This window comes from Narcine bancroftii, chromosome 7 (assembly GCF_036971445.1).
Source record: "Narcine bancroftii isolate sNarBan1 chromosome 7, sNarBan1.hap1, whole genome shotgun sequence".
Lineage (NCBI taxonomy): Eukaryota > Metazoa > Chordata > Chondrichthyes > Torpediniformes > Narcinidae > Narcine > Narcine bancroftii.
In genome coordinates, this window is record NC_091475.1 from 72003488 (window position 1) to 72147666 (window position 144179).

At 43.0% G+C, this 144179-nt stretch overlaps 1 long non-coding RNA gene across 3 annotated transcripts; it reads left to right on the forward strand.

Annotated features, from left to right (window-relative positions):
• Window positions 1-13361: 13361 nt before the first annotated feature.
• LOC138739875 (uncharacterized) lies at window positions 13362-100029 on the forward strand. Of its 3 annotated transcripts, none has more exons than XR_011342511.1 (3): window positions 13362-13732; window positions 26090-26232; window positions 99758-100029. It is a non-coding gene; the product is annotated as an uncharacterized lncRNA (long non-coding RNA). The 3 variants fall into 3 exon arrangements; XR_011342509.1 differs by lacking the exon at window positions 99758-100029 and adding an exon at window positions 76434-78164; XR_011342510.1 differs by lacking the exon at window positions 99758-100029 and adding an exon at window positions 58667-59287.
• Window positions 100030-144179: the final 44150 nt, after the last annotated feature.

The following is a 144179-nucleotide window of genomic DNA, read 5'->3' on the forward strand; positions in this document are numbered from 1 at the left end:
TGTTACACAGAGTCTTGACTTCTGAAACTGATTAAAAATGTTTGAATTTGATAATGTATTTCTCCAAATCTCTCATGTCACATGGTATATGACATAATTTCAGTCTTTGAAGTTCAAAATGTCTTTTCACACTGATGTGCTAAAACATCTTTGTTTGATGGTTCTCTTCTGGTTCCAGACTGTCTAGAATTTACCAGCAAAATGGCTTCATATATACTCAAGCAAACAATCCATTTATCTCAAAAATCATCGTAAATCCTTCATCTCTTCTCTTCAACTGCAAGCAGCAGCCATTCCATCTCAAACTGACTTCTGTCAACCAGCTCAAAGAACCATGTGTGTTTAAAATGCTAATGTGTATTCTTTGTGCTGAAGCCAGACAAAAGCTGCAAAGAACCATAGAATGTAGTGAGCCCTGACCACCTAAAATATTCACCCTATTAAACCATATTTAGATAAAATATAGTTTTAACATTAAACTAAGGATGAATATTAACACAGATCTGTTACATCTCCTTCCACAGAGGAAAACTTTGAACTTCTGAAAGTTCAAAATTTTAAAAACTAACTTTAATCTGCAATCTTTCTTTTAAATATTGCACTCTAAAATGAAACATTGAAATACAGGTAAAATATAACACATATTTTCAATAACATTGCAAATCTAACAGCATGAAAGGCAATCCGTGACAATTGTAATTATAATGTCTTATAACCAAGTCATATTCTTTCAAATTGAAACTTCACTTCAATAATCTCCTAATCTTATTTTTAATTTTATTGAAAAATTATGGTCAGTGTAAACAATGATTGCTCGCACAGCAGTGCAAGCATATACTTCAAAATGTTGCAGAGCTAATACATGGGATAATAATTCATTTTCATTAGTAGAATAATTCTTTTAACATTGATATTTACTGAATTGCTTAGACAAATACACTGTTCAATACCATCAGAGTAAGCCTTTAATTTACAAAATCAAATAATTTTCCACCCACACACCACCTTAAACAATCCCTTACTAATCACAGAGCACCAATAGCATAGGGAATACTTAAAGTGGTATGTGAGTGGAAAGATAAAGGTTGAGAACCACTGAACTACAGGGATATTTTAATAAAAATAAATTTCTGCTGAAACATTGCATGGGAATTTTATAGACAATCTTTTTGGTGTCACTCCCTCTGATGGTGTCACCCCCAACACCCCCCCTAGTAATGCCAGTGGCATTTATTTTGGAAGGACAAGGTGGGTCGGGGTGCCAATATTAAGCCCGGTCAAAAGAAACAGATGACTGGAAATCAGGATAGGGGATTGTGAGAGAAATGGAGTGGGAGTTCTCTAATGTTATCCCCCTGAAACTTCATCATGTCTCTTTGTCAAGAAAACATGACATGGAACAGAGAGAGAGCAGCTGGATGGACAAAATATAAGAGTTCACCTCTGTAGAAAGCCCATCCGTATTGTGAAGGATTGAATATCTGATTTTCACAGAGCAAGTGATAGCAATTAAATAGATCTGAAAATTTATAGTTAATCTGTGAAACCACTACTAATTTTAAAGCAGGATACACGTAATAGCTTTGGTTGTTTTCTCCTCATCTTTAAAAATTGTGTCAGAATATTGCTATTTAACTATGCAGCTTGGTATTTCATTAAATGGTAAACCAGGTTAATGATTAAATAAAATCTTTATTTGCAATGAGTTCAGATTCTGGCTTGTGTGTGTTACTGGTAATAGTGGAATTTTATTGCGATTCCGTGCAGTTTGGAGAATTTGGTGTGTGCAGAGCACTTATTCCCCCGTCTGCTTTGCTTTATCAGTTTGTACCAATGCCAGTCTGCTTAAAACTGCTTCCTGTCTTCAAATGGTTTGACAAGGTTAAGCTGCACTGATGATGTACAGCTGAACAAAGCTCAGTTCCTATCCTGTTTGTGTTCTCATACAGATCCCTGGCAATAGCACGGACGTGAACATTGGCTGCTTATTCTTGGCAGAATGCCGTGTGATCTGGTGAAATGTATTGAAACTGCCTGAGTTGTTGCAGCCCAGAAACCCAGTCATGAAGTGCTTTCTTTTAACACTTGATTTTAAGATATGAAGATTTTTTTTTCCCCTGAATGGAACAGGATTACTTCTGAATGGAATAATGTCACTCCGATAATTCCAGCGTGTCGTTCAATCTTGAGTATCAATTCAATTTTCACTAGATAATATTATTTTTATGCAGTCTTCCTTGTTGAAATATTGCCAGGGAAATTAGTTTGTGTTATTCTGAGCAGTACACAGCCTCTCCGATGGGGCAGCATGGTTGGCGTAGCAGTTGGTAAAGCCCTTATGGCGCTAGCGATCGGGACTGAGGTGTGAATCCTGCGCTGTCTGTAAGGAGTTTGTATGTTCTCCCTGTATCTGCCTGGGTTTTCTCTGGGGGCTCCAGTTTCCTTCCACAGTTCAAAAACTTTAATGGGCAGTACAGTCTCATAGGGCCGCATTGGCCTCTTACAGTACTGTATGTATACATTTTTAGAAAATTAAAAATTTCAAAAAAATTACCTCCTCTCCTGTTGGTTCATTTCCAATGCATTCTCATTCCCAACACTTAATTGGTCCAAACTTTCATTGTGTAACCACTCCACCACTCCTGTTCTCCCAGTCGCTGATCCCTGTGTCTCTGTGCACAGATAGTCCAATTCTATAATCCTCTGACTTCAGTTTTGCAGATCCTCCAAATCTTCAATCTCTCGATACTCCAATTCTCAATGCCCTAACCTCCATCTCACAATTGCCAACATTTATCATGCCCAATCCCCCAAGGCTCTGACTTCCAAATCCTGCTGATCTCCTTCACAATTTCGTGATAGAGTCCCAGTACCTTTCCCCAACTTGAACCACCAATCTTTTTGCACTGCACTGGCCCAGTCTGGTCTTGGGAGCTGTATTTCCATTGGACATGCCACAATAGTTGGCTGCATTCTGTGCCACAACCATACAGCATGTCTATTAGAGTGCATCTCAGATATCTGACTGGGATTTCACAAGGACTTTCTCAAGGATTTGTTTTGCAATGGCTGTAATTATGGTCCATATACGACAGTGGTATATTGTTGGAACAGTGAGACTTTGATAATTACTCAGCGGGTATGTGGGTGGAAAGAAAAAGTTTGAAAACCAATGTTTTAATCGTACCCAATTGATTCGTTATGTGCACGGTTTCATAACTCCAAAGGAAATGGGCCAATGACAATTTTTCTCAAGCAAAATATTTCAGTAACAATTGGGTTTTGAGCAGTGGTTCTCAACCTTCCCTTCCCACCCACATCCCATCTTAAGCAATCCCTTACTAATCACAGAGCACCGATGGCATAGGCGTTACTTAAAGTGGGATGTGAGTGGAAAGAAAAAGGTTGAGAACCAGACACCAAGCCAATAGAATCACCAATGGGAATTATTGTTCATTGTACCTGTTAGCCAAACTTTTGAGATATTCTTTACCTTAATTTTCATTTTAGACAGAAAACACCAATATACCTGTTTTAAAGGCCATTAAAAATATTTCATTTATTGATCAATGATTACAGCACGGTTGGCGTAGTGGTTAACGCAACGCTGTTACAGCGGCAGTGATCAGGACTGGGGTTCGAATCTCTCACTGTTGGTAAGGAGTTTGTATGTTCTCCCCGTGTTGGAGTGCATTTTCCTCGTGGGCTCCGGTTTTCTCCCACCCTTCAAAAATGTACCGGGGTGGAGGGGAGGCTGTAGGTTCATTGCTTGTAATTAAGCGGCACGGGTTCATAGGCCAAAATGGCCTGTTACCGTGCTGTGTCTAAATTTAAAATTAAAAAAAAACTATTACCCATTTTAGTTATTTAATCAGGTTATTTACTATTTTTTATTGATTAAAAAGTATTATGCCATTGAGTATTTTGGCTGTATTAATAAAACTGTATTAATAGTCACATGAATGACTATTTTAAAACAAATTTTATAACATAATGTCATTGAAAATATCTTTTCCCAATCATTTCTGGTTCAATTAAGTTTAATCCTGAACAGTGTATAAATGAGTTTGAGCCATATATGTGAGGAAAGAAACTCATGGAACTAATGCAATTTCATGTCTCATTTCATGCTCTGGTCCCCAATTATACCCAAAGTGAAAGCCTTCATTCCATAAATTTATATACCTATCACATTTTGCACTAGGTTATTGTGAACTAAAATTCCCTACAGTATTTTATCATTAAGGAAGGACATTGCTTACAAAGATGTTAATAAAATAGCCTTATTTTGGAAAGAGCAGCAACAAACATTCTTCAGCATGTTGTGAGTGGAAATAAATCAATCCAGCTGTTGGAGTATGTTTGCTATGGTAACCTCACAGCAATATTTTTCTGAAGTATGCGAGAAGGACATTTGATACTAGAATCGTTGTACAGACTTTGCAACAAACCCTAATGCTAGCCTCAGGCAATAAGAAACTTCAGGATAAGCACACACGAAAGTAGAATCAACAGTCATTCCAGTCAGAAAGGCAAGCCATGACAGCACTTGGCTCTTCATGTGGTGATCACTGGCATAAATACAACTCAGTGATTGACACTTCTATCTGCCAATCATTTATGTGCATGCTTAGCCGACTGAAGGCAAGTTCATCGTACATTCTGAATGGGGGGCCCTATGCCCGGGGGGAGGGGGAGCATAGGGTCCCCACCACCTGGGGGCCACAGCACATATAGGTATGTTGGTTGTGTAGCTCGGTACGACAATTACACCATCTACAAATTTGTGACGATGCCGCAGTAGTGGGTTGGATAAAGATAATTGATGAGTCAGCGTGCAGGAGGGAGATTGAAAACTTGGATGAGTGGTGAACCAACAACGACCTTGCACTCAATGTCACCAAAATGAAGGATGTCAGCCCCTCTACTTCCCATGGAGTTTGCGGAGGTTTGGTATGACACCAGAAACCCTGGCAAATTTTTACAGATATGTTGTGGAAGGTGTGCTGACCGGCTGCATCACAGTTTGATATGGAGGCAGCAATACCCTTGAACAGAAAGCCCTCTGAAAGGCAGAGGACACAGCCCAGGACATCACGGGAAAAACCCTCCCCACTATTGAGAACATCTACAGGGAGTGCTGCCACCAGAGAGCAGCAGCAATCATAAAGGACGCAGCCACCTCGCTGCTGCCATCAGGAAAGAGGTATTGGTCCCATAACACTTGCACTACCAGGTTCTGAAACAGCTGCTACCCCACTACCATCAGACAACAAAGTCAATCGGGGATTCATTTATGGACTCTTGTGCACTTCATTGATTTCCTATGTTCTCTCTATTGCACAGTCAGTTAGTTTACATTTGTTATCTGTTTAGAGTTCTTTTGTTTACATGTTTACACAATGAACAATTTTTAATTTTTGCACTACCAATAAGTGGTGATTCTCCTGTGTCCTCAGGAAAAAAGAATCTCAGGGCTGTACGTGATGCTCTGACAATAAATCTGAAATCTGAGTCTCATCTCATGTTGCATAAATATTTTTAATATTTTTTTTCTAGTCAGTAGGAGAGAAGTATGGATGAAACCAAAACTTCATAAACTTGACTGCTTCACAGGGAAGTGGGCCCATAAATTTTGAGTAGAGTCCTTAGTAGGCCATAGCCAGAAAAAAGTTGAGAATGGCTGTCTTAGACCATATATTATGTGGTTAAGATATAATTCATAAACTCTATATATAGTATAGATATGATTGTTGATGACCTAACAAGGAATTCTTACTGATGATGTGCTATTGTTTAAAATTGAGGAGAATTGTTCAAATATGGCATTATAATTCTTGCAACATCATGAAATTAAATCATGCTCGAGGGAAATATTGTAAAAGAGCAGGTAATAAAACTACATAGCATTGGACAGATTTGGAGAATATGGGTGGTCTCATCAAAACTGGGACCAACACAAATGTGAACAGAGATAAGAGTGGGAGAGTGAATGAAAGATTAACTCCCAACACAATCACAAATTACCATGAAGTGGGCTGAAAAATGTCCTTAGCAAAGAAGAAAAAGCATATATTTCTTCCCTTTCCCTGTCCTGTTAGAGAGAAGGTGATGATGTGAATCTAGGGAATTATATAAAAAAAGGTACCTCATGGGCCTTTGTGTGAAATACGTAATCTGAAATTATATCATCGATTAATATCCACTTACAGGCTTCTATTATATTGTATCCTTTTTATTTAGATCAGAAAGTCAACCATCTTCATGGCCTCTGCACATTTGGTGAAAGAATGATCACTAAAATGTTACATCCTCAGATCTGGACTACGGTAACCTGGTGTTTTGGACAATTCTTTACGTGGGCCATTCCCTCAACCCTGAAACATAAACATGCTGTAAGGTTCATGAATAGGTCTGTGCACAGATGGCCTGCTTTTTTTTTGTGAATAATGATTGAATTCACCATTTTACAGATTTTACATGGAAATGGGCAAGGAAATGCTATGTTAGAACATAGAACACTACAGCACAGTACAGACCTCAATGTACTGAAACATGCATTCCTTAAATAGGTACTAAACCTTGACTGTGTCGACCTCTGCCATCTCGAGTACTTCGACGTTAGGGATGTAAGCGCTCCAATGGATGTTGAGGATGGAGCGGAGACAACGCTGGTGGAAGCGTTCTAGGAGCCGTAGGTGGTGCCGGTAGAGGACCCATGATTCGGAGCCGAACAGGAGTGTGGGTATGACAACGGCTCTGTATATGCTTATCTTTGTGAGGTTTTTCAGTTGGTTGTTTTTCCAGACTCTTTTGTGTAGACTTCCAAAGGCGCTATTTGCCTTGGCGAGTCTGTTGTCTATCTCATTGTCGATCCTTGCATCTGATGAAATGGTGCAGCCGAGATAGGTAAACTGGTTGACCGTTTTGAGTTTTGTGTGCCCGATGGAGATGTGGGGGGGCTGGTAATCATGGTGGGGAGCTGGCTGATGGAGGACCTCAGTTTTCTTCAGGCTGACTTCCAGGCCAAACATTTTGGCAGTTTCCGCAAAGCAGGACGTCAAGCGCTGAAGAGCTGGCTCTGAATGGGCAACTAAAGCGGCATCGTCTGCAAAGAGTAGTTCACGGACAAGTTTCTCTTGTGTCTTGGTGTGAGCTTGCAGGCGCCTCAGATTGAAGAGACTGCCATCCGTGCGGTACCGGATGTAAACAGCGTCTTCATTGTTGGGGTCTTTCATGGCTTGGTTCAGCATCATGCTGAAGAAGATTGAAAAGAGGGTTGGTGCGAGAACACAGCCTTGCTTCACGCCATTGTTAATGGAGAAGGGTTCAGAGAGCTCATTGCTGTATCTGACCCGACCGCATATTATGGCAGAGGTCGACAGCATCGAGTCCACGCTGCTGAAGATCCAGCTGCGCTGGATGGGTCACGTCTCCAGAATGGAGGACCATCGCCTTCCCAAGATTGTGTTATATGGCGAGCTCTCCACTGGCCACCGTGACAGAGGTGCACCAAATAAAAGGTACAAGGACTGCCTAAAGAAATCTCTTGGTGCCTGCCACATTGACCACCGCCAGTGGGCTGATAACGCCTCAAACCATGCATCTTGGCGCCTCACAGTTTGGCGGGCAGCAACCTCCTTTGAAGAAGACCGCAGAGCCCACCTCACTGACAAAAGGCAAAGGAGGAAAAACCCAACACCCAACCCCAACCAACCAATTTTCCCCTGCAACCGCTGCAATCGTGTCTGCCTGTCCCGCATCGGACTTGTCAGCCACAAACGAGCCTGCAGCTGACGTGGACTTTTTACCCCCTCCATAAATCTTCGTCCGCGAAGCCAAGCCAAAGAAAGAACTAAACCTTGAAATCCTCTACCATCCATGTGCCTGTCTAAGAATCTGTTAAATGCCCTTAATGTTTCAGCCTCCACCACCATTCCTGGCAAGGCATTCCAGACACCCACAGCTCTCTGAGTAAAAAAAATTACCCTTGGTGACTCCCCTAAACTTTTCCTCCCTTCACTCTGCCCTGAGAGACAGGTGCTGGCTGTCCACTCTATCCATGCCCCTAGTAATCACGTAAACCTCTATTGAGTCTCACCCATCCTTCTACACTCCAAAATGAAAAGTCTCAGCTCTGCTAACCTTGCCTCATAAGAGTTATTTTCTAATCCAGGTAACATCCTTGTAAATCTCCTCTGCACCCTCTCCATAGCTTCCACATCCTTCCTATAATAAGATAAGCAGAACTGAACTCAATAGTCCAAGTGTGGTCTCACCAGAGATGTGTAGTGTTGCAAAATGACTTCTCTACTCCTGATTCAATCCCCCATTAATGAAACCCAACATCCCATAGGCCTTCTTAACTCTCCTCTCAACCTGTGCGGCGACCTTGAGGAACATATGGATTTGAACCCCCAGGTTCATCCACACTCATAATTAATTGACCATTGCTTCTATACTCAGCCTTCTGCCTTCTGCTTTGTTCTTCCAATATGCATAACCTCACACTTAGCCAGATTGAACTCCATCTCCACCCAACTGTACATCCTATCAATATCCTTTTGTAGCTTAAGACAACCTTCAGCACCATCCACAACTCGTCTAACCTTTGTATCATCCGCAAACTTACTGACCCATCCTTCTGCCTCCTCATCCAGCTCATTAATAAATATTTCAAAGAGCAGGGGTCCCAGAACAGATCCCTGTGGCACTCCACTAGTCACCGACCTCCAGACAGAATACGTTCTTTCCACCACTACTCTCTGCTTTCTACATGTTGGCACTAGATTGATCAAATGGCCCTTTATGGTGTTGTGGTAAGTAAAGCAGCATTGGTAGCTGACTAAGCAAGGGATGGTAACTTTGGTAGGGATCAGCTTGCTTTCTGCTGTCTTCCATGGGGGGCTTGTTCTTCTTTCCATATCCAATCATCTGATTATGTTATCTCCAATGGATGGAGCTGATTTTTCATCACAGTGAAATGAATAGAATATATCCAAGCATTTATTGGTTCTGCTATTGATCAAAAATTCTGTCCCATGAATTTCTAGCAGATTTCCATCAGTTTCCGTCATGATCTACTGTACGCTTGACAGAATTAATGGGTTAGCTTCTAATATTGTGTGATGGTGTAACCACTCAAATCCAATTGGAAATAAAAATGGGAGAAATGCACATGATCCCATTATTAGACAATAAAAGGTCACTGTTATTGATCTATGCACACTGTGCATTCTCACAACCAAGCCACTTCATTTAAGTATTGCAGGATAACAAATTCTTCCCACTTGGATGACTCTGTCATTATATGTTTCTTGGGGTTGCCAAGGAGAACATTTTGGTTGACTTGCTATAATAAAAGGACGTTAACAACAATCTGTTTCACTGATCAAAGGAATTGGATATTCTCTAATCATACAACATAAAATATTCAACAATAATTAGTATAAATGGTCTAAACATGTAACAACAAGGAACATTAGCAATCAGTATTGAGCAATTTATCTGTCGCTATTCTTGTCCCTTGTCAAGTCCCACCCAGCTATTTCAGCTGATGGTTTAGGTTTGCACCTGACTTGGATGGGCACCTATTAATTGATGCTGTAAGGTTCCATATACAAGACCCTGTCAGCATTTTAGCAGTGTGCCAAGTGACTGAGTTGTCTACTGTGGGTTTCTTACTAAAACATTAGGAAATCTTGCTTGACCTTAAACAGTAAGATCCAAACCTTTAACAGAAGTCCAGTCTCTAGTTTTTGTCACTTGTGAGAGATCCTGCTGAACTCATCTTGAGACACAACTAACGTGCCAGCAGGCAAGCCTGTTGTTGCGCCTTTTCCCCTCGGGCTGCTGGCTAGATAGCAAATGAAAAGCACAGCTATGTTTCCACTCATTTCTGTACCTGATCTCTTCGAACCAGAACACAACTTTCTCCAGCCAGTGCTGATTTCATCAGTTATTTCCCTTTCATTTTTTCCCATTGCTGTCTGACTGAGAACCATTTTCAAATGGTGCATCAAATACTGTAGTTAAGCAAAAGAAAAACTTTGACTGCACCATCCGAAGGTGGAATTCTGTGAACAGAATTAAGGGAAGGTGACCTTCGTCAGCTCTCACTGAATAACGGAATTAAATATGATGGCAAGGAGAAGCTCCATCACACAGGGGGGATCGGGTCACAAACTCAACTTCCACTTCCTAGGTGGAAATTCCAGATTTGAATATCAGTGTCATTGAATCATAGTCATACAGCACAGATCATTCAGCCCAACTTTTTCATGCCGACCAATTTTGGTGTTAGGGGCTAATCCCGCTTTCCTCTATTTGGGCCATGTCGTCCTAAGCCCCTCCTATCCAAATGTCTCTTCCACATCAAAATTGTGCCAACTTCCACTGTTTCTTCTGGCAGCTTGTACCCAGCACAACGTGCCCTCTGAGTGAAACATTTGTCCCTCTGAACAAGTTCTACAATCATCTTCCCCAGTGGTTCTCGACCTTTTTCTTTCCGCTCACATACCACTTTTAGGTTGAGAATCACTGCTCCAGACCCAATTGTTACCAAAATATTTTTGCTTGAAAAAAAATTGTCATTGGCCCATTTCCTTTGGGGTTATGAAACCGTGCACATAATGAGTCAATTAGGGACAATTGAAACAGTGGTTTTCAACCTTTTTCTTTCCTCCCACCACCTTAAACAATCCCTTACTAATCAAAGAGAACATATGGCATAGGGATTACTTAAAGTGGTATGTGAGTGGAAAGAAAAAGGTTGAGAACCACTGATCTACCCTGTGAGAAAATATCATAGAGCATTGATTTTATCCATGTCCTTCCTCATTTTATAAACTTCTGTAAGCTCACCCTTTAATCTTCTGCACACTGGAGAATATGAATTCTGTCTATCTAACCTCTCCCTCAGTGATTTTCAAATTTTTTTCTTTCCACTGAGATCCCACCTTAAGTAATCCCTTACTAATCACAGAGCACTGATGGCATAATGATTACTTAAGGTGGGATGTGAGTGGAAAGAAAAAGGTCGAGAACCACTGGGGTAGATGATTGTAGAACTTGCGGGTATTGGTTTAAGGTGAGAGACAGAAGAGTTCAGAGGGACAAATGTTTCACTCAGAGGGCACTTTGTGCTGGGTACAAGCTGCCAGAAGAAACAGTGGAAGTTGGCACAATTTTGATGTGGAAGAGACATTTGGATAGGAGGGGCTTAGGACGACATGGCCCAAATGGAGGAAAGTGGGATTATCCCCCAGGTCACCTGCCCTTAAAAGTTTGAAAATCACTGCTATAACTCAAGGCCTCTAATCTTGGCAACATTCTGATGAACATCCCTTGCTCCTCTACCAAACTTTTGATGTCCTTCTTATAATTGAGTGAGCAGAACTGCATTTTTTGTGTGGTCTGGGCAATGATGAGATGCCATGATTTAGCTCGCAAGATATTAACGGTTAATATCAGAGAGATGTGTTATCTGAGCTGAGATATCATGACTACTGAATGATACAAGCAGTGTATGGTAGCTGGAAAAGCATGGTGGGGGGCAAGGAATGCTTTTCTAAAGTCCCATAACTGCAACATTCTTTGGGACCCATGGAAAATGGTCTCTTCTGCTTTGCATGAAGGTTTTGTATCTGGTTTGCATGTGGAAGGGGGAAATGGGGATGGTTGTGAAGGATGAATGGCCTGGGAAGGAAAATAGGTTGGGGAGCAAATGGGGGAAGGGAGGGATGAGATCCTTGGTATAGTAGAAGTCCGAAAATCCATACTACCCGGGGATTAGGTCGGTCTGGATTATCAGATTTTACGGATTCTAGGGCAGTACTTTTAACATTCAAAATTAAGGACAGTTAAAGTGGAAATGAACAGGAAAATGTTGCTAGTTTATTCATTGGTAAATACAGCAGTTACTACAAATTTGTCAGTTCAGCATCGGCTATTGGAAGGGTATCAAAACGAGCAGATTTAAAGAAAAATAAAGTCATCGCTTGACAAAGATGTAAACATAACATTTTATCACTCAAAAAAAGAGTGTTTAATGTTTGAAACTATTAAAAATTATTACTAAAAATCAGTATTGGTGAAAAAGAGTATACAAATTAAAGCAGAAGTTGTTTTATACAAACCGTATAGCGGCTTGTTGACGCTGTGCATCTGTGGCGCTTTCACAAGTACGAATGCACAAAAAAGCCTGCTAAATTTTTTAAAGTTTGAGAGTTTTCGAAAAGTCTGGATTCTTGGGTGGTCCAGATTTCTGTGATCTGCATTTTTTGACCTCTACAGTAATCATGTTAGGGATGAGAAGATGGATTCATGTTTTTAAATTGAAAGAATGCCAGTGTCATGTTCGTTATGGGGATGAAAGTTGGGCTCATGAATGGTCTGGATGGGTATCTAAAATAAGTGAAAGAAAAATGGGGTTGATTGGAGCATGGGGAATTGTCACAAGACGAAATATTATTAAAAAATGCAGATGATCTGCAGAGGTTTACCAGTTTCAGACACGATGGTTTGAACCAGCTCAGAAAAGATCCCTTTAAATAACTGTGCCTCAACGTGAATAGCTGTAGGTTCTTGTATCACCAAAATGGTAGCTGGGGGATTCTTATCCAACATTGTACACCACTGTGTACATCTTAGTGGCTTCAGGCATGGAAACATTGGGAGGAAGATCAAGAACATAGTAACATGCAAGGTTCATAGTTTTATTTACTGATAACATTTCGGAGATGTTTGATCATCCAATGGTAGTAAAGTTTGTGCTGTGTATTAGTAAAATGGGATTATCACTCTAAGGTAGTGGTTCCCAACCTTTTTCTTCCAACTCACATACCACTTTAAGTATTCCCTATGCCATAGGTGCTTTGTGATTAGTAAGGAATTGCTTAAGGTAGAATGTGGGTGGAAAGAAATAAATTTGAAAACCTCTGTTTTAATCATGCCTAATTGTCTTGCATGGTTTTATAACACCAAAGGAAAGGGGCCAATGACAATTTTTCTCAAGCAAAATATTTTGGTAACAATTGGGTCTAGAGCAGTGGTTCTCAACCTTCCCTTCCCACTCACATGCCACCTTCAGCAATCCCTTACTAATCATAGAGCACCAATGATATAGAGAATACTTAAAGTGACATGTGAGTTGGAAGAAAAAGGTTGGGAACCACTGCTCTAAGGGATAGTATAGACAGAAGGAACTGAATGATCACAGTTAACATTTAACATTTCACACAAGCATCATGATGACACAAGTCACAGCCCAGTGATGATTCAATACATTGGAAGAACTGAGGGAAGTCTTGTCACGGTGTGTTCCGGATTCGAATCATTTGCAAAGACTTTGTGACTTTGCAAAAGGAGAACCATTCTCACTGCTGGAGAGGAAACAACTCTTTGAAGCAGTTCTTGTGGCCAGCTATTCCTGTGGAATTCAAAGCATGCTCTGTGAATGACTGGGCCTTTTCAGTGGATTGACCTGTGCCAGGAGGGTCTTTTGGGAAACAAAGTGATTAATTTTGATTGTGACTAACAGTGGCGGTCACTTGGAGAGCCTGCTTCATTTTAAGTGTGACTCCAGTGAAGTTACTTGGAGAGACCAGTGCCAGAGTCTTGGAAGCTTCGTGGAGGCCGCCCAGTTCGAGTTTTGCCCACAAAAGGGCAAGGAGTGTTGTGACCACAGCTCGTGTAAATGGATATTTCTTCAAAGGCAACACGAGGAGAATTTGTGAGTCTCTGGCAGCCACAATTCCTGTCTTCCCATTAGTTCAATATAAATTCTGGGCATCATATTTGAAAGGCCTACACTTCAACACTGAATTTGAAAGACTGACTTTGAAGTAACTTTCTAGATTTTGGCCTGTACTGTAATGGTTTGGGTACTTCACACACGCACACACACACACACACACACACACACACACACACACACACACACACAGACACACACACAGACACACACACAGACACACACACGACACCTGCGCATAGCCGGGGATAGATTTAGTGTTAAGGATAGTTTAAAAAGTCAGATATTAAATTAGTGTTTTAAAATTAAACACTGCTTGTTACACATGGTTCATAACATGTCTAAAGTTTAAACCAGGGATGGGCAACCTTTTAATTTTTAATTTAGACATACAGCATAGTAACAGGCCAATTTGGCCCACGAGTCTTTGCCGCCCAATTAACATACAACCCCCAGTACATACTTATGGACTGAAATGGCCTGTAACTGTGCTGTATGTCTAAATTAAAAGTTAAAAAGTTGGCCACCCCTAATCTAAACCACGATCCTCTTCCCAAAATACACTCAAGTATGAGTTCATATTCACATACCTTACACTGCGCATTTTAGCATAATGCTTTGTTCTGATTTAGAGAACATAAGGAAAGACAAGCAGGTGATGTGTTTTCAATCAGTACTCCAGCTGTACAGCTGTGCATTAGAGGAATCACCCAGAAGTTATATTTTTCAATTAAATTAAATATCTTTTTTTGTGCCTTGAGAGAACAAAATGTTGGAATTTTATGCATTTGGCTCTTTGCAAACCATTCTCATAATTGAAACCTTGAAGACCTGGTATCAATCTGGTGAATCTGTGTTGTATTTGCTCCAACATTAATATATCTTTCCTGGGGTTTAATGCCCAAAACTAAATGCAGGATTCCAGATGGGAATTAACTGAGTTTTTGTACAACTGAAGCATATTTTCCTCCTCTTTGTGTTCCAGTCTTCTTGAGGTAAAAGCCAAGATTCTATTAACTATTTTCATTACTTACAATACCAGTGCATTAAGCTTTTAGCGGATAGCCCTGTAGATTTCCAAGTGCCTTTGTTCCCATTTCCTAACCATCCAACTTTAAAAAGATAGATTATCTTTCCCAACTTTCTGCATTTGAAGTTGACTGGGCCTGTCACTCTGGCCTTGTAAACCAGGGGTGGTGAGTTCGTTCCTCGCCGGGGCCTCATTTCTGTGAGCGGCCCTGGACAAAGTGGCGACTCTCTGTCTTCCTTACAGTGGATAAAGTTAAAGAATTTCATGTATGTTCCATTCTAAATGCAGTATTAGAAGACGATAATGGAACCTTTACCTTTAAAGCAGTGGTTCTCAACCTTTCCACTCACTTACCAGTTTAAGTATTCCCTATGCCATAGAAAATGTTTGAAAACCACTGTTTTGATCGCACCTCATTGACTCATTCTGTGCACAGTTTCAGAACTCCAAAGGAAATGGGCCAATGACAATTTTTCTCAAGCAAAATATTTCAGTAACAATTGGGTCTGGAGCAATGATTCTCGACCTTCCCTTCCCACCCACATGCAACCTTAAGCAATCCCTTACTAATCACAGAGCACCAATGGCATAGGGATTACTTAAAGTGGTACGTGAGTGGAAAGAAAAAGGTTGAGAACCACTGCTTTAAACCATCTCTGATCACTCCTGCACCAATTTACAGAACTTATTTTGCCTCTTCATGTTTCATTTGAGACATGGATTGATTTACCAATGCTATGAAATCCAGATACTCTGTTCGCTCTGGACTACTTTTCATATTCCTCAAATTTTAAAAAAACACTCCTTCCTTTCTTTGTTCCTTCCTTCCTGCCTCCTCTCCCTATCTTCATTAGAGGAACTATATCACCTTGGGCTTCCAGTTTTCCTAAATATCTTTCAAGTAGAATGTTATCAAATGTTTTTGGTGAGTTCATATAGTCAACAACTACTTTTTTAGTACCATTCGAAAGGCTCCTCAAAAATTTCCAGCCACAGCCAATACAAGTTCACATTGATAATTTTTGATCAACTCATAAGTATTCATTTAGTTTGATTGTAAATTCCAATACCCTTCCCGTAGCTGATGCTGAACTGACAAAATTGTAGTAATCTGTTTTCTATTACTCCAATCTTGAAGTAATGTGGGGAAACTAAAAACCACCTCATTCCTGGAATCTGAGTACCATTAAAAAGGCAGAATTTATTGCACGCAGCGAGTTGTACTTGGGAATCTGGTGATGAGTTGCATTCTTAAACCACCGCAGTCCATATGGTGAGAGTGTCCCCACAATATTGTTCACCAAGGCGTTTCACACATCACAGGAAAGGCCATATTTGTCCAAGGCGCATGGTGCATTTGGAGTGGAATTTAGTGCTCTGATAAAGGTAGACATTGTGGGTAAGGGAGCTGCTTCTGATAAAGGCTTCAGCCCATTGCTTCAGTGCTACCAGCATGCAATAACTGTGGTAAGCCTCTGGTGGTGGGAATAGATGGTTCAGCAGATGAATTGGCTACTGAATGAGTGGGTTGTTTTGTCTTGGATGGTGGTGATTTTCCTAAGTGTGGTTACGGATTCCAATGATCAAGCAAGTCCATCACATACCAGACCAGACTTTGGTAAGTTATGGAGAAGCATAGGGGAGACAAGAAGCAAATCATATGCTGGAGAATATAGAGTCCCTGGGTGAAACACGAAAGATGCTGTGATTGCAGTTAAAAACATTCTGAAATGCTAGAGGAACTCAGCAGTCTTTCATAAAAAGCAAAGCTATATGTTTTTGGCCTGAACCCTTCTTCAAGGAATAAGCAGAATGAGATAGAAAGTCTCCGAAGTCAGACAGTGGCGGCTGGGGGAGGAATCCAGACCAACGTAAGGTGCTAACTGGACATGATTTATCATATCTGTGTGAAATGAGGCAGGCAAGGGAAAGACAGAGCTGAGGGAAGGTGAGGGGGGAAGAAGTGAGGAGGGGGGTTTAACAAAAGCCAGAAAAGTTGATATTAATGCCACCCAGTTGGAGGACACCCAGTCAGAAGATGAGACCTCCAATTTGTGGGTGGGCTCAGTCTGGCACAGTACATTGCAACCATGGACAGACAGGGCAGCAAGGGAGTGGGATGGGAAATTGAAATGGGTGGCCACTGGGAGATCCACGCTGTTGCGGTGGATAGAGCCGAAGGTGCTCAACGAGACGATCTCCTGGTCTGCATCCAGTCTCTCCGATGTAGAGGAGATACGCCCAGTTTCTCCAAAGTAGAGGTCTCCTAAGAGATTGTCTTGTTGAGCACCTTCAGCTTTGTCCGCCGCAACAGTCGGAAATGCAAGATTCAAATAACAAAAGAGACTTTACTTACTGATGCCTTCCACCATCTCAGGAAACTGTTCACACCCTCATATACATACACCCCACAGTTATGCATTTTGTGTCATTGTTATCCCAGGCCTTAGTGTTGTCCAGATCTTACTTCCTGCAGAGAACTTGTAAGTGGACCTGAAAATTGTATACAGTATCCACTTCTGATATGATGCAGGAGGGGCATTGATGATGGATAATAGCGTGGGAAAACATTTGCCTGATTGGCAGTGAGCAGAGAGTCAGAATACAGCATCATACTCTGGTTGGCTGCTGGTTGGCATTCTGCGGCAGTTGGTGTTAGGGCCACTTACTTTTAAGTTGTATGTTAATGATTTGGATTGTGGCCAAGTTTATGGAGGATACAAAGGTGGATGGAGGAGCAGGTCGTGTTGAGGAAACAGGGAACCTGCAGAAGGATTAGGAGAAAGGGCAAATGAATATAATTTCAGAAAATGTATGGTCATGCACTTTCATAGAGAAAAAATAAAAGGACAAACTATTTTTAAACAGGAAATTAAAAATACCTAGATGCAATTGGACCTGGGAGTCCTTGTGCAGGGTAGCCTAAGGGTAAACTTGCATGTTGGTGGTGAAGAAGGCAAATGTAATGCTGGCATGCATTACAAGAGGAATAGGATATCAGAGCAGGGATGTGATGTTGAGGGTTTAAAAGACACTTGGAGTATGTGAGCAGTTTTGTGCTTCTTATTTAAGTAAAGTCAAATCAAGTCAAGTTTATTGTCATCTGATTGTCTTTGGCTTGGCTTCGCGGACGAAGATTTATGGAGGGGGTAAAAAGTCCACGTCAGCTGCAGGCTCGTTTGTGGCTGACCAGTCCGATGCGGGACAGGCAGACATGGTTGCAGCGGCTGCAGGGGAAAATTGGTTGGTTGGGGTTGGGTGTTGGGTTTTTCCTCCTTTGCCTTTTGTCAGTGAGGTGGGCTCTGCGGTCTTCTTCAAAGGAGGTTGCTGCCCGCCAAATTGTGAGGCGCCAAGATGCATGGTTTGAGGCGATATCAGCCCACTGGCGGTGGTCAATGTGGCAGGCACCAAGAGATTTCTTTAGGCTGTCCTTGTACCTTTTCTTTGGTGCACCTCTGTCACGGTGGCCAGTGGAGAGCTCGCCATATAACACGATCTTGGGAAGGCGATGGTCCTCCATTCTGGAGACGTGACCCACCCAGCGCAGCTGGATCTTCAGCAGCGTGGACTCGATGCTGTCGACCTCTGCCATCTCGAGTACTTCGACGTTAGGGATGAAAGTGCTCCAATGGATGTTGAGGATGGAGCGGAGACAACGCTGGTGGAAGCGTTCTAGGAGCCGTAGGTGATGCCGGTAGAGGACCCATGATTCGGAGCCGAACAGGAGTGTGGGTATGACAACGGCTCTGTATATGCTTATCTTTGTGAGGTTTTTCAGTTGGTTGTTTTTCCAGACTCTTTTGTGTAGACTTCCAAAGGCGCTATTTGCCTTGGCGAGTCTGTTGTCTATCTCATTGTCGATCCTTGCATCTGATGAAATGGTGCAGCCGAAATAGGTAAACTGGTTGACCGTTTTGAGTTTTGTTTGCACGATGGAGATGTGGGGGGGCTGGTAGTCATGGTGGGGAGCTGGCTGATGGAGGACCTCAGTTTTCTTCAGGCTGACTTCCAGGCCAAACATTTTGGCAGTTTCCGCAAAGCAGGACGTCAAGCGCTGAAGAGCTGGCTCTGAATGGGCAACTAAAGCGGCATCGTCTGCAAAGAGTAGTTCACGGACAAGTTTCTCTTGTGTCTTGGTGTGAGCTTGCAGGCGCCTCAGATTGAAGAGACTGCCATCCGTGCGGTACCGGATGTAAACAGCGTCTTCATTGTTGGGGTCTTTCATGGCTTGGTTCAGCATCATGCTGAAGAAGATTGAAAAGAGGGTTGGTGCGAGAACACAGCCTTGCTTCACGCCATTGTTAATGGAGAAGGGTTCAGAGAGCTCATTGCTGTATCTGACCCGACCTTGTTGGTTTTCGTGCAGTTGGATAATCATGTTGAGGAACTTTGGGGGACATCCGATGCGCTCTAGTATTTGCCAAAGCCCTTTCCTGCTCCCGGTGTCGAAGGCTTTGGTGAGGTCAACAAAGGTGATGTAGAGTCCTTTGTTTTGTTCTCTGCAAAGACCATCTCAGTAGTTCCTCTGTTTGCGCGAAAGCCGCACTGTGATTCTGGGAGAATATTCTCGGCGACACTAGGTATCATTCTATTTATTCTATTTATTCTATTATTCTGATTGTACAAACTGACAAAACAGCATTCTCTGGTCCTCAGTGCAAAACATGCAGACATACAACCAGACATAACACACACATATAGACAAACAATACATATGCAGGACAAGAATTTCATCTATACAAATAAATAAGTAAATGTTTCATGAATATTAGAATTCTCGGATGGTTAGTGTTCCTTTGGTTGTTCAGGATTCTCACTGCCCATGGTAAGAAGCTGTTCTTCCTTCTGGTGGTGCTGGCTCTGATACTCCCTGGCGGGAACAGCTTGCAGATGCTGTTTGCAGGGTGGTAGGAGTCCTCAATGTCTTTGATCACCCTCTTCAAACAAGTGAAGGGAGACTCCATTGATCCTCACTGCTGCTCTTATGGTCCTGTGGATTGACCTCCGAACCATTTCTCTGCAGCAACTGTACCACACTGTGATGCTGCCAGCTAGAATGCTCTCAATAGAGCTCCTGTAGAAGGTAAACATAAAGTGTTGCCCTCTTTAGATTTTTCAGGAAGTCCAGTCATTGTTGTGCCTTCTTGACCAGTGAGGAAATGTTTAATGTCCTTGATTGGTCACTAGTTAACTGAACTCTAAGGAGCTTGTTCCTTTAACACTTCACTGCAGCAGTCCATCTGGTAGGGTTTAAGACAGCTACCATCATCCTGGTACCCAATAACAGGCGACAAAGCAGGCCACAATGACTACCGCCTCTTGACCAACACCTCCCAGTATATTTTGAACAGGGGGAGGAAATCCGAGCCCCGGGGAAAACCCATGCAGACTCAAGGAGCATGTACAAACTCCTTACAGACAGTGCAAGATTCGAACCCTGGTTCCGATCGCTGGCGCTGTAACAGCTTTGTGCTAAACATTAAGTTAACTGCCTTCTTCACCACTGACCCAACCTAGAGATGAACTTTTAGGGTGTCCAGCATGAGGATACCTGAGTTCCTTTGCACCTCTGAATTTTGAAATTTCTTCCCATCCAAATAATAACTTGTTCTTATATTTCTCCTACCAAATGGCATGACCCAACACTTTCCAACATGGTCTTTCATTTGCCTCTTTCTTGCCCATTCTCCTTATCTAACTGAGTCTCTCTCCAGCATCTCCATTTCCTCACCACGACCTGCCCCTCCACCTATCTATGTATCATCTGCAAACTTGGCCACAAAACCAGTCATTCCATAATCCAAATCATTAACATATAATGTAAAAGTAAGTGGCCTCAACGCCGACCTCAACACGACTGTTAACCAGTAGCCAACAAGAATAGGATCCCTTTATTCCCACTCTCTTTTTCCTGCCAATCAGCCAATGCTCTACCCATGCTAGTATTTTTCCTGTGATTCAATGGTTCTCAACATTTTTCTTTCCACTCACATTAGTATTCCCTATGCCATCGGTGCTCTGTGCTCTAAAGGATTGCTTAAGGTTGTATGTGGGTGGGAAGGGAAGGTCGAGAATCACTGCTCCAGACCCAATTGTTACTGAAATAATTTGCTTGAGAAAAATGGTCATTGGCCCATTTCCTTTGGAGTTCTGAAACTGTGCACAGAATGAGTCATTTAGGGACAATTAAAACAGTGGTTTTCAAACCTTTTCTTTCCATCAACATCCCACCTGAAGCAATTCCTTACTAATCATAGGGATTACTTCAAGTGGGATGTGAGTGGAAAGAAAAAGGTTGAGAACCGCTGCTGTAATTCCATGGGCTCTCATCTTGTGAAGTAGCCTCTTGTGCAACACCTTGACAATGTCCTTTTGAAAATCCAAATACACAACATCCACTGGTCCTTTGTCTGGCCTGCTTGTGATTTCCTCAAAACATTGCAGTAGGTTTGTCAGGTAAGATTTTCGCATGCCGACTTTGGCCTACCTTGTCATGTACCTTCAGGTACTCCATAACCTCATTCTTGACAATCAAATCCAACAACTTCCCAACCACCAATGTTAGGCTAATGGGTCTATAATTTCCTTTCTGCTGCCACCCTCCCTTTTTAAATAAGGAGTGACGTTTGCAATTATCTTGTCCTCCGGAACCATGATCCATTGATTCTTGGAATATAATTATTAATGCCTCCACAATTTCTATATTGTTGGAAGTCAGGTACACTGCTAATATCTTCCATAGTGATGACTGATGCAAAATGCTCATTCAGTTTCTCTGCCATCTCCTTGTCTCCCATTACAATTTCTCTAGCATCATTTTCTATTGGTCCTATATCTACTCTTGCCTCTTTTCTTACTTTTAATACACTTAAAAAAGCTTTTTGTATCCTTTTTTTATATTAATTCTCAGCTTCCATTCAAATGACCTTCTTAGTTACCTTCCTAATGACCTTGTTAGTTGCCTTCTGTAAGTTTTTAAAAGTTTCCCAGTTCTCTATTGATTTTGTGGCTTCCTTGTATGCCCAGTTCATTTGCTTTTACTTCCCTGGTCAGCCACACTTGTGTCATTTATCCATTCAAATATTTCTTCATTTTTGGAATGTCTCTGTCCTGCACCTTCCTTATTTGTCACAGAAGCACTAGCCATTTCTGATCTGCCGTCCTCTCTGCTAGTGTGCCCTTCCAATCAATCTTGGCCAATTCACCTTTCATACCTCTGAGGTCAGCTTCCTTCATTCCACTGGTATACTGACACATCAGCCTTTTGCAAGCTGCACAGCGAATTCTATCATATGATGATCACTGGTTCCGAAGGGTTCACATCTTCGGCGCCCTTTTCAACACTGATTCATTACAGAATATCTAATCCAGAATTTCCACTTTCCTGGTCTGGTCAGACACAAGCTGTTCTAAGAAGCCACCCTGAAGGGGTTTGATGAACTCCTTCTCTTGGGGTCGGCACCAATGTGCTTTTCCCAATCAACCGGCATATTGAAATCCCGCACGACTATTGTAATATTGCCCTTTTCACACGTCTTCTCTATCTCCCTCTGCAGTTTGCACAGCACCTCCTAGCTACTGTCCTGAAGCCTGTATTCAACACTCATCAAGATCTTTTTACCCTTACAATTTCTTAATTCCATCCATAGGGATTCTATATCTCTGTATTTCCAAAGATTTAATTAATTTTGTAACCAACAGAACCACCCAGACTCTCTGCCTACCTTTCTGTTCCAGTATGTTGTGTATCCACAGATATTAGGTTCCCAGCTGTGGTCATCTTTCAGGCATGATGGCCACAATGTCATATCTGCCAAATTCCAGCAGTGCTACTGGATCATCAACCTTATTTCTTACATTGCGGACATTTAAATGCAAGACCCTCAATGCTGTGTTCATCACCCTTTTCAATTTTGTTTTCAAAGCACCATGTTGAATCATTAATCTTAGGCTTGGAATAGTGTCCGATTGACTGCTTATCCTTCCTCACCATCTCGTTTCTCATGTTACATGTGCATCTTCTGCCCTATTCACTGCCCTCTTGCTCTGGTTCTGATCCTCCTGCCATACTAGCTTTAACTCTTCCCAAGAGCTCCAGCAAACCTGCCCGCCCATTCAGGTGCAGCCCGTCCTTTTTGTACAGGTCAGATCTTCCCCAGAAGAGATCCCAATGATCCATGAATCTGAACCTCTGTCCCCTGCACCAACTCTTCAACCACACATTCAGCTGCCACAGTTTCCTGTTCCTGTCCTCCCTGACGCGTGGCCCAGGGACCAATCCTGAGATTACCACCCTTGATGTCCTGCTCTTTAGATTCTTTCCTAATTCCCTACATTCTCTCTTCAGGACCTCATCCCTTTTCTATGTCATATTGGTACAAAGTGGACATCTGGCTGTTCATGCTCCCTCTTGAGAATGCTGTGGACTCGAACTGAAACATCTCTGATCCTGGCACCTGGAAAAGGCAACGAACCATCCAGGAGCCTCGATCTAGTTCACTGAACCTCTGTTCCCCTAACTATCGAATCCCCCCCATCATAACAGCTCTCCTCTTTTTTTCCACAGTTAGTGTAGCAGCCAGCGATCAGGATGGGGTTCAAATCCAGCGCTGTCTGTAAGGAGTTTGTACGCTCTCCCCATGTCTGCATGCGTTTTCCCCAGGCACTCCGGTTTCCTCCCACCATTCAAACGTACTGGGGATGGTAGGTCAATTGGGTGTAATTGGGCAGCACAGACTCATGGGCTGAAAGGGCCTGTTACTGTGCAGTATGTCTAAATTTAAATATTTAAAAAATCCCCCTTCCCTTCTGAGCCGAAGGGCCAGCAACCTGACCACTGGTAGATTGTTTCCTCCCCCAGCCCCAACAGTATCCAAAGTGGTTTACTTATTGTTGAGGGTGTGATAGTACAGATTCTATCACCAATGTGTATATGTACAGATTGTAATGTAGGATGACTGTGACTGGCTGAGAGCGTAGCCACACCTACTGGCAGGTCTTAAAGAGTTGCTCCTAGCCAGACCAGGTCATTCTGGACTGGTCGACCTACATGTGATACGCTCCAGTCTTATAGTTAATAAAAGCCTTGGTTTGGATCAACAAGCCTTTGATTCTTTCGACGCGCTCTACAGAGGGGAGCGGCATCTGGGGTGCTCTGTGTTGACTGCCTATTCCCCTTTCCTAACAACCGCTCACCACCTGGCCTGTTGCCTCTAGGCTGTGACCGTCTCCTTACAGCTTCTGTCTATCACCCCTGGTGCATCCTGAATGATTTGAACTTCATCCAATTCCCTTGATTTCTTAAATATTATCCATCTCTTAAATGGACTCTGTCTGCTAATCCATAGACCTTGGAAAGTGATTGTAAAGCCTCAGCAATCTCTGAGTGAATGAACTTCTCAAATGGCTCTGGGCTCCCGAATCAGTGTTATTATGCACTGGAATAATAACAGTGTATTATCCCACTGTTCACAGCTTCACACCATAAACATTAACAATTAATTCTGACCTTTTTTTCTATCCGTTAATCATGTGCTAAAATATTGTTTACTAACTTTTTGTGCGACACCTTATTAAAGACCTCTGAATTTTAATTACAGTCTCAGCTGGTTTGCCCTTTTATATTCTGTTGTCGCAGCCTTAAAGAATTAGCAAACTATTGAAACATAGAACTTTACAGCACAGAAAACAGGCCATTTGGCCCATCTGGTCAATGCTGAGCTATTATTCTGCCTCATCCCACAGAACTGCATCCAGTCCATATCTCTCTATACCCATCCCACCCAAATACCTGTTCAAATTTGTCTGGTGGCAGCATTGATGAACCTGTGGGTCCCAGTACTGCTAAAGATTGTAAACATTGACTATGCTTCCACAAACCCATGTTGACTGGCCAATCCTATTATTTTGTATTTCTTTAATAAGAGATTTTAACATTCAACATTCCAACACCTCTACTATTGATACCAAGTTTGCTGGTATCTAGTTGCTGTGTGTGTGTCTCTCTCTCCTGTCCAAAGTATTCAACTCACATTTCTGATCCTTCAGTCTGTGAGAAATGTTCCAGAATCTCTGGAATTTGGTAAGACGTCAACCAGTGTATCCGTTATCTTCATTATCACCTCTTTCAAAGCCTGTTGCGGGACATCAAGCCTTGGGAATTGTTCCTCATTCCCATTAATTTCTCCAGTTCTAGTTTCTTTTTCACCAATGCCAAATCCCTTGAGCTCATGAGCTCATCAGTGACTCCAGACCTGTCATCTGGCAATAATTCTGCAAGGTTTTCTGAGTCTTCTACCTTGAAGATAGATTCAAAATGCATGTTTAATTTCTCTTTCATTATTTGCCAATCAATTCAGGCTGTTTGAGTGTGTAAGACGTCTTCCTTATTGTCCTTTGCTCAATTCTGATCTCTTCCCCCCCCCATCCTTCTTTTAGCGATGTCATATCACTTGTTAACCATGCCAGAACCATTTCTTTCTTTTGTGAACTTTTGTTTTAAATTAAACATAGAAACATAGAAAATAGGTGTAGGAGTTGGCCATTTGGCCCTTCAAGCCTACACTGCCATTCATTTTGATCATGGCTGATCATCCACTCAGTACCTTGTTCCAGCTCTCACTCCATACCTCCTGATCCCTGTCATTTCTTCCAGCGTTAGATGCTGCTAGTTTACTGTCTTACCTTTCAGTGTGGTTTCTTAATACATGCTGCATGCCTTCATTGCTTGCTTCATTCATACTTAAGACCCTATCTTCAGATTGAATGGAATCACTGTGAGAACGGAATCTGATTTTGACTCTGGAATTCCACCCTAATGCCCATGCTTGGACCAAAGTTGGAACAAGATGTATCGTGGTTGCATCACTGCCCGCTGTGGAGGTGCCAACTCCTAGGACAAGAATAAACGCCAGAGCGTTGTTAACTCGGCCTGCGACATCACAGGCACCACTGAGGACATCTACAGGAGGCAGTGTCTTAAAAAAGCAAACCCTATCCTCAAAGGACCACCCCCCCCCCCACCACCCAGGCTGTGCCCTCTTCATTTTGCTACTGTCGGGGCAAAAAGTAACAGGAGCCTAAAGGGGAGCACTCAGCAGCACAAGGACAGCTTCTTCCCCGCTGCCATCAGATTCCTGAATAATCAATGAACTAAAGTCACTGCCTCACTTCTCATGCACTAATATTGTTTATTTTTTATAGTAATCTGGTAAGATGGTTATAATATGAATGCTTACACTGTGATGTTGCTGCAAAATCCAGAATTTCATGACTTGTTTATGACAGTAAATTCTGATTCTGACAAGGTCTGGTGCTGAGTGATGTGAAAGAAACCAGAACTGAGCTTCATAAACACACCCAACTGATGAGATGCTGATGGATACATACAGAGATGATCCCTCTAATCATCCTGATGGAGATTGACAGTATGTTGAAGAGAGTGTAACAGGTGAGATCGTTTTTGTTCTGGGTTTTTTTTTGTGCACAGTACAAACCTGAGCAGTTTTGCTTATTGTTGAAATGATATTGGTGTAGCTCAGGATTACAGCTGGGATATTGTTCTCTTCTCCTAGGTCAGAGAATGGGATTATTCTTGACCTCATTCCAGATGAAATCAGGCTTTATTTGATCTGGAGTAAATTACTGAATTCTCTCACAAATTTGTGCAGTTGCACCTATAGAATGTAAACTGACAGATTGCATCACAGCCTGGTTTGGGAATTTGACTGCCTGGAAACATAGAAGGCTGCAGGTGGTAACAGACGTAGCTAGATCCATGACACACTCTGACGTCCCATCCACTGAGGCACTCCCTCATCAAGGCGGCCAACATGGTAAGGACCCCACCCCCTCACCATCACCCTGGCCACAACCTCCTCTCACTACTACCTATGGGCAGAAGTTACAGAAGCCTGAAGACCACTAAGTTCAATAATCGTTTCTTTCCAACAGCCGTCAGGCTCTTGAACCTCCTCCTGTCCCACTAATCAGGGGCTACTCTGACACCACAAAAGGAATATTATGCCACTTTGCTAAGTCAGGCTATTTTATTGCACTAAGATAACTGTGAATATTTTTTATTTAGTTATTTTTGAGAGTGCATAGCCTTTTTCATTTAATGAAGTATTTGTTTTGTAGTTGTTTTTGTTTACAAAGTAGTACCTGTTCAGCTGAGTTTTGGTGTGTCTTAACATGGTACAATGAATATGGCAATAAACTCATTATCAATGTGAAAATATATGTTTCCAGTATCTGATTCCAATGAATTATTTATATATCTTGGAGATTGTTCAAAACATATTCCAATGCATTTACATTTCCTCTCCTAGACATACTTTTTTTTGGGACAAAGGCTCTCTTTTTCCTTTATTTGCTCCTGTGCTCCACAGTTTTAAATCTGTAATCAAGCAATTCACGTGTGATTAAAGTGCACATTCTAGATTTTATTCAAGGTTATTTGTGTTCATTTTGGTTTGACCATGTAGACATTGAAGGACTTTTAATACATTGTCCCCTCATTTCAGGGCATCAAAATGTTGGGACATTTGGCTTCACAGGTGTTTGTGATGGCTCAGGTATGTTTAATTGCTTCATTGGTGCAGGTACAAGACAGCTGGGCTTGCTTCTAAGCTTTTGATGACATTCGGAGTCTGCAGTTGCCATTTTTCAACATGAAGACCAGAGCTGAGCCAATGAAAGTCAAAGAAGTCATTATGAAGCTGAGAAACAAGAATCAAACAGTAAGAGACATTGCCCCAAATCTTAGGATTACCAAAATTAACCGTTGGAACATTATCAAGAAGAAAGAGCGTACTCAGACATTGAAAAGGGACTAGTATTCCAAGGAAAACCTTCACAGCTAATAACAGATGAATTCTCAACCCATTGATGAAACATCCTCAAATGCCTGTGCGACAGATCAGAAACATTCTTCAGGAGGCAGGTGTGGATATCCACCGTCTGCAGGAGATTTTGTGAAAAGAAATAAAGAGGCTACACTGCAAGATATAAGCCATTAGCAAGCCACAGAAACAGGATAGCCAGATTACAGCTTGACAAAAAGCATTTCAAGAATTGAGGAATTCTGGTTAAAGATCTTGTGGACAGATGAGACCAAGATTAACCTGTAGAATGATGGATAAGAGCAAAGTGTGAAGTGGTAAAGGAACTGTCAATTATTCAAAGTAAAACCACCTCATCTGAACCACGGTGTTGGGGTGTTACGGCCTGGGCAAGTATGGTTCTACAGGTACTGGTGCACTTATCTTCATATGACGATGCAAATGCTGATGGCAGTAGCAAAATTAATTCTGAGTGTATAGAAACATGTGCTCAACTTCAAACAAATGCATCCAAACTCATTGGGATGATGCTTCATCCTGCAACAATGATCCAAACAACAAAGTATTTCTGCAAAGCTAAAAACTGGAAGATTCTTGAATGGCTAAGTCAGTCGGCCGATCTAAATCCAATTGAGCAGGCTTTCCATAAACTGAAGCGTGAACTTAAGGGGCAAGCCCCCGAAACAAGCAGGAGCTGAAGATGGCAGCAGTTGAGGCATCACCAGAGAAGATACTAAGCACCTGGTGATGTTTATGAATCGCAGACTTCAAGCAGCCATTGCATGTGAGGGACATGCCACAATGTACTGAACATGAACACTTTAATGTGCAGACCATCGCTATGGGCCAAATATTATGGTGCCCTGTAATGAGGGTAATGTGTATAAAAAGTGCTGTAATTTTTACATGGTCAAACCAATATGTATAAAAATAGCCTGGAATAAAATTTGAATGTGCCCTTTAATCATGTGAATTGTTTAATTACAAATTTAAAACTGTGGGTCTGGAGCACAGAGGCAAATAAAGAAAGGAAAAAGGTGTCTTGGTCCCAAACAGTATGGATAAGTGTGTGTGTGTGTGTGTGTGTGTGTGTGTGTGTGTGTGTGTGTGTGTGTGTGTGTGTGTGTGTGTGTGTGTGTGTGTGTGTGGTTGTGGGTGTGGATGTATGTTTGTGTGTGAGAGTGGGTGTGTGTGTGGGTGGCTGGGTGTGGGTGTGTGGGTGGGTGTGTGGGTGAGTGTAGGTGTGTATGTATGGATGTGGGTGTGTGGGTGGGTGCGTGTGGGTGGGTGCGGGTGTGAGTGAGTGTGTGTGTATGGGTGGGTGTGGGTGTGTGAGTGTGTGTGTGGGTGTGTGAGTGTGTGTGTGGGTGGGTGTGGGTGTGTGTGTGGGTCGGTGTTGTGTGTGGGTGTGTGTGTGGGTGTGTGGGTGTGTGTGGGTGTGCGTGTGTGGGTGGGTGGATGTGTGGGTGGGTGTGGGTTTGTGTGTGTGTGGGTGGGTGTGTGGTGAGTGTAGGTGTGTGTGTATGGGTATTGGTGTGGATGTGTGTGGGTGTGTGGGTGGGTGTGGGTGTGAGCGTGTGTGTGGGTGTGGGTGTCGGTGTGTGTATGAGTGTGGGTGTGGATGTGTGTGTGTGTATGTGTGTGGGTGTGTGAAGGTGTCTGTGTGGGTGTGGATGTGTGGGTGTGGGTGGGTGTGTGTGTGTGGGTGTGTGGTTGGGTGTGGGTGTGAGTGTGTGTGTGTGTGGGTGTGAGTATGTTTGTGGGTGGTTGGGGGTGTGTAAGGGGGTATGTGGGTGTGTGGATGTGTGTGTGTGAGTGTGGGTATGTGGGTGGGTCGGTGTGGTGTGGGTGACTGGGTGTGTGTGTGTGTGTGTGTGGGTATGTGTATGTATGTGAGTTTGTGTGTGTGGGCGTGTGTGGGTGGGTGTGGGTGTGTGTGTGGGTCGGTGTTGTGTGTGGGTGTGTGTGTGGGTGTGTGGGTGTGGGTGGGTGTGCGTGTGTGGGTGTGGGTGTGTGGTTGGGTGTGGGTGTGTGGTTGGGTGTGGGTGTGAGTGTGTGTGTGAGGGTGTGAGTGTGTTTGTGGGTGGTTGGGGGTGTGTAAGGGGGTATGTGGGTATGTGTATGTATGTGAATGTGTGGATGTGTGGGTGTGAGTGGATGGATGTGGGTGTATGTGCGTGTGGGTGTGTGTGTTTTTGGGTGGGTGCGGGTGTGTGTGTGGGTGTGGGTCTGGCTGTGTGCGTGGGTGGGTATGTGGGTTTGTGGGTGGGTGTGAGGGTGTGTATGTGTGTGGGTGTGTGTGTGTGTGGGTGTGGGTGTTGGTGTGTGTATGAGTGTGGGTGTGGATGTGTGGGTGTGTATGTGTGTGGGTGTGTGAAGGTGTACTTGTAGGTGTGGGTGTGTGAGGATATGGGTGTGTGCGTGTATGTGTGTGGTGTGAGTGGTTGTGTGTGGGTGGGTGTGTATTTGTGTGGGTGTGTGTTTGTGTGGGTGTGGGTGTGCATATGTGTGTATAGGTGTGGGTGTGGGTATGGGTGTGTATCTGTGGGTGTGTGTATGTGTGGGTGTGTGTATGGATGTGTGTGAGTGGTGTGTGTGGGTGTGGTTGTGTGGATGTGTGTGGGTGTGTGTGTGTATGTGTGTGGCTGTGTGTGTGGGTGTGGGTGTGCATATGTGTGTATAGGTGTGGGTGTGGGTATGGGTGTGTATCTGTGGGTGTGTGTATGTGTGGGTGTGTGTATGGATGTGTGTGAGTGGTGTGTGTGGGTGTGTGTGCGGGTGTGTGACTGTGTGTGTTGGTGGGCGTGTGGGTGAGTGTGGGTGTGTGTATATGGGTGTGGGTGTGGATGTGTATGTGGATGAGTGTGGATGTGTGGGTGTGGGTGGGTGTGTGTGTGTGGGTGTGGATGTGTGGATGGGTGTGGGTGTGAGTGTGTGTGTGTGAGTGTGAGTATGTTTGTGGGTGGTTGGGGGTGTGTAAGGGGGTATGTGGGTGTGTGGATGTGTGTGTGTGAGTGTGGGTGTGTGGGTGGGTCGGTGTGGTATGGGTGACTGGGTGTGTGTGTGTGTGTTTGTGTGTGTGTGGGTGGGTGTGTGGGTTTGTGGGTGGTTGTAGGTGTGGATGTATGTTTGTGTGTGAGAGTGGGTGTGTTTGTGGCTGGTTGGGTGTGGTTGAGTGGGTATATGTGTATGTGGGCGTGTGGGTGGGTGTGAGTGGTTGGCTGAGGGTGTGTGTATGAATGTGGGTGTGAATGTGTGTGTGTGGGTGTGTGTATTTGTTTGGGTGTGTGGATGTGTGTGTGTGAATGTGGGTGTGTGTATATGTGGTGATGTGTGTGGGTGTGGTTGTGTATTTGGGTGTATTTGTGTGGGTGTGGGTGTGTGTGTATGTGGGTATGTGTGGGTGGGAGTGGTTGTGTGTGTGGGTGGGTCTGGGTGTGTGTGGGTGTGTGTATGGGTGTGGGTGTGGATGTGTGTGTGTGTTGGTGGATGTGTGGGTGTGGATGTGTGTGTGGGTGAGTGTGGGTGGGTGTGGGTGTGTGTGTATGGGTGTAGGTGTCGATGTGTGTGAGGGTGAGTGTGGGCGGGTGTGGGTATAAGTGTGTGTGTATATGGGGGTGTGTGTGTATGGGTGTGGGTGTGTGTAGGTGTGGGTGTGTGGATGTGTGTGAGTATGTGTGAGTGTGTGTGTGGCTGTGTGTGTGGGTGTGGGTGTGTGTATGTGTGTGTAGGTGTGGGTGTGGGTATGGGTGTGTATCTGTGGGTGTGGGTGTGTGTGGCTGTGGATGTGTGTATGGGTGTGTGTGTGTGTATGGGTGTGGGTATGTGTGGGTGATGGTTTGTGGATGTATGTGGGTGTGGGTGTGGGTGTGGCTATGTGTATATGTGTAGATGTGTGTGTGTTTGTATGTGCGTGGGTGGTTGTATGGTGAGTGTGTGTGTATGGGTGAGGGTGTGGATGTGTGTGGATGTGTCTCTGTGGGTGTGAGTGTTTGTGGGTGTGGATGTGTGTATGGGTGTGTGTGCCTGTATGTGGCATGGGTCAGTGTGCAATTGTTTGGGTGTGGGTGTGTGTAGGTGGGTGTTGGGTTTGTGGGTGGTTGTGGGTGTGGGTGTGCAGAAGTGTGTAGGTGTGGGAGTGGATATGGGTATGGATGTGTGTGTGGGTGTGTTTGCATGTGTGTGTGTGGTTGGGTGTGTGTGGGTGTGGATGTGTGTGGGTGGCTGGGTGTGTGGTTGGGTGTGGATGTGGTTGTGTGGTGGGTGTGTGTGTGTGTGTGGGTGTGGATGTGTGTTTGTTTGTGAGAGTGGATGTGTGTGTGGGTGGCTTGGGGTGGGTGTGTGGATATGTGTGTGTTTGTGGGTGTGTGTGTGGGTGTGTGGGTGTGTGGGTGGGTGTGTGTGTGTGGGTGTGTGGGTGAGTGTGAGTGTGGGTGTGAATGTGTGTGTGGCGTGTGTGCATGTATGTGTGTGGTGTGGGTGAGTGTGTGTGTGGCTGTGTGTGTGGCTGTGTGTGTGGGTTTGGGTGTGGATGTGTGTGTGGGCGTGTGTGAGGGTGTGTGCGTGTATGTGTGTGGGTATGTCTGGGTGTGGGTGTGGATGTATGTGGGTGTGGGTGTGGCTATGTGTATTGATGTGGATGGGTGTGGGTTTGTATGTGCGTGGGTGGGTGTATGGTGATTGTGTGTCTATGGGTGTGGGTGTGGATGTGTGTGGATGTTTGGGTGTGTGTGTATGTGTGGGTGTGGATGTGTGGATGTGGGTGTGGGTGTGGATGTGTTGATGTGTCTCTGTGGGTGTGGGTGTGTATGGGTGTGTGTGTGTATGGGTGTGGGTGTGTGTGTGTGTGCATGGGTGTGGGGATGTGTGGGTGTGTGTATATGTGTGGATGGGTGTGTGTTTGAATGTGCGTGGGTGGGTGTGTGGTGAGTGTGTGTGTATGGGTGTGAGAGTGGATGTGTGTGGATGTTTGGGTGTGTGTGTATGTGTGGGTGTGGGTGTGTGTGTGGGTGTGCGTGTGGATGTGTCTCTGTGGGTGTGGGTGTGTGTGGCTGTGGATGTGTGTATGGGTGTGTGTGTGTATGGGTGTGGGTATGTGTGGGTGTGGGTGTGTGGATGTATGTGGGTGTGGGTGTGGGTGTGGCTATGTGTATATGTGTGGATGGGTGTGTGTTTGTATGTGTGTGGGTGGGTGTGTGGTGAGTGTCTGTGTATGGGTGTGGGTGTGGATTTGTGTGGATGTTTGGGTGTGTGTGTGTGTGTATGTGTGGGTGTGGGTGTGTGCGTGGGTGTGGATGTGTGGATGTGTCTCTGTGGGTGTGAGTGTGTGTGGGTGTGGATGTGTGTATGGGTGTGTGCGTGTATGTGTGTGGTGTGGGTCAGTGTGTGTTTGTTTGGGTGTGGGTGTGTGTAGGTGGCTGTTGGGTTTGTGGGTGTTTGTGGGTGTGGGTGTGCAGATGTGTGTTGGTGTGGGAGTGGATATGGGTATGGATGTGTGTGTGGGTGTGTGTGCATGTGTGTGTGCATGTGTGTGTGTGGTTGGGTGTGTGTGTGGGTGTGGATGTGTGTGGGTGGCTGGGTGTGTGGTTGGGTGTCGATGTGGGTGTGTGGTGGGTGGGTGTGTGAGTGTGGGTGTGGATGTGTGATTGTTTGTGAGAGTGGATGTGTGTGTGTGGCCTGGGGTGGGTGTGTGGGTATGTGTGTATGTGGGTGTGTGTGTGTGTGGGTGAGTGTTTGGGTATGTGGGTGGGTGGGTGGGTGTGGGTGTGGGTGTGTGTGTGTGGGTGTGTGGGTGAGTGTGAGTGTGGGTGTGGATGTGTGTGAGGGTGAATGTGTGTGGGTGTGGGTGTGGATGTGTGTGTGGGCGTGTGCATGTATGTGTGTGGTGTGGGTGAGTGTGTGTGTGGATGTGTGTATGGGTTTGTGTGCATGTATGTGTGTGGCGTGGGTCAGTGTGTGTTTGTTTGGGAGTGGGTGTGTGTAGGTTGGTGTTGGGTTTGTGGGTGGTTGTGGTTGTGGGTGTGGGTGTGCAGATGTGTGTAGGTGTGGGAGTGGATATGGGTATGGATGTATGTGTGGGTGTGTTTGGATGTGTGTGTGTGGTTGGGTGTGTGTGTGGGTGTGGATATGTGTGGGTGGCTGGGTGTGTGGTTAGGTGGGTGGATGTGGATGTGTGTGTATGGGTGTAGGTGTGGCTGTGTGTGATGGTGAGTGTAAGTGGGGGTGGGTGTGAATGTGTGTGTGGGTGTGTGGGTGTGGATGTGTGTGTATGGGTGTGGGTATAGGTGTGGATGTTTGGGTGTGTGTATGTGTGTGTGTGTGGGTGTGGATGCTTGAATGTGTGTGTGTGGGTGTGTGTATATATGTGGCTGCGTGTGTGGGTGTGGGTGTGGATGTGTGTGTGGGCGTGTGTGCATGTATGTGTGTGGTGTGGGTGAGTGTTTGTGTGGGTGTGTGGGTGAGTGGGTGTGGGTGTGTGTGTGGGTGTGTGGGTGAGTGTGAGTGTGGGTGTGGATGTGTGTGAGGGTGAATGTGGGTGGGTGTGGGTGTGTGGGTGTGTGGGTGGGTGTGGGTGTGTGTGTATGGGTGTAGGTGTGGCTGTGTGTGAGGGTGAGTGTAAGTGGGTGTGGGTGTGAATGTGTGTGTGGGTGTGTGGGTGTGGATGTGTGTGTATGGGTGTGGGTATAGATGTGGATGTGTGGGTGTGTGTATGTGTGTGTGTGTGGGTGTGGATGCTTGGATGTGTGTGTGTGGGTGTGTGTATATGTGTGGCTGCGTGTGTGGGTGTGGGTGTGGATGTGTGTGTGGGCGTGTGTTCATTTATGTGTGTGGTGTGGGTGAGTGTTTGTGTGGGTGTGTGTGTGTGGGTGTGTGTTTGTGTGGGTGTGGGTGTGTGTGTGTTTTTGTGTGTGAGGGTGTGTGTGTATGGGTGTGGGTGTGTGGGTGTGGATGTGTGTGTGTTTGTGGGTGGTTGTGGGTGTGGATGTATGTTTGTGTGTGAGAGTGGTTGTGTTTTTGGGTGGTTGGGTGTGGTTGAGTGGGTATGTGTGTATGTGGGTGTGTGGGTGTGTGTGAGTGGTTTGGTGTGGGTGTGTGTGTATGAATGTGGGTGTGGTATGTGTGGGTGTGTGTATTGTTTGGGTGTGTGGATGTTTGTGTGTGAGAGTGGGTGTGTGTGTGGGTGGTTGGGTGTGGGTGTGTGGGTATGTGTATGTATATGGGTGTGTGGGTGGGTGTGAGTGTGGCTGTGTGTGTGTGGATGTGCGTGTGTGTGTGTGCGTGTACATGTGTGCTGTGGGTGAGTGTTTGTGTTTGTGTGGGTGGGTGTGGGAGTGGGTATGTGTGTTTGTGTGTGTGAGGGTGAGTGTGTGTATGGGTGTGGGGGTGTGTGTGTGTGGGTGGGTGTGTGGGTTTGTGGGTGGTTGTGGGTGTGGATGTATGTTTGTGTGTGAGAGTGGATTTGTGTGTGGGTGGTTGGGTGTGGTTGAGTGGGTATGTATGTATGTGGGTGTGTGGGTGGGTGTGAGTGGTTGGGTGTGGGTGTGTGTGTGTGAGTGTGGGTGTGTGTATAAGTGGTGGTGTGTGTGGGTGTGGGTGTGGATGTGTGTGTGGGTGTATTTGTGTGGTGTGGATTGGTGTGTGTGTTGGTGTGTGGGTGGTTGTGTGTTTGTGTGGGTGTGGGTGTGTGTGTGTGGTGTGGGTGGGTGTGTGTTTGTGTGGGTGTGGATGTGTGTGGGTTGGTGGGTGTGTGTGTGTGGTTGTGTGTTTGTTGGTGTGGAAGTGTGTTTGTGTGTGAGTGGGTGTGTGGTTGTGCGGTTGTGGGTGTGGGTGTGGCTATGTGTATATGTGTGGGTGTGTGTGGGTTTGTGTGTGCGTGGGTGGGTGTGTGTTGAGTGTGTGTGTGTATGGGTGTTGGTGTGGATGTGTGTGGGTGTTTGTGTGGGTGTGGATGTGTGTGGGGTGAGGGTATAGGTGTGGATGTGTGGGTGTGTATGTGTGCGGGTGTGTGTGTGGGTGTGGATGTTTGGATGTGCATGTGTGGGTGTGTGTATATGTGTGGGTGTGTGTGTGGGTGTGGGTGTGGGTGTGGATGTGTGTGTGGGCGTGCGTGCATGTATTTGTGTGGTGTGGGTGAGTGTGTGGGTTTGTGTTTGTGTGGTGTGGGTGTGTGTGCGGGTGGGTGTGTGGGTTTGTGGGTGGGTGTGGGAGTGGATGTATGATTGTGTGTGTGTGTGGGTGGTTGGGTGTGGGTGTGTGGGTATGTGTGTGTATGTGGGTGTGTGGGTGGATGTGAGTGGGTGCATGTGGGTGTGTGTGTGGGTGTTGGTGTGTGGGTGGATGTGTGTTTGTGTGGGTGTGGATGTGTGTGGGTTGGTGGGTGTGTGTGTGTGGGTGTGTATTTGTTGGTGTGAATGTGTGTTTGTGTGTGAGAGTGGGTGTGTGGTTGTGCAGTTGTGGGTGTGGCTATGTGTATATGTGTGGGTGTGTGTGGGTTTGTGTGCGTGGGTGGGTGTGTGGTAAGTGTGTGTGTTTATGGGGGTTGGTGTGGATGTGCGTGGGTGTTTGTGTGGGTGAGGTTGTGTGTGTGGGTGTGGGTATAATTGAGGATGTGTGGGTGTGTATGTGTGCAGGTGTGTGTGTGGGTGTGGATGTGTGGATGTGTGTGTTGGTGTGGGTGTGCACATATGTGGTGGTGTGTGTGGGTGTGGATGTGTGTGGGTGTATTTGTGTGGTGTGGGTTGGTGTGTGTGTGGGTGTGTTGGTGGTTGTGTGTTAGTTTGGGTGTAGATGTGTGTGTATGGGTGTGTGTGGGTGGGTGTGTGGGTTTGTGGGTGGGTGTGAGGGTGTGTGTATGTGTGTGGGTGTCCAGATTTGTGTGTGGGTGTGGGTGGGGTTATGGATGTGTGGGTGTGTGTATGTGTGTGGGTGAGGTGTGTGTGGGTGGGTGTGAGTGAGTGTGTTGGTGTGAGTGGGTGGATGTGGGTGTGTGTGTATGTGTGTGTGTTTGTGGGTGTGTATTGGTTGTGTGTGTGTGTGGGTGGGTCTGGGTGTGTGTGGCTCTGTGTGTATGGGTGTGGGTGTGGATGTGTGTTTGTGTGTGTGGGTGTGTGTCTGTGTGTGTGTTGGTGGGTGTGTGGGTGAGTGTGGGTGTGTGTGCATGGGTGTGGGTGTGGATGTGTGTGTGGGTGTGTGGGGGTGTGTGGGTGGGTGTGGCTGTGTGCGTGGGTCAGTGTGGTGTGTGGGTGGGTGTGTGTGAGAGTGTGGGTGTGAGTGAGTGGATGTGGGTGTGGTTGTATGTGTGTGTGGGTGTGTGTGTTTGTGGGTGTGTTGGTGGGTGTTGGTGTGTGTGGGTGTGTGTGTATGGGTGTGGGTGTGGGTATGTGTGTGTGGGTGTGTGTCTGTGTGTGTTAGTGGGTGTGTGGGTGTGTGTGTACGGGTGTGGGTGTGGATGTGTGTGTGTGGGTGAGTGTGGGTGTGTGGGTGTGGGTGAGAGTGAGTGTGGTTGTGGGTGTGTGGTTTTTTGTGGGTGTGTGGTTTTGTGTGGGTGTGTGTGTATGAATGTGGGTGTGGATGTGTGTGTGTGGGTGTGTGTATTGGTTTGGGTGTGTGGATGTGTGTGTGAGTGTGGGTGTGTGTATAAGTGGTGGTGTGTGTGAGTGTGGGTGTGGATGTGTGTGTGGCTGTATTTGTGTGGTGTGGGTTGGTGTGTGGGTGGTTGTGTGTTTGTGTGGATGTGGGTGTGTGTGTGTGTGGTGTGGGTGGGTGTGTGTTTGTGTGGCTGTGGATGTGTGTGGGTTGGTGGGTGTGTGTGTGTGGTTGTGTGTTTGTTGGTGTGGAAGTGTGTTTGTGTGTGAGAGTGGGTGTGTGGTTGTGCGGTTGTGGGTGTGGGTGTGGCTATGTGTACATGTGTGGGTGTGTGGTGAGTGTGTGTATGTATGGGTGTTGGTGTGGATGTGTGTGGGTGTTTGTGTGGGTGTGGATGTGTGTGTGGGTGAGGGTATAGGTGTGGATGTGTGGGTGTGTATGTGTGCGGGTGTGTGTGAGGGTGTGGATGTGTGTGTGGGCATGTGGGTGAGTGTGTGGGTTTGTGTTTGTGTGGTGTGGGTGTGTGTGCAGGTGGGTGTGTGGGTTTGTGGGTGGGTGTGGGAGTGGATGTATGATTGTGTGTGTGTGGGTGGTTGGGTGTGGGTGTGTGGGTATGTGTGTGTATGTGGGTGTGTGGGTGGATGTGAGTGGGTGCGTGTGGGTGTGTGTGTGGGTGTTGGTGTGTGTGTGTGGGTGGGTGTGTGGTGACTGTATGTGTGTGTATGAATGTGGGTGTGGATGTGTGTATTGGTTTGGGTGTGTGGGTGTGGGTGTGTGTGGGTGTATTTGTGTGGTGTGTGTTGGTGCGTGTGTGGGTGTGTTGGTGGCTGTGTGTTTGTTTGGGTGTGGATGTGTGTGTGTGTGGGTGTGTGTGGGTGTGTGTGGGTGGGTGTGTGGGTTTGTGGGTGGGTGTGAGGGTGTGTTTATGTGTGTGGGTGTGAGTGTGTGTGGGTGTGAGTGTGTGTGGGTGTCCAGATGTGTGTGTGGGTGTGGGTGTGGGTAGGGATGTGTGGGTGTGGTGTGTGTGGGTGGGTGTGTGTGATGCTGTTGGTGTGAGTGGGTGGATGTGGGTGTGGGTGTATGTGTGTGTGGGCATGTGTTTTTGTGGGTGTGTGTGGGTTGGTGTGTGTGTGTGTGGGTGGGTCTGGGTGTGTGTGTATGGGTGTGGGTGTGGATGTGTGTTTGTTTGTGTGGGTGTGTGTCTGTGTGTGTGTATGGGTGTGGGTGTGGGTGTGTGTGTATGGGTGTGGGTGTGGATGTGTGTGTGGGTGAGTGTGGGTGTGTGGGTGTGTGTGGGTGGGTGTGGCTGTGTGCGTGGGTCGGTGTGGTGTGTGGGTGGGTGTCTGTGAGTGTGTGGGTGTGAGTGAGTGGATGTGGATGTGGTTGTATGTGTGTGTGGGTGTGTGTGTTTGTGGGTGTGTTGTTGGGTGTGGGTGTGTGTGGGTGTGTGTGTATGGGTGTGGGTGTGTGTGTGTGGGTGTGTGTCTGTGTGTGTGTTGGTGGGTGTGTGGGTGAGTGTGGGTGTGTGTGTATGGGTGTGGGTGTGGATGTGTGTGTGGGTGAGTGTGAGTGTGTGGGTGTGGGTGGGAATGTGTGTAGATGTGGGTGTGTGGTTGGGTGTGGGTGTGAGTGTGTGTGTATGGGTGTGATTGTGTTTGTGTGTGGTTTGGGGTGTATAAGGGTGTATGTGGGTGAGTGGATGTGTGTGTGTGTGAGTGTGGGTGTGTGGGTGGGTCAGTGTGGTGTGGGTGACTGTGTGTGTGTGGGTGTGTGGTTGGGTCAGTGTGGTGTGTGTGGGTGTGTGGTGTGAGTGGATGGATGTGGGTGTATGTGTGTGTGTGTGTGTGGGTGTGTGGGGATGTGTAAGGGGGTATGTGGGTGTGTGTGGTTGTGTGGATGTGTGTGTGCGTGTGTGTGTTTGGGTGGGTGTGGGTGTGTGGGTGGGTTGGTGTGGTGTGTGTGACTGGGTGTGTGTGTGTGGGTATGTGTTTGTATTTGAGTGTGTGTGTGGGTGTGTGTGTGTGTGGGTGGGTGTGTGGGTGGGTCAGTGTGGTGTGTGTGCGTGGGTGCATGTGTGTGGGTGGCTGTTGGTGTGTGGGTGGGTGTGGATGTGTGTATGCGTGCGTGTGCGTGTATGTGTGTGGCGTGGGTCAGTGTCTGTTTGTTTGGGTGTAGGTGTGGGTGGCTGGGTGTGTGTGTGTGTCTGGTTGGGTGTGGATGTGGGTATGTGGTGGATGGGTGTGTGTGTGTGTGGGTGTGGATGTGTGTTTGTGAGAGTGGTTGTGTGTGTGGGTGGCTTGGGGTGGGTGTGTGGGTATGTGGGTGTGTGTGTGTGTGAGTGTGTGTGTGGGTGTGTTTAAGGGGGTATGTGGGTGTGTGTGGGTGTGTGGATGCGTGCGTTAGAAAATAAATAAATAAAACAGATAAGGAGAAAATAAACAAATAGATATTCGCAGTTGGCTGGCAATACCAAATATGTGCTGACAGGGCTTTGGTGGCCTTGGAGTAGTGTTCTGCTAGGGGTTTGCAGGTAGGTCCAAGAGCCTGGTTGCTGAAGCAAATAATACCTGTTCTTGAACTTCAGGGGTTTGTATCTTCTTCCTGAAGGTCGGTGTGAGAATAGTATGTCCGGGGTGATTGGGGTCTTTTATTCTTTTATGATGTTGGCTGCCTTCTTGAGGCAGCAGTTCAAGTAGATGTCTTCAGCGACCAGGAGGTCCACATCCTCGGAGAACCTGATCATGTTTGCCACTTTCCGCAGCCTTCTGAATTCCTGGCCATTCACCTTTCCAAACCAGGGCATTATGCAACTTTCCTCTGCAGGATTTCAATTGAGTTTTTGTCAATATGCTGAATGCCCTCAAAATCCCCAGAAGTTAGAAATATTGGTGTTCCTTCTTACATGGTGGTCTTGTTGTGCTGGTTCCAGGAGAGACCCTCGAATAATTAGATGTCCAGGTACTTGAAGCTACTGACACCCTCCTAAGGACGGTGACCATGGTGATGAGGGGGTCAGAATTGGGATTCGAGAAGGTGCTGAGGGCAAGAAAGGTTCCTGAAAGGCCCTGAGCCCTGAAAGCCTTCTTATAGTTGAAGAGGTTTGGATCTGGGCTCAGTTGTGGATGGTTTGAACTGAACTGGAGGCTTGTGTAGCTGCAAAGGCTGCGGAAGCACCGGCAGTGAATCCACAGAGGCTGTTGGGAGAGCTGGGCAGAGGTATCAGTGTAGGGACGACCAGCCCACGCTGGCTGCCCTGCCCTGACGTCCTGTGCCGGGGGGCAGGGGCAGCTGGGAGGGGAGCTGTCAGGTGCTTGCTAGCTTTCATCCCCTTAGCAGTCACTTTCAGGCAGCTGCATTCATGGGCAGGGGCGGGACCTCAGTGTTCCGGCGATTATCCCTCCTGAAGGTGGGTTACAAAGTTCGCTTTGCAGTGGACTCTGAGGGGACTCTCTTTTGCTTCTGACAGCGAGGAGTGCTGGACAATGCTTATGGCAAATCTGATGGCAGACAAAAGGCAATTTTGTGTCGCATTGCATTTCTGTTTTATTAAGCAACAATAAATAGTATCAGATCTGAGCTTCATGAAGATAGATGTGTTACCTCCCCTTATTCTTCCCTTGCTGAAGTCCACAGTAACTTCCTTCATCTTGCTGGTACAGGTTCTACTTCTCTTATCCAGTGCTCTGTGGCCCAGCAACTCCCATGGTCTGGCAAATTTGAATCGGCAGCTATTAGTACAAACTCCTTACAGACAGTGCGGGACTCAACACTCTAATTGTATTGTATTGAAAAAATTTTATTGAACTAATTTATATCTTACATTAATAGTCATGCAATCCCTACCTAAAATTTCCCTAATTTGTTGGTCTATTGTAATATTCAAATCTGTTTCCCATATCTGCTTAGATTTATATAATCCTAATTTAGGAGTTCCTGGTTGTAATAATGGATATATCAAAGAAATAATGTTTGTAAACAATCTCTCCCCTATTAAGAAGTTCTACTTCAGTGCAGCTAGTGTTATGAGCCCAGAGGACCCCAAAACCCAATAGCAATAGATATTCACCAAGACAAATGATTACTTAAACAAAAGTTGCTTTTAATTATATTTAAACATGAAAATAGAATCAAACTTTAACTTATCACTATTTATTTTCTTAACCTAACTTAACCCCCTTCTAATTCTAAGCGCACGTGTATGTAATGTGTGTGTGTGTGTAAGTTCTGAAAAGTTATTTGATTCACAGTCCAATCTCACTTCTCATTGCTCCAAGTTCACTGGTTGCAGACAATTCTTATACTGTGCACATTGAAAGGTAAATGGTTACCGCTCAGGAAGGTTCTTGCTGGTTTTCAGAGAAAGATTTTTTGTACGATGGACACCCAGCCACCTCAGTGTCTTGCTGATTAAACTTTCCCCTTCAAGGTTCTCCAGATGATAACCTCTTTCTTTCAGGTCAACACAAAGTTCCTTTTTGTTTTGCTTATTCCAAGTGAAATATTAGACAACCTCTTGCATGAATCACAAGGGCTTCGACCAGGCTAAATCAAGCACTTACAACCCATCTTCCACATAGGGTTTCCACAAGCTTGCCAGCTTGTCTTGTTCCAGTCCCAGCTTCTTCTGTTGGCTGTAACACTGTAGAAGTGATCTCGGTCTCTGTCTCTGTCTCTGTCTCTCTCTCTCTGAGAGAAAGCCTGTTTGACTCTCTCTGCTTGCAAAACCACATGACCCTCTTAGGACATCTCCAGACAATCTGTGGCTCCAACAAGATCTTTCATCTGTTGCCTTTTGTTAACAACAATCCATTAGTGAAGTCTCTTGGGCACTCTCCAAATTTCTTGCAAAAGCTGTGGAGCCGATATGTCTAGCATTAGCAGAGCTACAGTATTTCAAATAAGATCTGTTTTAAAGTGTTTGTATGTAACCTACTCTAACAAATCTTTCTCAATTTATCTCCCAAAAACATATCTATATACTCTGTCACACTAGACAGAAACATTGTTGGTCCCAACTTAGCAGACAAACTTGAGGTGCCTTTGTGTGCATGGTCTGCATTGAGGAGAGGACACTGTCAATCTCCACTGAACAGATCTACCAATGATGAAGTCATGAATTGTTGATGAGTAATCATCAACTAAAATATACATGGAAGATGAATGGAAAAGTTACTTATATTGATACAAGTATAGGCTCAAGGGCATCTCAGAGTTAAGGGTAAAATGGAGCTTTCCCCTTCAATTGTTCAATGGCAGAGCAATACAATGACTCTGATCATTAGAGCAGTGGAAAGAAGTCAACCCTAAACAATCAATTGAATGATCTTTTATTATGGCAGTAGTGAAAATATAACGGGATTAGGAAAGATATGAAAAGTCAAATGCCAAGCTGTTGTTTCATCTCCTTTTAATTCAAGCCAGATGTTAAAATGGGTGGTGCAATAAGTGAAACAAAATGTTTGCCCACAAACCATGCCATAGTAATTCGAATGGTAAGTGTCTGGAAATTGTGCATGAGAAGGAAATTTGCTAAACCGGCAATATGCCTGCTGGAGAACTGTGGTGGGCTGTTAGACGGAATCAGACACACACAGGTAAAGACTGGCTTTAATCCACAAAAACCTCCACAGAGCCAGGCTGGCTGTGGCTACAGCAACTCAGTGTGAGGCCTCAGGAGGCCGGCACAGGCTTATATCCTGGAGGGTGATTGACACCTGACCAGGTGGGGCTTGATCCATTCAGGCTGACTGATTGGCAGCCGGACAGGTGTTGTCCTGTCCTCTTACAGTTCTGCAGGTCCAGGGGTTGCCCCCTGCAATAGGCTGGTGATGTACCACCACAAGAATTCACCTCCCGTTTGTGCAAATGCAGAAGTACAACATTGATAAATGTGAGGTAATTCACTTTGGAATGAAAAATAGTAAACGCGACTACTATTTGAGTGGTGAAAGATTGCAGCGGGATGTGGTGCACAGTCAAAGGAGGGATGGCATGTGAACCATGATAAGTTCGTTCGCAAGTGCAGAGAGAATGAAGAAGCTATATGGGGCTTGAGAGATTAAATTTAAGAGCAGGGAGGTTCAACTCTGACTGTGCAGGGCACTGGTGAGGCTGCAGCTGGACTAGCTGGACTACTGTGTGCTGTTCTGGCTTCTTTACTTGAGAAAAGATGTACTGGCTTTGGAGGTGGTACAGATGAGCATCACCAGGTAGATTCCAGAAACGAGGAGAGATCAAGTCACCTCCGACCAGGGCCGGCGATACTGTTAGGCCAATTAGGCAGCACACTTTTGAACGTTAATCAGTTACACACCGCTCAGCCCGGTCAGCAACCCCACCCCCTTGCTCAGCCCCATCCCTGACCCCGCTCAGCCCAGCCCCAGGGTGCAAAATAGTCTGGCACTGGCCCCGCCTGTGACTATACTCATTGAAGGTTAGAAGGGGGAGTCTTGTGGAAAGGTAGACAATTATGACAGGAATAGATAATATTGGAAGCATTGAAGTTCTTTCCACTGACAGGTGAATCTAGAACCAGCCTCCAGTTTCGGGGACTAGGATTAAGACAGATTGGCAGGAGTAGTGGATGTGTGAAATTCCCTGACTAATAAAGCATTGGGGGTTGCCTTGTTCAACGTATTTAAGGCACAGTCAGGTACATTTTTGAATATGAATAGAATGTTGGGTAATTCCACAGCCAGATCACCCTTGATCTTATTGAATGTCAGAACAGGCTCAATGGTCCTGATGATCACCAGATTTAGTGTGAAATAAGTTAAGCTGTTTCTCCAGTGACACAGGAGTCTGGAAACTGCTGGTGGAAAGTCACAAGTTGAGCAGCATCTGTGGGGAGGGATTGTTGATGTTTTGAGATGAGAGCCCACGTCAGGACCCAAAACAACATCAATTCCTTTCCCCTCACAGGTGATCGTCAATGCTCTATGTTCCTCCAGCAGTCTGGGTTTTTTAGGGTGTTTCTTTGCCTTTTTGAGTATAAAAAGTGAGATTCTGGGGTAGAGCCACAGGGTGTAGCAGGCAGATTCCAATTCTTTAGGTGTTATATTTTACAGTGTATAAATATAAATGGTGTTTCATGCTTTCCCCCAACTAAGGATCGAGTTTCGAATGATTCTCTCCCTCCTTCAGGAACATGTTCTGGGTTGGACTACTGTTCTACTTATTTGTTCTTCTTGCTTCTTCTTGTTTCTGTAACCATGGGAACTATAGTGGATACTACATAACATCTGATTTGTAGCAACTTGCATCTAAGTTGGTGTAAAATATACAGCAGTCATTTTGACAAAAAGGGTGTTTTGAAATAAAATCAAGTCTCAACTTAGTCATCTTTCAAGCTATTGACCGACTGACATTGCTGAGCACACACTTGAGCTCAGTTATCCAATTGTCCTGTCCTTAACTGGGGAAGAGCTGATGGGACAACTTGTTGGTTGTTCAAGTCCTGAGCGGTATACTCTGATTCTGCGCAGCACCTAGAAAATTGACTGGTGGCAAAAGCTTGATTGATCTTCACTATTAAGTTTTTTTGGATGGTATTTGCATGTTTCTGGCATTTAGACATTTTTAAAAGTGGGAAAAGAATAAACAATTTAATTGAAGCTCTGACATTGCCTTTCTCCTTAAGGTCTTAGTATATAAGACCCTGTTGAGGGTCTCTTGTCCCTTTCTCACACTCTTTCTCTTTATTTTTTCTTCGTAGGGGGATAGAAGGGGGGAGGGGTTGGTATATAAAGGGAGGTTTTCTTACCTTTTCTTTATATACGCCACAGTATTTGTATTGATTTAAATTTTTTTATACTTTATTTAAAATTTTATATCACATAACTTTAATTATAACATATTGATACAGACGTCACAGAATTAAGTAAAAACAATCCCCAACCTCCCTTGTCCACCCCACTAACACCCTCCCTCCTCTCCGACCCACCTACAAGAAAGGAAAAAGGAGATCATCAATAAAAACAATCAGAATCAACATTTTAGCTGCGGAAGCTGAAATATCCACTGGAGTGGTCCGAGAGATCCAATTTTAACACCAAGAATCTTTAGATATGGGCTCCACACTTTAACAAAGAAAAAATATTTATCTATGAAATTATACATTATCTTTTCTAAATGAATACAAGCTTTCATTTCATTATGCCATGTTCATATTTAAAACCAAATCAAATTTCCTTGTAATAGCTAAACATTTTTTAGAAACAGCCAAACGTAAAAATTCAATTTGATACATAGTCAATCTCAACACTAAGGCAATTGACTTAGTATCCCCTAATAAAAATAACAATGGATCATATGGTAAATTCACTTTTAATATCTCTTCTAAAATCAATTTAATTTGTAACCAAAAATTTTAACCTAAAACAAGTCCAAGGTGAATGACAAAAGGTACCTATTTCCTTTTTTTTATTTTTTTATTTTTTTATTTTTCACACAATAAACCATATTGACCAAAATACATACAGACATTTTTCTCTTGAATATATAGTGTCATTTTCTCCCCTTTTACCCCCTTCCTTCTCTCCCTCCCTCTCCCCCCTTCCCATTTATTCAATGTTCAATCCATAAGATACATTAAATCCGTTAAACAATGTCGTCACTTAATAAAATAAACAAGAAATTTTTATCTTTTACTTTAATATACTGAGTCAGTTCATTTCGTTGTCTTCTCCTTCTGTCATTTTAGGTGGTGGAGGTTCATGGTAGGATTTCTCTATTGTATTTCATGCGTGGTTCCCATATTTGTTCGAATATTGTGATGTTATTTCTTAAATTATATGTTATTTTTTCTAATGGAATACATTTATTTATTTCTATGTACCATTGTTGTATTCTCAAGTTGTCTTCTAATTTCCAGGTTGACATAATACATTTTTTTGCTACAGCTAGGGCTATCATAATAAATCTTTTCTGTGCTCCATCCAAATCGAGTCCAAATTCTTTGTTTCTTATATTACTTAGAAGGAAGATCTCTGGGTTTTTTGGTATATTGCTTTTTGTGATTTTATTTAATATCTGGCTGAGATCTTCCCAAAATTTTTCCACTTTCTCATATGTCCAAATTGCATGTATTGTTGTTCCCGTTTCCTTTTTACAGCAAAAACATCTGTCTGATACTGTTGGGTCCCATTTATTTAACTTTTGGGGTGTGATGTATAGTCTGTGTAACCAATTATATTGTATCATGTGTAACCTCGTGTTTATTGTATTTCTCATGGTTCCGGAGCATAGCTTTTCCCATGTTTTATTCTTTATCTTTATGTTTAGATCTTGTTCCTATTTTTGTTTAGGTTTACAGTTTGTTTCCTCGTTCTCCTTTTCTTGCAGTTTGATGTACATGTTTGTTATAAATTTTTAAATTATCATTGTGTCTGTAATCACATATTCAAAATTGCTTCCTTCTGGTAACCTCAGACTGTTTCCCAATTTGTCCTTCAAGTAGGTTTTCAGTTGGTGGTATGCAAACCTTGTATCGTGAGTTATATTATATTTGTCCTTCATTTGTTCAAAAGATAATAATTTATTTCACGAAAAACAATTTTCTATTCTTTTGATCCCTTTTCTCTCCCATTCTCTGAAGGAAAGGTTATTTGTTGTGAAAGGGATTAGTTGATTTTGTGTCAATATTAATTTTGGTAGTTGATAAATTATTTTATTCCTTTCTACGTGAATCTTCTTCCAAATGTTGAGCAGATGGTGTAATACTGGTGAATTCTTACGTTGCACCAATTTTTCATCCCATTGTTGTTCGTTATATACATTAATGATCTAGATGATGGGGTGGTAAATTGGATTAGTAAATATGCAGACGATACTAAGATAGGTGGAATAGTGGATAATGAAGAAGGTTTTCAAGGATTGCAGAGGGATTTGGGCTGCTTAGAAAAGTGGGCTGAAAAATGGCAGATGGAATTTAATGCTGATAAGTGTGAGGTGCTTCATTTTGGTAAGAAGAATCAGAACAGGACATACGTGGTAAATGAGAGAGCATTGATGAATATAGAAGAGCAGAAAGATTTAGGAGTAACGGTACATCGTTCCCTGAAGGTAGAAACTCACGTGAATAGGGTGGTGAAGAAGGCTTTTAGTATGCTGGCCTTTATCAATCATTGCATGGAATATAGGAGTTGGGAGGTGATGTTGAGACTGTATAAGACGTTGGTGCGGCCTAATTTGGAGTTCTGTGTGCAGTTCTGGTCGCCTAATTATAGGAAGGATATAAACAGAGTGGAGAGAGTGCAGAGAAGGTTTACCAGAATGTTACCTGGGTTTAAGCATCTAGAGTATAGGGAGAGATTGGACAGATTAGGTCTTTATTCTTTGGAGCGTAGAAGGTTGAGAGGGGATTTGATAGAAGTATTTAAGATTATGAAAGGGATAGACAGAGTGGGTGTGGATAGACTATTTCCGTTAAGAGGAGGAAAGATTAAAACAAGAGGACATGAGTTAAGAATTAAGGGACAGAGGTTTAGAGGTAACATGAGGGGGAACTTCTTTACTCAGAGAGTGGTAGACGTGTGGAATGAGCTTCCGGGAGAAATAGTGGCGGCGGAGTCAATTGTATTATTTAAGAAAAGGTTGGACAGATATATGGATGAGAAGAAGATGGAGGGTTATGGGCATTGTGCAGGGAGGTGGGACTAGAGAGGGGTGTTTGGTTCGGTGCAGACTAGAAGGGCCTAATGGCCTGTTTCCGTGCTGTAAATTGTTATGTTATGTTTATAGAGTATATGCTCAGGTATCTTCTCCTCTATTTTGTCTAGCTCTAATCTGGTCCAATCTGGTTTTTCCCTTGTTTGATAAAAATCTGATAGGTATCTTAATTGTGTTGCTCTATAATAATTCTTAAAGTTTGGTAGTTGTAAGCCTCCTTGTTTGTACCATTCTGTTAATTTATCTAATGCTATCCTCGATCTCCCCCCTTTCCATAAGAATTTCCTTATTATTTTCTTTAGCTCCTTGAAGAATTTCTCTGTAAGGTGAATTGGTAATGATTGAAATAGGTATTGTATCCTTGGGAAGATGTTCATTTTAATACAGTTTATCCTTCCTATCAGTGTTAATGGTAAGTCTTTCCAGTGCTCTAAGTCGTCTTGTAATTTTTTCATTAATGGCTGATAATTTAGTTTATATAGATGGCCGAGATTATTATTTAGTTGTATACCTAGGTATCGAATTGCTTGTGTTTGTGATTCTTCCTTAAACTTTGTGAAATCCGCATTATTCATTGGCATTGCTTCACTTTTCTTTGCGTTGATCTTGTACCCTGATACTTCTCCATATTCCTTCAATTTCTTATGTAATTCTTTTATTGATATTTCTGGTTCTGTTAAGTATATTATAATGTCATCTGCAAATAGACTGATTTTATATTCCTTCTCTTTTATTTTTATCCCTTGTATTTTATTTTCTGTTCTTATCAGTTCTGCTAGTGGTTCTATAGCTAACGCGAACAGTGAGGGAGATAGTGGATATCACTGCCTTATTGATTTGCTTAATTTAAATTGGTTTGATATATATCCATTTACTGTCACTTTTGCCAATGGTCCCTTATGTATTGCTTTAATCCAATTAATATATTTCTATGGTAGGTTGAATTTTTGTAGTACTTTGAATAAATAATTCCATTCTACTCTGTCAAAGGCTTTCTCTGCATCTAAAGCAACCGCTACTGTTGGAGTTTTATTTCCTTGTACTGCATGGATTAAGTTAATGAATTTACAGATATTGTCCGTTGTTCGTCTTTTTTTAATAAATCCAGTTTGGTCTAGTTTTACTATTTTTGGTACACAGTTGGCCAATCTGTTTGCTAATAGTTTAGCTATTATCTTATAATCTGTGTTAAGTAGAGATATTGGTCTATACGATGCTGGTGTTAGTGCATCTTTCCCCATCTTTGGTATTACTGTAATTATTGCTGTTTTGCATGAATCTGGTATGTTTTGTGTTTTTTCAATCTGGTTGATTATTTCCAGGAGAGGAGGAATTAATAAGTCTTTGAATGTTTTATACAATTCTATTGGGAGTCCATCCTCTCCCAGTGTTTTATTGTTCAGTAGTTTTTTTTAAATATCTCCTGTATTTCTTCTATTTCAAATGGTTTTATTAATTTATTTTGCTCCTCTGTTTGTAATTTCGGTAGTTCAATTTTAGTTAGAAATTCATCTATTTTGTCTTCTTTCCCTTCATTTTCAGTTTGATATAATTGTTCATAGAATTCCCTGAAGTTTTCGTTGATCTCCATTGGGTTATATGTAATTTGTTTGTCCTTTTTCCTTGATGCCAATACCGTTCTTTTAGTTTGTTCTGTCTTAAGCTGTCATTTTGTGCGTTTTTTCTCCTAGCTCATAATATTTCTGTTTTGTCTTCATTATGTTCTTCTCCACCTTATATGTTTGTAGTGTTTCATATTTTATTTTCTTGTCTGTCAGTTCTCTTCTTTTAGTTGTATCTTCCTTTATTGCTAATTCTTTTTCTGTATTTGTTATTTCCCTTTCCAACTATTCTATTTCTCGATTGTAGTCCTTCTTCATCTTAGTTACATAACTTATTATCTGTCCTCTGATGAATGCTTTCATTGCATCCCATAGTATAAATTTATTTTTCACTGATTCCGTATTTATTTCAAAGTACATTTTAATTTGTCGCTCAATGAATTCTCTAAAATCCTGTCTTTTAAGTAGCATGGAGTTTAATCTCCATCTATACATTCTTGGTGGGATGTCCTCTAGCTCTATTGCCAATAAAAGGGGTGAGTGATCTGATAACAATCTAGCTTTATATTCCGTTTTCTTAACTCTTCCTTGAATGTGGGCTGATAACAGGAATAGGTCTATCCTTGAGTATGTTTTATGTCTACTCGAATAATATGAACATTCCTTTTCCTTTGGGTGTTGTTTCCTCCATATATCCAAAAGTTGTATTTCCTGCATTGATTTAATTATAAATTTGATTACTTTGTTCTTTCTGTTAGTCTTTTTTCCAGTTTTATCCATGTTTGAGTCCAAATTAAGGTTAAAATCCCCTCCTATTAGTATATTCCCTTCTGTATCTGCAATCTTCAAAAAGATATCTTGCATAAATTTTTGATCTTCTTCATTAGGTGCGTATACATTGAGTAAATTCCAAAATTCTGAATATATTTGACATTTTATCATTACATACCTCCCTGCTGGATCTATTATTCCCACTTCTATTTTGATTGGTACATTTTTATTGATTAATATAGCTACTCCTCTGGCTTTTGAATTATATGATGCTGCTGTTACATGTCCTATCCAATCTCTCTTTAATTTCTTGTGTTCCACTTCAGTTAAATGTGTTTCTTGCATGAATGCTATATCAATTTTTTCTTTCTTCAGTAAATTTAACAGCTTTTCCTTTTGATTTGGTTATGTATTCCATTAATATTTAAAGTCATATAGTTCCACATAGCCATTTCATACTTTGTTTATATTTCCTTTCCTTTTCCTCATCACCACCTTCCCTTCTTATCCATTTCTGTTTTCTTTTTTTGAACACATTGTAAGACAACATTTCTAAAACATAAAATATTTCCATTATTCCCATATCTAAAATTCCTTTAACCCCAATAGTCCCACCCCTCTCTGAGTTGCCCTTTGTCCCTTGTCGGGCAATCACATCTCCCCTTTTCATTTGGATTTGCGAACCCGCTCGCAAGCGTCAACTGATTTTGCAGTGACTGTTATTCTTCCCCACCCAGCTCCCCCAGAAAAGATTTTAATCTTCATATATAACGAAGCTCAATCTCTTAATTCCCTTCTTACTTCCTTTCTTCCCTTTCTTTCTCTTCTTAGTTCTTACTTATACTTCATTCTTCTTCTTCATATATAGTTTGTTGTCATTTTTGTTCTTGTTATATCTCTTCATCTCTCTGTCTGTTTTGTAGGTGTTCTGCAAATTTTCGTGCTTTTTCCGGATCCGAGAACAGTTTGCTTTGCTGCCCCGGGATAACTATTTTAAGCACCGCTGGATATTTTAACATAAATTTATAACCTTTTTTCCATAGGGTCGTTTTTGCTGCATTAATCTCCTTCCTCTTCTTCAGGAGTTCAAAACTTATATCTGGATAGAAAATTTTTTTTGACCCTTGTATTCCAGTGGCTTTTTGTCTTCTCTTATTTTTTTTCATTGCTTTCTCCAATATATTTTCTCTTGTCGTATAACTTAGGAATTTTACTAGAATGGATCTTGGTTTTGTTGTGGTTGTGGTTTAGGGGCTAATCTTCTGTGTGCCCTTTCTATTTCCATTCCTTCCTGTAATTCTGGCATTCCTAGGACTCTGGTGATCCATTCTTTTATAAATTCTTTCATATTTTTGCCTTCTTCATCTTCCTTAAGGCCCACTAACTTTATATTGTTTCTTCTATTATAGTTTTCCATTATATCTATCTTCTGAGCTAACAGCTCTTGTGTTTCTTTAACTTTTTTATCAGATTCTTCTAATTTCTTTTTTAAGTCGTCTACCTCCATTTCTATGGCTGTTTCTCGTTCTTCCACCTTGTCTACTCTTTTTCCTATTTCTGTCATGATCATCTCTAATCTATTCACTTTTTCTTCTGTACATTTTATTCTTCTTTTTATTTTACTGAATTCTTGTATCAGCCATTCTTTTAATGTTTCCATATATTCTTTAAATAATTTTTTATCCAGGTACTGTCCCTTCCCTTCATCTTCCATTTCTCTGTGTTCTTCCTCCTCCTCTTCTGTCTCCACTCCAGGATCTGTGTCTTTTACCTCTGTCTCTTCTGATTTTCTTGTTGGGTTGTTTATTTTATTTTGTTGGGTATTTTTGTTTTTATTATTTTTATTAAAAGTGTCTTGGTGTTGGTCTTCTTCCTCTGGGTTGGTCATCTGTTGTTTCTCTGATATCCTTTTTTAATTCTCTTCCTTCTTGTTCCCGTTATTTTCTATGTTTTCCTGCTGGGAGTCTTGCTGTCGTGTTATACTTGTCTGTTAAAGCTGTGGAGATTTACTCCTCAGCTGGTCCCCCCTCCCTTCGGTGTTGTTTTTGTCTTGTGCATCGAGCATGCGCGAGGATTCGCACTTTGTTTTGGCTCCGTGAGTCATCTTTGTAGTCTTGAGTTCGGGGTTTCCACTGACCTCAGGGAACGGGATTCTCTCTCCATGGCGAGCCTCCTCGTATAGGTAAGGCCTTCATCTTTCTCTTCCAACATCTTTCCTTCTTCTTTTCTTCTCGTTGATTTTGATTTTTCTTCTTTTCTGCCATTTTCTCCACATTTTTATTTTTAATTTGTTATGGTTTCTGTGTTTGTAGCTATGCTTTTTTTTTAAACTTTTTTTTAACCTTTCTGGAGAGGGCTGGTATCATGTGACTTAGGTAACTATTTCCTGACCACACCTTAAACACAAATCTGAAGAACTAAGTTCAATTTTTTAAAATCTTCTGAGGACATAAATCATCTTCTTCTTTCTTTGGCTTGGCTTCGCGGATGAAGATTTATGGAGGGGGTAAATGTCCACATCAGCTGCAGGCTCGTTTGTGGCTGACAAGTCCGATGCAGGACAGGCAGACACGGTTGCAGCGGTTGCATGGGAAAATTAGTTGGTTGGGGTTGGGTGTTGGGTTTTTCCTCCTTTGTCTTTTGTCAGTGAGGTGGGCTCTGTGGTCTTCTTCAAAGGAGGTTGCTGCCCGCCGAACTGTGAGGTTCCAAGATGCACGGTTTGAGGCGATATCAGCACACTGGCGGTGGTCAATGAGGCAGGCACCAAGAGATTTCTTTAGGCAGTCCTTGTACCTCTTCTTTGGTGCACCTCTGTCACGGTGGCCAGTGGAGAGCTCGCCATATAACACGATCTTGGGAAGGCGATGGTCCTCCATTCTGGAGACGTGACCTACCCAGCGCAGTTGGATCTTCAGCAGCGTGGATTCGATGCTGTCGGCCTCTGCCATCTCGAGTACTTCGATATTAGGGAAGAAGTCGCTCCAATGAATGTTGAGGATGGAGCGGAGACAATGCTGGTGGAAGCGTTCTAGGAGCCGTTGGTGATGCCGGTAGAGGACCTATGATTCGGAGCCGAACAGGAGTGTGGGTATGACAACGGCTCTGTATATGCTTATCTTTGTGAGGTTTTTCAGTTGGTTGTTTTTCCAGACTCTTTTGTGTAGTCTTCCAATGGCGCTATTAGCCTTGGCGAGTCTGTTGTTTATCTCGTTGGCGATCCTTGCATCTGATGAAATGGTGCAGCCGAGATAGGTAAACTGGTTGACCGTTTTGAGTTTTGTGTGCCCGATGGAGATGTGGGTGGGGCTGGTAGTCATGGTGGGGAGCTGGCTGATGGAGGACCTCAGTTTTCTTCAGGCTGACTTCCAGGCCAAACATTTTGGAAGTTTCCACAAAACAGGACGTCAAGCGCTGAAGAGCTGGCTCTGAATGGGCAACTAAAGCGGCATCATCTGCAAAGAGTAGTTCACGGACAAGTTGCTCTTGTGTCTTGGTGTGAGCTTGCAGGCGCCTCAGATTGAAGAGACTGCCATCCGTGCGGTACCGGATGTAGACAGCATCTTCATTGTTGAGGTCTTTCATGGCTTGGTTCTGCATCATGCTGCAGAAGATTGAAAAGAGGGTTGGTGTGAGAACACAGCCTTGCTTCACGCCATTGTTAACGGAGAAGGGTTCAGAGAGCTAATTGCTGTGTCTGACCCGACCTTGTTGGTTTTCGTGCAGTTGGGTAACCATGTTGAGGAACTTTGGGGGGCATCCGATGCGCTCTAGTATTTGCCAAAGCCCTTTCCTGCTCACAGTGTCGAAGGCTTTGGTGAGGTCAACAAAGGTGATGTAGAGTCCTTTGTTTTGTTCTCTGCACTTTTCTTGGAGCTGTCTGAGGGCAAAGACCATGTCAGTAGTTCCTCTGTTTGCGCGAAAGCCGCACTGTGATTCTGGGAGAACATTTTCGGCGACACTACGTATTATTCTATTTAGGAGAATCCTAGCGAAGATTTTGCCTGCAATGGAGAGCAGCGTGATTCCCCTGTAGTTTGAGCAGTCTGATTTCTCGCATTTGTTTTTGTACAGGGTGATGATGATGGCATCACGAAGGTCTGAGGCAGTTTTCCTTGGTCCCAACAAAGCTTGAAAAACTCATGCAGTTTGACATGCAGAGTTTTGCCGCCAGCCTTCCAGACCTCTGGGGGGATTCCATCCATACCTGCTGCTTTGCCACTTTTCAGTTGTTCAATTGCCTTATATGTCTCATCCCGGGTGAGGACCTCATCCAGCTCTAGCCTTAGGGGCTGTTGAGGCAGCTGGAGCAGGGCGGAATCTTGAACTGAGTGGTTGGCACTGAAAAGAGATTGGAAGTGTTCTGACCATTGGTTGAGGATGGAGATCTTGTCGCTGAGGATAACTTTGCCATCTGCGCTGCGCAGCGGGCTTTGGACTTGGGGTGAGGGGCCGAACACAGCCTTTAGAGCCTCGTAAAAACCCCTGAAGTCGCCAATGTCCACGCTGAGCTGGGTTCGCTTGGCGAGGCTAGTCCACCACTCATTTTGGATCTCCCGGAGTTTGCGCTGAAGATGGCTGCATGCGCGAAGGAAGGCTTGTTTCTTCTCTGGCCAGGACGGCTTTGTAAGGTGAGCCTGGTGGGCAGCTCGCTTCTTTGCCAGCAGCTCCTGGATTTCCTGGCTGTTTTCATCGAACCAGTCCTTGTTTTTCCTGGAGGAGAAGCCCAGTACCTCTTCAGTGGATTGCAGTATGGTAGTCTTCAGCTGATCCCAGAGGGTTTCAGGGTACGAGTCCGTGAGGCAGATTGCATCCTCGAGCTTTGCTTTGAGGTTTGCCTGGAAGATTCCTCTCACTTTGTCTGACTGCAGGTTTCCAACATTGAACCTCTTTCTGGGGGCTTTACTGTTCCTGGGCTTTGGCTTGAAGTGAAGGTTGAGCTTGCAGCGAACCAGCCGGTGGTCAGTGTGGCATTCCGCGCTGAGCATGACCCTGGTGTGGAGCACATCTCGTTTGTCTCTTTCTCGCACCAGGACGTAGTCCAGGAGGTGCCAGTGTTTGGATCGGGGATGCATCCAGATAGTCTTCAGGCTGTCCCTCTGCTGAAAAAGGGTGTTTGTAATGGCAAGCCGCTGTTCTACGCAGAGCTCCAACAGGAGCACTTGCCGACACCATGCTTGCCCAGGATTCCTGGCCAGGTTTCTGAGTCTTTGCCGACGCGAGCGTTGAAGTCGCCAAGGATGACAACCTTGTCGGCTGAAGGGTGCGTTGAATGAGGTTGCGCAGGTCAGTGTAGAACTTGTCCTTTTCTGCTGGTTCCGCCTGGAGGGTTGGAGCATAGACACTGATGAGGGTGATGCGATGCTTGTTTTGAAGGGGGAGTCGCATGGACATGATCCGGTCCGAGTGGCCTGTCGGGAGGTTTTCGAGTTTGGAGGCAATGGAGTTCTTGACCATGAAGCCTACACCAGATAGGTGTCGTTCATCCATAGGCTTGCCAGACCAGTAGAGTGTGTAGCCCGCGCCACGTTCTTGGAGGCTGCATACATATGCAAGGCGGACTTCACTGAGAGCGGCTATGTCGATGTCAAGTCTGAAGAGTTCATGTGCAATGAGGGCAGACCAACATTCAGGTCGGTGGCTGTCAGCCTTGTCTTGCATGGTTCTGATGTTCCAGCATGCTAGCTTCAGTTTGTGAGCATCTTTTGAGGGTGAGGACGTGGAGGGGGAGGACGTGGAGGGGGAGGACGTGGAGGGGGAGGACGTGGATGGGGAGGACGTGGAGGGGGAGTATGTGGACCTGTCCTCGGGCCTGCTCAAAGGAGCTTTTAGGTGGAGTGCAGTGCGTGCAGTACTGGCCCCACCCTTTACACCCATGGTTCGTGTGCCGTGGCCAAGCAAGCTGGGACGTGGCAGCGAGGTCCTTGGGTCGTAGGTTTTATATCGGACTGGCTGTAAAATATTATACTGTACCAACCTATATCGTACATTTAGAAACTTAGTTATACTGTCTTTACATAAATTTCTCCAAACACTTTCATCTATCTTTCTATTTAATCCAATTCCTGTTTCACTCTCAATTTATGAACATCCAGTTTAAGCATTTTATTTTGTATAACTTATGCATCTCAGAAATAAATTTACTTGAACCTTCCTTAGTAAGTAATAATTCAAAAGGAAATTGCCGAGGTAATTTTAAACTATGACCAAATATCTCCAACAATTTTTTTTAACCTGCTAACAACAACAAAAAATATTCAGAAGAATTTGAAACTTCTCTTTCATTCGATTAAAATATAAAAAATCCCAAATTGGCTCCATATTTTCAAAAATGGGTTATCTACAATAAAAGACAAAAAAGTTTATTCTGATATAAAGGCATTTTCATTGAAATCTTCCCTTTCCCACCTATCTGACAATCAGTTTTATCATATTTCAATAAGATGCTTCCAAAATGGTGGGTCTAAATCAATTAACAATTTTGAATTCCATTTATAAATAAATTCAGCCATAAACATCTCATCAATTTTATCCAACTCAATTTTAGCCCAAATAGAAATTTACTCATATCAAACATTGCATTAATAAATTTCAATTGTGCAGCTTTATAATAACTCTGAAAATGAGGATGTTGTAAACCAGCCTGTTCAAATCTCCAAGTTAATTTCTCCAAAGACACTCTATTCATTTTCCCTTTCCATAAAAATTTCTTATAACTAAATTAAGATTTTTATAAAAATTGAGGCACTAAAAAAGGGATAGATTGAAAAAAATATTCAACCCTTGGAAAGATATTCATTTTAATACAATTCACTCTCCCAATTAAAGTAATGAGTAAATCATTCCATCTATTTAAATCCTCCTTAATTTTATTAAATAATGGAACATAATTTAACCTATATAAATTTTAATTTTTTTTTCAGTTCAAATACTTAAATATTAATTGGATGATTTATGCATCTAAATTGAGCTACATCCTTACAATGGTCATAGTTTCCTTCTACTAATGGCTTAACTTCATTTTTCTCCCAATTAATTTTATAACCCAATATTGCTCCATAATCTTGTAATTTGTTTTTATATAAGGAAGCTAATTAATTCTCTGGATCCATTATATAAATTAATACATCATCCACAAAAAGACTAAATTTATATTCCTCTTTATTCACTTTAATTCCCTTGAAATCAACATCTTGTCTTATTAATTGTGCCAATGGTTCAATTGCCAAGACAAACAATGCAGGAGATAAAGAACAGCCTTGCCTAGCTGAGCATGCCAATGGGAATGATAAAGAAAGTTGTCCACTGGTAACTACTTTAGCCATAGGATTTCTACATAAAGCTCCAACACAATTAATAAATTTTGACCCAAGTTGAAATTTTTGTAAAACTTTAAATAAATAATTCCATTCTAATCTATCAAAAGCCTTTTCTGCATCTAACGACAAAACCAATGGTGGATCCAATTGTCTTTGAGGACAATGAACTAATTAATTTTGCTATATAATCAGGATAATATCCATTCTTAATAAATTTAGACTGATCAAAATGAACTAACTCAGGTAAATATTCATTTACTCTATTTGCCAAAATTTTACCCACAATTTTATAATCAACATTTATTAATGATATAGGCCTATAAGATTCTGGCTTCAATAAGTCTTTATCTTTCTTAGATATCACTGTTATTACAGCATTCAAAAAGGATTCAGGTAAAGAGAAAGTTACAGTAGCTTGTTTTAATACTTCCATTAATAGAGGCATCAATAAATCCTTAAATATTTTGTAAAATTTAGACGTAAATCCATCCTCTCCAGGAGATTTCCCATTTTGCATGGAATTCAAAGCTTTAATAACTTCTTTCAATGTAAACTGGGAATTTAAATTTTTCCAAGCTTATACAAAAAAAAATCATCACTCTGTTCTTCATTATTCAATGATTGAGATGAATACAACATAGTATAATACACTCTAAAAGAATCATTTATATCTTGAGGTTTTTGTGAATATTTCTGCTCCTAATGTGGATGATGAAAAATTTATTTCAGATGTTTTTCTTAATTTGGCACAAATAGATGGAAATGTAATAATTTGTGGAGATTCTAACTGTTGTTTGGATCCAATTTTAGATAGATCTACAAAATCTTTGGTTAAGACAAAGATGGGTAAAAAGTTATTTATATTGATGGAAGAATTAAATTTGGTAGATATTTGGAGCAAAATGAATCCTAAAGAGAAGAACTATTCATTTTATTCTTATCTGTTTAATTCCTATTCTAGAATTGATTTTATTTCTTAATTTTGGCTCATCTACAAGGAAGAGTTGAGTATGTACAATATAAACCTGGAATTGTATCAGATCATTTCCCGTTGGTGATGTCATGTCTAAATTTGGATAGAATTGAAACAATTTATAGATGAAGGTTTCTCCCATTTCTGCCATTTCTTCCATTTCCAGAACAACCAGATTTTTCTTGAGGAGACAATGGTGGACTACATCTTTGTCCTCTTGCATCTGGCAATGAATCAGCAAAAATCATTGCTTCACGATCATTCTCAAAAAAACGATATTGAAATCATGAATCAGATTTGTGTTTTAGATGTGGTAACTCTGTTGGAACTTTTTTCCATGTGGTTTGGTCATGTATATATATATACAATCTTTTTGTAAGAAATTTCTATTGTTTCTAGAATACCTGTATAAGATTAAAATACCTTTAGATCCAATAGTATTTTTATTGGGTAGTTTGCAACCCCTGAATGGTTTGGGATTAGATAAATTTCAACTTGCTTTTGTATATTTAGCTTTATCTGTAGCGAAAAAATGTATTGCTAGTATGTGGAAAGATACGAATATGATTGATATTAATAGATGGCATAATGAGATGAAATATTGTTTAATAATGGAAAAAATTACATATGTTTCATGTGATAACTATAGTTTCTTTATTAATAAGTGGTTGTTATATTCAGAATATTTACATTTTGATTTACATTGATTAGATCTTAATATGTATGCTTAATTTTTTCTTAATTTTTTTTCTTTTCTTTATGGCTCTACTTAGGAGAGTTGGCTGAAGGGGGGTGGGTTCTTTTTTTTCTTCTTTCTTTTCTTTTTATATATATATAAAATATAACATTCATGTTTATGGTTCATTGTTGTATATGTAATTTACTATCTGTATTTTGAACAAATAAAGTAAAAAAAAAGATGAAGGTTTAATTCTTCATTGTTAAGAAATGTAGAATTTTGTGACTTTACATGAAACCAAATACAGATATATTTAGATATAAATTGTAATTCAGTTGTTAATACATTTTTTATATGGAACCATTGAGACTTATTTGAGAGGTCAGCTAATAAGTTTTTCAATTAAGGTTAAGAAAAATCATCTAAAGGAAGTAGATAAATTAGAGAAAGAGATTATGATTTTGGAAAAAAAAATTACAAAAAATAACCTTCAGGGGAAAAAAAGGTTAGAATTGGAAAATAAGAAAATGCATTATAATTCAATTTAGATTTATAGAATAGAGAGATTGATTGATAGAACTAAACAGAAATATTATGAGTTGGGGGAATGGGCACATAAGATTTGGGCTTGGCAATTGAGAACGGAGCAAAGATCAAGAGTTATTACTGCTGTTAAAAAGAATCAAATTATTTTTCATTACGTACTTTAGTTGTGTGGTTCTAAATCTATAAATAAAATGTATATTAAAAAAATTAACTTTGTTAAAAATCATTAAATATTAAAATTACTCAATATATATAAAGTACTTATCTTATTTTTCCCTTTTCTTCCTGTTAATTGTAAAATCATAATTGAAACAAGTTGGTTTCCAATACTGTGCTTGGTTTGGGTGTGGGTGACTGTGTGTGTGGGTGTGTGTATCTATGTGACTGTGTGTGTGGGTATGTGTATATATGTGACTGTATGTGTGGGTATGTGTATGTATGTGACTGTGTGTGTGGGTGTGTGTATGTATGACTACCAGCCCCCCCACATCTCCATCGAGCACGCACAACTCAAAATGGTCAACCAGTTTACCTCCCTCGGCTGCACCATTTCATCTGATGCAAGGATCGACAACGAGATAGACAACAGACTCGCCAAGGCAAATAGCGCCTTTGGAAGACTAAACAAAAGAGTCTGGAAAAACAACCACCTGAAGAAACACACAAAGATCAGCATGTACAGAGCCGTTGTCATACCCACGCTCCTGTTCGGCTCCAAACCTACGGGTCCTAGAACGCTTCCATCAGCGCTGTCTCTGCTCCATCCTCAACATTCATTGGAATGACTTTATCACCAACATCGAAGTATTCAAGCTAGCAGAGTCCACAAGCATCGAATCCATGCTGCTTAAGACCCAACTGCGCTGGGTGGGTCACATCTCCAGAATGGAGGACCATCGCCTTCCCAAGATCGTGTTCTATGGCGAGCTCTCCACTGGCCACCGAGACAGAGGTGCACCAAAGAAGAGGTACAAGGACTGCTTAAAGAAATCTTTTGGTACCTGCCACATTGACCACCGCCAGTGGGCTGATATCACCTCCAACCATGCATTTTGGTGCCTCACAGTTCGGCGGGAAGCAACCTCCTTTGAAGAAGACCGCAGAGCCCACCTCACTGACAAGACAAAGGAGGAAAAACCCAACACCCAACCCCAATCAACCAATTTTCCCTTGCAACCGCTGCAACTGTGCCTGCCTGTCCCGCATCGGACTTGTCAGTCACCAACGAGCCTACAGCAGACGTGGACATACCCCTCCATAAATCTTCGTCCGTGAAGCCAAGTCAAAGAAGAAAGAAAGAGTGTGCATGTGTGTGTGTGTGCACAAATGTGTGTGGTTTTGTGTTTGTATGGCTGTGTGTGTATGGGTGTGTGTTTGTGGGTGCATGGATGTGGGTGCGTGCGAGTGTCAGTACGTGTCCATGGGTATATGGATTTGCGTGAGGGTGGATGAGGGTGTGTATGTATGTGGGTGTGTGTGCGTGTGTGTGTATATGGGTGTATGTGTATGTGGATGGGTGAATGTGGGTGTTTGTGTGTGGGTGTGTGGGTGTGGTTGTGTGTGTGGGTGGGTGGATGTGTTGGTGTTTGTATGCGTGAGCGTGTGAGTATGTATGTGAGTGTGGGTGTGTGTGTATGGATGTGTGTGTGTGTGAGTGCATGTGTGTGTGGGTGTGGGTGTGTGTGTATGTGTGTGTATGCATATGTATGTGGGTGTGTGTGTGTGTATGGGTGTGTATGTGTGGTTGTGTGGGTGGGTGTGTGTGGGTGTGTGGATGTGTTGGTGTTTGTATGGGTGAGTGTGTGAGTATGTGGGTGTGGGTGTGTGTGTGTGCGTTTGTCTGTGTGTGCGTGCATGTGTGCATGGATATGTGGGTGTGTGTGTGTGGGTGGATGGGTGAATGTGTGGGTGGGTGGATGTGGGTGTGTGTGTGGGTGGGTGGGTGGATGTGGGTGTGTGTGTGTGGGTGGGTGGGTGGATGTGGGTGTGTGTGTGTGGGTGGGTGGGTGAATGTAGGTGTGTGTGTATGTATGGGAGTGTATGTGGGTGTGTGTGTGTGAGTGTGTGTGTATGTGTCGGTGGGTGAGTGGGTGTCTTTGCGTATGGGTGTGTGTGTGTGTTTGCGTGCGTGTGTGTTTGGGTGTGTAGGTGTCTGTGTATGTATGTGTGTGTGGGTGTGTGGTTGTATGGGTGGGTTGGTGTGTGTGCATGTGTGTGTGTGGTTGTATGGGTGGGTTGGTTTGTGTGGATGTGTGTATGGGTGGGTAGATGTTTGTGTGTGTGAGTGTATGTGGGTGTGTTTGTGCGTGTGGGTGCATGTATGTGTGTGGGTCTGTGTGTTTGGGTAGGTGTGTGTATATATATATATATATGTGTGCGTGTGTGTGTGTGTGTGTGTGTGTGTGTGTGTGTGTGTGTGTGTGTGTGTGTGTGTGTGTGTGTGTGTGCACGCGCAGTTCTCCAGCCTAAGTGATGGGAAATCTCAGAAAGTTCATGCTCCTGTCATTGGCCTCCTTGGGGAATCTTCTGTCAAGATCTGACGGCTGGAATCTTTCAGCAAGTCTGGGACTTCTGTGTTCTGATACAGATGTTTCAAAATCCTGAATTTACCCTGGTCTTCATGGCTCGATGATGGGAGCTCTCTGTTACGCTGCTAGCATCACCCAACAAGATTCTGTCCATCTTTTTAAGAACACTTTGGTTTATTTCCCCAATCTCCCACATTTTTTTACTTTGAAATCATGCTGTATTTCTGCATCTATGAAAACTGAAACATAAACAGGAAGGCAAGCATTAATATTGGTTGACCAAATAAGCATCTATAGTATTTTCAATTCATATGGAAGAATATCTGTTTGTCTGTCAATTGGGCAAATCTCCAGCAGGAACAATAAAATAGCCTGGAGAAAAATGGTCTAATTGAAAGGAAATAAGTTTGTAACTAAATCCAAGCAAAATATTTGGTTTTAAAAACACTCTAGGTGGGTACAAAGACATAATTGGTCAGACTGTGAACAGAGTAACGAGAGAACGTATAATTAAATGAAAATGACATGGATTGAAAGGTTGAGAGGACAAGAGGTAAAATCTCAGAATAAAGCTGTCATTAGAATATTGATGACAAACACTTCAGGAGTCAGGAATCTGTGAATATTGACTTGTTAACCTCGTGAAATGGTGTTTGGTCCACAAAGCCATTCTTTTCCTCACTGACATTCGTATTTGCCATGAACTTCATGCTTATTGAATTAAAGGGTGTTGGGTTTGCAAATGGACGGGCAACCAGCATTCCCTTTCTTCCATGAGCAGCTTTGTCCAACGAACGGAAGCCACCACTGAATGCTGCACACACCTTTGGGAATCGGATTCAATTGGCTTCAGTGAGTCCAGGCTACAATCCCTTCTCCTTTGACTTCATGGTGATTTGAGATGAGTCATTGGGTATATTTCAGAGAGAGGTAGATAAGTTCTTGGTTAGGAAAAGGATGAAGAGTTATGGAGAGAAGGTAAGAGAATGGGGTTAAAAAGGATGGTAAATAGGCCATGATGAAATGGTGGGGTGGACTCGGTGTTTGAACGACTGAATTTCGTTCTGAATTTCCATACTATGTTTATCTAAAGAACCATACCCACATTTTCTTCCTTTCATAAATAGACACTTCTGGATGAAGTCCACAATGTGGGAATGTGAGAATGGTGAACGGCCAAAGGAACTACTCACACTAACCATCCGAGACTCATTTGTAGAAACCAAACATTTATTTATTTATTTTTAAGAGGTAAAGTTCTTGTCCTTCATGTGTGTTTTGTCTGGACATTTCTCTGTATGCTTTGCACCAAGAACCGGAGAACACTGTTTCATCTGGTTGCGCTGGTACAGTGGTTTTCAAACTTTTTCTTCCCATTCGCATAATCCTGCCATTGGTGCTCTGTGATTAATAAGGGAATGCTTAAGATGGGATGTGAGTGGGAAGGGAAGGTTTCAAATCACTGCTCTAGACCCAATTGTTACTGAAATACTTTGTTTGAGAAAAACTGTCACTGGCCCATTTCCTTTGGAGTTATGAAACTGTGCATGTAATGAGTCAATATAATTAAAACAGTGGTTTTCAACCTTTTTCTTTCCACCCACAAACCACCTGAACCAATCCCTTTCTAATCACAGAGCATCAATGGCAGAGGGAATACTTAAGGTGGTATGTGAATAGAAAGAAAAAGGTTGAGAACCACTGTGCTGGTACAATCAGATGACCATAAACTTAACAATAGCTATATTTCCTGTTCCAACACCAGCCGGTATTGCAGGGCCCATTTGCACTGGCAGGTGATAGGATGGGTGAGCAGCTGATGAAATGGAAATATCTGGTCTCTCTTTTATCAAAATGTTTGAAATACCTGAATTGTTTTCTTTTTCAAAAGTCTCATTCTTACCGCAGTTTAATTACATTTAAAAAAATAATAAATTGCAACCAAAACTACTGTGGATTTCTTACGTCAGACCAAATCTTTTGAACTTTCACCCCAGCTCTTGGGTTGCAGGTAAAATCATACCTTGCTTTTAAAATTCCCACCTCGGTTTACAAATCCATGGATAACTTTGCGCCTCCTGAACTCTGCAATCTCTTCAATCCTCACAAGTTTCTGAGTGATCTGTGCTCCACTCATTTGGTCATCCTGATCACTCTTGCTCCTCCACTGGTTGTAACACCATCAGTTTCCAAGATCAAAATTTTTGGAATTGTTATCTGAAATTTCTCTGCCTCCTTCTCTCTCTTTAAAATGACGGACCAGCCATTTTCTCACCTGCTATAGACATCTTTTGGACCAAGGGTTGTTTAAAAATACCCTGTGATGCTTTTCCATACCAACGGTGACATATAAATGCAAGATGACATTTATATGAGGTTTTCTTTCTACTTTGTATGTCCAACTCAAATAGGAACAATGGGATGATCCATGGGTGCGGGATTTATCAATACCTTTACACTGTGTTGGTGTTGTACATTGGTTGGTGGATATGTCAGTGATGAAATGCTTTCCATGTCTTGGGTGCCACAACTCAATAAAGGCAGACATTGATGATGAGGTTCGCATTTCCCCTCAATGCACAAGTAGAGGCTTTGGTAGTTTGAAGAAAAGTGTGCTTGAAGATCAAGGCCCTCTAATCTGTGGTCTATCAAGCAGTGATCGTCCCTTGCCTTGTATCTGCCTTCTGAGACATGAACTATTAATGATGTCTGATGTCTGATGCACACTATCAATGACTCCAAAGGCACATTAGATTTCAGCTGGCCCAACTCCATGTGCTCGAGGGAATGGAAGGGGGTAGAGAGGTTGACCTTTATGACCTGGTCACAGGGGAGGGGTTACAGGGGGTCAAGTCATTAGTGGGGGGGGGCAGGCACTTATGTACAGAGCAGCAGCAGTATATACATATATACATATCACTACATCATCTTCTCAAAACCCTTCCATCCATTGGCAATGTCCTCAGCCAGGCCAGGATCCCCAGCATCATGGCTTTGCTTATACTCAACTGGCTCCAATTAGCAGGTCATGTTTACAAATCTTGAGGATCTGACCTGGAGCCTCCATGTTGATGCAATCATGAAGAAGACACGCCAGTGGCTAAACTTTGTAAGGTGTTTGAGGAGATTCGGTATGTCACTGAAGACTCTTGCAAACTCCTACAGGTGGACCGTGGAGAGTATTTGGTCTGGTTGCATCACTGTCTGGTATGGAGGTGCCAATGCTCAGGACAAGAAAAAAGCTTCAGAGGATTGTTAACTGGGCCTGCAACATCATGGGAACCAAACCTCACTCTATTGAGGTAATCTACAAGAGGCGCTGTCTTAAGAAAGCATTCTCTATCCTCAAGGACCTCCATCACCCAGGCCATACCCTCTTCACTCTGCTTCTTTGGCTTGGCTTCGCGGACGAAGATTTATGGAGGGGGTAAAAAAAGTCCACGTCAGCTGCAGGCTCGTTTGTGGCTGACCAGTCCGATGCGGGACAGGCAGACACGATTGCAGCGGTTGCAAGGGAAAATTGGTTGGTTGGGGTTGGGTGTTGGGTTTTTCCTCCTTTGCCTTTTGTCAGTGAGGTGGGCTCTGCGGTCTTCTTCAAAGGAGGCTGCTGCCCGCCAAACTGTGAGGCGCCAAGATGCACGGTTTGAGGCGTTATCAGCCCACTGGCGGTGGTCAATGTGGCAGGCACCAAGAGATTTCTTTAGGCAGTCCTTGTACCTTTTCTTTGGTGCACCTCTGTCACGGTGGCCAGTGGAGAGCTCGCCATATAATACGATCTTGGGAAGGCGATGGTCCTCCATTCTGGAGACGTGACCCATCCAGCGCAGCTGGATCTTCAGCAGCGTGGACTCGATGCTGTCGACCTCTGCCATCTCGAGTACCTCGACGTTAGGGGTGTGAGCGCTCCAATGGATGTTGAGGATGGAGCGGAGACAACGCTGGTGGAAGCGTTCTAGGAGCCGTAGGTGGTGCCGGTAGAGGACCCATGATTCGGAGCCGAACAGGAGTGTGGGTATGACAACGGCTCTGTATACGCTTATCTTTGTGAGGTTTTTCAGTTGGTTGTTTTTCCAGACTCTTTTGTGTAGTCTTCCAAAGGCGCTATTTGCCTTAGCGAGTCTGTTGTCTATCTCATTGTCGATCCTTGCATCTGATGAAATGGTGCAGCCGAGATAGGTAAACTGGTTGACCGTTTTGAGTTTTGTGTGCCCGATGGAGATGTGGGGGGGCTGGTAGTCATGGTGGGGAGCTGGCTGATGGAGGACCTCAGTTTTCTTCAGGCTGACTTCCAGGCCAAACATTTTGGCAGTTTCCGCAAAGCAGGACGTCAAGCGCTGAAGAGCTGGCTCTGAATGGGCAACTAAAGCGGCATCATCTGCAAAGAGTAGTTCACGGACAAGTTTCTCTTGTGTCTTGGTGTGAGCTTGCAGGCGCCTCAGATTGAAGAGACTGCCATCCGTGCGGTACCGGATGTAAACAGCGTCTTCATTGTTGGGGTCTTTCATGGCTTGGTTCAGCATCATGCTGAAGAAGATTGAAAAGAGGGTTGGTGCGAGAACACAGCCTTGCTTCACGCCATTGTTAATGGCTTCACTCTGCTACCATCAGGAAAAAGGTACAGGAGCCCAAAGACAAGCACTCAGTGGCACAAGGACGGCTTCTTCCCCACTGCCATCAGATTCTTAATAATCAATGTCTTACTTTGACATTTCATGCACTATTTTATTTTGTAAGATGGTTTATATGAATGTTTGCACTGTGATGTGGCCACAAAACAATGAATTTCATGACTTGTTCCTGACGATAAATCCTGATTTTGATTCATGCTCATCGAGAAGCATCCAAAGCAGATGTTCTGTTCAGGCCTTTTTTTTGTGGCAAGAGTTGGAAGCTGACAAAGATTCACTGAGGTTGTCAAAGTTTCCTTGTAAAAAGAATAAAATTGCCACCAACTCCTGGCTTAGGATCATTTAAAATGAAAATGAGTCTTTTTGGACGGCATCGAGAGCCTTGATTCTATCCATTGGAAGCACACAGATGCCTCATGTGATAAACAGAAGGTTATCCCAATGTATCCACCCACTCATTGCATCACACAGCATTCTGTCTGGAGTCTGAAGGGACTTCACAGCCATCATTAGTCCATGAAGAGTCTGCTCTACCAGAAGGTGTTTCTCTGAAGGGCTGTCCAGGAGAAGAGCTTTCTTGTTCATTCTGACATTTTCATTGAAGTGTAATTGTTGAGAAAGTAACATTCTAGCCATTTGGATCTACTTGCAAAGGGGCTCAAATTCAAAATTACAGGGTTGATACTTTGTCTCTTGGGGTAAATAATGTTATGGGGGGGGGGGGGCTCTGGTAAAGGTCTCCAGAATTATGGAGGATGCAGATGCAGAGAGGATACTTGTGGGAAAGCATCGAATTAGAGGCAAGTACTGCAAGCGAGTCATCTCAAGATCCAATAGGAAATCACAAGAAAGGAATATAGGGAAATACATGATGGGGAGTATGGGGTGTGGGTTGAGAGCAACATAAATGCTGGCATGTCTTGATGGGGGCCATATGGCTTGTATCTTTGCGGAAGATCCTAGCAGATAGTATAGAATGAACAAACTCCTGACCTTGTGGCAAAAAGAAAGATGGACTTGTAGCGGCAGCTACACTGCTACTGAAAGAACACACAACCAGATGGGTTGAGCACAGTGAGCAGAAAAACTGTATTTTTGCTGGCTGCCAGGCTGGACTTATACTTCTAGCCCGGACCTGGCTGAGAACCGTGCTAGGGGCGCCAACGTCACTCGGGCATCATGTGGTCCCCCAGAGCGGGCTTCTGAGCCCCGTGCTGAGAAGAAGGGGAAACCCCCGATGGCACCATTTTGGCCAGCTGCCCCGCCGCGTGGATTACAATTGGGGCTGCTTCGCCTGCCTAGTGACATGCCACCACACAGCCCCACCCAGAACCGGCACCAATGTCCTTTTTAGCTGGGCAGCCTCACTTCTTGGGCTGGGCCACAATCACTGGTTTGGTGGTGTCGAGGTGAGCTGGCTTCAGCCTGTCCACAGTAAACAGCTCCCACCTGTTGCCGATGTCCAGCGTGAACATAGACCCTGAACGCTGGACAACCCTGTATGGCCCCTCATAAGGTCTCTGCAGAGGTGCCGTGGGTGGGCCCCGCGAATAAAAACATACTCTGCAGAGTGCAGCTCGCTGGGGATGTAAGATGGCCGTGTGTCATGTCTGGGCAGTGGTGGGGGTGTGAAGGAGTCCAAGTGGGATCAGAGGTGGGGAAGTAGCTCGTGCAGCGACCTCTGGGGGTTGTGAGGCGCATTGATGAATTCACCAGGCAGTCCCAGCTCAGCTGATGACGCCTGCAGATCCTGCTTGGGCGTGGAGCAGATACCCAGGAGCACCCAAGGCAGTTCATCCACCCAGTCAGGACTGGTGAGTCAGGCCATAAGTGCCAACTTAAGGTGCCGGTGCAGACGCTCGACAAGCCCATTGACCTGTGGGTGATAGGCCGTGGTGTGGTGTAGCTCTCTCCCCAACCTGTTGGTGAGCTGTGCCCAGAGCGCAGAGGTGAACTGGGCACCCCGATCACTGGTGAGGTGATTCAGAATGCCGAACTGGGCGATCCAACCATGCAACAGTGCTTAGGAGCAGGAGTCCATGGAGGCATCTGGCATCGGGATCGCCTCGGGCCAACGAGTGGTGCGGTCTACCTCCGTGAACAGGTAATGGTTGCCACAGGAAACTGGTAAGGGCCCAACTATGTCCACATAAATGTGGCTGAACCATTCCTGGACGTGCTCGAACTCTTGCACTGGCGCCCTGGTGTGCTTGTGCACCTTGGACATCTGGAAATGGGTGCATGTTCTGGCCCAGCCTACGATCTGCTTCCACAGCCCATGCCAGACGAACCACTTTGCCACCATGGACCTGATGGATGGGTGTGAAAGGTCGTAGATGTGATGGAAGACTTGCCTGCACCACTGCTGGGAATCACTGGCTGCGGGGTACCCATAGAGACATCACACAGGATGGTGCCTTTGCCGCTAGGAGTTGGGAGGTCTCAGAACCGCAGGCCTGTGATGGTAGTCCTGAAGGCTCGCATCTCCTCATCGGACTTCTGGTCCCAGGCAAGCTTGTCGAAGTCAAGGCTGGGTGTCAGCATGCAGATGGCCGGTCATGAGAGTGCAACGGTGACCATGTTGTCCTTCCCCGCCTTGTGCTGAATATCGGTGGTAAACTCCGACACGAAGGAGAGGTGACGCTGCTGGCGGGCCGACCAGGGATCCTTTGCCATTGCGAGTGCCTGACTGAGGGGTTTATGGTCAGTGAAGATGGAAAAAGTCCTCCTCTCCAAGAAATAGTGGAAATGCCACACCGCCAGGTACATGCCCAGTAACTCACGGTTGAAGGTGCTATACTTGCGCTCTGGTGGGCGGAGAAGCCGGCTGAAGAATGCCAGCGGCTTCCATTGTCCATTCACCTGCTGCTCCAGGACGACGCAGACAGCTGTGGCAGAGGCATCGATGGAGAGCGCCATATGCAGGTTGGTGTGCAGGTGGGCGAGCATGGTAGCCTTCGCGAGGGCACCCTTGGTGGCCTTGAATGCATTGCAGGCCTCTGGGGTCCAGGTGAGCGTTTTGTGCTTGGCTGTGATGAGGGCGAATAACGGCTGCATGATGCGCGTGGCACCTGGGATGAATCGGTTATAGAAGTTGACCATACCTGCGAACCTGCAGCCCCTTGAGGTTGTCCGGGCGTGGGAACTCCTTGATAGCGGCGAGCTTCATAGTGGCGGGTGTGGCTCCTTTGGCTGTGATGGTTTGGCCAAAGAACTGCATGGACTCTTTCCCAAACTGGCACTTGGCTGGGTTGATGGTGAGGCTGAAGTCGGCGCATAGGTGGGCCTTGTTTTGCGCCCGATCCCTGCTGGCATCGAGAATGTTGTCTAAGTAAATGAAGACAAAATCCAGGTCCCTGCCCACTGAGTCCATGAGGCGCTGGAAGGTCTGAGCAGAGTTCTTTAGCCTGAAGAATTTGAACAAGCCGAAGCGGGTGATAATGGCCGTCTTGGGCATATCCTCAGGGTGCACCGGGACTTGGTGATACCCGCGCACCAGGTCAACCTTGGAGAAAACCCTCGCACCATGCAGGTTGGCCGTAAAGTCCTGGATGTGAGGGATGGGGTAATGGTCAAGAACTGTCACCTCATTGAGTTGTTGATAGTCTCTGCAGGGGCACCAGCCACCGGAGGCTTTCTGGACCAGTTGGAGCGGCGAGGCCCACGAGCTGTCGGAGCGCCGAATGATCCCCAGCTCCAGAAGATGTGAAAACTCTTCCTTCGCCACCTGGAGCTTGTCAGGCGGGAGCCGGCGTGCTTTGGCATGAACTGGTGGACTGTGGGCGGGGATGTGGTGGAACACCCCATGGTGCGGTGAGGCAGCGGAGAACTGTGGCCTGAGGAGGGCCAGAAACTAGTCCAGGGTTTGCTGGAACTCATCTCTGGGCCTGCTGATCGTGGCTATCTGCGGCTGCTCTGTGCAGGAGGCATCGAGGCAAATGGCCTGGAAAGTCTGGGTGTCTACCAGGCACCTACCTCGAATGTCCACCAGGAGGAAGGAAGAAGATGGCACCCAGGATGGCGGTTGGAAGGGACGAGACGGTGGACCCTCACAAGAACTTTCGCCGGCCGATCTAGAAATGGACTGTCTTGTTCCCATACGTCCAGATTTCTCTTTCGTTGGCCGCACGGAGGGGAGGTCCTCGAAGTCAGTTCCTGGACTCGATGGCCGTGGCTGGGATGATGCTGAATTGGGCCCCAGTGTTGACGAGGAAGTGCCGGCTGCTGACTGAGTCCCGCAGGTAGAGGAGGCTCTGTCCTTGGCCAGCCGTCGCATCGATTAACAGTTTCCCTGGAACAAGCAGGGCTGACGATACTTCTGAGCCTTGGCTCCCCAGCACTGATGGTAGAAGCAGAGGCACGGAGTGAATGCCCTGCAGGGGCCGGGTGTTCCACCACAGTGCTAGGAGCAGGCTTGGCATGGACCTGCTGGATCGCCAAGCCCTCTGGAAATCGTTCGAGCCATAGCACTTCTGAGCAACCTTCCTCAGATCGGTAATGCTCTCTTGGGCCCGTAACGGCAGGATGTCATAGGGCAGATGGTCGAGGAAAATTCGCTGAAAGAGTGGGCAGTTATGTGATCACCCATGAGCGCAAGCATCTCGTTCATCAGCTCCACCGGAGACCTGTCCCCCAAGGTGTCATAGTGCAGCATCCGAGTGGCACGCTGACGCCTGGATCGCTTGATGGTCCTGTATTTGTCTTCGGCAGGCGGGTGCTGAACGAGGAGCAGCACACGTTTGGCAGTGGCCTGGTCCAGAGTGGTGACCACATGTTAGAATTTGGTCATGTTGGACGAAATCTGGCGGAGGTGAAACTGAGCCTCTGTATGGCCGAATTAGGTCTCTGGCTCCTAAATCCAGAAGTCAGGCAGTTTGACGGCTATAGCACTGATCCCAGGTTCACTCATGTTGGGTTCAAAGATGTTTGAACTAGTCGGGGTCACCAATTGTAGCGGCAGCTACACTGCTATTGAAAGAACAGACAACCAGACGGGTTGAGCTCAGTGAGCAGAAAAACTGGTTTATTACTGGCTGCCGGACTGGACTTATACTCCCAGCCTGGACCTGGCTGAGAACCGTGCTGGGGGGCGCTGACGTCACTCGGGCACCACGTGGTCCCCCATCGTGGGCTTCTGAGCCCGGTGCTGAAAAGAAGAGGAAACCCCTGGCGGTTCATCTGTCTGGTGGCATGCCGCCACAGACTTCCATTTACATCAACATAATGCCTTTCAAGGCACTTTTGAGGTATCACAGGCAAGTAAGTACTGTTGTACAATCACCAGAGAAAAGTGTGCACATCTATCTCCTGCAAAAAAAAGCATCTTGATAATAGTTAATATGACAAAAGGCAAACAAATCTATGTTAGTGATGATCGTTGGGAATACATTTTGTAAAGGACATTATGGATAATGCCCGTTCCTTTTCAAAGTAATATCATGGGAACTCTGATATCCAACTGGGAGATGGCGCCTCTTCCAGTGCAATGGAGTTTCACTATTGTTCTGGAACTTCAGCTGAGATTTTTTATTTTGTTTAGACTTTGGAGCACGACTTAAACCCATTACTTTGTGACTCAAGTCTGAGGGGGCTGCCAACTGAGTCAAGCTGACACTGGCAACCACCCTGAAACCATTCTGATATTTTAATCTCCAATTTCTGAGCACAGTCATTCCATTAGCTAGATCTCATTAACTTTGCACTGCAGCTTGCTACGGGACAATGGGCCAAGTTGATGTGCTGCCACTGCTGGGTGGCAAGATCACTCCTGTAATCAGTCATCATACCACTGGTTCATTCCCAGAGCTCACTGTGATTCAATGTACTGGAGGAGTCAACTTGGGATGAATGTTTGCATTAGTATGATCAGTATTAATAGTGCTGGTTGATCACAGTTCGAACACTGTGGTTAATCTTGACCTCCAGTGTTGTCTGTGTGAAGTTTACATGTTCTTCCTATGACTGTATGTGTTTCCTCTCACATGCCAAAGTTGGTAGGTTAAACAGCTATTGTAAACTGAATAAACAAATAAGGGGTTTTAAATCTAAATTTAAAAAAATATTTACAACATGGTCTAAGTTGATTCCCCCCATTGAAACCATGCTGCCCAATTCACCTACAACCTTGTACATTTTTTTTGGAGGGCAGGAGGAAAGCAGAGCTCCTAAAGGAAAACCCACACAAGCCACGGGGAGAACGGACAGACTACTTAAAGACAACACCAGATTTGAGCCCGTGTTGCTGGCACTGTAATATGCTAACCGTGCCATCCTATGTATTGTTAAATACATCAGTAAAGTATACAGATGCATTGAAAGTGCAAGTTGTTGCAGTTTGCCAAGTGCCTCTATCTTGCAGGCAAGTCGATGTGAATGTGAAGTGAGTGACAAAAGCGAGATTGCTGTAACATTAGTGGATATTGGCAGTGTGTTGTGAGTGAGCTGAGGACTCTTTCACTCCATTTGTTTTGTATGGTAGAAATAAAGTCAGGACAGCAAAGTGAAATGAGTTGCTGGAGGAACTCAACGGGTCACGTAAACTCGAAAAACAGTCCTGATCCAAAATGTTGGGTGACCCGTTGAGTTCCTGCAGCAGCTCGCTGTTTGCACCAGGTTCCGGCATCTGCAATCTTTGTGTTTCTATAACATCAGCTCACATGCCTGAGAGCTATCATGTGGGCTCTCAACATTTGAAAAAGTTTCTGGGGAGACTCAAAACAGTGACATATGCTGCATTGAATAAGAAGTTCATTATTATCATCTGAAAGCACATACACTGTACAACAGGACCAACTAGTGTCTCTCTGTACCACGGTTTGCCCGCTTACACACATAAGACTCAGCACATGATAATCACAAATATAGTAAAGAAATAATTTTAAATAAATATTTTGTTTGCTGTGTAGGATATAATGTCAGGTGAAATTGCCTTGGACACATGATGCACAAAGAGAATCATGAATACTGGGCCTTCAACAGATATTTTTCTCAAGATTGCACAAGAACTACAGACTTTAAAAACATGACCACATGCTGAGGAGGGAGTTCTTAAGGCAGCGGTTTTCAATCGAAATCCACGTTTCGAGTACAGGATGGCTGATCAAGCAGATTTTGCTCTGAGAGGTAGAGTGGTGCAGCAGTTAGTCTTGCTGTCTTGCAGCTTCAGGGGCCCAGGCTCATTCTGGCCCTTGGGTTCTGCCTGCTTGGTGTTTGCACACTCTTTTCTCTGACAGTTTGGGTACCCACTGATGTCTCCGGTTTAGTCCCACATCATTCAGTCATTCTTGTTTGTTGTATATTGCCCTGGAGTATCAGAAGTGACAACAAACATCAAAAGGCCATTGGAGAGGCACAGGTAAAATCTTGAGGAAATGAAGAGGAGCTGGAAAGACACAATAGGTCATGCGGCATCTGTGAAGAGAAACGGATAGTTAGCGTTTCAGATCATGACCCTTGAAAGAATATTTTGTAGGGTCTCAGTGAAATAAGGAGAGAGAAATGAGACCAATTGGATTGCATGACCGGGAGTCAGCATAGACCAGATGAACCAAATGTCTTTCTGCATTGGAAAAGATAAAATGGTGGATTTCAGAGGGCAGCATGCCTCATAAGCCATTATGCTGCAGGAGAGAGGCACTGGGGGTTAGGATCAAGTGGGATTCCCTTCTTACACATTTCTCACATCAGAAGAAGCAGCCTTGTGACATCCGGCCCAACACTGGTGATTGGATAGTCACCTTCCATGCTGCAGATTATAAAAGGACTTCAAAAAGGAACAAATCCTTCAACTGGTTTCCAAACAGGTCTTTATCTTCTATTGAATTTACCTTTGAAGTCCATGTATTTTCTGAACTGTATATACATGTATGATTAAACATCAAACCCACTGTCCCATGTCACTATAGTGGATCCAGTGTCTTCCATTCCTGAGTGTGTCACACGCAAGAATATGATGCAATTTGAGTCTGGTGCCCAAAATGATGTAATAGCAGCCAATAAGTGATCTTTCACCTCAAAATATGCATTGCATGTAAAACATGCGATGTACAATGCAGCTTCTAAACCAAACAATTTTATTCATTCATTTTATTTGCTGTTCCATTCATCAATGTGTTGCACAACTCTGATTACCATTGCAGATATTCAAAGATTATTTCTGTTTTACTGTCTCCCTACAAGCTCTTTATTGGAATATGGGCTGCATTTAATTCAGTCTGTGTACTGGAATACTGACATTAATTAAATTAATGCTTTTATTTTAGAATGCTTTGATTTTATTATTTGCTTGGCTTTATTTTGGCTTAATATTTTCTATTTTTCAGTAGATGGTACTAAATGAGATACTTGCTATAAAAAAACCTAAACAGAGTCGATGGTAATAAGGAGATAAGGTTTACTTTCCTCATATGTTCGTGAATAACTAACTATACATTAACAAGCCCAGAGGACCCCAAAACCCTGCTACAATAGATATTCACCAAGACAATGGCTATTTAAACAAAGGTTACTTTTAATTATCTTTAAACACAAAAAGGATCAAACTTTAATTTATTACTATTAACTAATCTAACTTAACCCCCTTCTAATTCTAAGTGCACGTGTATGTAATGTGTGTGTAAGTTCAGAAAAGTTCTTTGATTCATAGTCCAATCTCACTTCTCATTCCTCCAAGTTCACTGGTTACAGGCAATTCTTATACTGTGCAAAAAATGTAACATTGATGAAGTTCACCGGGCTTTGGTGCTTGAAAGGTAAATGGTTACCGCTCAGGAAGGTTCTTGTCAGTTTTTAGAGAGAGATTTGTTGTTTCTGGACACAACCTGATCCCTTTTAATCAGCCACATCAATGTCTTGCCAAAGAAACTTGCCCCTTCAGTGTTTTACAGATAATAACTTCTTTCTTTCAGGTCACCTCAGAGTTCCTTTTTGTTTCTCTTATTTCAAGTGAAACATTAGACAGCCAGTCCTCTCCTCTTGCATGAACCACAAGGGGTTTGACCAGGCTGAACTAAGCACTCACAACCCATCTTACAAATGGGCTTTTCCACAAGTTTGCCAGCTTGTCCTGTTCCAGTCCCAGATGCTGCTGCTGACTGTAAAACTGCAGAAGTGATCTCTCTCTCTTTCTCTGTGAGAAAAAGCCCATTTTACTCTCTCTGCTGCAAAACCACATGTCCCTCTTAGAACAGCAAGTTCCACTCCAGACAGTCTGTGGCTCCAACAAGTTCTTTCATCTGTTGCCTTTTTGTAAAGTCTCTTGGGAACTCTCCAAAATTTTGCAAAGGCTCGTGGCATGAGAAGAGCTCCAGTATTTTAAATAAGATCTGTTTTAAAGTGTTTGTATGTGAACTGCACTAGAAAACCTGTCCCAATATATCTCCCAAAAACATATCTATAATCTGTCACAAAGCAAATAATACATGATTGTAATATTTATACAGGGTACAATCTTTAGAATTATTTCAACTGACAATCTCCTGGGGAACAAGGCAATCTCTTGTTTTAATGAAAAGTTCTGACCTGAAATGATAATCATTAATTTTTCTCCCACAGATACCTCTCCTCCCGTTGAGTACCTCCAGCAGATTGCTTTTCTGTTCCTGAGTAATTTCATGGCAAATTATTTTGTGGATAGCTGTGGTAGACCCTGACCCACCTTGGGTATGTAAGACCAGCATACTTGCTTGAACAAAGTGAGGCTATGTGACTTCTGAAGTGTTTAGTAATTGTGGAGAATACAGGGATTCTGACTGATATTTGAAAGAAACCCATCCAACTGCACTCCTGCTGCTTTGCTTCCCAATTGGGTCAGCATAATGGGAACCCAATACCCACTGTTAATCTTGCACAGGCCTTTACAGAAATTTTAGATCCACTTACATGCGTTGATGAATCACTTCAATGTTTAGCAAATGCTGAATAACAATATCTTGCTAACATTGGAGGTGTGAGCTACAGACTGCAGCTGGTTGTGTGCATACTTTACTCTCTGAGGCCCTGACTTGCTAAGTCCTCCTCACCCTGAAAGCACAGTTGCCTTCTGTCTGTCACAATCAAGGCAAAGACATTTCCGAACTAGTAATTATAGAATAGATCCAGCTCTGAGAGCTGTTGCAGCTGCCAGACCAGACTCCTTGCTGAGAACAGTATGTTAATTTATCTCACTGAATTTACCAGAACGATATTTGTAGGCTTCTTACATGTAGCATGCAATACCAATTTTCCATGCCAACTTTGAAAACAGAGTTCATGCAGTGTGGATAATTTGAGTTCCTAATTTCCTGAGATAACTCGCCTGTTGGATTTATGCATTACATGTACATTTTAAGGTCTGCTTTGCAAGTTTAAGGATTCCTATTAAAATTCTGTTTGAAATCACACGTTGGTAGTACTGCTCCTACACAGTTCCGTTGACCCAGGTGTAATTCTGACCTTTGGTGCTCTCTGTATGGAATATGTACCTTCTCCCAGATTTCCTCCAAGTGTTCAGGATCCAAGAAGATGGGAAAATAGGAGCAGGAGTTGGCCTTAAGGCCCCTCCAGCCTGCCTAGGCTGATCTATGTGGGCTTGCTGCATTTGCTCAACACAGCCCCCAATTCTTCGATTTGTCTGTCTCCACCTGAAAATATCCAATTATCTGGCCCCCACCACTCTCCAGGACAGAAAGTTCTGGAGATTCACGATCAACTGAGAGAAGATATTTCTACAAATCTCAATGTTAAATGATTGCCCCTTATTTTGTCACTCTGTCCCCTTGTTCATAACTCTCCCATGCTGCAAATACACGTGGGTTGGTAAATTAATTGGCTGCCATCCTTAATGTGCAGATAAATCTGAAATAGTCAATTAACGAAGGATTAATATGGATTAATATAATATTAATATAGGTGCCCAATGGTTGACATGGATTCTGCACTATGTCATGACTCTGCCCTGGTGACAAGTCCCATTGAAACCAAATGGCAAGCAAAGACTGAAAGGCCAAGAAAGAGACATTTCATAGGAGAAATGGGAGATAGAAGGGTTGTGGTTTCGGGATGGAATTTCAGATTTACAATCTTGGTGAGCTGCAGCTGGAATTGGAGTAAAGGTTGGAAATAATGGCAGAGAGGGAAAGCCAGTTTTGGAAACAAGGAAGGGAATGTGAAAATCAAGGCATCTGTAATATATTAGGCATTCAGCACAGTTTTTGCAATGAAATCTTAATTCAAGTCCTCAGCTTTTATTTCACTGTTTTATTTCTAAATGCTCTGTTCACAAATTCTACTTGCATGCTTAATAATAAACACCCATTTTGTAAACTTGTCATGCATTCCTTACTTGGTCTGGGACCTGCAGATCCTTCACTGGACCACTAAGACACAAGACAGTCTGCATATCTGGAATCTGGAACCAAATGCATCTGAAACTCAGCAGAGTGGGAGAAAGAAAGGTCGACATTTCCAAGTCTAGTTGAAAGGTTTCAGACCTGAAATATCAACTATTCTAATTCACCCACTGATGTTGCTGCACCTGTTGAGACCTCCAGCATAGAAAAACTGAGTCCAATTTTAGCTTACTGATGTCCAAATTAAAAATAAACGCTATACACTTCTTAAATCCATGCAAAATCAAAGTCTTGCAGAAAAATAAAGACAAGAGTAATGATTCTTTTGCACAATGCAATCAAAATCTCAAACCTGATTGAGGTGGCACGGTTGATATAGTGGTTGGCCAGCAATCGGGACCGGGGTTCGAATCCTGTGCTGTCTGTAAGGAGTTTGTGTGTTCTCCCCGTGTCTGCGTGGGTTTTCCCCGGGGGCTCTGATTTCCTCCAACCATTCAAAACATACTGGGGGGAGGGTGTTGCAGGTTAATTGGGCAGCACTGACGTGGGCCAAAATGGCCTATTTGTCTAAAATAACAAAAAAATAATAATTTTAAATTTTAAATTCTGGTGTTTCTCCTTCCGCAGGTCACATGCTTTCACAGATACAATGGTCCTCACACAGATGCTTTTCATTGGAGCTCTCAGCTTGATGCCAATTGTATAATTGCATTCAAAATTTGTGATTGACATTGGACACCCACACTGAAGAAGTCCTTACCTGGACAATTGAGCTACTAGTTAAAAGGATAGATCTAACTGCTCCACAGGGCAGCACAATTAAGGCAGCAGCTAGGAAAACATTATTACAGTGCCATTGGGTTTGAATTCACTGTAAAGAGTTTTTATGTCCTTACCCCATCCACATTGGTTTCCTTCGGGTGCTTCAGTTCTCTCCCACATTTTGCAGACATTTAGGGTTAGTAGGTTAGTTGGCCTGTTCCTGTGATGCAGGCGAACATTTTGGAAGAAGTTCTCCCAACTCCCTCTCCTTTACCACAATGCTAGAGGGATAGGAATAGCCAATTTGGAAAAAAAAAACATTTAATTGGAGTGGAGGAAAATATGATACTGTAAGGCAGGGGCATGGGAGCATAAATTGGGAGCAGACGTACTTGGGGAAAAGGACCACAGAAATGTAGCAAATATTCATGGGAATATAGCACTCTGCACAAGTATATTCCACTGAAGCAGGGAAACAATGGTGCGGTGAAAGAGCCACAGTGTGGCCAGCATGTAGAAAAATCTAGTTCAAATGAAAAGAAAAGCTTACGAGAGGTTTAAGGAACTGAAGGAGCTCTAGAGAATTACAAGATTGCCAGGAAAGAGATTAAAAAGTGACTAAGTAAAGCTAAAAGGGGCCATGAGAAGGCCTTGGTGAGCAGGATTAAAAAAACATTTACAAGTATGTGAACAACAAGAGAATGAGTCATGGGAGGATAGGACTGATCAGAGCTGATGGTGGAAACGTGTGCATGGAATCAGATGAATACTTTTCTTCAGTATTCATCAGAGAAAAGGATCTTGGCAATTCTGAGGATGATTGGGGTGGACTGAGGGACTAGGGCACATTGACACAGAGAAAGAGGATGTGTTGGAGCTCTTGAAAAGCACGGTTAGATAATTTGCCAGTACCAGATAAGATTTACCCAAGGCCACTGTGGCAGGTGACAGAGGAGATTTCTGAGCCACTGGTGATGGATGATCTTTGCAACATCACTGGGCACAGAAGTACTGGAGGATTGGAGGTTAGCAAGAAAGAGAGCAGGGATAACCAGGAAATTAGAGATCAGCGAGTCTTTCTTCAGCCATTGGAGAAAATCCTGAGAGACAGGACTTACAAGCAGTTAGAGAGTCTGATTAGAAATAAGCAGCATGGCATTGTCAGGTGAAGGTCGTGTCACACAAGCCTGAATGAATTCTTTGAGGATGCACATTCATGAAGGTGGAATGGTAGATGTAGTGTATGTCGATTTTAGTAAGGCATTTGATAAGGTGCCATTCAGAAGGTAAGGAGGCACAGAATCCATGGAGTCCTGGCTTTGTGAATGCAGAATTGGCTTGCCCAGAGAAGGTGGTTGTGGATGGTTGGTATTCTGCATGGAGGCAAGTGACCTGTGGTGTTCCACAGGGATCTCTTCTGGGACCACTCCACCATGAATTTCATAAGCGACCTAGATGAAAAAGTGGAAGGGTAGGTTAGATGTCACAAAGGTTGGTATTGTTGTCGATGATCTGGGGGAGGGGGGGGGGTGGGGTTTGCCAGAGGTTACAAGCTGAGAAGTGATAGATGGAGATCAACCCAGAAAAGTGTGAAGTGGTTCATTTCAGTGGGTCAAATTTAACGGCAGAATACAATGTTAATGTAAGGCCTCGGAGCAGTGTGGAAGAACAAAAAGATCTTGGAGACATTTGAAGTTGCTGCATGTGTTAATGGTGTTGTTAAGAAGACATATGGTTTGTTGGCCTTCATTAACCATGGAAACAAGTTCAAGAGCCGTGGGATCAAGTTTAAGAGCCACAAGTTAATGTTGCAGCAATATAAGACTTTAGTTAGACCCCACTGGGAATATTATGTTCCGTTCTGGTCACCTCACTTCAGCAAGGACGTAGATGGTCTAGAGAGGGTGATTTACAATGATACAGCCTGGGTTGGAGAACATGCCTTGTAGAGGAGAGTTTGATTGAATGTGGCCTTTTCTCATTAGAGAGATGGAGGATACAAATAGTTTAATTTAAATTAAATGCTGGACATTCAGGGGCATCATTCATTGTACAGTTGGCCCATTTGAAGCATTTTGATTGATGTTTATTTCCACCATTCTCCCAGCCACAGTCGATCTCTTTAAGGTCATGATTTGTGTGTTCCCCTGATCACCTGTACATGCTCACCACTCCCGTAGGCAAGTAACCTATCCAACTTTGTCCTCTTACTTCTGATAGACACAGGTAACCTCACACACCTTCTTCATTCCAAATGACTTCTCACACTATCTCATGTAACCTAGCTTCTTTCCCCTCCACCAACCTGTAATGGCACATCAGCTCACACTCTTCCCATAATAACCATGTTGGGGGTAATGTATGAGCCCGTACTACCATCGGAGGACCCCGAATCTCCATGTGATGGATTACTGTATGTTTGATGTCTGAATAATGATACAATGGGGGTCACTAGGTGAGGGTAACACTTGAGCAAGGGTTGGAAAGGGGAGGAACCAGGTTGGCAACATTAAAGGGACAACAGATCACAAGATTACAAGATAAAGGAACAGTCCATTTGGCCCATTGAGTCTGCTCCACAAATCCACCCTGAGTTAAACTGTTCTCATTTCTAGTTCCAGTTTCTTGCTTTTTTCCCATATCCCTCAATATCTTGACTAATTAGATATTTATCAATCTCCCCCTTCAACTCCCCCAATGATCCGGCCTCCACAGTTCTTTGTGGCAACAAATTCCACAAATCCATGACCCTCTGGCTAAAGAAATTTCTCCTCATCTCTGTTGTAAATTGGTACCTCCTAATTCTAAGACTGTGGCCTCTTGTCCTGGATTCACCCACTGAGGGAAGCATTTTATTCACATCTACTCTGTCCAATCCTTTCAGCATTTGAAATGTTTCAGAGATCCCCTCTCACTCTTCTATACTCCAATGAATACAGTCCAAAAGCCTCTAAATGTTCCTCATATGTTAGCCCTTGCTTTCCAGGAACCATCCTGGAAAATCTTCTCTGTACTCTCTCCAACATCATTACATCCCTTCTCAGATAAGGGGGCCAAAATTGCTAGACAGTTCTCCAAAGAAGTCTCATCAGTGCCCTTTAGAGCCTCATCAACACCTCTTTATTCTTATACACTATTCCCCTTGAAATGAATGCCAACATAGCATTCACTTTCTTTACCGCTGATCTAACCTGGTGGTTCACATTCAGGATATCCTGCATGAGGACCCCCAAGTCCCTTTGCATTTCTGAATTTTGTATTTTCTCCCCATCCAAATAATAATGTTTGTTTTATTTCCTCTTCCAAAATGTACAACCGTATATTCATCGGCCATTTCTTTGTCCACTCTCCTAAGCTGTCCAAGTCTCTCTGCAACCTTTCAGTTTCTTCAACACTTCCTACTCCACCAAACAATTCAATCCATAATCTAAATCATCAATACCGACCCAACATCGACCCCTGTGGAACACCACCAGTAACCGACAACCAACCAGAGTAGGATCACTTTATTCTCATCCTTTGCTTCCTGCCTATCAGTTAATGCTTCACCCAATCTAAAATCTTTCCATTAATTCCATCTGCTCTCATCTTATTAAGCAGCCTCTTAAGCAGCACCTTATCAAAGGTCTTTTGAAATTCAAATACACAACATCCAGCCTCTCCCTTGTCCACCCAACTCGAGATTTCCTCAAAAAATTCCAATATGTTGGTCAGGCAGGATCTTCCCTTCATGAAACCATGCTGGCTTGAACCTATAATGTCATGTTTCTCGAACTATTTCATAACCTCGACCTTGAAGATCAACTCCAATAATTTTCTAACCACCAATGTCAGTCCAATAGGCCTATAATTTCCTTTTTTCTGCCTCTCTCCATTCTTAAACAGTGGAATGATATTTATGACCTTCCAATCTTCTGGAACTATTCCAGAGTATATTGATTCCTGGAAAATTAAATCCTCCACAATCTCCAGAACTACCTCCTTCAGAACCCTTTGGTGCCCCTCATCTGGCCTGGGAGACATCTATTTTTAGTTCTTTCAGTTTATTAAGCACTATCTCTCTAGTAATTAGACTGTATTTACTTCTATTCCATGAGACCTTTGACTATCAGGTATATTGCTATGGTCTTCCTCAGTGAAGACTGATGGAAAATACTCATTTAGTTCCTTTGCTGTCTCTCTGCTACCCATTATAATTTCTCCAGCATCATTTTCAATTGGTTCTATATCTACATTTTTTCTATCTACCATTTACTCTCTTTTCCTTTTTTTTTACATTTAAAAAAAATTCATGGTTAGTTTTCAACTTCCTTTCATAATTCAAAACAAAAATTATTGTATAAAACTCCACCTAATCTTGGATAAACAAACAAACAAAAACAAAAGACTGGGCAGCCTCTCATGAGAATATATTAATAATAAAAAGATGTCTGGTCTTCACCAACAAAGAGAAAATAAATAAAATTAAATATAGTCCGGAAGGGAAAATAATTATACTAACTAAGTCATGCAGAAATAATTTAGAAAAGGTCGCAAAGTCACAATGCTACTGTTTTTTTTAAATGAATTTCAGTAATCTGTCTTTTGGCCCTAGCTAACAATTTACCTGATTTATCCCCATGTACATAAAACTGACTTTTAAGTTTAAGAATTTGGCTTTCAGTAGGGTATGTTAAAAGTAAATCATGTTGCATTTGAAGTTCTACCCTTTCCTTATAAAGATCAACATTAGGCATCTTTGAATATATTCTATCAATTTTTAAAAATCCCATTCTTCCTTTGTATATTTTCTTAACCCAGCTAATAGGAAATTATTTAACACCGAAGGTATGCCTTAAATGTATCCCAGTAAGTTAAACTTCTTAAGAAAAATAAGAGGTTTGATCCTTAATAAAGTCTACAAATTTTTCATCTTGAAGTAATGTCAAATTAAATTGCCACTGCTGGACTCTGGAAGTGACATTAGAGAGTGTAAAAGGGAGTTTCAAAGGCACCTGATCAGAAACAGCAATTGTGCCATAGGCACAATAAGTTACCATGGGAACTAAATGATTATTAACAAAAAAAAAGTAATCCTGGAATATTGATAATAAACATGTGAAAAAAAGAAAATATTTTATCATTAGGGTGTAGAAAATGCCATATATCAACAAATCCATAATCTAACAAAAAAGAATTGATAAAGGTAACAGATTTATTAACCAGGATTGAATTTGAAGAGGGAATGTCAAATAATGGGTTAATGCAGCAGTTTAGATATCCACTCATAAGCAGCATGTATTCATTCGAACTCAGCAAGGAAGCAAACATCTACCTAAACATTTTGGATCATCTGCATTTGGAGCATACATAATAATCAGAGCAACTTTCTGATAACTCAGTGCACCTGTAACTATTAAACATCTACCAGTAGGATCTGTGATCTTATTAACATGTACCAAGATATCTTTAGAGCTGATAAAATTTGATACACCTATAATTTTAGATGAGTTGAAGAGTGAAATTGCAAACCCTTCCAAAACTTAAAAAGATGATGATCATCCTCACTAATAACATGAGTCTCTTGTACAAAAGTAATATCGGCATGGAACATTTTAATCATTTTCAAAACCTTTTTACATTTAACTGGGTGATTCCAGCCATTAATATTAAAAGAAACCAAATTATAAGTGTTTACATTCATGTTTAAAACCATTTTAATAACTATAAAAGAACATATTTAATGTACATGTGCAGACTACATTAGGAAGGAGACAGCAAACTGTGGCTTAGACCAGAGCATTGAAACAATGCAGAAAACAATATCTTCTCAAGGCTGCCCAGTGAAACTAAATCTCTAAATAGCCCAACCCCCTCCTCTCACCCAAGCCCTGAAAAGAACTACCTTGGAGAAGGATAGCATGGTATAGCTATTAATCCTTAACCCACATCTCCAACTGGCAGGACTCCAAGATTAAAACTCATGTTTGTTCCCACAACAGTAAGAAAAAAGTAAACTAATGGAACTTAAATGAAAGAAAAAGACAGATTGGACTGTCTAAAAAACAAGATGATGAAAACAAAGACAGCTTCCATTTTGAATTTGTCTAATAAACTTGAGTAAAAGAAATCATAATCCAAAAAAGTGATTAACATCAAAAGCTAAAAATTAACGAAACAAAGTTTATCGCATTTAAATCAAGCTCATTAAAAAAAATTAAAATAAACAAGGAAACAAAAGAAAACTAATAGCAAAGTTTGAAAAAAAAACAAACTAAATTTGTTAAATCGTTAAAAAACCCTTCACTGACTAGAATAAGTCTATATTAAAAATAAACCCAACAGTGGGAAAAAAATTACATATATTCAAGCAGTTCAAACCAGTTTTCAAATCAAACTACATTCCAGTCACCATATTTCAGCATGAGATTTCTTCAGCTGCATCAACCACACAGACCAGTCAAGATGTTCAATGTTGATTGTGAAATAGTTGAATTATCTTGCAGAAATTTCCATGCATCATCAGGAGAGACAAACCACTCAGAAAGATTATCCTTCGGAAAGATCTTCAGACGTGCTGGATAGCGAAGAGAGGGTCAATATTGCTTACTCTAAAGCTCCGACATAACATCTCTGTATTTTGCTTTCTCAGCAAGAACTTCTTGAGGGTAACCTTACACAAAATGAATTCCAGTTTCTTTTATTTGCAAGTTTTAATGTTGTAATTTCAAATATGAAACTGGTGCTGTGTAGATTTCTTCTAATGTGTGAAAAGGAATGTGGAGCGTTTACCATTCTACACAGTGGCTGGATAAAAAATCTGCACATTTGACTTCAATAATTTTTCTAGGATGAAATTTCATCTTCCATTGTGTAGGCATGCATGCTGGTTGAATTTTGTTTTTGGAAGTTCTCTCCATTGACCAGTTTCAAATAGAGTTCAAAGTTCAAAATTAGGAATTACTGCACAGGGCACATAGTGGTTACTGCAGGGGGAACATTCACATAACATGCTGAGAGAGAGAGGTAGAGAGAGAAAAAAATACAGAAAAGTGGATTATGCTTTAAAGAAGTAAGCTTTTCAATCCATCTTGGTTGTGGAGTAATGTGGAAACAGAAATCGCACTTCTTAGAATCATAGAGAGAGATACAGCATGGAAACAGATTCTTCTCATCACCAACCATCATCCACCCATTTCCACAAATGGACTGTTGATTCCATTTTTTTAATTCTCCACACATTCTCAACATCAGATTCCTACACTTGGGTCATCAATTACAGTGGACAATGAACCTACTGGCTTCCATATCTTGGGGATGTTGGGGGGAAACATGGAGCACCTCGAAGAAACACACATGATTGTCAGGGAGAGTGCATTAACTCCAAGCAGACAACACTTGAGATCAGGATCAAACCTGATTCTTTGGTGACGTGAAACAGATAGCTCTTCTAGGTGGGTTTGTAGAATAGCATTGTATTGTTTTCTTGAAGCAAAGTCAAATTCTTTGGCATGGTAGAGAGCAAAAAGGAAGGCTAGCACAAGTACTACTAAAACATTGATTTTGGCTCAGTTTTTATCTCTCCATGGGTACATTCTCACCTGTGGGTGTGTCCAACAGCCCTGCAATTAATAAAATATAGCACTATTTCTTTCTGCCCCATCAACTCACAACATCAGAGATAGTCCCCCTGCCCCCACCTTCTCTGCAAATGAAAACTGACTTAACCATAGAACCATATAACAATTACAGTACAGAAACAGGCTATCTCCGCCCCTCTAGTCCGTATCGATTTAAGTGATCTCTTCTTGTCCCACTTACCTGCACCCTGCCCATAACCCTCCAATCCCCTATCATCCATGCTGTATTTTTTTCCCCCCAGTTCTGATACAGAGTCTTGGACCTGACACATGAATTCTGTTTCTCTGTCCACAGATGCTGCCTGACCTGCTGAGTACTTCCAGCACTTTTTATTTTTAAATTTAAAATTTTTAAATTTAGACATACAGCACAGTAACAGGCCCTTCTGGCTTACAAGCCACACCACCCAATTACACCCAATTAACCTACAACACCCATGTGGCTTGAAAGGTAGGAGGAAACTGCAGCCCCTAGAGGAAACCCATGCAGATGCAGGGAGCGCGTTCAAACTCTTTGAATGGATTCGAACCCAGGTCGCTGGTGCTGTAACTGTGTTGTGCTAACCATGTTGCCCTTGCCATTTCTAGAGCAGTTTTGAGTTAGCCTGTTTTGACTTTTCTTCTCTGAGGGAAGGTGTCTTTTAAATCTTCGGCCTTTCTCTTTGTCTATGCCATCTAGTTTTAGACTCCTATACACTGAGGAAAACACCATGACTATTTAACGTGTATGATTTGACAACCTTGCAAAGTCATTCCTCCAATGTCCTAAGGTCCGGGGAGAAAAAGTCACAGCCTATCCAGCTTCTCCTTGTACACAAGCTTCCGGTTCCAGTAATAACCTTGTCAAATTGGGTGGAAATCAATCCATCCTTTGGCAGCCTGGATTACACCAAAACACTGATGAAGGGAAGGAGGAGTTAATGTGTTTCTGGCAAGTGACAGGGACAAGTTCAGAAGTGCAATGACCATAGCAATGTCAATAAAACAGGGAGAGACAAGAAAGATCAAAGGTCAAAGTTGATGATCTATCAAATAACAAGCAACTGAAGCAACAAAAATAAAATAAATCAGCAAAGAATAAAAATAGTGGTAGGGTATCAAATAACCAGTCTTTGCTAAAATTTACTGAGGTTGAGGTGATTCTGAAAAATATTGCATTCCCACAAATTAGAGAGTGATTTATTCATATTAATATTCATTAACTCTGGCAAAGAAAATACACTGCATTGAAAAGGTTATGTAGGTTATTAACAAAATTGGTGCACTGGACTGAAATTACACAAAAGAGCACAACGACTCACAAGCCACACCCAGAACAAAAATTGACATTTTAAAGGATGTAACAGGAAAGCTAAAATATAATTTCCTGTCTCAGAATTTCCTTTTGATCCTTGTAAATAACGATATCCTGCTTCCACTTCTTTCTTTGATTCCTCACTTTTGGTGCGTCTTGATGTTAAATTACAACGTGACTGAGTTAATCATTTCAAGCAACTTCATGTGTAATAATTGCTTGTAACTTTGCAAGTCTTATTAAATGGTTACATTGTAGCTGTTGTGGATAATTATGCATTGCCAAATATTTAAAACATCTCTTGACATCAAAATTCGTATGTCTGTAGCGGCGGCTTCTGCTCCTGCAATAACACACGCAACCAGACGGGTTGAGCTCAGTGAGCAGACAAATTTATTGCAGGCTGCTGGGCTGCACTTATACTCCCAGCCCCGACCTGGCTGAGAACCGCGCTGGAGGGCCCTGACATCATTCGGGCATCACATGGTCCCCAAGCGCAGGTTTCTGAGTTCTGTGCTGAAAGGAAGGGAAACCCCCAACGGCGCCATTTTGGCTGGCTGCCCCGCTGCGTGCCTTTCAAGCGGGGCCGGTTTTCCTACCTTGTGGTGAGATACCACACGTCTTCAATTTTTTTGGGTAAGATACATCCAAGTTCAATGCAATCTCGTGCCTTAAGTGTTTTAAAGTTCTTTTCTTAAGTCACTCACACACCACTTTTACATGAAATTTCTTATCTTAATATTAAGATTGGATCCTGCTGCAAAGGGGGGGGGGGGGGAAGGGAACTTTGAGCTGCAAGACACTTCAGTGGCTGATGGAAGTTAATCAGTGGTGGCTGTCCAGCGTACAACAAATCCGTCTCTGAAAACAGACAAGAACCTTCCTGAGCGGTAACCATTTACCTTTCAAGCACCAAAGCCTGGTGAACTTTATACAGGTTAAATTCTGCGCACAGCCTAAGAATTGCCTGCAACTTTGAGGACTGAGAAGCGAGATTGGACTGTGAACCAAGAACTTTTCTGAACTTACACACAAATTATACACATCTGCGTTTAGAATTAGAAGGGGGTTAAGTTAGGTTAGTTAAGTCAATAGTGATAAGTTAAAGTGTGATTCTGTTTTCATGTTTAAAGATAATTAAAAGCAATTTTTGTTTAAGTAAACATTGTCTTGATGAATATCTATTGCTGCTGGGTTTTGGGCTCCTCTGGGCTCATAACAATATGTATGTACTGCTGTGTATGAGTAGCTGGCCCGCCCGCTGATGACACGCTCCCTAGTAACTCCTCCCCTTGTGACCTGTCTATAAAAGTCGACATCCCTCCCCCTATCCATTCATTCGAACACATGGAATCAGGCTGGCTACAATCTAAAGTGTATTAAAGCCTATCCTTTCTCACTTGCAGTCTTTGGAGTAATTGACAGTGTCTATCAGAATGTAAACAAACTGACTGCAATACAGAGAGAACAAAAAGAAAATCAATAAAGTGCACAATAAGTGCACCAGGAAGAAGGATGTGAAGAATATTGTTATTGGATGTGTATGCTGGTATTCTGCCTCCCCAGCACTGACCAGAGTGCCCCAGGGATCTACATCTCTCCCTCCAATCATCAAACAACCTTTACATTCATGCACAAGAATATCCATCTACAGATCTAACATTAATTCGCTGTTCAATGTTGAAGCAAATAATCATCCAGATTTTGTTGCCAAAGTATTGGCAGGATTAATCCCGATCTTCAATATTGTCCATAAGCAGTGCTGTAGATTCAAGTGAGCAGCAGTTGCTCTGTTGAATGGGGCCATCCAAACATTGCCACCCAAGAAGCACATGTTCACATACTTTGTGAGTAGTTAAGAAATTAGAACTATACCATAGCCAGAAAGTTATAAATTTCAAAGAGTGTCCAGAAAGCATCTCAACAAAGCTTGGCACAGTTTACAAACCAGGACTGAGAGGTGAAAGAGAGAATAAAGAGAATTGAGGGAGGGATGTGCAGGCTGGCTTAAGCTGAGTTGAATTCAATTCTTGGGTAAAACACAGGATTCTGTTGACACTGTGGTTAAATGAAGAAAAACACACAAATGCTGGAGAAACTCAGCAGGTCAAACAGGGCCTTTATGTAGCAAAGGTGAAGATACATCACCAATGTTTCGGGCTGGAGCCTTTCATCAAGGTGTGGGGGAACAGGAGAGATGGCCAGCAATTCTTAATTGCCACATGGACCCAGGTACAGTAAAAATGGGTTGTTCTCAACTTAGGAGGCGCAAAATAAATAAACACACACACAAATAAATAAACAAGCAAATAAATAAATATATAAATAGGCGGCAATAACAATAAATAAACTGGGCGGCACAGTTAGCAAAGTGATTGGCGGAACACTGCGACTGGGGTACAAATCCTGCACTGTCTATAAGGAGTTTGTACATTCTCCCTGAGTCTATGTGGGTTTTCTCAGGGAGCTCCGGCAAAGAGGGCTCATGCCCAGAGGATTCAGAGTCACTTCTAGGACAGCGATGACACGCGGCGCATGTGGGAGGGCATCCATGCCATCACCAACCACAAAGCCCCACCAGCTGCCTGTACCGAGGATGCCTCCCTCCTGGACGCTTTGAATGACTTCTGTGTGTACTTCGAGGTGAAAAATGATGTGAAGGTGAGGAAGTCCACACTGCCTCCATAAGAACAGGCACTGCATCTCACAGAGGCTGAAGTGAGAAGGATGCTGCTCAAGGTTAACCCTTGTAAGGCTGCGAGACCGGATAACATCACTGCATCACTGGCAGGGAACTCAGAGGATGTGTGGACCAATGAGCTAACATCCTCACAGATATCTTCAACATCTCCTTGAGCAGCGCCATTGTACCAATGTGTTTCAAGGTTGCCACAATCATCCCTTTGCTGAAAGTTCTCAGTGTCTTGTCTTAACAGCTACCATTCTGTGGCACTCGCATCCACTGTCATGAAGTGCCTTGAGAATCTGGACATGGAGCACATCAAGTCTCAGCACCCCCCCCCCCCCACCCCTATTGTGTACTATCCCATCTGATCTACAGAAGATACTATTACCACCTCGCTCCACCTAGCCCTCACCCACCTGGAAAATAAGACTCGTACATTTGAATGCTGTTCATAGACCAGTTCAACATTCAACATAATCATACCGCAGCACCTGATTAGGAAGTTGAACCTGTTGGGCCTAAACACCTTCCTCTACAACTGGAACCTCCACTTCCTGACTGGAGACCTCAGTCAGTCTGGATCAGAAACAGGATGTTGAATACCATCATACTGAACACAGGCCCCCCCTCCACCCCTGTCCCCCAGGGCTGTATGGTAAGCCCACTGCTGTTTATCTGCTGACCCATGACTGTGCAGCAAGGAGGGAGGGGGGAGGGGGAAAAAGTCACTGTAAATGTGTGGAAAAGAAAAAGTGTATATCATGGCTATTGTGATTTATGGTGTGAAAAATAAAAAATAAAAAAAAAAAAAAAAAAGCATGCTGATGACATGACCGTGGTAGAGCTCATTCACAAGAACAATGCTAACAGAGAGGAGGTGCAATCACTAGAGGACCTGCGCAGAGAAAACAACCTATACCTGAATGTCAACAAAGCAAAGTAGATGGTGGATAATGTTGGAATCTAGGGGTTAAAACATTATGAAAGAAATGATTAATTAATAATTTTATATTTACTGCATGGTTCAGGGAAAAAGAGGAATGTGAGTAAGTGGCCATCACAGCATGGAGCAAAGTTGGCTGAGCAAAATGGTCTACTCCCAAATACAGGGAGAGGAAATGCATAAAATGATTTAGGAGGAATGCTCAAACTGAAGGAGCTGGTGAGTAGCACAGGAGACACAGGCCAGACCAGAAGAAAGAATGGCCTGCAAGAAACAAAGGGAATGGAAAACCAGTCTAGGAAGAAGATTAAGGCATGAGGAGATGTTAAAGAAAACAGCAGAAATTGGCCAGACAGGGACAGAATGGTGATTAGAGATATCTGGGGTTGAATTAATTTCTGATCCAATCAACAGTGTTAGAAATTAAAGTACCTTTAAAGAAATTGCTCGAGACAAAAATTGAGAACAAAGAACATTTATTACAACAACAATGCAAAGTTGGGTGCTTCCCCTTACCCTGGGAATACACACATACACTAGGGCTCACCCAACTTTTATACAGTCGATTTCAGTATCAGAGTGCCCTCCCCCTTACATTCTTCTGCCCCCTGGATGGGTTTGGCATAGGCAATCCTTCCTGCCTACGTGCAGTTTCAGTACACTTGGAGGACCAGGGGGTATCCTGTGGGTGTCCCATCATGTCATTGTCTTTATTCTCACCTTCCTGATTCTCAGGGCTACAATCTCTTGGTATGCAGAGTTGACTCATCCTATCTAGGGTTGGCTAATTTCATATGTATAAATCTGTGTAAGGTTAGCTAATTAGATATGTAGGACTTGGTACTTCTATCTAGGGCTAGGAGACCTTTATCTGATCCAGACTACCTCAACTTCCTACATTCTATTGTACCTTACCATTCCTTTTCTTAGTCTTATGGTGGCTCTTGTCACACAGAAGATTATGTTAATCATGCTGACTCTGCTTTCCTGCATCCTAATCCCCAAGCTCATCCTGTTTGTACTGGTTACAGCCATTAACTGATGAATTTTAGTTTCTTCCATGTTCATAATTTTAGATCAATTTTCCCATCTCTCACAATCCTCACTTTTCTTTTAGATCAGTAATACTGATCATTCACCATGATCAGTGTTACTGATCTTTGGTTACTGGTGTCAGTGTGACTGATCCCCCCCCCCACCCCTCCCCCCTTTCCTCACTTTTCTTTTAGATCAGTAATACTGATCTTTCAAGTGTAAGGTAATGTTTTACCCAGCTGGTCAATAACCGAATTGTAATACCTGTGTAAAGTCTTTAGGTAGGGGAGCACCATGAAGGTCAGAGTAGCGAGTCCAGCTCCTTATTAGGGTTGCGAGTATCAGGCTCCAGTTCTCAGTAAAGAGTCTAGTCCATCCCACATCAGTCCGAAGTTGCCACGTCTGAACATGGGCGTGGGCAGATTCACGTTGAAATATTGAAGCAGTGTCTTTTAACCACCCGACTCCTGACGAAGTCTGTGAGAGACGCTGCCTTCAGCAGCGAACAAGTAGCAGTCTGTGAGAAACGCTGCCTTCAGTAGCGAACGAGTAGCGAGAGTCAGGCGGTTCCGTTGAATTGTGGCTAGTATCTGATGTCCTCTTCAGCCCCGAACCCTAGGGCCACCGATCTCCGAAGGCTGTCTGGAGTCTGATATTGAGGTGCCAAGCAGCTCACGTTGTTGGTAACTGGTGCTCCCCTTCACGGGGTGATGAAAAGAGACCAAGCTGGGGGGGGATTGTTTCTCGTGAATTTATTGTATTTTGCAGCTTGCCTGTGAGTCTCTCCCTGTGTGTGGAATGTACATTGATTAATCACTATGTAGGCTGTTAACTGACTATCGCTACTGTGTTCCCCATGGTCCGTATTAAAATTGTCCTAAATCTATGCCCTGTCTACACTGTAAAGTATCACATTTGTAACCTCTGCTGCCCTTATTCCAGGAGGACTTAAAACATAGTGAGTACTGAAGTGACATATCCAGTTAACAAACAATACCCCAAAAAATCAATAAACAGTTAAAAAAATAAACAGTTTAAAATACAACAATAAATGTATAAACAGTTAAAAAAATACGACAATAAATGTAATATTACGGCACTCTGTCACGGCGCAGTGTAAGTATCAGGTCTGAAGGATGAGGAACTGCACGCCAGGTTGAGGGTGATGTGGTTCAGAAGCTGGTTTGATTCTTTGAATGTGGGTCCAGCCTTTCTCCCTTGTTCTTACTGTGGTGTCTGTAACTAAAAGTACACAGAAGGGACCATCCCAGGCAGGTTTTAGTTGATCCTCTTGCCATGCTTTTACATAAACCCAATCACCAGGTTTAATAGAATGGATAGGAAAGTCTAAGGGTGGTGTTTGGGCTAATAGTCCCTTTTGTTTCAAATCGTGGATGGAAGTAGAAAGCCCTCGTAAAAATTTGGAAATGTATTGGTCATTAGCCTCAGGAATGGGAGAATCAGTGTGGAACCCCATAAATGGGAGCCCAAACATCATCTCGTACGGTGAGACTGCAAGATCTTTACGAGGGGCTGTCCGAATTCTAATCAGGGCTAATGGTAACGATTTAATCCAGGAAAGACCAATCTCTTCATGAAGTCGGGTGAGTTGAAGTTTCAATGTTTGATTCATACGTTCGACTCGACCCGAACTTTGGGGATGCCATGGGGTATGTAGTTGCCAGTCTATTCCTAGGTTCTTGCAGACACCCTGGAGAATCTGAGAGGTGAAATGCGTACCTCGATCTGAATCAATGGTCTGCATCATACCGTATCGTGGAATGACACATTCAATGAGTATTCTGATGACAGGGCTGGCACGATTATTCGGGGTAGGAAAAGCTTCTACCCATCGTGTAAAATGATCGACCAGGACAAGGAGAAATTTGTAAATACCAATCTTAGGAAGTTCAGTGAAGTCTATTTGTATGCGCTGGAACGGGCGAACGGCAATGTCGCGACCGCCAGGTATTACTTGGCGCATCGATTTCTTATTAACCCTTTGACAGATGGGACAAGATCTAGTAGCAAGTTTAGTAATATTGTATATGCCAGGGCAGTGAAGGAAACGTTCAAAGGTATCAACAAGGGACTGGGTTCCCCAATGTGTTTGTTGATGTAACTGATCTATGACTTGGCGAGTTATGGCTTTGCTAAGGACTTGCCGTCCGTTTACTGTCCACCACAACCCGTCGGCAGTCTGGCAAAATCTCTTATCTTTCATTGAGACCTCCTCTTCCCGTGAAAAGATGGGGGTCTTTTTAATCTCTATCGGTGTGGTCAGTAGCTGGTACATGTGAATCTTTTCTGCTAATGCTGCCTGTTTGGCAGCTGCATCAGCCTGCCTGTTTCCTCTAGCTTCAGGACTGTTACCAGTCTGGTGTCCCCGCACATGTACAATGGCAATTTCGGACGGGAGTGTTAAAGCCTCTTGGGATTGGGTAATTAACTGTTCATGGGCTAACTTCTGTCCTTTGCCAGTTATCATCCCTCTTTCTTTCCATATCTTACCGAAGGTATGGACTACACCAAAAGCACATTTAGAGTCAGTGTAGATAGTTCCTACCTTGTTCTCTAGTTCGTGGAGTGCTCTACAGAGGGCATATAGCTCACAGGATTGTGCTGACCAATGACCAGGGAGGCGACCAGCTTCAATCACCAGTTCCTGTTTACCGTCCACTATACCCACTATAGCGGGTTCCTGCAATACAACGTGAAGAGCTGTCAATAAACAATCTTTCTCCTTCAGTTAAAGGGACATCGGTTAGGTCTTCCCTAATTTTGGTTTGTAAGTCGATAACCTCTGAGCACACATGTTCTAAATCGTTTGAGGATTGGTCATTAGTTGGAGAGATGAGGAAGGCTGCTGGGTTGAGAGTTTTGGTTGTAAGTAAGGTCAAATCATTGCTGTCCATTAGGATCGTTTCATATTTTAAAATTCTCGAATCCGTGAGCCACCTTCCAGCCCGCTGCAATAGAATATTGCGGACTGTATGAGGGGTATGAACTATCATAGGGGCGCCGAAAGTAATCTTTCACCCTTCTTCAACCAAAATTGCAGTGGCTGCTATGGCTTATATACACTCTGGCCAGCCGCGACAAACGGGGTCTAAAAGCTTTGACAGGAAAGCCTGCCCTGCTTTGGGTGAGCACTCCGGTGGCTGCCCCAGCTTTGGTATTAGTGTATAAATCAAAAGGTTTGTTTAGGTCGGGTAGCGCTAAAACTGGGGCACGCGTAAGGCACTGTTTAACAGAGTTAAAATTTTTGATCTCTTCATCCGTCCAGTCAAGGGGTTCGGTTCCTATACTGGGAATCTTATCATAAAGGAATTTGACCAGGTTAGAATAATTTTCCATCCAGATTCTACAGAATCCCACTAACCCAAGGAATTTCCTGAGTTCCTGGGCATTTTTGGGAGGGGGAATCTGTATAATACCAGTTATTCTCTCTGGGCTAATTTTCCTGGTTCCTTGACTCACTAGATGTCCTAAGTATTTGACCTCGGATTGCACAAATTGTAGTTTGGACTCGCTGACTCTCAGACCTTTCTTCTCTAAAAAATTTAAAAGTGCTACCGTAAAATCTTTAGCTAATTCATAAGTCCTCGCTGTAATCAGCAAGTCATCAACGTACTGTATGAGTTGGCAATTTTCTCTCCGAGGAGCTTCATCTAATACCTGTTCTAGGACCTGACCGAATAAATTGGGCGATTCTGTAAAGCCTTGTGGAAGGACAGTCCACCGGTATTGGTTTTTACAGCCAGTAAAGGGGTTCTCCCATTCAAAGGCGAACATGTCTCTGCTCTCTGTAGCTAATGGACAAGTCCAAAATGCATCCTTGAGATCAATGACACTAAACCATTGATTATGGGGGTCAATTTTACTCATGATGGATAGGGGTTGGGTACAACCGGGTGACGGGCAAGAATGAATTTGTTAAGCTCCCTCAAGTCCTGTACTAGGCGGTAGGTGCCGTCTGGTTTTTGAACAGGTAAAATCGGGGTATTAAAGGGAGACATACAGGGTTCGAGTATACCGTCCTGAATCAACTGGTCAATTACGGGCTGTAAACCTTTTCGGCCAGCCATCGGAATCGGGTACTGTTTCTGTCTAACAATTCGTTGAGTATCCTTTAAAGTGACTTGTAGTGGAGGAATATCGAGGATTCCTCTATTGCCCTTTCCTGCCCATACTCTTGGATTTATAAGTTTGCGATCTTCCTCGTTTAAAACATAGAATTGTACTCCAATGCCTGATTGTAAAGGTTGAGTACCGATAGCCAATTGGTCCTGTAAATCCCTTCCTAGCAAGCATACTCCGGCTTGGGGAAGTAATAGAAGATCCTCAATTATGATCTTATCTCCCATTTGAATTCTGACCTCTCGCAATACCGGGACTGGAAAGTCTCGTCCTCCCACCCCAGAAACTGTAACTGTCCCTTCTATTTTAACCCCCTGAGGTTGGTGTAGAATGCTAGATCGGTCCACTCCAGAATCGACTAAAAATATCATCTTATCACTGTGGGGTCCTATGCATAAATTAACTAATGGTTCTCCTTGCAGCCCCACGGTGTGTATTGGCTGAGAACCGTGACCCTCCTATTTGTAATCAGCTTCCATCAGGGCATAGGAGCGTGTGTCCATTGCTCGCAGTGGGCATTCCTTTTTAAAGTGCCCTTCCTTTTTACAATGAAAACAGATAAGAGGTCCTGTTTCCCAATCTCTCCCAAAATTTCTAGGGGGCACACGTCGTCCCCGGAATCCTCCTCTACTCCTCCACCTGCTGGGGTCCCCACCTCCCCACCCGTGGCTCCCCTCACCGCGTACAGAAGTTGGCCAGTAATCCTTATCTTTTTCGTGATGATCAGCTACTATTCCTTTGACTGTTTGTATTAAAATTTTAGCTTTCCCTTTTTGTTTATCCTCTGCCCTCTGGACAAATGCTCTCTGAGCAATCTGCAGTAGCTGGGTAATTCCTTGCTCGTGCCAATTTTCTGTCTTTTGTAGCTTTCTTCTGATGTCTGGGGCTGAGTTGGTAACAAAATCCGTTAGAACTAATTGTTCCCCTGCTGGAGATTCTATGTCGAGACCCCCATATTGTTGAATTGCCGTGCGCAATCTATTGAGAGATGCAGAGGGGGTCTCCTCGGGACCTTGGGGAACCTCAAAGGCTTTTTTGAAATTCTGTCCTTTGGGGACAGATTCCCTGATTCCTTTGATCAAATTAATCCTGTATTCTTCCATCAGTGTGCAGCCACCACTGGTATTTTTGTCCCAATTAGGTTTTGTGAGGGGGAATTTGACTTCTCCAGGGGTCGCCTCATGCCCCCCTTGGTGTTCCTTATCCCATACTCTAATGCCTGCCTGTCGGATCATTCCCCGCTCATATAAGGTAAACAGAGTCTTAAAGATGGATGTTAATTCCTCCCAAGTATACAGGTTTGGTCCCAAAAATTGGTCTAATTGTTCGGCACATCCCTGGGGATCTTCTATCAGGGAGATTAATTCTTTCTTAAAATTACGTACTTCAGTGCTGGTCAGGGGCACATTTACGAACCCAAGACCTTCTCCCACGGGAACCTCCCGCAGGGGTCGCATCCAGCTGATTTCTGGTTTCTTAGATTTGTGTTCCTGTTCCCTGAGAAGTGAATCGCAGGGTTCTGCCCTTCTTCCTGAGGGATCTCACGCTGTTCTGAATTACAATGTTCTATCTCTACTGTCAACGGAGGTGGTAATCGAGCGCTTTGTGAGCAAGTCACCATACCACTCCAGTTCTCTTCTTTCTTCTCTAGTGGTGGGGGAGGAGGGGGAGGTGCAGAAGGATAGGTCATAGGAGGGGAAGGAAAGATAGGAGCCAGCATAGGAGGAACATAAGGTGGAGGGAGGGAATGTAACACATCCCACCCCTGTGATTCAGGGACAAAAGGTTCCTCCTCTCTCTTATCCCTGAGTTCTTTCTCATTCAAAACCAGTTGTTCAATGGGTCCCTTGAGCCAGCAGGCTGCATATTCCCTGCTCTCAACATTGTCTCTCTCTGATTTTGATTGAGCCAGATGTTCAAAGCTTGACACATCCATTCATCCTCGGATCCGAACTTTGGCCAGTACACGGAGCTCCCTTTAACCGGGCGTTTAACCCATTCAATACAACAATACCTGACCATTGTCAGTTTGTCTTTCCCACGGGTCCTTCCTGTGCCCCACTCAGATAACATCAACCCAAGCGGGCTGTACGTAGCTATCTGGTGTTCACATCCTGAACCAGGACTCTCTTCCTTGCTACTCATTATTCCCATACTTATAGGCAAGTAAAATTCCTCTTACCAAGTTCCAGTAGCAATGCTCTAGCGCGCTTCCTCCCGTCGTTTGTTCTCAATGCATCTTCTCGGATATCACTCGCTTCTTCCACTGACCAGCCACCCGTCGCCCGTGAGTCCAGCTGAATCAGCCGGGGTGCACCTACTCTCGTCGTCGGGGCACTCTGTCAGTGGAGGGAGTGTGATCCCGGACGAGCCCCCATTTGTTAGAAATTAAAGTACCTTTAAAGAAATTGCTCGAGACAAAAATTGAGAACAAAGAACATTTATTATAACAACAATGCAAAGTTGGGTGCTTCCCCTTACCCTGGGAATACACACATACACTAGGGCTCACCCAACTTTTATACAGTCGATTTCAGTATCAGAGTGCCCTCCCCCTTACATTCTGCTGCCCCCTGGATGGGTTTGGCATAGACAATCCTTCCTGCCTACGTGCAGTTTCAGTACACTTGGAGGACCAGGGGGTATCCTGTGGGTGTCCCATCATGTCATTGTCCTTATTCACACCTTCCTGATTCTCGGGGCTACAATCTCTTGGTATGCAGAGTTGACTCATCCTATCTAGGGTTGGCTAATTTCATATGTATAAATCTGTGTAAGGTTAGCTAATTAGATATGTAGGACTTGGTACTTCTATCTAGGGCGAGGAGACCTTTATCTGATCCAGACTACCTCAACTTCCTACATTCTATTGTACCTTACCATTCCTTTTCTTAGTCTTATGGTGGCTCTTGTCACACAGAAGATTCTTATGTTAATCGTGCTGACTCTGCTTTCCTGCATCCTAATCCCCAAGCTTATCCTGTTTGTACTGGTTACAGCCATTAACTGATGAATTTTAGTTTCTTCCATGTTCATAATTTTAGATCAATTTTCCCATCTCTCACAACAGGATAGTCTGGCTTGGAGGATTAAGATGGGAGTGCTACACCCCAGATATCTGCAAAACAGGAGATGACTTGTGATAACCCTTATGCAAAAAGATCTAGCAAAGGAAGACAACTTTTGTTCTGTATAATAAGGTTGATCTATATAAACTGAGCCAACTGGACAATAGGGGTCAGTCTTGTGGAATAGCTCACTGTGCAGGTGACCTATGAACTAACGACTGACCCAGAGCTCTGTTAAGTTTTATTCTTGTGCTGTGTAATAAATTGACTGTTGAACCGAATACCTTCTCCTATCACTTCATTCAAAGAACACGCTGGACGCAGACCACACATAGACTAAATTAAGAGTAAGGTAAAGCCAGAGTCCGACAATAACTTCAGGAGAGCCCGGGGGGGCGGGAGGGGGGGGGTGGAGATCACTCTCCACCGACCATCGACACTGTCAAGGTAGTTAAGAGTAAGTGCAACAGGCAGAGAATCTCTCCTGGACCCCCAATCCATTGCCAAGAAGGCCCAACAACCCCTTTACTTCCTATGGAGGTTGAGAAAAGTTCAGCTTCCACCTTCACCTCATTCTACAGGGGATGCATTGAGAGCATCCTTTGTAATTGCATCACTGCCTGGTTCAGGAACTGCACCATCCCAGATCCCTGTAGCGGAAAGTGAAGATCATTGGGGTGTCTCTCCCTGCCATGAAAGACATTTATAATGGCTGTTATTTGCAGAAAGCAATAAATATTGTGAAGGACTCCACACACCCCTCCCGCAATCTATCCTTGCTCCTGCCATCCGGGAAGAGGTTTGGGCCCTCATGACTAGATTGTGAAACAGACTTTTTTCCCAAGGTGTGAGGCTTTTGAACTCCGAGGGCACATGGCTAGCATATGTAACATGATATTTACAAGTGATATGCTATTTATAAAAAGGTTCATTGTAATTTATTCATGTAAATAACCAGCTCCACGGTCCAGAGAAACACTACCTTGTTTATCACTGTACACTGCAATTTTTATGGTATGAACAACAAATAAACGTGACTTGACTTGACGTTCCTCCCACAGTTCAAAATGTACCGGGGGTGTGAGAAACAGAAGTATCTTCACAGAAATTGCTTGAGTCAAAAATTGAGAACAAAGAACATTTATTATACAACAATGTGCTTCCCCTTACCCTGGGAATACACACACACACTGGGGCTCATCCAACTTTTATACAGTTTATTTCAGTATAGAAGTACCCTCCCCCTTACATTCTTCTGCCTCCTGGATGAGTTTGGCATTAGGCAATCCTGTCTGCCTTCGTGCTGTTTCTGTGAACTTGGAGGACCAGGGGGTATCCTGTCTGTGTCCCATCATGTCATTGTCCTTATTGTCCTTATTGACAAACCTGCCTTTGTCCTTATTCACACCTTCCCAACCCTCAGGGTTTACTAATTCTGTCCAAGGCTTACTAATTACATATGCGGAACTTGCTGACTCTGTCTAAGGCTAGAAGACCCTTATCTTATTCAGACTAACTTTACTTCCTACATTCTATTATCTACCCTATTCCTATTCATACTGGCTTTATTTATTACACATATATCCATACTAGCTTTTTCATCTCTCATATTTTTATATTAGTTTTACTCATCTCTCAAAATCCTCACTTTTCTTTTAGCTATGCTTCGTGAATTCTCAACTGGAATGTATTACTTGTAAACTTTGTCTTTTTCCCAGCGAGTCAGTAAATGAACTGCAGTCTCAGCATCATCAGACAGAATTTGGGAAACATACATCCTTTGCGTTATAGTGATCTGACGAGGGGTCCGTTGAATTAAATACTGCACACAAGTCTTTAGGCAGGGGAGCACCATATTGGCCAGAATAGCGAGTCCAGCTGCAATAAAGGCTGTGGGTATCAGACTCCAATTACCAATAAAAAGTCTAGTCCATCCCACACCGGACCAATGTTGCCAAGTCTGAACATGGGCATGGGAAGATTTTCGAACTCCTGAAGAAGTGTCTTTAACCGCCTGACCGTTGTGAGCATTGTCATTAACCAGTCTTTCACAAACGCTGCCTTCAGCAGCCAACGAATAAACGAGAGCCAGGCGGTTTTGTTGAACTGTGGCTCGTATCTGTTGTCTTTCTTCAGCCCATAAATTCAGGGCCATCGCTGCTTGATTGGTGATGATCTCCAAGGCTGCCTGGAGTCTGATTAAACGATTTAAATGCCAAGCAGCTGTGGTGTTCTGGAGCAGCTTACGTTGTTTACAACTGGAACCCCCTTACAGTGGTGGTTCTTAACATTCCGAATGTCTGTGTGACCCAAAGGATGATTTACAGGAGACCAAGTTGGGGAGGGGTGTTTCTTGTCACTTAGAACGCTTCCACCAGCGTTGTCTCCGCTCCATCCTCAACATTCATTGGAGCGACTTCATCCCTAACATCTAAGTACTCGAGATGGCAGAGGCCGACAGCATCGAGTCCATGCTGCTGAAGATCCAGCTGCGCTGGGTGGGTCACGTCTCCAGAATGGAGGACCATCGCCTTCCCAAGATCGTGTTATATGGAGAGCTCTCCACTGGCCACCGTGACAGAGGTGCACCAAAGAAGAGGTACAAGAACTGCCTAAAGAAATCTCTTGGTGCCTGCCACATTGACCACCGCCAGTGGGCTGATATCGCCTCAAACCGTACATCTTGGCGCCTCACAGTTCGGCGGGCAGCAACCTCCTTTGAAGAAGACCGCAGAGCCCACCTCACTGACAAAAGGCAAAGGAGGAAAAACCCAACACCCAACCCCAACCAACCAATTTTCCCCTGCAACCGCTGCAACCGTGTCTGCCTGTCCCGCATCGGACTTGTCAGCCACAAACGAGCCTGCAGCTGACGTGGACATTTACCCCTCCATAAATCTTTGTCCGTGAAGCCAAGCCAAAGAAGAACCTGTGAGTGGCAGCTTGTCTGCGACCATTAGCATAAGTAGCACTGAAGCTGTGAGTTGCAGCCTGTCTGTGAACATTAGCATATGTATTCACTCTATCTCTGCTACATCTACAATCCTGACTAACATTCTGTCTGTCATTGTCCCACCATCTTCTTTGTGCTATCTCTTTAAAACTCCTCTTTTTAATACCTGTAGAGGCCAAAATGCAAATCAAATCTACTCCCCTAGGGCTGTTCTGTTCCCCTGGTCCATGTTGGGATCCTATATTAACCCATACCCCACTATGACTATACTCTATACCTGCGCCCTGTCTACATTCTTTTTTTTAATTTTTAAAATATTTTTTTATTTTTTACACAATAAACCATATTGACCAAAATACATACAGACATTTTTCTCTTGAATATATACAGTGTCATTTTCTCCCCTTTTCCCCCCTCCCTTCCCACCCTCCCTCTCCCCCCTTCCTATTTATTCTAAGTTCAATCTATAAGATACATTAAATCCATTAAACAATGTTGTCACTTAATAAAATAAACAAGAAATTTTTATCTTTAACTTTAATATACTGAGTCAGTTAATTTTGTTGTCTTCTCCTTCTGTCATTTTAGGTGGTGGAGGTTCATGGTAGGATTTCTCTATTGTATTTCATGTATGGTTCCCATATTTGTTCGAATATTGTGATGTTATTTCTTAAATTATATGTTATTTTTTCTAATGGAATACATTTATTTATTTCTATGTACCATTGTTGTATTCTCAAGTTGTCTTCTAATTTCCAGGTTGACATAATACATTTTTTTGCTACAGCTAGGGCTATCATAATAAATCTTTTCTGTGCTCCATCCAAATTGAGTCCAAATTCTTTGTTTCTTATATTACTTAGAAGGAAGATCTCTGGGTTTTTTGGTATATTGCTTTTTGCTATTTTATTTAATATCTGGTTTAGATCTTCCCAAAATGTTTCCACTTTCTCACATGTCCATATTGCATGTATTGTTGTTCCTGTTTCCTTTTTACAGTGAAAACATCTGTCTGATACTGTTGGGTCCCATTTATTTAACTTTTGGGGTGTGATGTATAGTCTGTGTAACCAATTATATTGTATCATGCATAACCTCGTGTTTATTGTATTTCTCATGGTTCCGGAGCATAGCTTTTCCCATGTTTCATTCTTTATCTTTATGTTTAGATCTTGTTCCCATTTTTGTTTAGGTTTACAGTTTGTTTCCTCGTTCTCCTTTTCTTGCAGTTTGATGTACATGTTTGTTATAAATTTTTAAATTATCATTGTGTCTGTAATCACATATTCAAAATTGCTTCCTTCTGGTAACCTCAGACTGTTTCCCAATTTGTCCTTCAAGTAGGTTTTCAGTTGGTGGTATGCAAACATTGTATCGTTAGTTATATTTGTCCTTCATTTGTTCAAAAGTTAATAATTTATTTCCCGAAAAACAATTTTCTATTCTTTTGATCACTTTTCTCTCCCATTCTCTGAAGGAAAGGTTATTTATTGTGAAAGGGATTAGTTGATTTTGTGTCAATATTAATTTTGGTAGTTGATAATTTATTTTATTCCTTTCTACGTGAATCTTCTTCCAAATGTTGAGCAGATGGTGTAATACTGGTGAATTTCTATGTTGCACCAATTTTTCATCCCACTTATATAGTATATGCTCAGGTATCTTCTCCCCTATTTTATCTAGCTTTAATCTGGTCCAATCTGGTTTTTCCCTTGTTTGATAAAAATCTGATAGGTATCTTAATTGAGCTGCTCTATAATAATTCTTAAAGTTTGGTAGTTGTAAGCCTCCTTGTTTTTACCATTCTGTTAATTTATCTACTGCTATCCTCGGTTTCCCCCCTTTCCATAAGAATTTCCTTATTATTTTCTTTAACTCCTTGAAGAATTTCTCTGTTAGGTTAATTGGTAATGATTGAAATAGGTATTGTATCCTTGGGAAGATGTTCATTTTAATACAGTTTATCCGTCCTATCAGTGTTAGTGGTATGTCTTTCCAGTGCTCTAAGTCGTCTTGTAATTTGTTCATTAATGGCTGATAATTTAGTTTATATAGATGGCCAAGATTATTATTTAGTTGTATACCAAGGTATCGAATTGCTTGTGTTTGCCATCTAAATGGTGATTCTTCCTTAAACTTTGTGAAATCTGCATTTTTCATTGGCATTGCCTCACTTTTATTTGCATTGATCTTGTACCCTGATACTTTTCCATATTCCTTCAATTTCTTATGTAATTCTTTTATTGATATTTCTGGTTCTGTTAAGTATATTATAACATCATCTGCAAATAGACTGATTTTATATTCCTTCTTTTATTTTTATCACTCGTATTTTATTTTCTGTTCTTATCAGTTATGCTAGTGGTTCTATAGCTAACGCGAACAGTGAGGGAGATAGTGGACATCCCAGCCTTGTTGATCTGCTTAATTTAAATTGGTTTGATATATATCCATTTACTGTCACTTTCGCCAATGGTCCCTTATATAATGCTTTAATCCAATTAATATATTTCTCTGGTAGGTTGAATTTTTGTAGTACTTTGAATAAATAATTCCATTCTACTCTGTCAAAGGCTTTCTCTGCGTCTAAAGCAACCGCTACTGTTGGAGTTTTATTTCCTTGTACTGCATGGATTAAGTTAATGAATTTACAGATATTGTCTGTTGTTTGTCTTTTTTTTAATAAATCCAGTTTGGTCTAGTTTTAGTATTTTTGGTACACAGTTGGCCAATCTGTTTGATAATAGTTTAGCTATTATCTTATAATCTGTGTTAAGTAGAGATATTGGTCTATACGATGCTGGTGTTAGTGGATCTTTCCCCATCTTTGGTATTACTGTAATTATTGCTGTTTTGCATGAATCTGGTATGCTTTGTGTTTTTTCAGTCTGGTTCATTACTTCCAGGAGAGGAGGAATTAATAAATTCTTTGAATGTTTTATAGAATTCTATCAGGAGTCCATCCTCTCCTGGTGTTTTATTGTTCGGTAGTTTTTATAATATCTCCTGTATTTCTTCTATTTGAAATGGTTTTATTAATTTATTTTGCTCCTCTGTTTGTAATTTCGGTAGTTCAATTTTAGTTAGAAATTCATCTATTTTGATATCTGTGCCCTGTCTACATTCTAAAGGTAAATAATTGTCACCTCTGCTGCCCCTGTTCCAGGAGGACTTAATACATCATGAGCAATTTGGTGATTTCCCAAAAATTGGGAACCAACAAGTAAACATAACAATAAATCGTAAAAATAGCATTACAGCTCTTTTTCCCCACGTAGTGTAACTTTTAGATCAGAAGGATGAGGGACTGTACGCCAGGTGGAGGGTAGATTATCAATGTCATTAGTCCGTGGATCAGCAGCTCATTTAATTCGTTGTATGTGGCTCTATCCCTTTTCTTTCATTCTCACGGCAGTGTCTGTAATCAAAAGAACACAATAGGGGCCATCCCAGACAGGTTTTAGTTGGTGATCTTGCCATGCTTTTACATATACCCAATCACCAGGTTTAATAGAATGAATAGGATACTCCAGGGGTGGGTTTTGAGCTAATAAACCCTTCCGTTTAAATTCGTATAGAGAGGCAGAAAGTCCCTTTAAATATTTGGATATGTACTGGTCGTTAGCCTCAAGGGTAGGGGTATTAATGTGGAATCCCATGTAAGGAAGACCAAACATCATCTCATGTGCTGAGACAGCAAGATCCTTACGAGGGGCTGTACGAGTCCTGATTAAAGCTAAAGGTAAGCATTTAATCTAGGAGAGACCAGTTTCCTCATGAAGTCGAGTGAGCTGATTTTTCAAGATCTGATTCATTCGTTCAACACGGCCTGAGCTCTGGGGGTGCCATGGGGTATGTAGCTGCCAATCTATTCCCAGTATTTTACAACACACCCTGGAATACCTGAGAGGTAAAATGTGTACCTCGATCTGAGTCAATGGTTTGAATCATACCATATCGAGGAATCACAGACTCTAGTAGTATCCTGATAATGGTGCTGGCACGATCATTAGGAGTCGGGAAAGCTTCAACCCATCGTGTGAAATGATCTACCATCACCAGGAGGTATTTGTAAACCCCTATCTTAGGTAATTCCGTAAAGTCAATTTGTATCCGTTGAAATGGGCGTACAGCTATATCGCGACCGCCAGGCATTACCTGGCGCATAACTTTCTTATTTACTCTCTGACAGATTGGACAATCCTGAGTACTTTGCTTGGCTATAGCGTATATTCCCGAGCAATGAAAATACCGTACAAAAGTATCCACAAGTGCCTGTGTTCCCCAGTGTGTCTGCCGGTGGAGTTGATCAATAATTTGCCGAGCCAAGGCTTTGTTCAGCACTTGGCATCCTTCTGCCATCCACCACAACCCATCAGCAGTTTGGCGCATTCCCTGGTCCTTCATGTAAACCTCCTCTTCCCGTGAAAAGATGGGAGTTTTTTGAACCTCATATGGGGTGGGCAGTAACAGCTGCATGTCTATTTTCTCCGTGAGCACAGCCTGTTTGGCAGCTGCATCTGCCTGGCTGTTCCCCTGTGCTTCAGGACTGTCACCACTTTGATGGCCCCGTACATGAACTACAGCTATCTCCTCATGTAATGTAAGAGCATCTAGAGATTGGACAATTAAGTTTTCATGGATCAACTTTTGTCCTTTCCCAGTTATCATTCCCTGCTCTTTCCAGATCTTCCAAAAGGTGTGCACTACACCAAAAGCGTACTTTGAGTCTGTGTAGATTGTGCCCACCTTGTTCTCTAGACCCTGGAGAGCTCTACAGAGGGCATACAATTCACAAGATTGTGCTGACCAATGACCAGGAAGGCAACCGGCTTCAATCACTACTCCTTCCTTCCCATCCACTACACTATACCCGCTTTAATGAGTGCCATCAATGCAACGGGAAGATCCATCAATAAACCACCTTTCACCCTCCTGTAAAGGCTCATCACTTAAATCCTCTCTAATTTTGGTCTGTAAATCAATTACCTCTAAACATACATGCTCTAAATCATTTATGGTATTGTCAGAATTTGGAGAAACCAAGAAAGCTGCTGGATTGTGTTCTTTATTCATAATCAGGATCAAATCATCCCTATCCATTAGGATCGCTTCATATTTTAAAATTCTAGTCTGTCAGCCACCTTCCAGCACGTTGTAAGAGAATATTGCGGACTGTGTGAGGGGTGTGAACTATCATCGGGGCACCAAACGTAATCTTCCTCAACTAAAAGAGCAATGGCTGCGATGGCTTGCACACATTCTGGCCAACCACGACAAACAGGGTCTAAAACTTTTGACAGAAAAGCAACTGGCTGTCTACAGCCTACCCTCTCTTGTGCTAGTACTCCGGTGGCCACACCGTCTGGTTTCTGGTCAGGCAAAATTGGGGTATTAAAAAGTGACATACAAGGTTCGAGTATACCATTTTTCACCAACTGGTTAATTACTGGCTGCAGCCCTTTTCGGTCAGCCGTCGGAATTGGATACTGCTTTCGTCTAACTACTTGCTCAGGATCTTTTAAAGTAACTTGCAAGGGAGGAATATCTAACACTCCTCTATTGCCTCTTTTTGCCCATGCTCCAGGATTTATTAGTTCACGATCCTCCTCGGTTAATACATACAATTGAACCCCAATACCTGATTCCTGTGGTCTGGTGCCGATAGCCATTTGGTCCTGTAAATCTCGTCCTAACAAACAAACTCCAGCTTGGGGAACTAGTAGAATGTCCTCTGTTGCTATCTTCTCTCCCATTTGTATTCTTACATCCCTTAATACAGGGACCGTAAAATCTCTTCCTCCTACTCCCGAAATCATCACTGTCCCCTCTATCTTAACACCCTCGGGTGGTTGTAAAATACTAGACCGGGCTGCCCCAGAATCTACTAAAAAGGTCATCTTGTCACTGTGGGGTCCTATGCTTAAATTTACCAATGGTTCTCCGTGCAGCCCCACGGTGTGTATGAACTGAGAACCGTGACCCCCCTATTCATAATCTGCTTCCATCAGGGCGTAAAATCGCGTCTCCCTGGCTCGCATTGGGCAATCTCTCTTAAAATGTCCCTCCTTTTCACAATGGTAGCAAACTAATGCTCCTGTTTCCCAATTCCTACCGGGATTACCACAAGGTCCCGGGAATGGTCGTCATCCCCGGAATTCCCCTCCACCCTTGCCCCTGCTCTGGTCTCTACTCTCCCACTCCCAGTGCTCCTCCCAATGTCCAGGAGCTGGCACACAGCCCCTATCCTTTCCTTGCTGTTCCTTTTTCGACTTCCTTGACTGCTTGCATCAAAATCTTAGCCTTTCCTTTCTGTTTATCCTCAGACCTCTGGACGTATGCCCTTTGTGCGATTTTTTATTCCCTGTTCAGTCTTCTGCAATTTCCTTCTATTGTCTGGGGCTGAATTTGTAACGAAGCCTGTTAATACTAATTGTTCACCCACTGGGGATTCTATATCCAGACCCCCATATTGCTGTATGGCCATACGCAATCTATTCAGAAATGCAGAGGGGGTCTCCTCGGGACCTTGGGACCTCAAATGCTTTCTTAAAATTCTGTCCCTTTGGAACAGATTTCTTGATTCCTTTTATCAGATTAACCCAATATTCCTCCATTAATGTGCGACCATCATTAGTATTCTTATCCCAATTTGGTTTTTCCAGGGGGAATTTAAGTTCCCCAGGTTTCGCCTCTGGTCCCCCTTGGTGTTCCCTATCCCAGACTCTAATCCCTGCCTGGCGAATCATTCCACGTTCATCCAAAGTGAACAGAGCCCTAAAGATCGATGTTAACTCATCCCATGTATATATATTTGGTCCCAAAAATTTATCTAATTGTTCAGCACATCCCTGAGGATCCTCTATCAGGGAGGTTATTTCTCTCTTAAAGTTACGCACCGTACTAGTCAGGGGCACATTTATGAAACCGAGACACCCTCCCACGGGAACTTCCCGTAGAGGTCTCATCCAGTTAATTTCTGTCTTATAATGTCTAGGTTCTTGCTTTCCGGGAAATGAATCAAAGGGTTCTGCCCTTCCCTCCCGGAGGGTCTCACACTGTTCTGAATCAAAGTCTCCTCCCTCTCTTGTCAATAGAGATGGTAATCTAGTACTTTGTGAACGGGTCATCATACCACCCCTACTTTCTTCTCCTTTCTTTAGCTGTGGGGGAGGAGGGGAAGGTGAAGAAGGGTAGAGCATAGGAGAGAGGGGAAAGATAGGAGCCGGCATAGGAGGAGCATAATGTGGAGGAAGGAAATGTAACACATCCCATCCTTGTGTTTCAGGGACAAAAGGTTCCTCATCCTTCTTGTCCTTACATTCCTTTTCATTCAAAACCAGTTGATCAACCGATCCACTGGCCAGCAGGCTGCATATTCTCTGCTCTCAATATTATCTCTTTGATTTTGATAGAGCCAGATGTTCAATGCCTGACACATCCAGTCCTCATCGGATCCGAACTTTGGCCAATATACCGAATTCCCTTTTATTGGGTTTTTAACCCATTCCAGACAGCAATACCTGACCATGGTCTGTTTGTCTTTCCCGCGGGTTCTCCCTGCACCCCAATCAGATAGCATTAATCCTAACAGACTTTGCTTAGTTATCTGATCATCCCGTCCTTCCTTAGGACTATTTCCCTTGCTACTCACACCTCTCATACTGATAGGTAAGTAAAATTCCTCTTACCGGGATCCAGTAGCTATTTCCTTCATGTCCTCCCGTCGTTTGTTCTCAATGTCTCTTCTCGGATATCATTCGCTTCATCCACTGACCAGTCACCCGTCGTCCGTGAGTCCAGCAGAATCAGCCGGGGTGCACCTACCCTCGTCGTCGGGCACTCTGTCAGTGGAGGGAGTGGGATCCCGGATGAGCCCCCATTTGTTAGAAACAGGAGTACCTTCACAGAAATTGCTCGAGCCAAAAATTGAGAACAAAGAACATTTATTATACAACAATGCAAAGTTGGGTGCTTCCCCTTACCCTGGGAATACACACACACACTGAGGCTCACCCAACTTTTATGCAGTTTATTTCAGTATAGAAGTACCCTCCCCCTTACATTCTTCTGCCTCCTGGATGAGTTTGGCATTAGGCAATCCTGTCTGCCTACGTGCTGTTTCTGTGAACTTGGAGGACCAGGGGGTATCCTGTCTGTGTCCCATCATGTCATTGTCCTTATTGTCCTTATTGACAAACCTGCCTTTGTCCTTATTCACACCTTCCCAACCCTCAGGGCTTACTAACTCTTATATGCAGAACTTGCTAATTCTGTCCAAGGCTAGAAGACCCTTATCCTATTCAGACTAACTTTACTTCCTACATTCTATTATCTACCCTTATCCTATTCATACTGGCTTTATTCATTACACACATACCCATACTAGCTTTTTCATCTCTCATATTTTTATATTAGTTTTACTCATCTCTCACAGGGATATAGGTTAATTGTAATTGGGCAGTATGGGCTCATGGGCCAAAATGGCCTGTGACTGTGCTGTATATCTAATCTTTTTTAAAAATTACATTTAAATTTAAAACATTGACAATGAATGAAAAATTGCGACAATAAGTCAAGAAATATAGAGTATAGAGAAAATTATATTAAAAAGTGGTGCAAGGACACTATGTTTTGCCAGTGAGAAATTTATTTTGGTCTGATAATGGCAGAAAAGAAATGGTCCTTGAATCTGGAGGTTCGTGTTTTAACCACATGAACCGCATGTGAAGGGAAGAGAATCTGACCAGAGTGTGATGGGTCCTTAAATCTGTTAGCCATTGTCCTGAGACAGCAGGGGGTATGGACAGAATAGATGGAGGTGAGTGAGATCAGCGTTAAGGCCTGAGATATATTTACAACTCTCTGCAATGTCTTAAGGCCTTAGCAAGGGCAGTTCCTTCACCAAGCTCTGATGTATCCAGATCAGATTGTTTCTATGGTTATCTGTAAAAGTTAGTAAAAAAAACATCAGGGACATGATGAATTTCCTCAGGCTGATGCGTAAATAGAGTCTTATCTGTTGAACTGATTTCACTGGTTTCTTCTTTTCTTTCTTTGGCTTGGCTTCGCGGACGAAGATTTATGGAGGGGGTAAATGTCCACGTCAGCTGCAGGCTCGTTTGTGGCTGACAAGTCCGATGCGGGACAGGCAGACACGATTGCAGCAGTTGCAGGGGAAAATTGGTTGGTTGGGGTTTAACACTGCACTAAATACTGAAAATGTAATCAAATTTTGAAATGTTGCTATGTTTAAGATTGCATGTACGATGAACGATAAATTTGCAAAGCTGAGAGAAATTAGATTAATTGTTTAATGGACCAATATACCGTATTTACTTCTGTAAAAGTCAATCTCATGTAAAAGTCATACGAAATTCCTGTAAAAGTCGACCTTAGTCTTTCACCTGCCGCACGGAGGTTTGACCAACCAATGGCTCTCTCCTAGGCCCCGGCTGCCTGCAGGCCGGACCTGCCGATGCCTGAGCCACAGATTTCCCACCCAGTTCCCGCCACCCATGGTCCAGAGCTCCCGACACCCCCGATGATGCAGGTACAGACTTTGGTGCTGGCTTTCCCCTGTACCAGCCTCCATGCCAACTCCCTCTCCAGTTCCCACACCAACCTCAGCCTCTGTAAGGCTGGATCCCACAGGCTCACCACCCCCACCACCACTCCTTCCACTTCCCTATCCCCTCTCACCTCTCCCTACTCAAACCCCATCTCCTTTGAACTTTCCCTTTCTTCTCACTGCCCCAATGCTTTGTGTTTTTACTTCAATCACAGTATCTTATGGTTTTGTTATGTGGTGGGACATGTGATTTGATGTCCAAAATCTGTATTATTAGTTTAATTCATTGTTCTTGTTCCTTATTTATTTAGAGATCATTTGGACTTCTGCTACTATTTTGGATGCGAGTGTGAATTTCAGCTCCTCAAAAGTAGTATCCATGTTATAGTCAACCCCATAAATTTATCATTAAAAATGGTTTAGAAGATTCAACAAGTACATACAGGATGTATTTTTCAGAAGGTAAGGAATTACCTTTCGAAATACAAAATTAGCCCTGGTAATTTCAGGGAAGCATGGTTCACATAGTGGTTAGCACAATGCTGTCACAGCGTCAGCGATCGGGACAGGGGCTCAGATCCCACTCTCTCTGTAAGGAGCCCTCCCCACGTCTGCATGAGTTTTCCCCAGGTGCTCCGTTCGAAATGTACCAGGAGTTGTAGGTTAACTGGGTGCAATTGGGCACCATGGAGATGTGGGCTGAAATGGCCTGTAACTGTGCTGTATGTCTAAATTTTTTTAAAATTAAGTCGTATTCTACCAAACCTTCCCTCTTGTCAATAAAATAAAAACATATAGTCTTGTTGGCATTAAACTGCACCTTCAATATTAGTTCACTGTATTAAATCAGAAGGAAAGCAAAATCCAAATGATTTCATGCTTTCATGAGTCTGTGGCTCAGAATCATTATTTATGATACTCATATCAGGTAACATATTTATCCAAAGCAGCTGTTTGTACAATAGAAGTTGCCACAAAGATAAATAAAAGTAATGAAGTTTCCTGATACTTGGACCCTCTTCTATTCTATTTGCCTCTTTCTTATTTTATTCTATTGATTTTGTTTGATAAGTCCATCCCTAAGTAGGAATATTAAATAATATTGATTTCATAGCAGAATTAGTACTTATATTAAACAACACATAGCAAATAATTCAAGCAATGCATAAGTGGGTGTGAGATAACAAAAAGAATGCCTGGATTTTATTAATTTATATACGTGAATAAAATTTGACTGCTTTGGGTACATACCAAAGGGAAGAGTTGCATACTAAATAGACTGGCATCACAACACACAGCATTTGTTAGGGTAAGAATAAGATCTAAATTAGTGAATACTGCATCATCTACATTTGACAGCTTGTGGATTCCTTGGCAACAGATAAATTTGACCCTTTTGATTTCCTATTTATCCTGTTTCTCTCTAAAAAAATACTCTGATGTATTTATTTAAATGTTGCTCCTCAAGTGCACTTTTCTGACTATGGAGCCCCAAGGAAGTCTCCAATATTGTGAAAAAACATACACATAAATGCCCACTACTGGCCTTATCTTTATAGGCCCAAGATAAGAGCACTCTCAAATCACTAATTTGCATATTTTGAACATAATAAATTGGTCTGATCCTGAATATTTCAACTTCATTTTAGAATACTTCATAATGAACAGAACATCTTAAAATTTAAGTGTGTCATATGAATAAGGAACTGGTAGATTATCCAGTCTCTCCAGGTTTCTTTGCCATCTGATAAGATTATAGTGGACCTGATGGGAAATTCAATTTCATTTTTTAAAAAAATTAAATGTAAACATATACGCCATTTCGCTGCACAATTTACACCCAATTGACTGACAACGCCCAGTACGTTTCGAACGGGATGAGAAAACAGAGCTCCCCCGGGGAAAACACACACAGACACGGGGAGGGTGTACAAACTCCTTACAGACAGCGAGGGATTTGAACCCTGCTCCCGGTCACTGGCGGTGTAAGAGCATTGTGTTAATGGCTTTGTCAACCGTGCTGTGGTCATGTAGATTAATTGGGCGTAAATTGACTCGTGGGCTGAAATGGCCTGTTACTGAGCTGTATGTCTAAATTTTAAATGTAATATTTCTGTTTACCCAGAATGACTTTTCATCTCTCTCCCTCTCCGAACTTACTCATCAAGGAGCTTTCTATCCTGACCTTTTCAAGGAAAGTATTCCAATGACTCTTTCCCTAAAAAGAGTGATTTAAGAAAGGCCTAGGAAAATATTTCCATTCAGAGGATAGTCCACATTTGGAACCAGCTATTAGGGGAAGCTATAAAAGTAAGAACAATATTTGGAATGCAAAAGAAATGGGGACATCTCTTTGATAGGAAGGATTTTGAAATGCACAGACCTAATGCAGACCAATGTGACTAGCCAGAATGCCATATTGGTTGGCAGGGATATGTTGGGCTGAAAGGCCTCTTCCATACTATCTGACTCTGTGATTCTATGACTCACAACTCTGAAAGACAAAAAAAATGCCCTCATCTTTACCCTTATTTTTAAACATTGACTTCCCACATCCAGCCTGTTAAGAATCTTCGGAATGTTCACTCTTCTAATTTTAATTAAATTTAGACATATAGCACGGTACTGCCCTTCCGGCCCACGAGTTTGTTTTGCCCAATTTTCACCCCATTAACCTACACCCCTGGTACGTTTTGAACTGCGGGAGTGTGATAGTACAGATTCTATCACCAATGTGTATATGTACAGATGTACAGATTGTAGTGTAGGATGACTGTCATTGGCTGAGAGTGTAGCCACTCCTACTGGCAGGTCTTAAAGGATTGCTCCTAGCCAGACCAGGTCATTCTGGACTGGTCGACCTACTTGTGATATGCTCCAGTCTTTTAGTTATTAAAAGCCTTGGTTTGGATCAACAAGTCTTTGGTTCTTTCGACGCGCTCTACAGGGAGGAAATCAGAGCTCACGGGGAAAGCCCATTCAGACATGGGGAGACAGCATGGAATTTGAACCCCGTTCCCGATCGCTAGAGCTGTAATAGTGTTGCGCTAACTGCTATGCCAACCTGGCCACCTAATCGTCCCTTCTCACTCTTCTAAACCAGTGGATGCAAGCTGCACTTTTCCCACCCTTGGTCATGAAACCTCATCTTCACATGCAATTCATCCATGCCTTACTTCTCAAAAAAGATAGTGGAGCTGCCAGAGCTGGTGGAACAGCAGCACTGCTGCTGGTGTGGACCTGGGAGAGTTGGGAGTGGAGACAAAGTGCTGCTCTGCAGGGTCCTACCATCCAGTCCTAATACAGATGACCCTGTACAGGCTTTAAACATCCTGTTAAAGGAACTGAGTGCATTTTCTAAAGTCCTCCGACCACTGGGTATGTACACATGTTCTGGGCAGCATAGCATGTGGAGTTTGTTGCACTCTAGGGAAGCAGCAGACTCGTGCAGGGGACCAGAAAAGGGGAGACACCCCACCTCCTGCCCCCATCTGTTGAGAATGAGAGGCCTGGGAGACAACCCTGCAGGAACAGTGACCACAAAGGCTGTGAGGATGCTGGCAACTTGCTGGGGAAGGACTCACAAGGGCTGCGGGATGCTGGAGTCTGGCTCTTGGAAGCCAAGTATCAAAACTGGGATTCGAGAGAGCACTCAGGGCAAGAAATTTTCCCAAAGGGCCTTGGGCGCTGACAATAAAAAGAACCTTTGAACCTTGGACCTTTGTACTAATTGGTTCACAGCACTCACCTTTCATGGGCAAAGATTGAACCATATATAATGTAGAAGTCATGAGGATAAAAGTTTGTCCTCTGTTTTAATTTTAAATATTGTGATTTATTTCTGTGAACTCTATTTCCTACATTTGTGTCATTGGAAGGAGGGTTCAAGGTATATTGTGCATTTTGCATCAGCTACAGACCTCACATTTTAGATAGGTGTTTAACCTTCTCTATTTGTTGTAAGTTCTCAACTTTCTTCATTTCACAGATATGACGTAATGCATAAAAATCAATGAATCTTTTCAAATATTTCACTTTATTTTTGATAACCAAGCAGCTTCCAAAATGAAACATTAAAGAATGTTTCATGTCATTCAGTGCCTTCTGGGAAATGAGTTAATGATAATGTTATGAGCCCAAAGGACCCCAAAACCCAGCAGCAAAAAATATTCACCAAGACAAAAGATTATTTAAATAGAAGTTGCTTTTAATTATCTTTAAACATGAAAACAGAATTACACTTTAACTTATCGCTATTAACTTACTTTACCTAACTTAACTCCCTTCTAATTCTAAGCACACATGTATGTAATGTGTGTGTGTAAGTTCAGAAAAGTTATTTGGTTCACAGTGCAATCTCACTTCTCATTCCTCCAAGTTCACTGGTTGCAGGCAATTCTTATACTGTGCACAGAATTTAACATGCATAAAGTTCACCAGGCTTTGGTGCTTGAAAGGTAAATGGTTAGCATTCAGGAAGGTTCTTGTTGGTTTTCAGAAAGAGATATGTGTTGTTCCAGGACATCACAACTGAAGTACTTCCATCATTCACCTCAGTGTCTTGCTGACAAAACTTGCCCCTTCACTGTTCTCCAGATGATAACCTCTTTCTTTCACGTCACCACAGAGTCCATTTTCATTTCTCTTATTCCAAGTGAAACATTAGACAGCCAGTCCTCTCCTCTTGCATGAACCACAAGAGCTGACTAGGCCATCTTCCACACTGGGGCTTCTGTTTCAATTCCAGCTGCTCTTGCTCGCTGAAACCCAGGCTCTCTCTCTCTCTCTCTCTCTCTCTCTCTCTCTCTCTCTCTCTCTCAAACACACACACTGAGACTGAGGCCTGTTTGACCCTCTCTGCTTGCAAAACAACACGACCTTCTCCAGCAAATAATAGGAGCCAGCCTTTCCACTCACCTGCTGCTTTTAGGTAAACAAAAACCCATCAGTGACCTCTCAGAGCACTCTTCAAAGCTCTGAGGAGACACTATGTCTCCTCTGTTGCTTTAAAGACAATAGTCCATTTATTCCACAACAGGAGACTTGTGAAGCCTCCTTTAGGCATTCTTTAATGTTTCTGTAAAGTCACTGTGAACATGAAGTCTCCAGTATTTCAAATAAGATCTGCTTTAAAGTGTTTGTATGTAACCTACTCTAACCTCTCACAATTTATCTCCCAAAAATATTTCTATATACTCTGTCACAATGTGGAAACAGAGCATCGAACTCCTGAGCGCTTTGAATATAAGTAGTTTGTTCACCGTAAGCTACCACTCCCTGACCTTCTACAGTTAGGAGTTGAAAACCGTTGTGCTTGTTTGTACAAAGTTTAGTTTGTAGGAATAGGGGTTCAAGAATGTAAGCAAAAGTAAATGGATGAAATCTGGAATGGACTTTGTCAGGTGATCTTCTATCTCAGCTTCACTTTATAGATCTATTCCAGGTTCCCATAATTTCCTTTTTGGTGCCAAAACTCCAGTGTCAAATAGACTAATGATGAATATTCATAGATCTTCAGACTCTCAGATTTCTCAGACCTATTGAACAAAGAAATTTCTTGCTCACATTTTAATTGTCAGCCATTCAATCTGAAACCATAATCTCCAGTGTTAATATGTCTAAGACAATGGTTCTCAACCTTTTTCTTTCCACTCACATACCACTTTATGTATTCCCTATGTCATCAGTAAGGTGGAATGTGGGGGTGGGAAGGAAAGGCTGAGAATCACTATTCTAGACCCAATTGTAACTGAAATATTTTGCTTGAGAAAAATTGTCATTGGCCCATTTACTTTGGAGTCAATTAGGAACGATTAAAAGAGTGGTTTTCAAGGTTTTTCTTTCCACCCCACATCCCACCTTAAGCAATTCCTTACTAATCACAGAGCACCTATGGTACAGGGATTACTTCAAGTGGTATGTGAGTGGAAAGAAAAAGGTTGAGAATCACTGTTCTAAGAGAACTTCTATGAAGCCATTCGCATAAAGACAAATGTTGCATATTAATTAGATGAAACATTAGGCCAGGGATAAGGGCTCATCACATCCTGCCAATCAGAATTAAGGCCAAAGAACTTCTATTTTATGAGAGGAGTCACGTGATGGAGTAGTGGCTGGTTGGAAAATACCAGCCCTCTCCAGAAAAGAAGATATAAAGTGAAGAAAACACAACAAATAAAAGATAAAGGTGTGTAGAAAAGAAAGAAATTGGCACACAAGAAGGAGAAAGCAAAAACAACGGGGAAAAAAAGAAGAAAAGACGCTGGAAGAGAAAGGAGAAGGCCTTACCTGCATGAAGAGGCAGGGAACAACTGTGGAGAGAGGAGCCCACTCCCCGAGGTTAGTGGCATCCTGCAGAGTCGGACCCAGCTGAGGAGTGAACTTACACAGCGCGACCAGCTCCGAGATGTCCGACAGCAGGGCTCTCAGCTGGAAGAAGAGGAAAGCGACAGGAAAGGGAGTGATAGGAAAGAAAAACAGCAACAGGAAGCCCAACAGATAACTAGCCCAGAAGAAGAGAACCAACAGCAAGAAGCTATGCAAAAAACACCCAGCAAACTGAGGCAAGCAGCTCAACAAGAAGATCAGAAGAGACACAGATACAAGGAAGAGAAGTAGAAGACACAAACACAGGAGGAGAAGAAGAAGAAGAAGAAGAAGAAGAAGGAGAAGAAGAAGAAGAAGAAGAAGAAGAAGAAGAAGAAGAAGAAGAAGAAGAAGAAGAAGAAGAAGAAGAAGAAGACGACGACGACGACAAGGGCGAGGACGACGACGACGACGACCAAGCTCTGCACAAAGGAATACAAGGTAAAATAGATGGACAGTATAGAGATTTTAAGAATTTCAAGAACAAATGAGAGCATTAAAAGAATGGTTGGCATTAGAATTTAGTGAAATGAAAAGAAAAATGAAAAGTACAGAAGAAAAAGTGACAGAAATAGGGAAAAGATTAGAAAATGTAGAAGAACGAGAAACGGCTGTAGAAATGGAAGTGAACGATTTAAGAAGAAAATTGGAAGAAAGTGACAAAAAAAGTTAAAGTGTCACAGGAATTGTTAGCTCAGAAGATGGATATAATGGAAAACTATATTAGGCAAAACAATATAAAGATTGTGGGCCTAAAGGAAGATGAAGAAGGCACAAATATGAAATAATTTATAAAAGAATGGATCCCAAAGGTCCTGGGAATGCCAGAAATACAGGAAGGAATGGAAATAGAAAGGGCACACAGAACACTAGCCCTGAAACCGTAGTCACAACAAAAACCAAGATCCATTTTAGTAGACTTTCGGAGATACACGTCAAGAGAAAATATATCGGAGAGGGCAAGGAATAAAATTAGAGAAGACAAAAAACCATTGGAATACAAGGGTCAAGAATTTTTTTTTACCTAGACATAAGTATTGAACTTCTTTAGAAGTTCCTCTTCTTTAGAAGGAGTTTAACACAGCAAAATGGAAAAAAGGCTATAAATTTATGTTAAGATATCCAGCTGTGCTTAAAATATTTATCCCGGGGGAGCAAATCAGACTGTCCTCGGATCCGGAGAAAGCACAAGAATTTGCAGAGTGCCTGCAGGACAGAAGGAGAGATGAAACAAGAATGAAGAATGACTACATATAAAGATATAAAATTAATGTATAAGTAAGAACTAAAGAAGGGAAGGAAAAGAGAAGGGGAGAAAAAAAGAGGGGAAAAAAGAAAAGAGGGTGAGCTTTGTTAAATGTGAAGATAAAAGTCTTTTCTGGAGGGGGTTGGGTGGGAGAGAATAACAGTCACTGCGAAATCAGTTGATGCTTGCGAGCGGGTTCACAATTCAAATGGAGAGGGGAGTTACAGTTGCCTGGTAAGTGACAAGAGGCAATTCAGAGAGGTGGAGTTGAGGTTGAGGGAATTTTAGATGTGGGAGTTGTTGAAGTATTTTATGTTTTAGAAGTGTTGTCATACATTGAGTTCAAAAAGGGAAAACTGAGAGATGAAAATGGGGAAAAGGGGAAAGGTGGTGGTAAGGAAGCGGAAATGAGGTGGCCATGTTGAACTATATGACTATAAATATTAATGGAATACATAACCAAATTAAAAGGAAGAGGCTATTAAATTTACTGAAAAAAAGAAAAAAATAGATATAGCATTTGTGGAGGAAATGCATCTAAATGAAGTGGAACATAATAAATTAAAGAGAGACTGTGTAGGGCACATAACAGCAGCATCATATAATTCAAAAGCCAGGGATGTAGCTATATTAATCAATAAAAATGTACCAATCAAAATAGAGGAGGAAATAATAGATCCAGCAGGGAAGTATGTAATGATAAAGTGTCAGATATATTCAGAATTCTGGAATTTGGTCAATATATATGCACCTAATGAAGAGGATCAAAAGTTTATGCAAGATATTTTTTGAAGATTGTAGATACGCAGGGTAATATATTGATAGAAGGGGATTTTAACCTTAATTTGGACCCAAAGTTGGATAAAGCTGGACAAAAGACTAGCAATAAGAATAAAGTGGCCAAATCTATGGCTAAATCAAAGCAGGAAATGCAACTTTTGGATATATGGAGGAGGCAGCACCCAAGGGAGAAGGAATACTCATATTATTCGAGTACACATAAAACATACTCAAGGATTGACATGTTCCTGTTGTCAGCCCACATTCAAGGGAGAGTTATAAAAATGGAAAATAAATCTAGATTATCATCTCATCATTCACCCCTGTTATTAGCAATAGAGCTGGAGGACATGCCACCGAGAACATATAGATGGAGATTAAACTCCGTACTACTTAAAAGACAGGAATTTAGAGAATTTATTGAATGCCAAATTAAAATGTACTTTGAAATGAAAACGGAATCAGTGAAAGAAAAATTTATATTATGGGATGCAATGAAAGTCTTCATTAGAGGGCAGATAATAAGTTATGTTTCTTTCTTTGGCTTGGCTTCGCGGACGAAGATTTATGGAGGGGGTAAAAAGTCCACGTCAGCTGCAGGCTCGTTTGTGGCTGACAAGTCCGATGCGGGACAGGCAGACACGGTTGCAGCGGCTGCAGGGGAAAATTGGATGGTTGGGGTTGGGTGTTGGGTTTTTCCTCCTTTGCCTTTTGTCAGTGAGGTGGGCTCTGCGGTCTTCTTCAAAGGAGGTTGCTGCCCGCCAAAGTGAGGCGCCAAGATGCACGGTTTGAGGCGATATCAGCCCACTGGCGGTGGTCAATGTGGCAGGCACCAAGAGATTTCTTTAGGCAGTCCTTGTACCTTTTCTTTGGTGCACCTCTGTCACGGTGGCCAGTGGAGAGCTCGCCATATAACACGATCTTGGGAAGGCGATGGTCCTCCATTCTGGAGACGTGACCCATCCAGCGCAGCTGGATCTTCAGCAGCGTGGACTCGATGCTGTCGACCTCTGCCATCACGAGTACTTCGACGTTAGGGATGAAAGCGCTCCAATGGATGTTGAGGATGGAGCGGAGACAACGCTGGTGGAAGCGTTCTAGGAGCCGTAGGTGATGCCGGTAGAGGACCCATGATTCGGAGCCGAATAGGAGTGTGGGTATGACAACAGCTCTGTATACGCTTATCTTTGTGAGGTTTTTCAGTTGGTTGTTTTTCCAGACTCTTTTGTGTAGTCTTCCAAAGGCGCTATTTGCCTTGGCGAGTCTGTTGTCTATCTCATTGTCGATCCTTGCATCTGATGAAATGGTGCAGCCGAGATAGGTAAACTGGTTGACCGTTTTGAGTTTTGTGTGCCCGATGGAGATGTGGGGGGGCTGGTAGTCATGGTGGGGAGCTGGCTGATGGAGGACCTCAGTTTTCTTCAGGCTGACTTCCGGGCCAAACATTTTGGCAGTTTCCGCAAAGCAGGACGTCAAGCGCTGAAGAGCTGGCTCTGAATGGGCAACTAAAGCGGCATCATCTGCAAAGAGTAGTTCACGGACAAGTTTCTCTTGTGTCTTGGTGTGAGCTTGCAGGCGCCTCAGATTGAAGAGACTGCCATCCGTGCGGTACCGGATGTAAACAGCGTCTTCATTGTTGAGGTCTTTCATGGCTTGGTTCAGCATCATGCTGAAGAAGATTGAAAAGAGGGTTGGTGCGAGAACACAGCCTTGCTTCACGCCATTGTTAATGGAGAAGGGTTCAGAGAGCTCATTGCTGTATCTGACCCGACCTTATTGGTTTTCGTGCAGTTGGATAATCATGTTGAGGAACTTTGGGGGACATCCAATGCGCTCTAGTATTTGCCAAAGCCCTTTCCTGCTCACGGTGTCGAAGGCTTTGGTGAGGTCAACAAAGGTGATGTAGAGTCCTTTGTTTTGTTCTCTGCACTTTTCTTGGAGCTGTCTGAGGGTAAAGACCATGTCAGTAGTTCCTTTGTTTGCGCGAAAGCCGCACTGTGATTCTAGGAGAATATTCTCGGCGACACTAGGTATTATTCTATTTAGTAGAATCCTAGCGAAGATTTTGCCTGCAATGGAGAGCAACGTGATTCCCCTGTAGTTTGAGCAGTCTGATTTCTCGCCTTTGTTTTTGTACAGGGTGATGATAGTGGCATCACGAAGATCCTGAGGCAGTTTTCCTTGGTCCCAACAAAGCTTGAAAAACTCATGCAGTTTGGTATGCAGAGTTTTGCCGCCAGCATTCCAGACCTCTGGGGGGATTCCATCCATACCTGCTGCTTTGCCACTTTTCAGTTGTCCTCAACCGATGGTCAGAACACTTCCAATCTCTTTTCAGTGCCAACCGCTCAGTCCAAGATTCCGCCCTGCTCCAGCTCCCTCAACAGCCCCTAAGGCTAGAGCTGGATGAGGTCCTCACCCTGGATGAGACATATAAGGCAATCGAACAACTGAAAAGTGGCAAAGCAGCAACAGCAATAATTACAGTAATACCAAAGACGGGGAAAGATCCACTAACACCAGCATCATATAGACCAATATCTCTACTTAACTCAGATTATAAGATAATAGCAAAACTATTAGCAAACAAATTGGCCGACTGTGTACCAAAAATAATAAAACAAGATCAAACTGGATTTATTAAGAAAAGGATAATATCTGTAAGTTCATTAATTTAACCCATGCAGTACAAGGAAATAAGATACCAACAATGGCTGTTGCTTTAAATGCAGAAAAAGCCTTTGACAGGGTAGAATGGAATTATATATTCAAAGTATTACAGAGGTTCAACCTACCAGAAAAATATATTAATTGGATTAAAACATTATATAAGGGACCATTGGCAAAGGTCTCTTATATAAATGGATATGTATCGAACCAATTTAAATTAAGTAGGTCAACTAGGCAGGGATGTCCACTATCTCCCTCACTGTTTGCTTTAGCAATAGAACCATTGGCAGAACTGAAAATAACAGAAAATAAAATAAAAGGGATAAAAATAAAGGAGGAGTAAAAAATCAGTCTATTTGCAGATAATATCATAGTATACTTAACAGAACCAGAAGAAATTGAAGGAATATGGAGAAATATTGGGGTACAAGATCAACGCAAATAAAAGTGAAGTGATGCCAATGAATAATGCAGATTACACAGAGTTTAAAAAAGAATCACCATTTAAATGGCAAACACAAGCAATCCAATACCTCGGTATTAGATTAGATAATAATTTAGGCCACCTATACAAATTAAATTATCAGTCATTAATGAAGAAATTACAGGATGACTTAAAATATTGGAAAGAATTGCCACTAACATTGAGAGGAAGGGTAAATTGCATTAAAACAAATGTCTTCCCAAGGATACAATACCTATTTCAATTGTTACCAATTCCCTTAACAGAAATTCTTCAATGAACTAAAGAGAATAATAAGGAAATTCATATGGAAAGGGAAGAAACTGAGGATAGCACTAGATAAATTAACAGAGTGGTACAAACAAGGTGGTTTGCAGCTACCAAACTTTAAAAATTATTATAGAGCATTTAGGAGTTATGGTAAATAGTACCCTCAAGGCTGATACTCAGGTAGATGGTGTGGTGAAGAAGGCATTTGGAATGTTGGCCTTCATAAATCGGAGTATTGAATTCAAGAGTAGGGAGGTTATGAGGAAATTGTACAAGGCATTGGTGAGGCCAAATTTGGAGTACTGTGCACAATTTTGGTCACCAAATTATAGTAAAGATATAAACAAAATAGAGAGAGTGCAGAGAAGGTTCATGAGAATGTTGACAGGATTTGAGGGTCTGAGTTATAGGGAAAGGTTGTGCAGACTGGGGCTTTTTTCTCTGGAGCGTAGAAGATTGAGAGGGGACTTGATAGAGGTGTTTAAGATTTTAAAAGGGACAGACAGAGTAAATGTGGATAGGCTTTTTCAATTAAGAAAGGGGGAGATTCAAACTAGAGGACATGGTTTAAGATTGAAGGGGGAAAATTATAAGGGGAACATGAGGGGAAATTTCTTTATGCAGAGGGTGGTGGGGATGTGGAATGAGCTTCTGGTAGACGTGGTCGAGGCGGGATCATTTAAGGAAAGACTGGATCGTTACATGGATAGGAGGGGACTAGAGGGGTATGGACTGGGTGCTGGTCAGTGGGACTAGGAGGGTGGGGATTTGCTACGGCATGGACTAGTAGGGCTGAACTGGCCTGTTCTGTGCTGTAAGTGGTTATATATGGTTATATTATATAGCAGCACAATTAAGGTATCTATCAGATTTTTATCAGACAAGGGAAAAACCAGATTGGACCTAGATAGAGCTAGATAAAATAGCAAAGAAGCTCCCAGAACATATACTTTATAAGTGGGATGAAAAACTGGTGCAGTTCACCAGTACTGCACCATTTACTCAACATATGGAAGAAGATTCATGTAGAAACGAAAAAAAACAAATTACCAACTACCAAAATTATGATTGACACAAAATCAACTAATCCCTTTCACAATAGATAACTTTTCCTTTAGAGAATGGAAGAGAAAAGGATTTAAAAGAATAAAAAATTGTTTTTTGGGAAATAATTTATTAACATTTGAACAAATGAAGTACAAATATGGAATAACTCATGGTACAATGTTTGCATACCATTAACTGAATACTCCTACTTAAAGGACAAATTGGGAAGCAGACTGAGATTACTAAAAGGAAGCAGCTCTGAATATGTGATTACAGAAACAACGATAATAAAAAACCTTTATAACAAACATGTACATCAAGCTGCAAGAGAAGGAAAATGATGAAATAGAAACATAGAAACATAGAAGATAGGAGCAGAAGTAGGTTATTCGGCCCTTCGAGCCTGCTCTGCCATTCAATGAGATCATGGCTGATCTTAAAGTTCAATACCCTGTCCCCGCCTTCTCTCCATAACCCCTAATTCCTTTATACTGAAGAAATATATCTAATTCCCTCTTAAATATATTCAATGAACCTGCCTCTACTGCCCTCTGTGGCAATGAATTCCACAGATTCACCACCTTCTGGGTAAAGAAATTCCTCCTCATCTCAGTCCTAAATGGTTTGCCTATTATTCTCAAACCATGGCACCGGGTTCTGGACTGCCCCACCAATGGTAACATCCTTTCCACATCCATTGTGTCCAGTCCTGCCAGAATTTTATATGCCTCTATGAGATCCCCTCTCAATCTTCTAAACTCCAGCGAGTACAATCCCAAATTGCACAATCTTTCCTCATAAGTTATTCCTGCCATTCCAGGTATCAGCCTGGTGAATCACCTTTGCTCTCCCTCCATTGCAAGAACACCCTTCCTCAGATAAGATGCCCAAAATTGCACACAAGACTCCAGGTGTGGTCTCACCAAGGCTCTGTACAGCTGCAGTAAGGTATCCTTATTCCTATACTCAAACTCTCTTGATATGAAGGCCAACATACCATTTGCATTTTTAACCACCTGCTGTACCTGCATGCTCGCCTTCAGTGACTGGTGCACAAGAACCCCTAGGTCTCTCTGCACTTCCCCATCTCCCAATCTATTGCTATGTATCTGCCCAGTCCCCCAATTTATCCAAATCACACTGGAGCTTCCTGACCCCCTCTTCAGTGCCCACAGCCCTTCCTAGCTTAGTGTCGTCTGCAAATTTGGAGATATTACATCCAATCCCCTCATCTAGATCATTAATGTAAATTGTGAACAGCTGGGGTTCCAGTACAGATCCCTGGGCACCCCACTGGTCATCGCCTGCCCCTTAGAAAATGAGCCATTTATCCCAACTCTCTGTCTTCTGTCTGCCAGCCAGTTCTCAATCCACATCAACACCTTGCTCCCAATCCCATGAGCCTTGATTTTGCATGCCAGTCATTTATGTGGGACCTTATCGAAGGCCTTTTGGAAGTCCAGGTATACATCATCCACTGGGTCTCCCCCATCTATATTAATAAGCTATAAACCCAAACAAAAGTGGGAAAAAGATTTAAACATAAAGATAAAAAATGAAATATGGGAAAAGTTATACTCTGGAACTATGAAGAATATAATAAACACAAGGTTACACATGATACAATATAATTGGTTACACAGATTATATATCTCGCCCCAAAAGTTAAATAAATGGGATCCAACATTATCAGATAGATGTTTTCGCTGTAAGAAGGAAACAGGAACAACAGTACATGCAAATTGGGCATGTGAGAAAGTGAAAAAGTTTTGGGAAGATCTAAATCAGGTATTAAATAAAATCACAAAAGGCAACATACCAAAAAATTTAGAGATCTTTCTTCTAAGTAATATAAGATGTAAAGAATTAGGCCTCAAATTGGATGAAGTGCAAAAAAGATTTATTATGATAGCCTTAGCTGTAGCAAAAAAATGTATAATGTCAACTTGGAAATCAGAAGAGAGCCTGAGAGTACAGCAATGGTACATGGAAATGAATAAATGTATTCCATTGGAAAAAATAACATATAATTAAAAAAATAAAGTCACATTATTTGAACAAATTTGGGAACCGTACATGGAACATAACAGAAAGGGCTTGCCTCGGACCTCCACCCCCTAAAATGATAAAATGAGAAGAAGACAAAATGACCTGATCCAGTCTGCAAAAGTAGATGACACAATTTTCCTGTTTATTTTCATTGTGTGATGACATTGTTTAATGGTTTTATTGTATTATATATGTTGAACATTTAATTGGTTTGGAGGGGGCTGGGAAGGGGGGGGTGAGGGAAGGTAGGGGGGAAAAATGTCACTGTGTATATTTAAGAAGGAAATATTTGTATGTATTTTGATTGATATGGTTCATCGTGTGAAAAATAAAAAAAATTAAATAAAAAGAACTTCTACTTTGTTATATCTGTCTCAGATTAATAGTTGTGACTTTATTGTAACAATTTATTTTAGATATACAGCACGGTAACAGGCTATTTCAGCTTATGAATCCGTGCTGCCCAATTTACACCCCATTAACCTACATCCCCAGTACATTTTGAATGTTCAGAGGAAACCAGATCCCCTAGAAAAGACCCATGCAGACATGGAGAGAAAGTAAAAACTCCTTACAGACAGCACAGGATTTGATTTGATTGCTGTGAAGGAATTCCGCTAATCGCTATGTCAACCATGCCGACCCAATTCAGTGATTAAAATCTTGTAATTTATCAGGGCTACCCAAACAGGTGAAAATGTTTTCAAAAATTTACAGCAGTGGCTAATGATTCTTCTGGATCATTTACCTGTAGGACTGATCCATTTGGGTCAAAGATCACAGGAGCTACCTCATATAATATTACCAAAATAATTGAGAGCAGTTATCAAATGGAGGAATAATAATGGATATGTGAACATTCACGATGAGTAGAGTTTAAGGATAATATAAGAAAGAAGAGTGCTGGCCAAACAAGGAGTCAAGTGGAATCATTTTGGGAATATTCCAGTTTGGGGTGTAGGGAGGGGGAAAGGAAGGGATAGATGTGTTTCCTCTCATTACAATATATTTTTAATTCCAGCAATGGTACTATCTATTGTGATAGAGTACATAGATATGTTTTTGGGTGTTAAATTGGGAAAGGTTTGTTAGAGTAGGTTACAGACAAACACTTTAAAACAGATTTTATTTGAAATACTGGAGCTCTGCTAATGCTAGACGTATCAGCTCCACGGCTTTTGCAAGAGCTTTGAAGAGTGATCAAGAGACTTCACTAATGGATTGTTGTTAACAAAAGGCAACAGATGAAAGATCTTGTTAGAACTGCCGATGGTCTGGAAGAGAACTTGCTGTTCTAGAAGGGTCATGTGGTTTTTCAAGCAGAGAGTCAAACAGGTTTTCTCTCAGAGAGAGAGACAGAGATCATTCTACAGTGTTACACCCAGCAGAAGCAGCTGGGACTGGGACAGGACAAGCTGGCAAGCCTATGGAAAGCCCCATTTTGGGAAGATGGTCTAGTCAAAGGCCTTGTGGTTCACGTGAGAGGAGACGAGAGGACTGTGTGTCATTAGACTGGCTGTCTAATGCTTCATTTGGAATAAGTGAAACAAAAAGGAACTCTGTAGTGACCTGAAAGAAAGAGGCTATCACCTGGAGAACCCTGAAGGTGCAGGTTTTGTCAGCAAGACATTGAAGTGGCTGATTTAAAAGGAACAACAAATCTCTCTCTGAAAACCGACAAGAACCTTCCTGAGCAGTAACCATTTACCTTTCAAGCACCAAAGCCTGGTGAACTTTATCAATGTTAAATTCTGTGCACAGTGTAAGAATTGCCTGAACTTACACACACATTACATACACGTGCACTTAGAATTAGAAGGGGGTTAAGTTAGGTTAAGCAAGTCAATAGAGATAAGTTAAAGTTTGATTCTATTTTCATGTTTAAAGATAATTAAAAGCAACTTTTGTTTAAGTAACCATTTGTCGTGATGAATATCGATTGCTGCTGGGTTTATTGGGTCCTCTGGGCTTGTAACACTATCTATGAAATAATAATTGCATGAAAAATCTCACCAGGAAATTTCAATGCATTGTCACTGGGGCCATTTGGAACAGCAGGTTTGATTTTGCACTATGTTGCAGGTGAAAAATATCTTCCTGGAAGATGCTGACCCATTACAAAGTCACGTAAGAGTGCAAAATTTCATAATTTCATGATTCTTCTCTGCATCATTGTTTTAATATACCAAGTGTCCCCTTGTGAGAACAGATCACAGAGCTATTTAAAGTAATTTCTCACTGGCTTGTTGAATACTGGTTCCAGTTCTGTTCCAAGACATGCCTGCCTCAACAGAGCAACTTGTATTTAAGCCCATTTCCCCTGCCTCAGTATTTGAGCCATGTGATCACATGACTTGAGTAGCAATCAGAGGTTAGTAATTTTCTGTTTGCTTTTAAATGTTGATCCACCAGCACAAATTCCTTCACCATAACTTGTTAAAAAATTCTATCCATATCATTGGTTCCCACATAGACCAGATCAACTGGGCCATTCCCTTCCCACTTCAAAATCCTCTCCAGCTTTGAAGACACATCCTTAACTTAAGTCATGCTAACTCAAGTTTATTGTCATGTGATTGCATTCTCCAGTCCTCAGTGAAAAATACACAACCAGGCATAACATACATACAGGCAAACAATGCATATGCAGGACAAGTATTCATCTAAACAAATAAAAAAATAAATAAATTGTCCATAAATATGAGTCTCTCGGATGGTTAGTGCAAGCAGTTCCTTTGGACGTTCAGGATTCTCACTGCCCATAGGAAGAATCTCTTCCTCAGCCTGGTGGTCCTGGCTCTGATACTCTTGTATCTCTTCCGCAAAGGGTGTAGCTGAAAGATGGAAGGAGTCCTCAATGATTTTATTTTCCCTCTTCAAGCAATGATTACATCGATGGGGTGGGGGGGGGGGGAAGAGAGAGTCCCGTGACCCTCTCTGCCACTCTCATGCTCCTGTGGATTCACCGATCCATTTCTCTGCAGCAACTGTACCACACTGCGATGCAGCTGGTCAGAATTCTCTTGATAGAGCTCCTGGAGAAAGTTGACATGATGATAGCTGATGGCCCTGCTCACATTAGTCTTCTCAGGAAATGCAGTCACTGTTGCACTTTGCCGACCAGTGAGGAGATGTTGAGTGTCCATGATAGGTCACTTGTTTAGTGAACTCCAAGGATCTTGGTGCTCTCTACCACAGAGTTGCTGATGTGTAGTGGAGGGTGGTCGTTCCTGGTCCTCCTGAAGTCCACGACCATCTCCTTCATCTTGTCCACGTTGAGACTCAGGTTGTTCCTCTAGCACCATTTCACGAGATTTCCCAACTTTTGTGCGACTCATGGTTGATGGTGATGAGTTGTGTCACTTGCAAACCTGATGACTCAGTTGGAGCTGGATCTGGTGATGCAGTTGTGGGCCAGTGGCATGAACAGGAGTGGGCTAAGCACACAGCCCTGAGGTCCCCCAATGTTAAAAAAAACAGATACTTTCTAATGATTGCAATTAAGAATATTTACCTTGTCCCATGGCATCATTACATTTCTTCTCACTTTGCAAATTATTACAGCAGAAAGAACAGAGAATGTGCTCATTAGTATTATAATCAATGCCCTTTACTTTGTTCTGATCAACCAGAGTGGGTTAGAAATTCAACTGTGTCTGAAATGACAAGGCAGCTCATTAAACAGGAGCCGGTAGCTCATTACGAAGCTGGCAGTACTTTTGTTTATTACGAGTTCCCATTTTAGTAAAATGGGAATATCACTGTATGGAACAGTATAGACAGAAGGGACTGAATGATCACAGTTAACATTTAACGTTTCACGCAAGCATCATGATGACACAAGTCACAGCCCAGTGATGATTCCATACATTGGAAGAACTGAGGGAAGTCTTGTCACGGTGTGTTCCGGATTTGAATCATTTGCAAAGACTTTGTGACTTTGCTAAAGGAGAACCATTCTCACTGCTGGAGACGAAACAACTCTTTGAAGCAGTTCTTGTGGCCAGCTATTTCTGTGGAATTCAAAGCATGCCCTGTGAATGACTGGGCCTTTTCAGTGGATTGACCTGTGCCAGGAGGGTCTTTTGGGAAGCAGAGTGATTCATTTTGATTGTGACTAACAGTGGCGGTCACTTGGAGAGACGGCTTCATTTTAAATGTGACTCCAGTGAAGTTACTTGGAGAGACAGGTGCCAGGGTCTTGGAAACTTCATGGAGGCCGCCCAGTTCGAATCTCACCTACAAAAGGACCAGGAGTGTTATGACCACAGCTCGTGTGGATGGACATTTCTTCAAAGGCAACACAAGGAGAATTCGTGAGTCTCTGGCAGCCACAATTCCTGTCTTCCCATTAGTTCAACATTAATTCATAGTATCACCATTTCAAAGGCCAATAAGTGAATTTGAAAGACTGAACTGCCTGGACTGTAATGGTTTGGGTATTTAACTAACACACACACACACACACACACACACACACACACACACACACACACACACACACACACGCACGCACGCACGCACGCACGCACGCACGCACACACGCGCGCGCACACACACACACACATGCACGCACGCACACACACACACACACACACACACACACACACACACACACACACACACACACACACACACACACACACACACACACACACACACACACACACACACACACACACACACACACACCTGCACATAGTTGGGAATAGATTTAGTGTTAAGGATAGTTTAAGAGTCAAGTCTAGAGTTTAAGAGTAAGAAATAAAATCAGTGTTTTAAAATTAAACACTGTCTGGGTCATTGTCTACTGCTGCTTGTTACACATGGTTCATAACATGTTCAACTGCCTGATATGATGGACAGGAAATTGGACTTGAGGAACGCCACTCGTTATCTAAAAAGCTTTGAAGTTGTGGAGGTTGGATCTCCATACAGGAAACCCTGGGCAACAAATGTAGTCACCAGATATTAAAGGGACACCTTTAATGGGATGCCTACCGTCTGCAGAAGACGGGACATGTTTGTAAATGGCTTCAAGAAATTACTGGTTCACAGCAGGAGGGAAATTCTATCCCCACATCTGGTCAATGGGGACAGAAGTGGTAAAATGGTCACATTCAGGAACTTTACTCCCAGGACATTGGCTATAAAGTTCAATAAACTCATTGGAATGGGCAAGGTCATAATGCTCCCCATGTCTCAGTTACGGAAGCTCTCCCCCTGCTTCCATTCACTTCAACACTATTTGTCTTTGTTCACACACTCTGTAAGCACCATGGTTTCAATCTTCACTTCCCCACATCTCAGACCTTCCGCAGGACAGGGAAAAAAAAAATCGCTATTTTAACAAGACAGGCATTTTTCTGAAAATCACAGGGATGTTATGAAAACACCATCTTCTTCTTGCAATACCTCACAATCACCTGCACCAGAGGCCTCTTTTATGGTGAAATAATGTCAGTAGAGTCAGTTCATGCCAAGCGATCTATGCTGAGCCCTCCTTCTTTTCCTTTCTTTCCTGCTTCCCTTCCTTCCGTCTACCTTCTGTCTTCCTGACTACTCCATTTGGACTGAAGCCTCAGCAAGATCCCTGATGTAGCGCCGGTGGTTTTTTTCAACGCATCTTAAGGTTAAGAGTGATAGTAAAAACTTTTTTGCTGAGGTTGGACATTTGTCAAAGAAATTACAGAATAGGCGAGAATCATAAACAAAATGAAAAAAGGCAGGAACTACCCATCCTGTCAAAGATAAACAATTGAAATAAGGATATTCCTCTGGTTCTTCCTTGACTATGGACTCTGCTTATTGCCAGGTGAGTTTATCACTGAGCACACCCATTGCAGAGGGTGGTAATATGAATATGTAACTGCCGATGGATAGCTGGCCTGTCCACCCCACTGGCGATTCATTCCCTGCTAACTCCTCCCCTTGTGACCATGGAATAAAGGTCGACCTCCCTCTCCCTGTCCTCATTCGAGCACCTGGAATCGGGCCAGCTGCAAGTCTATCATTCCTCACTCTATGGCTTTAGAGTCATTGACAGAGCGTTATCACAGAACCAGACAATTTTCACAAAAAGTGTGGCCTCGAGATTTTAATAGAGGTTCCTTTGGACATCTGAGGAAGAGCCATGGTGGGTGGTACATACCCGGCATGAAAGGGGCAGGTTATTCAGCATATTAGAGACTCAGATGCTCATTTTCAACCTCTGTGGAGCACATTTCCAGGCTAGTGGATCTATTCCCAGGATTAAGGCTTTGTGTTACTTAGTTGCTTGCATTTGATCTAAACAAAGGAATTCTGAATTTCATGTAATTAACGTAAATACAAATTCTGTGTCTAGTCAGTGTTTATTCCAGCCATGATTAAAAGTGGCTAAAGCAATTCATCATCTGTTATACCAACAGAACATGCAATGTATTAATCTATGTTCTTTGAACTCTGCTCCAGACATCAGTGCTGGGTCAAGCTCATCAGAAGCTGAAGATTTGGGTGATCTGCAGGAAGCCATGGGCTACTGTGTAATCTCCAGATCATTGTGTATCCAAGTCTGCGTTTAGGATTATACACTGTGCTTCAGAGACATCACCAAATAGCAAAAAAATAGAGACCACCTTATTATATGTAACTAAGAGAAGGGTTACATGTGGGAGTTTAGAATAGCACTGTTACAGAGCCATTAATTGGGACAGGGGTTCGAATCCCACGCTGTCTGTAAGGATGTTGGTATGTACTCCCCGTGCACGTTCTTCACAAGAGAGGTGTAGAGCTTGTCGAAAGAATCAAAGACCAAGGCTTTTATTAGCAAAAGACAGGAGCTCTTCACAGGTGGCCAACCAGTCCGGAATGATCCGACCTGGCTAGGGACACAACCCTTTAAGGCCCAGACAGTAGGCGTGGCTAAGCTCTCAGCCAATCGCTGTAAGCACAGTCTAGATACTGTAACTATATACACTATATACATTGGTGATAGATCTGTACTATCACAAGAGGTCCTCCAGTGCATGGATTCCCATAAGCTTGAAGGCAAACCACCTCTCCAAATCAACTTTTACAAGTTCCTCTCTGATGCCATCAAAATTAATTTTGAACTTTGATTTGAGGACCAGTTCACTTTTCCTTTCCCATAGCTATCTTGAAATCAATACAATTTTTGGTCACTGGTCCCAAAGTGCTCCTCTACTGATGCAGCAACCACTTGTGCAGCGACATTTCCTCTGAAGTGGTGGAGAGTAGTCTCTTCCCTCATCATGCATTTACATATGACATTAGAAAACTTTCCTGGAATCATTCAATAAATTATGCACCATCAAATCACTAAAGCAGGTCCCAATCAATATTAGGGAAGTTAAAATCACTTATTGTTATTCTTACACCCCACATATTTCCTCTTCTAATTCCCTCTGATTTGCAGGTGGGGAATCAAGAATTATTTAACAGTTATGAGTTCTATGTGGATGTATGAGGCATTCATGCAATGAGAACAACTTTCTACCGATATTTACAAGCAGTAATCAGTTTAAAATTTTTTTAAAATGTAGACATACAGTGCAGTAACAGGCCATTTCAGCCCATGAGCCCACACCGCCCAATTTAAACCCCATTAATCCCCAGTATGATTCAAATGTGGGAGGAAACCGGAGCCCCTGGGAAAAACCCACACAGACACGGAGAACATACCAACTCCTGACAGACAGTGCGAGATTCGAATTCCGGTCCTGATCGGTGGCGGTGTAACTGAGTTGCGCTAACCGCTGCACCAAACTTGCTGCCCTGGCTTTGAAAACAAAGGGGCATCGGAGTCACTCTATGTAAGGCAATGGGGTTGTAATAATTGGCTTACTCAGACACAACTTCAGATACCTTCAGCAAGATTATTTTGCACAATGGCAATTGAGACAAGATCAGATTTAATTTTGTCACTTTGCACATCAAACATGATTAAAGGCATATTTGCTCTGACCATCAATATTTGGGATATCTGCGCTTCCATTTAGCCATTACATTCTTTGGATTCTCTGCCTTTTGAAGATTTTAGACCAACCATGTGAATTGTTTTGTCCCATTCAACTTTACTTTCTTAGATTTAATTTTTGTTTTACCTATTGGCTTGTGCTCTTCCCCCAACCCCTTCCTCCGTCCTTTCCACTCCTCTTCCTCCACCCCCAACATTTTATTCAGGCACTTGTCTGCCTTTATGCTCATATTGTGACATTATATAGATATGTTTTTGGGAGTTGGGAAAGTTTTTTTTAGTGTAGGTCACATACAAACACTTTAAAACAGATCTCATTTAAAATACTGGAGCTCTGCTAATGCAAGACATGTCAGGGCCTCAGAGCCTTTGCAAGAGCTTTGGAGAGTGCCCAAGAGACTTCATTAATGGATTGTTGTTTACAAAAAGGCAACAGATGAAAGAGCTTGTCAGATCCACTTCTGTCTGGAGTGGAACTTGCTGTTCTAAGAGGGTCATGTGGTTTTGCAAGCAGAGAGAGTTAAACAGGTTTGCTCTTGGGTGTGTGTGTGTGTGTGTGTGTGTGTGTGTGTGTGTGTGTACCCAAACCATTGCAGTTCAGGTCAAAGTCCACAAAGTTACTTCAAAGTTCAGTCTTTTCAAAATCAGTGTTGAAACGTAGGCCTTTGAAACGTGATGCCCAGAATTAATGTTGAACTGATGGGAAGACTGGAGTTGTGGCTGCTACAGACTCATGAATTCTCCTTGTGTTGCCTTTGAAGAAATGTCCATCCACACGAGCTGTGGACATAACACTCCTAGGCCTTTTGTAGGCAAGGCCCCAACTGGGCGGCCTCCATGAAGCTTCCAAGACCCTGGCACCAATCTCTCCAAGTAACTTCACTGTTAGTCACAATCAAAATGAATCACTCTGCTTCCCTAAAAGACCCTCCTGGCACAGGTCAATCCACTGAAAAGGCCCAGTCATTCACAGAGCATGCTTTGAATTCCACAGGAATAGCTGGCCACAAGAACTGCTTCAAAGAGTTGTTTCGTCTCCAGCAGTGAGAATGGTTCTCCTTTTGCGAAGTCACAAAGTCTTTGCAAATGATTCGAATCCGGAACACACCGTGACAAGACTTCCCTCAGTTCTTCCAATGTATGGAATCATCACTGGGCTGTGACTTGTGTCACGATGATGCTTGCGTGAAATGTTAAATGTTAACTGTGATCATTCAGTCCTTCCTGTCTATGCTATCCCTTACAATGATAATCCAATTTTATTAAAACGGGAGCTCGTAATAGGTGAGAGTTGAGCAGTTGGAGAAGCATGCATCCTTGAGTTGCGCATCAGTTAGGAGAAGACACTGTTACTTAACCTTACTGACTGTGATCTTCTGATGAGGAAATCAAGGGTCGTGGTGCAGAAGGAGGTGCAGTCCCAGGTTTTGAGGCCTTGCTGACCATTACTGAGGGAATGATGGTGCTGAAAGATGATCTGTCATCAATGAAACACAGCCTGATGTATATGTTGCTGTTGTCTAGATGATCCAGGGCTGAATGTCGATGCTCCTGGCGACTCTTCTGGCCGACCGAGAGGGCCTTGTAGGGTGACTCAAGAGCTCCCCAAGGAAAAAAGAGAATAAAGGATAGATGCAAGAAGATCTCCTAAAATAAAAAGACTCCACAATAAAGGAAGACAACCAAAAATGCAAATAGTAGAAATGCTGAGAAGGGAAAGAGAAAAGATGGGGAAAAGAGTGAAGAGACAGGACAGAGGAAGATACTCACCATGTGGTGGTGGTGTAGAGGCCGATCCAGAGCCTAATGGGATGTCAGCGCAGTGGCAGTGCCAACGGTGCCCCGAAGCTTCCCAAGGGAACAGGACTCGCCTGGGAGGGAGAGACAGGAGTATCCCGATATGGTTGGATCTTGAGGGGACATGGGGAAGGATGCCACCAAAGTGGCGATGGTGCTGTCGGGTGTGGGAGAGACAGAGGCTCGAGGTCGTGGAGGCACAGCGGACACTGGGTTGATGGCGACACGGGCGGCGACGGGAGTGCTGTCAGGCACGGAGAGTCAGGGACCCGAGGTCAGGGGAGCCAAGTTGAGGTGGAGTCGGAGGTGGAGATTAAGACCTCGCGGGCTTATTAAGAAACTGTAAATTTGAAGACAACTCCAACTGGATTCTAGGCATTAGAGGGTGTTCAAGGTGTCAGGCCTGGAGGACTCCAGGAGCAGTGCGGCCAAAGAGGATTTGGTGGGAAAATTGCGTGGCAGGACAGCTTGAAGTCGGAAAATGAGGTTGAGGAGCAGGAAGAACAAGGGAATAAAAGAAGGACATTACAGGGAGGTGAAAAACAGATAAAGGGTAGAGGGCCTGATGCCTTTTGCAAGAAAAATACTGGAGGCCAATGGCCAGATAAAAAGAACTTTGAATATATTGGTGGCAGGGCAGGGGGCAATCAAAGAAGGTTGGATAATTTGACAAAAAGGGTATCAGAAACTGTAGAGAGAATTGAGAGGGTGGAAGAAAGACTGAATAAGAGAGAGAACAAAATGGAGGCATGGAAAAGGGATAGGGTAAAGATGTGGAAGAAGATAGATACCTTAGAAAATCAGCAGCAGGAATACAGTTAAAATTGTGGGGGGTAAGCAGGGTAAGAAGAGGAGAAACAAGGTGGAGCTCCTGAAAAAGTAGATCCCAGATTTTCTGGGGAGGGAAATAATCTAGAATAGAATGGGCCCACTCGTGAGGAACTGCAGGTATGAGGACGGCATGACCCGAGAACGGGAGGATGACCAGATCCAAAATGCTCTGGTCACTGGGGTGTGGCCCAAATACATTCGGCAGCAGTTGCTGGAGAAAGATAGCGTACAACTGGCCAAGGCACTAGAGATGGCCCAACTGAGATCTGACAATTTGGAAAACGGCAGCATCTTTCATGACGACTTGGGTCCCGGAACGACACCACATGCTGCATCGGCTCTGACGGCTGTGACCTCGGATGCTAAGGGATGCTTCTGTGGTCTGCAACAGCACCCAAGAACTCGATGTCCAGCTAAAGACTCCATCTGCTCCACTTGTGGTAAGAAGGGGCACTGGGTGAAAGTCTACAGGGTGAGGGGGAGCGCTGAAGTCCAACTGCGACATAGTCTACTGACCTGGGTCCCTCATTGAGCCTCCAGATGCCCTGTCCAGAGGAAGCTGTGCCTCTCACACACCAGCCAGTTGAGGTCACTGCACAATGAGCTCTGCCATTGAGGATGTCAGGGAAATGACCAGGTCATGCCAGGTTTGCGTGGAGTGCAAGCCGCACTTCTACCGTCCCAGAAAGGCGCACCTGATAAAGGCATCCAGGTCCTTCAAATGGTTCAGTGTTAATTTCAAGGGACTCCTCCCCTCCACAAATGGGAACGTGTACTTTCTCACTGTCATTGATGAGTACTCTCATTTCCAGTTTGCCATTTCCTGTCCGGACACGTCCTTCACCGTCTGTCATTAGGGCCCTGACTCCATTTTTGCCCTGTTCGGGTATCCCGGCTACATCCATAGTGACCGAGGCTCATCGTTTATGAGCGATGAGCTACGCCAGTTCCTGCTGAAAGGTGCATTGCATCCAGCAGGACGAACAACTACAACCCCCGGGGGAACGGACACGTTGAGAAAGAGAACACTACGGTTTGGAAGGCCGTAAAATTGGCCCTCCAGTCCAAAGGACTTCCAGACTCATGCTGGCAGGATGTCCTACCCATTGCGCTCCACTCCATTAGGTCGCTACTATTCACTGTGACCAATGAGACTCCTCACGAGCTGAGAGATAGTCAATGTCAGGGACAACCCTCCTGGCTTGGCTTACAGCACCAGGACAAGTGGTGCTCCGAAAAGCACGTGAGGAGGAGCAAATCTGACCCTTGATTGAGAGTGCACCTACTCCACGCTACCCCACTTACACCTACATGGCTTTCCTGGATGGCAGAGAGGACACCGTCTCAATCAGGGACCTGATACCCGCCGGAACTGAGCATCCATCACCTCAAGGGAGCCAGGACTCTGACCAACTCTGGGTTTCCGGAGAACTGCCAAGGGGCTCAGGTGAGCTGCCACGGGAATTGGCTCCAGCCACCCCTCAACCAGAGCCAGATCACTCACGCTCCGAGGCCCCGGAACCACAGGAGCGTCAGGAAGCCCAGGGCCAGCCGACATGGCGGTGCTCTGCCCGCACCTCCAGACCTCCTGACAGGTGGAACTTGTAAATTTATTTTTGACTCTCCAATGTTCTCTGTTTTCACCCGCATTCAGAAGGAAGGGGTGAGTGCAGTGAACTGGGAATTCACTACTGGGGCGATGCCCTAAGGACTGCTCTTCCCCTGTCTCTGCCCCCCGCATATCATGATATAAACTCTGGACCCCCGCCAAAACCACAGTCCGTGTGGGCCATTCTTATTGAATAAGTGTGTTGTACTCTCTCTGGCCTTGAGTGCTCTCTGGTCACGCTACACTCAATCATTTGGTTTATCTTGTGACTTTGTCTTAAATTTTAATGTTGTATAACATAGTATAAACAAAGTGCACAACACTTCCCATCAATGCCTGTCAGTTCCTTGTAATGGAGAGAGACAAGCTATTGCCGAGCACATTCAGCCATGGAGTAAAAACAAAGATGGATATGCTCATTGCTGCAGAAGAGGAAATAACAAAGAAGAGGTGAAAATTAAAAACACACTTGTGGACATGGAGCATTAACAGTACAGTGTTAGCAATTCATTGCTGTATTAGGCTACATTAATCTCGAATGTCATTTCATATCACCTGGGGATGAATGACTGTTTAGCCAATGGGGGCTTGGCTTGATTTCAATCCTGTTCTTTCCTCATGTGGAGTTACAGTGTTGTTGTGTGTCTAACACTATTAATACGTGCTTTGAATAAATAGCCCTCTGTTCTTGAAGCAGCTTAAATGTGTACCCTTCCATACAGACACGCTGAAGAGGTTTTCCCATGAAGAAAACCATTTCCTCAGCGATTTGTCGAAGTGGTACTTGACGAATGGGAGAACACACTCGTTGACTCAAGCCCCACATATGCATATAAATTCCTTCATGTTCCACCAACAGATGTTTGCTGAGAGTTGAGATGGAATTAGACAATGAAATTAGTGTCATGGCTAAATAAGGGGTAGCCTGAACCGTGCAATGCACCTGCCACAGTCTGCAGACATGTTCACCCAGGGTAGGCCTGACAATCCCAGCAGCTGTTCCATAGCCATGGCAACCCAACTATTTATCAAATTCGTAAGCATCTGTGAACCCTGCACTCAATGCTTGTGCCAGAAGTGAGCTTTATAGTCATGTTGAGAAAGGAGCATTTGGTAATTAAAAATTTCTAAGTGTGAAAATGAAGATATCATCAAGTTGCAAGCACTTTCTCGAGTTTCACAATACTATTAATGTTGCCACGTGTTATTTTAGTTTGAAGGTGGAATTATTGGAATGAACTAGACACTTTGCTTGCTGATGGTTTGTGGGAAAGAGCCCCTACACATGGATGAATGAACAGCATGGGAACAGTGTCTGAATGTAGTTCAATTCAATCTCAGTCAAGCCCATTGAACCCAAACCTGGCACAACCTGTTAAAAGTGCTGTTCATCTCGCTCGAAGCTGATGTGAAGACTTGGCTCCTTGACAGTTTAAGTTTCCTTTCACTGCTTCTGCATTGCAATGGAACCCCTGTAAACTAAAACCAAGAAAAACTTATTATCCACTTGACTCGATTTCAGCAGCCATATGCATTTTTATTTTTAGAATAGGGTGGGCAGATAGAACTTGTGGCATAGAACAAGAAATGGCTTACCGTCAGGAAAAAAAATCTTTACTTTCCTTGTTACCTAACATTCTCTTGTTGGTACATTCTAAGCAAGGAGATCAGATAAATGGGACAGATTCAATGCAATATCTGGACTAAAAAAAGGGCAAAATAAGCCACGTTTATTTTTCCATAGGAATTCTTTTTCTTGTTTTTAAATTCCTCCATGGACTTGCCCCACCCTATCTCCATCATCTCCAGGCCTGGAGAACATCAAGGCATTTGTGACTCATTGGTATGGGCATTTGAGGCAGGCCTAACTTCAAATTAAGTGCCGCATATAGTCCTATAGATGGGATACAAAAATCTCATTGCCTCCAAAATGACTGAGGTTTGCTTCTCCTCCATCAATGACATTTAGTTGGGCATGATGCAAAATCTAATGGGGCCTATCGTTTCCACTGTGGATAAACTACTGCAGGTCTCCATAGTTCTGTGCTTTTGATTGACGTGCACCCCATCATGGCAAGAGGGAAACTGAATTCAAGTAATTCAAATTGGAATGACAAGGAAGTTCATTTCAGTAACATTGACAATGAAATTACCAGACTACTTTGAAAGCCAATTTGGATCACCAATGTGCTCAGGGTAGGAAATCTGCCATCCTTATTCAGTCTGTGCTGCAGGTGACTTCAGTCCATTTGGTTGACTCTTGACACTGCTTGAAATGGTCTAGCAAGGCCATAGACCAAGGGATAATTATGGATGGAAATAAAACACTGGCCATTCTGCTGATGAGAAGAAAAAGACCTACATTTTTGCCAGGCGACGCAGATACTGTAATCTGGAGCTGAAGAAAAACCCAAACTGCTGGAATAACTCAACAAGTCAATCAACATCTATGGTGCAGAGTTGTGACCTGAAACATCATCAATCCTCTTGCTTGACTAGCCAAGTTCTCCCAGGAGTAAATATTCTCCTTGCCCAGCATTATCCCTTCTCAACACGTTGGCAAATAGGCTGTGTATGGTACCATTCCTCCACTGACAAAAGGGCCACATTCCTGGAAAATACTTTTTAAAAAAAATTATAGATTCCAGCACGGTAACAGGCCCTTCCAGCCCACCAGTCAGCACCGCCCAAATGCCCCCATGTGACCGATTAACCGACTAATCCCATCCGTCTTTGGAATATGGGAGGAAACCGGGGCACCTAGAGGAAAACTACACAGACCTGAACAGAATGTACAAACACCTTCCAGACAACACTGGATTTGAACACATGTTCAGTAGTCAGTAAAATTATATAAATCAAAAAGGTTGGAGTTTTAAGTTCTGAATATCTAGAAAAAGGAAACTTCCTAGAGGCAAAAATAATAAGCTATGCATTATAATATGCCAATAAATTAATGGCATTAAAATTCATAAACATTTGAAAATTAAGAATGACTCAAAAAAGAGGCCATTTAGCCCATTAGGTTTGCACTGGCTGAGGAATCATGATCCAGCTTGAAATTACGTTCTAGCTGTTGGGCTGAGACATGATTAAAGAACTTTTGTGCATATCCAAGTGCTTTGTAACATCCATGTAGGCTTCTGCAGTGTGTTCCAGAGAACCACGATCTTTTCTGAAGAAACATTTCTCATTTCCCCTTTAATCCCCTTTCCCGTTCCTTTAAACCAAACTCCTCTTATTATTTACTCAACTGCCAAAGGGAACAATTCACTTTGATTCATTTCACCTAGCTTCCCCTCACCCTCCTCTTCTTCAAAGAAAATTAGGCCAGTTTGTCCTCATAAGGAGAATGTTATAATCCTGGATACTTTCTCCCATAAATCTCTTTACCCACAAGACAACGGTGACTGTACTTCAGAAGAAAAAAAATGTTGGATGGGAATCATTTTGGAATATTGCGACTGTTGGGATTAGACATCAGACAAAGACAAGTTCTTTTCTCTTTCATTGGTCTGGTGAATGTGACGTTTGAGAACAATTTGTTTGGCTTATAATTGAAAGGAAGGTATATTTTATCTATTATTTTACACTACTATTGTTTTGAAGGGTCACGTAGATTTTCATTTTCTCTGTTCTACTTTCTCTGCCTTGAAATGATTTGGCTTCCTGGCTCAGTTTTTCTGCTCTCTCTCTCTCTCTCTCTCTCTCTCTCTCTCCCTCCCCTCTTTTTTTCTCTATCCCAGCTTGCCTGCCAGAAATATTTTATTATTCTTCTATCTCCCTGATTCTATTTCATGCTCGGAATTAGATAAAGGGCAAAATAATCCATTTCCTTTTGGACTAGACTTAATAACTTGCAAGCAAAAATGCAATTGGCTCTTCAAGCTTCCTTAAAATGGAAAAGAAAACCGCACAACAACATTTTATTGACTCAAAATTGAAGTTCTTGCTCATTTTATGTGAGATGGAGTGTGACTAAGTGAGCGAGGAAAGTAAAGTGATGTACAAAGTAGCAGGAAGAAAAATAGCAAACCACACCCCCCCCCCCCCCACCCGCCCCGACACTTGCCCCCAAACTGTACAATTGCCACCAACAAAAGCACTTCTTTCTCTCTGGAATTTCCAGCTTATGGTCTCAATTAACTGAAGCTGCTGCAGCAGCACTTGTTACAGCAGCTGGTTCTTACTGCATTTTAGACCTTGAGCCTGATCGTCTTACCCGTAACATTCTGGCTGCTTACAATGGGAGACGGTGAATTATTCAAAATATCCAGCCCTAAATATGTCGTTTACAAAGGTCACACAGGCCGACTTCCTCAGACATGCCTCTCTAATGACTCTTCAGATAATCGAGCTTCAGCAGTGGGGGCTCTAACTTTCTCTCAATGCTTTGCTGGCCCATGAATTAGATATGTCCAGAGCATAGCAAGCACTGAAATTGACTCTCACATGAAAGCACCAGCAATCGATCTTCTGTGAAGAAAAATTCAACCCTGTTATTAATATTCATTTTGCAGTTACATTCTTTATTACACCTTCTTTGTGATACAAGTCATAGGCTGGTTGCATGGGACCTAATAAATATCTAGCTCAGCATATATCCTCATGAGGTCACAAATCCCGCAGGTGAGGATTGTACTGTGCTTGCGAGTGCCACAAACTTTGGCATACTCCATCTGCTGCATCATTCCTTTTGCTTGTTGACTTGATATAGCAAGGTGCATTATATATTCCACCTTATCAAATGGGATATCAAATGGGAGTTTGCACATCCTTCCAGCGAGAGTTTAC